This window comes from Akebia trifoliata, chromosome 10 (genome assembly GCF_017979445.1).
Source record: "Akebia trifoliata isolate Shusen 1 chromosome 10, ASM1797944v1, whole genome shotgun sequence".
Classification (NCBI taxonomy): Eukaryota; Viridiplantae; Streptophyta; class Magnoliopsida; order Ranunculales; family Lardizabalaceae; genus Akebia; species Akebia trifoliata.
In genome coordinates, this window is record NC_141384.1 from 28,298,359 (window position 1) to 28,411,146 (window position 112,788).

Genomic DNA, 112,788 nt, shown 5'->3' on the forward strand with positions numbered 1-112,788 from the left:
TTCTTTATCACAACCAAATACATTTACAATTAGGATTTCTTCCTCAATCCATCTTAGATGAACACAAGTTACACAAAAACTAAATTAAATTAGGGTTTCTTCTATACCAAACAAAATAAACCAAGATCCAAACTCATCAATCAACATGAAGTACAAAACAAATCAGGAAATTATAAGCAGATACAGCGAGAAGCCTTCAAAGACTTACAGATTCGATGCAAGAACTAGAAACAGTCAATTCTGTAATTATTTTGGTAAACAAACCATAAAACCATTCATCTACTCCTTCCTTTGCATCCCAAATCCTCATTCATCTGTTCTTCTTCTTCTTAGATCTCCTATTATCCCTTGTTCTGAAAATGCCGATTCAAAGTAAACCAGAAAAAGTAGTACCAAATTTGCTGCGTGGGCTAGAGATCAATTTTGAGAAGTAGCTGCAATGGTACTTCGTAGAAAATCACTAAAACGAATTCAAACTTAAAAAAGTCAGTCCACACGTGAGATACCCGTTATGTTTTCAAATTGGTGAAATAGGAATCATGGTTTTTATACTCGCTATCGCGTCTTGTCTCGTTCAGCTCCGATACCGAGTCGTTTCAGACGAGTTTTCCGATATGTTTGAGACGTCTCGTGAGATAATTCGAAAAATTGTACGTGAAATGTAAAACTTGATCAAAAAAATGACTTTGTGAGTTGGTCTTGTTCAGTTCTAATACCAAGTTAACTCGGGCGATACGTCTCGGTCTCGGACGAGTTTAAAAACCATGATAGGAATGGCCTCAACTCAAGCTCTTCCTTCACCAAGTGACAACAAATGAACTCGTCTCTCTGAAGTGTGAATTATCTTGATCAACGATCAAGATTTTGCATGGAAAAAAGTGCAACACATCTTCAGCTCAGCCCAATATAACAAGAAATTATTAACATATGGAATAGAGAAGAGCATAGACCTCAAATCCTCGATAACACAATGGTTGATACTATGTATAAATGGAGTGTTCGAAGGTGAAGAGAGTCAAATATTTTTCAAAACATGGGTTAGAAACTTCAGAATGGACTGATTATTTATGAAGATGATCTCTATGATGAAGAAATCATCCTCATAGAAAACAAGTTCATGCTGAAACATCTAACCCTAATTTATAAGTTGAAGAATTATGGACCATTTGATTTTTGTAAATCACTTTTGATGAGGTTAGAAGTTTTAAAATGAAATTATTTTTTGGTGAGGATGATCTCCTTGTCTAGAGACCATCCAAAAAAAAAAAAAAAATCATTTCAACACTTTTAACCCATAAATCCACTCTATATATAAACCTAGGGTGGAGGGTATATATAAACAAATTTTATCATTAACTTTTAAGTTAAGAAATATGGTACATTGATTTCAAAAAATTTTAACACTAGTCAAATTATTTTTGTTAATAATCTTTTTGTGTGTGTGTGTGTGTGGTGTGTGTGTGTGTGTGTGTGTGTGTGTGTGCGCGTGTGTGTGTTATACACTGAACTAAATGTGTAACTAGGACTTAAAATAATTTGAGTTCTAGCCGGATATGAGTATATTCATATCCATATCCAAGTCATTTTATTTTTAATAAAATTATCCGGAATTGTATCACTTGAATTAATTGATTCGAGTTGGATAATTTTAAATCATTCAAAATTATTTCAAGAAAAATCACTAAAGATATGTGAACTTCACAAAAATTTTCTACATTTTAAAGTAACTTCCCCAACAATTTATACCACAGAAAGGTGCCTTTTGAAAGATGAAATATAAATCACCCCCCAAAAATTTCTCATAGGGTGACATAATTGGACTTAAACATTACACTAAATCCACCTATAGCTACTAAAATTAGTTTTGCATCCGATAAACTATAATATACTTTGGATCTAGTACCATGTGAAGATTGGCAATCCTATGAGGTAAAGAATTATCTTCACTATGATGATCATGCCATTCCGACATCACCATATAACTAATATTTTAAAAACTGGACAGGTCATTGACCCGTACGACTAACTAGGTCGGTCCAATTTGGTCGGGCCGGTGGATCAAACCGATTGAATCCAAAATGAGATATTAATTAAAATTTTGTGTTCCTTCCCAAAATCTAATTACTCAACTTTACAAAACTTGATCGAATGCCATAGGGATACATTATAAGTTTTATTTAGTTATTTATAGGAATGATGATATTTTAAGAATTAAAAAAAAACAAAATTAAAAATATACTTTTTTTCCATTGAAATTAAATTTGAAATTTAACATATACTTTTTAATTACCTAGTGGTTTTGAATTGAAATTTAAGAGTTGCATAAATCAATAAAAAATTAAATATATTTTTAAGTTTTATTTTATGTGTTTCGATTTGGTTTGGGCATGAATTTTAGGTTATTGTAGTGCTATTTCTTCAATGCGGCAATCCATATGAATAAAACAATTAAAATCTTACTAAATCGGACTATTTTCCATTAATTTATTATAGTAGACCTTAAAGGAAAGGGGTGTGTCATCAAATATCAAAACACAAGGAACAACTCAAATAGTCATCAGATTGTGGAGGGTATGTTAATAATCACCCAAAAATTGAATCGGTCCTTTAACAAATTCGGCCAGGTCTCTAGTCCAACCGATTGAACCATTTGAACTGGACGGGTCAATTGATTTTTATAAAATTGGATTTTTTAATTTTTTTTATTATTTTCTTTTGTTAATAATCTTTTTTTTTTTTGGGTTATGTATCATACACTGAACTAAATATGTAACTAGGGATTAAAATGGGTTGAGTTCGGGCCGGATATGAGTATATTCATATATGAACCATTTTGTTTTTACTAAAATCATATTTGAATCTGAGTCAACTGAATTAATTGATTCGAGTTGGATAATTTTAAATCGTTTAAAGTTATTTGAAAAAACATTATTAAAGACATGTGAATTTCAAAATTAAAATAAATAGAGCTCTGGCAATTGAATTGCACAAAATTTCTCTACATTTTAATGTATTTTCCCCACCAATTTATACCTCAAAAAGGTGCCTTTTGAAAAAGGATATGTAACTCACGCCCCAGAAATTTCTCATAGAGTGACATAATTGGACTCAGAGGTTACATTAAATCCACTTATAGCTACTGAAATTAGTTTTGCATCCAATAAACTACAACATACTAACCCCAAGGGGTTGGATCAATGGCAATTTTAGACCAATAAACGGTTAATGCCCGTGGGTCATGAGTTCAATACTAGCATGAGCATTAGTTCCTCAGGGGCCACCCGCGAGGGCGCACCCTCACTTACCTGGTGTGTGTGATGTGCGGACGTTGCACGTGCCCTGGAACTAGTCCTTAGACAAGACCATGGTCTATAGACTTAGCAAAGCCTAGATATGGGCTTGGTCCGTTGTCTACCGGACACACCCGATTATCAAAAGAAAAACAAAAAAAACTATAACATACTTAGGATCTAGTACTATGTCAATAATGTAAAGACTGGCAATCCTATGATGTAATGAATTATCTTCACTATGATGATCATTCCATTTCAACATTACTACACCAATCATATAAAAGTTGAACCCCAAGGATTTGCCTAGTGGCAAGTTGAGCCTTGATAAGCTCTTGAGAAAGAGTAGGTCAAGTGTTCGAAACCCCACGAAGCCATGAATTCCTTGGGGTCCTCTCCAAGGTCCATTTGACCCCCCCAACTCAACCATTTGCACGTAAGACTTTCCATGGGATTAGTCTCACCCGAAGGGTGGGGATACCTATATATATATATATATATATATATATATATATATATATATGGGAGCGGTTCGGCAATCCTAAAGTTTGCCAAGTTTTATGCCAAACATTTTTTGTAAATCACTTTTGATGGGGTTGGAAGTTTTGGAATAGGCTGATTTTTTGTGAGGGTGATCTCTACGGTGAAGAGATCATCCTCACAAAAAATTAGCTCATTTTGAAACTTCTAACCCTAGTTTACAAGTTGAAGAATCGTGGACCGTCCAATTTTTGTAAATCACTTTTGATGGAGTTAGAAGTTTTGGAATATACTGATTTTTAGTGAGGATGATCTCCTCATCATAAAGATCATCCTCACAAAAAATCAGCTCATTCCAAAGCTTCTAACCCATATTTTGAAAAATGTTTGGCACCAAACTTGGCAAACTTTAGGGTTGCTAAACCGTTCCCTATATATATAGCTACTCATAAAGCTACAACGTTTTTGTCTTATATGGTTAAAAAGGTTCAGAATTGGTTGATTTTTTATGAGGATGATCTCTATGATGAGGGGATCATCCTTGCAAAAAATCATTACATTCCAAAACTTCTAACCCCATCAAAAGTGATTTACAAAAATTGGACGGTCTAAAATTTTTCAACTTGTAAACATGGGGCTAGAAGTTTCATAATGGATGATTTTTGGCAAGGATGATCTCCTCACCATAGAGATCATCCTCACAAAAAATCAGCCCATTCCAAACATTTTTGCCCATATAAGACAAAACACATTGTAGCTTTATGAGTAGCTTTATGTGTATACGGATCCTAATTTCATATATGTATATATATGGGTCCCGTTCAGCACCCTAAGCTTTACCACACACTTTAACAAACGTGTTTTGTCTTACATGGGTTAGAAGTTTTGGAATGAGCTGATTTTTGGTGAGGATGATCTCTATGGTGAGGAGATCATCCTCACCAAAAATCAGCTCATTCCAAAACTTCTAACCCCATCAAAAATGATTTACAAAAAATGGACGGTCCACGATTTTTCAACGTGTAAACATGGGGCTAAACATTTCGGAATGGGCTGATTTTTGGGGAGGATGATCTTCTAATCATAGAGATCATCCTCACCAAAAATCAGTCCATTCCAAAACTTCTAACCCATGTAGGACAAAAAACGTTTGTTAAAGTGTGTGGTAAAACTTAGGGTGCTGAACATTTCCCTATATATATATATGGGACAGTTCAACAGCCCTAAAGTTTGCCAAGTTTGGTGCCAAACATTTTTCAAAATATGGGTTAGAAGCTTTGGAATGAGCTGATTTTTTGTGAGGATGATCTCTATGATGAGGAGATCATCCTCACCAAAAATCAGCCTATTCCAAAACTTCTAACCCCATCAAAAGTGGTTTACAAAAAATGGACGATCCACGATTTTTCAACGTGTAAACATGGGGCTAAACATTTTGGAATGGGCTGATTTTTGGGGAGGATGATCTTCTAATCATAGAGATCATCCTCACCAAAAATCAGCCCATTCCAAAACTTCTAACCCATGTAGGACAAAAAACGTTTGTTAAAATGTGTGGTAAAACTTAGGGTGCTGAACATTTCCCTATATATATATATATAGTTTTGACTTCTCTTGAAATAATTATTAATTGTATAAATCTGAAAATTTTCAATTACAAATAGATCTCTCGAGATATCCAATTGAATTTGACAATTTCATGATGGTCTCCATGGTACAATCGAACTCAATGTATGATTGGATTACCAAACTTTATAATTATTAAGGTCTCATGCCTTAACTGACCTAGTTTTAATAGGCTGGAGCCCAGGATTGGTCAATCTCTGAACAATCCTTACCCAAACTCAGTCAAAGCCCATCCGATATAATCGGCCCATGTTACAGGCCCATCATGTCCAGACACACAAGCATTTTAAGTCACCGTCAACCTTTCTATATAATAAATTTTTTAGTTTTATTTTGTACTCAAGAATAAAACTAATTTTTTATATATAATAAATAAACTAAATTAGTCACATACTTTATATTGGTTACTCTAGGACATATATATATATATATATATATATATATATATATATATATATTAAATATTGTATATAATATTATAAATTAAATAAAAAAATTTTATAAAAAATTTGTTTAGATTAGTGAAGATAGTGTGACAGATGTTGCTAAATATTTTTTTAAAGGTAAATTTACATAGTGGGGGCGAGTTGTGTAACCGTTGCCCGTTGGGACTAGTCCCATCCCAACGGTGTGGGGAAATCCTTCAATAATAAATAATAATAAATTGAGATTAAAGATTATTTTAAAAACTGAACCGATTATTGGATTGAAAATGTTTGAAGATGGTGGGGTCTTGGTCAAATCTTGATTCAATTTGGTTGGACCGAGTACTAGTTATTGAAAAAAATTCTAAAATATAATTTTTTTTTTTTTACTAGATTACCTTCATTTATCTTTGTTAAAAGATAACATTTTAAAAACTGAAAGTCTGACCCAATTTTTTCATAAAATCTGATTCAAACCGGACCATCGGCTCTGAAAAACATCAAATTCATAAGATATCCAAACCGGTTGGATCACCAATTAGTGGGAATGGAAAAACATCAAATTCATAAGATACTAAAATTGGGAGGTTTGGATTTCGGCCCTTACTATTTGTTAACATTAATTGAGGTCTGATGTTGATTTGCATTAGGTGGGTGAGAGGTCATGGACAATAATTAATCTCCAAAGTCCAAATAAACAGTTTTTTTGTTTTTTGGGTTTTTGTTTTTTTGTTTTTGTTTTTTTTTGGGTGATTTAGACATGACCCCCTTTGTTTTGGTGAATGTTTGAGATAAGGTGATGGCATACCTTTTGACCTTGGTCTCCTTGAAAGACTTCTATTCAATGACCTAAAAGCCCTCACCTTCAATCTCTAGACAAACATCCTTGATCATCTTCTCCCAAAAATTCAATCACCGTCACACTCTTAACTATTTAACCTCTTCTTCAATCCTTCATCTTCAACTTCATTTTTAATACGTCAACCGTTCCTCAACCAAGCTTGGGATGAATAACAAGGCAAGTACAAGTATTAGTACAATAGCAAAAATGTGTTACTTGTCATTAATATGTTTGCTCGAGGTAATTGTGACTTCTTGGAAGAATCGATGATTACATCTTTGATGCAATGCTCATACTAGTACATCTGAGACTTTTGAACTGACTAGTTGTAAATAGCCCCAACGGAACAAAAAACTATCCTAGATCTACACCGAGGTATTGACGGTTTTATGAGGTCCACACGCCAGGCTTCAACTTAAGTTGGGCCCTATAAAGATTCTTGCAGTTTCATTAAGGTCCTTAGATTTTACATCTAGAGGTGGATTTGTAAGGAGAAAAAAATTAAGGGTCTGTTTGTTATATATTTCAAATTTTGCTTCAGGATTCTGTGTCTAGGAGAAGCAAAAGCTCAAACTCTGGGAAATTGCTTTTAAGAGAATCTTGTTTGTTACAAAAGTTGACGAAGAAATAGTAGAGAGAGGTCGAATTGATTATATTATTTAATCAATGAGTTAAGAAGAATGAGAGTTGAAATCATCATTTCATCCTCATACATTTTTCGGTGTTGGCTTTTCATAGGGGCTTGCGCGGAAAAACAACCTTGAAAAGACTTCTCAAACACGTAGTTTTGAGCTTCCTGCTAAAGCTAGTGAAGCAGAAGTCGTTACTAACAAACATGCTTCTCCACCTTTTTCTATTTTTTTTATAAAAAAAAATGGTAACAAACAAGCCTTAAGTGGTTTTGACTAGGTGCTCACAATGAGGGCTTTTGCATCATTTTATACTAAATAGTCTAGTGTAGACTTATGTCAAGGCAGGCATGTCTCCACTTTAAAGAAAGTTGTCTCAAATATTTTCCAAAACGTTGAGGCCCATACAAGTCTAAATCATCTTTTTCTTTTCTGCTTATTTAATGTCAAAAGCCTAGAGATATGGTGAATATGAGAACATCAATCTTTAAAATGATAAAAGAAGCCATCTTTTATTTGATTGGGCCATGAAATCTGACTAGATGTTTATAAATAAAAGTGATAGTTTACTTTTATCTGATTATAATCTTGATAGAAATAACGTGGGCTTTGGTTTCTGGCTTCCATACATAGATGTAGACCACATTGACTGAGATGACAACACAACACACACCAAAACAAATATGGACTCCTCAAAGAGTCGACAAGTCTCAAAGAAATTATAATTATTCTCGATGAGGAATATGTTTGGGACTCCACCTTACCTAATTATGGCGATATGATTGCGTTTGATCTCTTGTCTAGAGTCTTGAAACAACATTTTTTTTATTTTAATTATCATGGGTTTGGAACAAATACATGGTCCACAATGCTCAAATCAGTGGTTGGTATCATGTACCAATCATAAATCTTTGTTAGGGGTTTTGGTTTTAGTTTATTTGAAATTATAAGATGATCAAAAGATTTAATTATAATGTGAGATCCTCAAATTCAATTTTTTTTCTTCAAAATTATATAATTTAACTAAGAACTTTATAGTTATCTAATTAATCTCTTTCTCAACATAAACATATGCAGTTGTGTATCCCGAGGAAAAATCTACTGTTCTTGCACATGACATGTCAGTGAGTTTTTGAGTTATTGTGTCAGATTGAACTAGAAAGTCTGCACTTTTAGTAAATCATTTTTATGAATTATTCTTAGAGTTTCTAAAAATTTATTAAATCCTAGAAATTCGTATTATATGTCTCTATTAGTTTTAAGTCTTTTTTATTTTCTTTGTACTTTTAAAATAAAAGATTTAAAACATATCAAATGCCTCATTTTTTATGTTTTGTTTAAGTACAAATCGATATAACTTGAGAAATCATCTTTAATTAAAGATTACTATATACTCCCTTCACGAATTAGAATTTCTTATTACTCCCAATATTTGAATGGATTAAATACATATACGTGTGCATCGATCTCAAGAGTATGTAGATTATGCAAATAATACAATATATAAATACCCCGATCATTTTCTTAAATTTATGAAACTCATTGCATGCAATCTGATGTGAATATGTCAAAAACAATCTGAAAGAAATATCAAGTTGGGTTGAAACACGGACAACGTTGCTCTCTTCAAGACATTTGGTGTTTTTGTAAATTTGAAAAAGACAACACAAGCTAAATTTGGTCACGATGTTCTTATGTTACAACATCCTGGTAAGATCAACACGACAAACCATGATTCTTTTTTTTTTTTTTTAATTAAGAAAAGAGAAATTTTAGAAAGATTTTTTTTTTTCAAAGAATACAACTATAAAGCAGAATCCAACTTTAATAGAGTAAGGTCCACTCCTTTTGGAGACTATTCTCCAAGAAATGACCTTTAACCCAATGAAAGACACATATTGGAAATCCTTCACCATCATTGCGAACTCTATTTAATACTCCTCTCTTTTTGTTGATTCAGTTCACATTAACTATAATTTTGATATTAAAATAAAATAAAAGATATATTTTATTTAATTTTTCTGTTTAAATATTATAAAAATACATACTATATTAAGTATATTATCTAATTTTAAGAGCATCATTTGCTTCACCATAAAGAAATCAATGATGTTTCATCACATATATATGCATGGAAAGATCAAGTCAAGGGCAGTTGTGTTTAGTTGATTTAAAGTGGTTGGACCCTATAAGTTTTGACGGTCAAGATGGGTTAGCTTTGACCTCATATGTACATCTCCATGTTATCTAACAATATCCCCAAAATTTTTTTTTTAAATCTATAATTATAAGCCTCTAGGACCAATATATATATATAATCCAACCTAGAAAACGGTTATCTACATCCCTAGTTGAGACTAAAAAAAAAAGCTGATGAATCCTCATTTTTGCGGTTGATTCACCTACAAAATCTCCATATATAATATATTTTATTTAATTATTTAAATAATTTGTTTACCTTGAAAGCCAGTCGTCACCCTAAATTATTATTCTAATAATCTCTAGGCCTTGATGGATCAGGTCGACCCAATGATACAATCAATTTACCTTCTTTTTTTTTTCTAATTTTTTTTTTAATTTTTTAATTTTTAAGTCGTGATAATTTGATAACCCCATAGATGCTTTTCCTTGAGATTTGAGTGAAAAGCATTTATCGTTATATGCACAACTCCACGTCAGTGCAATGTGAAATGCAATGTCTTGAGCAATCACACCATCGCGGCTTTTGATTGATAGATGATGTAGTAGTAATTGATGAGATTAGTCTATGTAGTCAATAAAAAATTAGATCATTGTTCTAGAATTTGTAGGATCAAGACATGCTCGCGACGAATCACTGAAGAGGTTCGTACAAAGCTATGAGAGTGTTGGATACTAAGAGTCATTAGTGAATGGAGATGTGTGGTTGCTCAAGTCCCGCAATTTATGCCAGAAATCATGGAATGCAAGTGATGCGCGTGTCTCATAATGGAAATGGAATGAATAATCCTATAAATACAAGATTATAACTAGGAGTGTGATTTTTCTGTTATTTCTAGTGGGCGAAACTTAGAAGAATCTTTGACAATATTGGAGGCTCTTTTGTAAGTATCACATTGGTAATTTGAGTATTTAACTAAAAATTTCAATTAACTCCCCCAATTCCTCTTTTATATATTTCTTTTTTTCGTTTACAAGATTAGTGCAATATACCCTTTGACTCTCAAAACTTACAATTATCCCTAAAAATCTTTTAAAAACGACAAATCAAGCCCAAAATTACAAATCAACCCCAAATACATACAAATTTGATGAGTCCATTTTTTATCCTACAATACAAAGTAAGATACTAAAGGCAATATGAACGATATAGAAGTAGACTTGTGGCCAAATATTTCACTTAAAAAGTAGACATTAATTAAAGAGATACATGCGCACTATTATCTAAGAATGACTAATTCAGAATCATAATTTTTTAGGATAATGATGTTCAAAAGTATTTTTTCAACCCTAACGTGACATGTGCGAGTATCATAGATTTTTTTCATCGGGAAACACAATTGCACATATTTATGAGGATGTGCAGGTATGAATCCCGATGAAAAAAATATATATGGTTCTCGCATATGCCACGTTAGGGTATAAAATTATCATTATTCTTTTTTTCTTTTTTCAATGAAAGAACAAATCATCAAACCCATTTTATAAATACATTTTTATCTCAATATTAAAGCACGAATAATACAAATAACAAGAATCCATGATCAATATCATCATGATCATCTCCTCTTTCATATATATATATATATATATATATTATATATATATATATATATATATATATATATATATATATATATATATATGTAAACAATAAAAAAAAAACCCTAAATTTCTCCTCCTGCTCTTGATTATATATAATTCTCTTAAAGAATTCAGACTTGTCTAATATATACATATATACTCGTTTAGTTATATATAATACTATCAAATAACTTTATCAGTCCTTTTTTTATAAATAAAATCACAACCCATCAAATAACAAAAAACAAAAACAAAAAAACAAAATTCATTTTCTACAACAAACCGACTAAATATTCCAAGTTACAATTCTTTTTTTTTTTTTTTCTGTTTTTCTTTGATTGATAAATTTACAATCTTTGTTCCTCCTCTAAAAAACATACTTAATTCTAAATATTAAAAAAAAAAAAAAAACCCAGCAATATACGAAGAACCCATGATCAACATGATCATGGTCATCTCCTCCTTTTTCAAACAAGAAAAAAGAAATAAAGCTTCCTCTCTAACGTCCATAAAATCTCTATACCCATCTTACAACTTAAGGCTTTGAAGGAGTGATCTTGATGACTAATCCAGGAAAAACATCATCTGGATCATGTATATGTGGATTTTTCTCCACTATATATGGATCACCACACTTGTCGCTGATCGTATGAAGCGTCTCGCCTTCACCAACAACATAAATCTCGTCACATGGTCGTCGACCCAAGTTATTATTCCTTCTCATAGGTTCACATATGGGAGAACTACCCTTGAGAGTACCTATCATGATAATAGCTACAAGAACAAGAGCACACGCAACATCAGCTATGGCTATTCCTCTGCTTATGGACTTCTTTGCGTGCTTGGGAGCCATATATATATATGTGTGTGTGTGTGTGTGTGTGAGTGAGAGAGATAACAAATGGTTTTGGAATTTAATTTATAGACAAAAGGGAAAAGGGCAGTTGTGTGAGGGGGGTTCAACCGATCAACCACACAGCAACAGATATTGGCTTTATGTGTTACGTGCATCACCTTCTTGGCTTCTTTTACATCAAGTTACAATAAAGCTCTTTATCTTGGTTATGATTTTATTTTTGATATTTCTTTTTCAAATAAATACAGCTTGATTGAGAGAATATATGATGAAGCCAAGGTCCATAATCCTCAATGAATCCCACCACATATCCGTCAGACACTTAAGCAACCTTTGAATTTTTTAATCGTGGGCCTTGATTAATCAATCTAGTTATCAATATCATAGGGTTTTGATTGAGGATTGCATCATTTCAAAGTAAAAAAAAAAAAACAATAGTCCAACAATCAACATTCAAAGGTACAGTACGATAGTTTTTCAAGCAAATTGACAAGAGACTTAAATTATATAAAGAGTCGTGCTAGAGTAACATTAAAATGTATATCGTGAGGGACGTTTCTGACATGGATGCGTGTTAAAACCATATATGCTTTTCATCAAGAAACGAAATGTTCCCCATGATCTACATTTTAATGTTACTTCAACATTATCCTTATATAAAAGAGGGAGTTCTGAAATTTTATCTTCCACCAAGAATCTTTGCTATCATTATGAGAGAAGACGGAGTAGAAATGATTGGACATCACAATTTGGAGCCCTCAAATGCCCATATCTTTACTTTTAAACTTGATACAATTAGAGGGTCATTTTAATCAAAAATCAATAAAAACTGCAATTCCATTCATTTTTAAAATTACAAAAGGAAAATGTTGAAGTAACATTGAAATTGACATTGTTTCAAACATTGTTGATATGGATGTGCGTACAGAACCATATATACTTTTCATCGAGATACGAGTGAGAAGCATCTAGGGTTATGTGCACACCAATGTGTGAAACTACGTCAATTTCAATGTTACTCCAGCACCACTCATTACAAAAATATCTTTCCATTATATAATTTTCAAATTTCTATTATATAATAATTATTTTATATTACAAATAAGCCTTTATGATACGTGTGCGTTTACACATGCCACCACCTAGCTTTAATTAAGGGTATGTTTGATTGCACGGAAAATCAGACGAAAATTGCAATTCTGTGAAAAACTCCTATTTTCAAGTGTTTGGTATGTCAAAAATTAGAAAATTGCAGGAAAAATGATTTGTCAACACACACGATTTTTCTTCATTAGCGGCAAATCATTTTCTTACCCCTCCCCCCCCCCCCCCTCCCTAGGAAAATGATTCGTCATCACACGTAGCATTAAAATTTTAAAATAATGAATTATTTTAAATTGTTAAAAATTATGTTTTATTAGTAAAATAAATATTTAAATTATTAAAAATTTATTATTTTTATATAAAAAATTAAAATTAGCTTTAATCAATCATTTTATTTTTGACTTATAATTAAATAATTAATTTTAAATTATTTTAAAATAAAAATAGAGAGCTACTATTGGCACCCTAACTTTTATTGATTACACTCCAGATAATTAAAAGAAAAAAAGAAAATCATAAATTAAAGTTGTGTTGCCAATAGAAACTCAGTGTTTTGCGAGATCATTATCTATTTTTTTGTTTAACATTTTATATGAGCCTAATCATAATTGTAAATAACTACTAAAATTGTTGGAATGAGTATTATAATGTTGAGATTATAATTTGTGCCAAACTTTTGTAATTTTTGAAGAGTATGTTTTAATATTTAATTGGAATATGATAAATAATTTAGAAGTTGAGGTGTAATAATTAAAATTTGGGGTGCCAATAGTAGCTCTCTAATAATTTAAGAAATTGGGATGTAATAATTTAATTTTTTCACAAAAGAATTATTTTATTGTGATTTTTTATATAGTTATCACAAAAGTCAAATTAAAATAATATTTTTTTGTTTACTTTTTTTATGCAACAATAACAACAAAAATAACTTTCAACGAAAATTTCCATGCCGTGTTCAAATAGTAGAAGATGATTTTTCTGACATGATTTGCCAAGTAATATTTCCTCTGCAATCAAACACGTTGATAATATGACTTGCATGTGGCATACTCAAATAACTTCGTGACATGACAAGTTTGAAAATTGTAGATCTGAACGCCTTGGGAAACACAATTGCACTTCTCCATAAAAAATGTGTCCTGAGGGAATCGTGTATCCCGAGACATACAAATCTACTATTCTCGAACTTGTCCACGTCATGGAGTCATTTGATCAGTATGCCACCTGGTGTCATATTATCACGACTCTTTAATTAATGATGGAGGTCTAAGATTTCAAAAAAGACAACAAAAATAGCAATCGATACTATTTCAAAAAAGACAAATGATTTTTTGACTCGAAAATTTTCACTCAGCATGTACTCAGATGATGTGATTAGTGCACAGAATCGTTGATCGTTTTCCCTATGTATCCCGAGGAAAAATATCTATGATTATGTTCCCTTGCCACATCAACCACATATAGACCAATTGAAGATTTTCGATTCAGAAAATCACGACACGTCGACAGAAAAATGAAATCACATTTTAATCACTTTCATTGATTTTGTAATTTGTATAACCTAACAAATAAAATTACTATTTTGCCTATCAGTTTTTTCCCAAATACCCAACCCAATACATCACATATTGCTTATGTGGTTCACTATCTTCCATCAAAGAGCCAATTTAATATTTTATATCTATGAGTAAAGAAATATACTTTTACATTGATAAATATATTTTCATTAAATTTGAGAGATTCTATTCCCACACCAATTTTTACTAAGAGCACCCTTGATGTGTACTAAATTCTTCTTCGGTATCACATGAATTAGGGTGCTCATAGTAAAAGTTGGTGTGACAAGAATGTCTCTTAAGTTTAGGATGTGTTTGGATCCAATATCTTTCAGTCCGGATAGAAAATTCTAGTCTGATAAAGATCCCATTTGATAACTTATGAGTCCAATTTTGGATAAATCAAATCTCGATCTGACAGGTTCGGCCTAGACTGACCTAATTGGTTTAATAAAAAGTCTAGGTTTGGGTTAGGATTAGGTTTTTTTAGATCCAATTATATCGATCAATTACTTTAGCTACTTATATATCATATTTAATTTCGCTAATTAAATTTGACATTGAAATAGTCAAATGATCTTGATGAATGGATCTGAATGCGTTACGTGGCACTACAAGTAAGGTGTCCATTGGAAACTTTCCAATTTTTTATAGAGGTGTTTGTGGATGAAATCTATAGATTAATGCCTTTTCTCCTATTATGTCCCGCTGCTTGAAGTCTCGTTGTTCTTTATGGTACAATGTATGTTGGGTCCGGTTTCAAAACTCATTTGAGACCGAGACATATCGCCCTAGTCATCTCGGTATCAGGCATAGACGACATGGACAAACAAATCAACGTATCGGACGAGATTTAAAACCCCACAATCATTTTTCTCATTGTTGAACAAGATACCTCAAACGTATCGGAAAACTTGTCTGAGATGATTCAATATCTGACATGGAAGAGATGAGAGGTGAAACCGAGTTTTAAAACCATGGTTGGGTCCTCATGTCTACAAAAGGACACCCATTTCTTCCTATTCGAGAGGGGAAATTTCCAAGTTTAAAATTGAAGTTGATTTCAACATACTCTATCATGGGCTTGGATCAAATCCATGGGCCAATTTTTTAGTCCACAAAACTCAAATCAGTGGTTGGTATGAGGTACCAATCACGAATCTTTGTCAGGAGTTTTGGTTTTAGTTTATTTGAAGTTATATAGATGATCAAAAGATTCTCCAAATCATTTTTTGTTTTTTTCAAAATTACATAATGAAACTAATAACTTTATAGTTATCTAATATTCCCTTCGGTCTTAATTTTCCTTTTAGAATCCATCTTCTTTGATGTCGTTCAACTAATTTACTAGTTTTGATGGTTTCTTTCTAAGAAAATTTCGCACCTGAAAAGGATAAGTCGTCTTCTTCTTCGAGACTAAGAATCTCCTTATTAAATGAATCCATAATAATTTGGGCCAAAATTTTTAGCCACCCTACCCAAATCTCTTGCTCCTCATAGGTTTTAGGTCTGAGTCTTTATTATTTTCAACCCTAGACTCAAATATATATCATGAGTTGGGGATCTCCTTTATATTGAGAGATTGGGAACCCCAACCCACTATTTTTTAATTTAAATAAAATATTTGTTTACATACATACACATACGATAATTATAGTATTTGTTTAATCGAAGAACTACATGTTTTGCTATTAGATGCATGGCTAAAAATGTGCATAAGAAAATTGTGCTTTTAAGTTTGGGTCTTTTGAAGTTCGTCGGTCTTATATAAGGTAAAGTAGCTAAGACATGATCATATTCTACATACGACAAAGTCATATTTTTCAAAATCCATTTTTTTATGAAACTCATTGCATGCAATCTGATGTGAATATGTTAAAGTAATCAAAAAGAAATATCAAACTTGAATTGAAGCACGGACAAAATCGCTCTCTTTAAGGCCTTTTGTATCTTTACAGATTTGAAAAATACGACACGAACCCCTGATTTATATATACATCACAAGGTCATGATGATACTTAGGCGATATGGGACTATCTCTTACACTCCCTCTCATGTGTAACGTGTTTCTTACATCTCTGTGATTACCTACTCCGATACCATGTTAGGACTTTTAATGGAATACCCTTTAACCCAATGAAAGACACATATCGGAAATCCCTCACCATCAATGCAAACTCCATTTAATACTTCTCTCTTTTTATTGGTGCAATTCCCATTAATAATTTTGACAGTAAAATAAAATAAAAGATATATTTATTTAATTTTTCTGTTTCAATATTATAAAAAATACATACCATATTAAGTATATTATCTAAATTTAAGAGCATCATTTGCTTCACCCTAAGGCTGTGTTTGGATTGAGAGAAGAAAAGAGAAGGGAAGAGAAAATAAATGAATTTCTCTCCATTTCTCTTGTTGGGATTGTTAAGTGGGGAGAGAAGAGAAAAGAATTAGAAAGAAGAGGAGAGAAAAAAAAAATGTGAGTTTTCTTTCCATCCAAAAATAGAGAAAAGATGAGAGAAATGGAGAAAAATCCTTTTTAAATATTTTATAATTTCAACTCTGCCCCTAGATATCCTTTTAAGGTATTTTAAAATATCAAAATTATCCCAAATTTTATCTTGTCAATCCAAACAGGACGGAGAAAAATTGAATTTCTCTTATTTTCTCATCACTTCTGTAAATGAGTTTTTCTTCTCCCCACTTCTCTCAATCCAAACATAACTTATGAATGATGTTTCATGACATATACATATATCTATGCATGGAAAGGTCAAGTCGTTGTGTTTGATTGATCTAAAGTGGCTGGACTGGACCCTATCAGTTTTGACGGTCAAGATGGGTTAGCTTTGACCACATTTGTACATAGCCATATTATCTAACAGTATCCCTTTGTTTTTTTTATCTGTAAGTCTAAGAGGCCATATTATATGTATAAATTAATAAATAAAATCCAACCTATCAACGGTTATCCACGTCCCTAGTTGAGACAAAAGAAAGTTGATGAATCATGCTGTTGATTCACCTATAAAAACTCCATATATTTTATTTAATTATTTGAATAATTCGTTTACCAAGAAAGCCTATCACCCCAAATTATTATTCTAATAATCTATAGACCGTGATGGATCAGATCGACCTGATGACACAATCAGATTTGTGTAATGATTTTCTAACGTCCCCCTCCCAGATACTCTCCCCCATCACAGAACGATAGATCATTTGCATCGGGATGCATAAAATCATAATAAACGATCAATGATTCTATGATGGGGGCATAGGTCAAAGGGGGGAGGCACCATATTATCATGACTCATCAAATTTATCATTTTTTTTAGTCATGATTTTTTTATGCCCCTCTAACATATGCCCCCAAATGCTCCTTGACATGGCATGAGCTAGAATCACAGATCTTTTCCTTGAGTTACATAATTGCATATCCCTATAAATATGTGTAGTTATGTATCCCGAGAAAAAAGATATATGATTCTAGTACATGCCACGTCAGAAAGTGTATGTGAGCGTATGTCAGAGGTGGCGTTAGAAATCATTATTTTGTTCTTTGTTTTAATGAAAAGAACAAATCATCAAAAAAAAAAAAAAAAAACCATTTTATAAATCCACTTTTATCTCAATATTAAAGCACAAATCATCAAAATATCAAGAGTCCATGATCATCTCCTCTTTCATATATGTAAACAAGAAAAAAAAAAAAAAAAACTAAATTTCTCCTTCAGCTCTTGCCCACAAAAAAGGAAAGGAAAAAAGTAAAATCCCAAAGAATTCATACTTGTCTAATATATACTCTTTTAGTTATATATAATACTATCAATAATTAACTTTAGAAGCCCTTTTTAATATAAAAAAATCACAACCCGAAACAAAAAAACAAAAAACAGAGAGAGAGAGAGAAGATCATTTAATTTCTACAACAAACCGACTAAATATTCCAAGTTACAATTTTTTATTTATTTTTCTTTGATTGATAAATTTACAATCTTTGTTCCTCCTCTAAAAAAACATATTTAATTCAAAAGAAAGAAAAAAAAAAAAAACAGCAATATACCAATAACCCATGATCAACATGATCATGGTCATCTCCTCCTTTTTCAAACAAGAAAGAGAAAATAAGTTTCCTCTCTAACATCCATAAAATTTCTATACCCATCTTACATCATAAGGCTTTGAAAGAGTGATCTTGATGACTAATCCTGGAAAAACATCATCTGGATCATGAATATGTGGATTTTGCTCCACTATATATGGATCACCACACTTGTCGCTGATCGTATGGAGCGTCTCGCCTTCACCAACAACATAAATCTCATCACATGGTGGTCGACCCAAATTATTATTTCTTCTCATCGGTTCATCTATGAGATAACTCTCTTTGAAGGTTCCTACCAAGATAATTGCTACTAGAACAAGTGCACACGCAGCATCAACTATGGCTATTGCCTTGCTTATAGACTTCTTTGTATGCTTGGGAGCCATATGTGCAAAAGAGAGAGAGAGAGAGAGAGAGAGAGAGCTTTTTATTTTATAGAGAAAAAGGGCAGAGGGGCAGTTTTGTGTGCAGCAACCGATATTGGCTTTATGCGTTACGTGGACGACCTTCTTTTACATCAAATTACCACAAAGGTCTTTATCTTGGTTATGATTTTGTTTTTGATTTTTTCAAACTAATACACATTTAATTGGAAAAATATATGATGGAGGCAAGGTCCATGATCCTCAATGAACCAGGGATGTATATTTTACCCAAAATCCGTTAATCGGATCAAAAATCAGATCGAAAAAATGGACCGAACCCAATTGGATTTAGACTGAACTGACACCGAGAAAATTTGGTTCGAGTCTGGGTTGACCCCTCCAAAATTGGACCAAACCCATTATAAGGATCGGATGCCATATTATTATAACATGTTTTTCTTACATAAGTTTTAGCACAAATTCTATCTTGAAGAGTTGGTGAGACGTCGTGGTTCTGCCACATCCTTGATTCAAATAGCCTAGAACCTACTTTTGTTTGAACCAAGGATGTGGCAGCGCCGCTACAACTTACCATCTCGCCAAGCGAGCATTTATGCTAAAATTTATAAAAAAAAATCAACATATTATAAAAACTTGATTTTTTATCTTTATTATGACTTTGACCTGCTTTTTGAGGGGTGAATCCAGATTCGAATTAAATTTTCTTGATTTTCGTTTAATCAAAATCCGATCGAGTTTGGTCTGGGTTCCATCCACTTTTCGGTCTAGGTAAGGGGTTTTGGGTAAAATGTACATCCCTACCTACAATGAACCCAATCACATATCCATTGCCGAAGCAAACTTTGCATTTTAAAGTCAAGGGCCTTGATCTATCAATCAAGTTATCAAGATCCGAGGGTTGTGATTTGGATTGCAGTATTGCAATATTTCAAAGTAAATACGAAAGGTCAAACAATCAACATGGAAAGTTTGTGGTACCAAAAAATTTCAAGAAAATTGAAAAGCGTGTTAAAATAAAGGAGGGAGTTGAAAATTTATTTTCCACCAAGAATCCTCATCTTTGTTAGTATAAATTATAATGCGAGAAGGCAGGGTAGAAGTGATTCAACTCCAAAATTTCAATTCCGAAAATGCCCCCACCTTAACTTTTAAACTTAATATGATCAAGGTCATTTTGGTTAAAATTAAGAAAATTGCAACTGTGCATCCTTAAAGATCACGTTTGTTAGTTTACAAAATTACTAAGATATCCTTTTAACCTAAATCTTTACTACCTTATGGAGTAGGGGTGTCAATGGGTACCCATTTAATCGGAATTAAAACCTGTAGTTCCAGATCCTTATTTTCAATATCCGATTAGAGCTGGGTCCAAAAGGAACCGAACTAAGTAGGAATCGAGACTAATAGGTTCTACCTGTTCGGTATTCAGAACTGATTTGTTTTACCCTTTTTTTCATGGGGATGGTTCAACAGTCCTAAAGTTTGTCAAGTTTGGTGCCAAATATTTTTCAAAATATGGGTTAGAAGCTTTGGAATGAGCTGATTTTTTGTGAGGATTATCTCTATGATGAGGAGATCATCCTCACCAAAAATCAGCCTATTCCAAAACTTCTAACCCCATCAAAAGTGATGTACAAAAATTGGACGGTCCACGATTCATCAACTTGTTAACTAGGGTTAAAAGTTTCAAAATGAGCTGATTTTTTGTGAGGATGATCTCTTCACCGTAGAGATCATCTTCACAAAAAATCAGCCTATTCCAAAACTTCTAACCCCATCAAAAGTGATTTACAAAAATGTTTGGCACAAAACTTGGCAAACTTTAGGGCTGCCGAACCGCTCTTTTTTTTCATATTATAAAATATAAATGGTTGAAAGTTTCCATACCTTTTAAAAATAATTGATGTTACATAATTTTTTCATGTTTACATGTAAATTATGTATTCTAATTTAAAATGTCTATATTTCCTATAAGTTTGTTAACAGTAAAAGAATATTGATGTTACATAATTTTTTTTTATGTAAATTGTGTATTCAATTTAACACCGAGGGGTTGGCTCAGTGGCAAATTTGAACTAATAAGCGATGAAAGTCCATAGGTCGTGAGTTTGATACCCAGTATGAACATTAATTCCACGAGGGCCACCTACGAGAACACACCCTTACTTACCTAGTGTGTATGTGATGTGCAAGTGCTGCACTTGCCCTTGGACTAGTCCCTGGATCATACCATAGTCTATGGAGTGGGTGAAACTCAGATACTAACCCGGTCCGCTGTCTAGAGGGATACTCGGTTATCAAAAATAAATGTGGATTTTAATTTTTGAAAAAAAGAATTAACTTATATCTTCGTCAGAAGACTTGTAATTTGGTATCAATGTTTTTACAGAATATACATTGTGTTCTTGAAAGGAATATTTTTTCAATTATAACTAGTAAGTGATTTTTTACAAAATAGAGTACTACGTTACTCGAAGCTTTTTTTTGTCACATCCATTAATTAAGAACGGAAGCGATGGATACCCATAGTTTTTGGCAATTCTGATTCCATTAATTTTAAAAACAGAACCAATAAAAAATCATAACTAAAAAAATATGATAGCTTTGGTTCTAAAATCCTCCGAAACCAACCCATTGTCACCCCTAATACTGAGAGAAGGTCGGAGTAGAAGTGATTCAACACCAAATTTGGATTCCAAAAAGGCCCCCTATCTTACCATATAAACTTAATATAATCAGGTCATTTTAACCAAAAACCTAGGAAATTGCAATCTTACATCCTTGAAATCCCATTTGTTAGTTTTTAAAATTACAAAAATATCCACGTAAACTCTAAAATCATTCTTTAATAAAATTTTAAATTATAATAAACCTTTAAAGATATATGAGCGTTGCACATGCCAACTTCTCATTTTTTTTTTAAATGAGAGTGGTTCTAACACTAAACTTTGCATCCCACCAATGCCCCCACCTTTACTTTTAGACCCAATACAATCAAGGTCATTTTGATAATAAAAAAAACTAACAAATTTACAATTATATTAATTTTTTAAATTACAAATTTATCTTTTTACTATGTAATCTTCAAGATCTATTTAATTAATATTTTAAATTACCATTAGCTAGCCCTTGTGATACATGTGGGCTGCTTCTAGTTTTAATTAATGATGGAAATCCAAGGTTTCAAAAAGACAACAAAAAATAGCTCAATTGTGAAATCGGTACTGTTTCAGAGAAAAATGAAATCACATTTTAATCATTTTCATTGATTTTTTTAATTTATATAACCCAATAAAAAAAATTTACTATTTTTCCTCTCATTATTTCCCAACTACTCTCAATACACCACATAATGCTTATGTTATGTGGTCCACTAACTTTCATCAAGTCAACCTTTCCATTTTATACCACAGTCAATCCAATCCTGTTAAGAATCAATTTAATATACACCTATAGAGGTATGTTCCTGAATTTACCTCTTAACACTTCAACGTTAAATTTAATGGTGAATAAGTCTTCTTTTGTCAAGTTGGTACACTGGGGGTGGTACCTATCAAACATCTTTCGATGCTTAAATTAGAATCAAAGTTGCAGAAAGTAATAGTTATTCAATTAAATCACATCATCATCATCATAGACATCTCACCATTTTCCTTATTCAAGGGGATTTTGGATGATCCTCTCTTTTGGATCTTTAAATTAGTTAATTGAAAGACCCCGTTAGATCAGAAGTTATCCATTTAGGAACAAACGTGATCGACATGGTCAACTGCTCCTAGATTCTTGTGAAACCCTCATGATCTAATTGGACGAATAATTCAGCTATCCCAACTGTGTGCTCTACTACTCTGATGAGTCACCGGCTCCACTTAGCCACGCTGAGCTGATTACTACCACAGTTACCTCAAGATTGAACTGTGTTGGAATACAATCCTTCTTGCCCTTCCATTCCCTTTTAGAACATATATACTATGTATAGGGCCAAGATCTTGTCTAGATTTTATCGTATGTCATATAAATAGACATGTGCCAATCGTTGTTCATTAAAAACGACATCGTTATTTACAACTGCTCTTACGACGACGGGGGCCGTCATTGTTCTTAAAAAAATGACGGTTTTGGCCCGTCGTTTTTTTTTTTTTTTGCAATATGACATAGTGATTATCATTAAAGAAATAAATTTTTACATTGATAAATTTGTTTTCATTAAATTTAGGGTGTGTTTGAAATTGAGTGGCCTCTAGATTTATTCTATTACATGTTAGGAAGCTTCGTTGGGGTCGGGCTGTGTGACTGTAAGGACTTCTCCCATCCTTTTGTGCTTGCATTATCGAAAAAAAAAAAAAAAAAAGCAAAATACAAATTAATAAGAATATATATATATATATATATATATATATATATATATATATATATATATATGGTCCCGTTCAGCAATAAACATTTTGGCAAAACATTTTTCAAAACATGAGTTAGAGGTTTTGGAATGGGCAGATTTTTGGTGAGGATGATCTCCATCCTCACCAAAAATCAGCCCATTCCAAAACTTCTAACCCCATGTTTACAAGTTGAAAAATCGTGGACCGTCCTGTTTTTGTAAACCATTTTTGATGGGGTTTGAAGTTTTGGAATGGGCTGATTTTTGGTGATGATGATCTCCCCACCGTAGAGACCATCCTCACCAAAAATCAGCCCATTCCAAAACCTCTAACCCATGTTTTGAAAAATGTTTTGCCAAAATATTTGTTGCTGAACATTTCCCATATATATATATAACACGCCAAATAAGGAGGAAAAAACGTAGCAAACAAAGAGATAAAAACCAAAGTGAACCACAATTTCAAATTGATGTTATCTTAAATGATCAAGGAAATTTAAGTAATCAAACACCTAAATTCAAGATTAAGGGTAGCGTAAATGACTATATTTTGACTTTAGAACATAATTTGCAATTTTCCAAGTAGTTTGTTTATTATATCCAAATTATCAAACATGTCTATTTAGATTGTTGATATTGAATTATACTCAAATCATTCTTGTATTGTATTTTTTATATTCTTCATTTTTTTTTCCTTTTTTTAAATGAAATATTTCAAATCATACTTGAATTAATCTAGTAAATAGTCTTAGTTTGCCTTATGTCAACTTGCTAACTATCGTCTAATTTATTTGAAATCCAATCTCGTGGAATTGACTTGGTGGTTGAGCTTAAAACTACAGGTCTTGTTAACGTGAGTCTTAAGGGTACACGTTAAAGTGCAATTAATACACTTTGGAAATTAGATTTTGTACCGAAAATGCCTTTAAACGATCAGTTTTTTAAAACTAAAATACCCTCAAATTCTAATTTTCAAAAGTGTATTTATTGCACTTTAACAAAATCCTAAAATTATGTATGATTTATACTAACATGTTGTAATCAATGTTTTAAAATGAAACTGAGTATCAAATAAATTTAATTAGATCGATGTATATTTTCTGAAAAAATAAACCTTAAAAAAATATATATACATTTTTCCTAATATGTCTTTATTTAGGTTCGCAAGAGAATAATACTCACAAAAACCGATGTTTCACTAATTGAATCCATTTAATTAAAAGATCCGGTTAACAACCGGTTCGGTCCGGGTTTTAGAACACTGGTTCTGGTTGTACTTAAAAGAAAAATAGAAGGGCAAGTGTGGTAAATAGGAGCATAAACGTGTCCCTACGCATAAGGAGATGATGGAAATGGTGGTGAAGGGAATTTTTTTTTCTTATCCACCAATCATATGAACCCACGTGTATTGAATTATATCTTTAATTTACAAAACTACCCTTATTCGTTTCAAAACAACACGTGGCACGCACTGAGAATTCTGTGAGCACTGTGAGCAAAGACTATGTGAGCAAAAAAAATCACTTTTGGTGAAGGAAAGAGTGTGCCCAACTCTTAAGGCGCTTTGACATTACATGCATAATTGGACCTTTGGCGTGCAATATAAGTGGACCAACAGTCAACCCACGATACACTCCATACAATTATTTAAATGGATTATATTAACGTGTGCCCTAAACCTTACGGCATACCTTAACGTGCAAGAAATATATTTTGAAAATTTGAATCTAAGGGAATTTCGATAAAAGGTAATTTTTTAAAGGGCATTTGCAATGCAAAATTTAATTTTTAAAGTGTATTTATTGCATTTTAATGATTTATCCAAGGTTTTGCAAATAAACACTTACGGACCTTCACAGAACTCCCAAATTTAAAATTAAAATTCAACGGTAAAAAATAACATGTTTTTAAAAAAACAAAATTCAAAGTTCATAAAATCTTGTCCTTTATGACCCCGTGGCATTGGTAATATTTTTGAATGCCACAAGGTGAGCTCAACGACTCTTAGTAAGAATTGAAATCTTGCTAAGTTAGTAAGACTAGTTGAATTCTATAAATTATAAGTTATATTTGTCCTTAAACTTAAGTAAGCTAATGTAGGACATGTCCTACGTAATTAGCTTGTAGGAGGATTATGGTAATAATAACGATTTTCTGACTCTCTATTGTGTATATGAACACCTTTGTGAATCTCAGTTAATAATTTGATCAAACACCTATGAGATATTTCATCAAACACTTCGTATACTATACCTTTTAAGACCTTGTTTGATAATGGTAATAAAGGATAACTTAACTAATAGTACTAAATATAAATAAGATAAACAACTACACAAAGAAAATAGTAAAAACACAATATTCACAACACAAAATTTTATGTGATTCACCCAAATACAACATCTATAGAGATATGAGCGTTGGAGTTCAATTCCACTATAAAGAAAATGGAAAAAATCGATACAATAAATCACCTTTATCACTTAGATTCACATTTTTCTAGATCTCAATCTTCCCAAACCTCTCAACCTCTCCTCTCTTGTATTTTTCCATTGTCTATACTCTCTTCTCTCTTTTCTATAAAAGGCTTAAGACTTGAAATTAGACTTCTTACAACAAAAGAAAATAAAATCCATTTTAAAAGTACCACATAAGTGGGCCACTAACATAAGTTACAATCTCAATCCAAATTATTTTGAATCGACAAAAAACACATTTGCTTGGACAAGGCCTAATCGATTTTGAGTCATACTTCAACACTCCCCCTCTACTCTCCTGACGTAGCACGTGCATAGAACCATAATTTTTTTCTTCGGGATACACAATTTTACATGTTTATGGGGATGTGTAATTGTATATCTCAAGAAAAAAATCCATGATTCTATGCACATGCTAAGTTAGGAAAGTATGGGGGAATCAAATTATCATGACTCTTATGATAACCACATGCAAATACACATGCGCACACGTATGCTACTCCATGCCGTGTTGGACCGAGCTTAAAACAAAGGAAGAAATTTTGAAATTTCATCGTCCACGAAGATTTGAGTCAAAGATGATGGTTCAAGCTTTTAAAAAGGCAACCCAAAAGCAAATAGACCATTTATGAAAACCATTCTTTCTTGAAAATGAAATCACGCTTCCTCCCATTCCCAAACAAATTATTTTCATAAGAGTCCGACTAGCCTTACTAAATTAGTAAGTATTCCACCCTCACTAAGTGTCCTTGGATTCAACTTGTGGCATCAAAAAACATGATCAATTGCTTCAGGGTTGTAGAGGATGAAATTATATGAAATTTAAATATAAAAAATCCTAATAAAGAATTATTTTTCATCGTTGAATTTCAATTTTAAGTTTGGGAGTTATGCGAAAGTTCGATAGGTGTCCATTTTCAAAACCTTGGATCAAGTTTAAACAAAAAAAAATTGCTTTTCGAATTTTCTTTTTTAGATCTGAGTTTTTCCAAGCAACTTAGAAGGTTGTGGTGTTGGATTGCTGATGTGATTATTTATTTGAGCAAACCAACCCTTAGTAAGGTTCAAATCTTTACTAAGATAGTTAGGAAAATGTTTTACTTTTCATAAATCAAAAAATAAAATAAAATGGTAATAAAAAATGTACCATAACTTCAATTTGATATATCTTAAGAAGTGAGGGGTATTTATGGCATTAAACTCCATAAATTTAGATTGTTAAGCTTATGTAAGTCAACAAGACTCATTAGGTTAATATGTTGTGATTAAAGTACAAGAATAGAAGGGAAAATGTATTAAATTGGAGAATAAAAGTGTCTCCTGACATAAGAAGGTTGACAAGTGTCAAAGATGGAATAGGTTATTTTCAAAGAGGAAAGTGATTAGGAATCCACCTTTCTTTGATTTTATGATATATGATCATAGTCACAAAATTCTCCAAATTAGGGGTTTGCCGATTAATTTGACAAACTGATGATCCCTCAATTAATCTTGAAATATGATAATAGTTTTATCCTTCACCTCCAAATTTTTAATCTTTTTTTTACTATTCAAAAATCAAGAAGAAGATAGGATTTAAAGAGAGGTTGAAGATAATAGGTTTTAATAAGAAATTCAATAAAATATTTTGTACAATTTAAAAATATATATATATTTAATTTTTTTAAATTTATCTAAATTAACGAATAATTGCCGAATCCAAATTTTGTTACTATGTATATTATTGCATTTTAAATTATATATATTTAATTAAAAATAACAATATTTTTTATCATGGAAATCCACCTCTCTAAGATTTATGATTCAGTTTTAACTTATAATTTTATATAAAAATAACAATATATTTTCTTTTATCGACTTGGATCTCTTCCGTAGACCAATTTTGGAAGTCAACCAATTTATGAAGACCCCTTACAATCAAATTAAGTGTTGGTGTGTTTGTCCAATAAAGGGTGGGCCCAACATTCAAGATTAATAAGCATAAGAGAGCATACACGTGGCAATATGAAGGGTATTGTGTATTTATAAAAGAGAAATATTTTTCTTACTTAGTAAAGATTAAAAAAAAAAAAATTTGTGGAAACGGATTACCATACTAACAATCCAACACCACAAACCTCTAAATTTCCTCAAAAAATTCAATTTTTTTGTTTATAATTTTTTTAACAAGACAATTAAGAACTTCCACCAAAATCCAAAATTTAAAATCAAAATTTAACATGAAAATTAATTTTTTTTTTTAAATTCATAGAATTTTGTCCTTTACACCCTGAAGCCCATGAAATAAAATGTTGTTTCATAAAGATAAAATAAAAAGTTGTGGAAAAGTAAAGGGCAGTTGTGTTCAGTTATGAACTAAATTATATGGGCCCATCAGTTTGGACGGTCAAGATGGGTTACTTTGACACATATATAGTAAATAAACAAATCCAAATTAAACTATTAACACATGTAAACAAATGGTGGTTATCCACATCTCCAGTTGAGACAAAATTGATGAATCCACATGATCTTATGTTGTTGACTCACTTATAAACCTCTATATATATATTTTATTTATATTAAATAATTTGTTTACCTACAAAGCCTGTCGACCAAACTTGTTATTCTAATGGATCATCTCTGCATCAACCAAGATCCAATTCGATCAAATTAAGCCCTGGCGTAATATAAATTTAGTAGCCCTTTTTTATTTTTTAACTAATTAAAAGCAAAAAATAAAAAATCATCAAAATAACCAAAACCCAATTTCCAAAATACACTTTTTTATCTCAATAGTAAAGAACAAATCATCAAAATAACAAAAACCCACTTAGAATTATAATTTACAATCTTTGTTTCTGACCTAAAAAAACTCACTTAATTCAAAAGAACACATGATCAACATCATCATGGTTATCTCCTCTTTCATACATGTAAACAAGAAAAAAAAATTCTTCTCTGACACATATAAAGGGAAGAAAAAGGAGGCAAAACTAAAGGACTAATTCTTACTTATATATATGGATTCTTGAAGTATATAAACCAATTTTACATCATAGGCTTTGAAGGAGTGATCTTGATGACTAATCCAGGAAAGACATCATCTGGATCATGTATATGTGGATTTTGCTCCACTATATATGGATCACCACACTTGTCGCTGATCGTATGAAGCGTCTCGCCTTCACCAACAACATAAATCTCATCACATGGTCGTCGACCCAAGTTATTATTCCTTCTCATAGGTTCATCTATGAGAGAACTATCTTTGAAGGTACCTATCATAATAATAGCTACTAGAAGAATTGCACACCACCATGAAGCTGCATCAATCATGGCTGTTGTTCTGCTTGTAGACTTCTTCATGTTCTTGGGAGCCATATTAGAGAGGGAGAAGGAGAGAGAGAACAAAGGGTCTTGTATTTTATTGAACAAAGGATTTTGGATTTAATAGATAGAGAGAGAGAGAACAAAGGATTTTGGAATTTTATAGACAAAAGAGAGGAAATGTGGGAAGAGGGGCAGATGTGGGGTAGTTTGTGGCCGTATTCGTGGGGGCGAGGGAGTTCAACGACGCGGCTACTTAGATATTGCCCTTGAGTGTTAAAAGTGTGTAAGTGTTACGTGCTTCACCTTCTTTTTTTACATCAAATTACCAAAAAGGACTTTATGATTTGAATTCTAATAATATGACTGTAGATCTGTATGCGTCGAGATACACGTTTGCACTTCTCCATAAACACTTGTCTCTCAAATAATAAGTATTGAGGACATTTAATTTTTAGAATTAAATATTTTGCTTGAAATAAATTTGTAAATAAGTATTTATTATGTAATTGACGAACATACTCCTATTTTTTTCATTAAAAAATAAAATGAATAAAAATATTATTAAAAAAAAATATTGGAGAATACTAAATGCTTCATGAGATCTTGGATATGATGTGGCAAAGGTTCATAATTAATGAATCTTACCCTATGGTCGTGGGTATAACCATTCTTTAAATTTTGTGATCGATTATCAATATTCAATGGTTGCAATTGAGGGATAGACACCAGAGTCAACATTTTTTTTTTTTTGATAGATTTAAATTTGAACCTTATAGAGTGGGCACCTTGTCAAGGTTGAGTCTGACTTTGAAGGAACCCTCTTTGTTATCAGACACATGGCATTCTACATTTATTTCAAACCTAAACATTTTCACCAAAATTTGAAACACATCATTGAAAATGCCATGTGTAATCCAATGGTGAGGTTTTCTTCAAAATTTTGAAACGGGCTGCCTGCTTCAAAGTTTTTTACGTCGAGGTTGCACTCTCTTCCCCATAGGATCACTAGTCAACTTGAAGAGGCATTCTTTGAGTGTGACCAACGGTCCCTAACTACACAAGTGGATCACACCATGGTCCTGACCTAGTATCACCCATGCCTATATGCCTTGGTGCCAATGGTGCCACACAAATAAACGGTCAATTCGCGTTAACACCATGATCTAAACATTATTACATAAGTAATAAGTTAAAAATATTTCTCAGGCTCCCCATATTGATGTCTACTGGCGACGTGCAACTCACTTATGTTGAAGCGCACTATATTATGGTCCAAAGTACAATGACTTCACCACTTAGCATCATAGTTCTCTCTCTATTAAACAACTTAAGAAAGGACGTAAGTAAACAATATCGATATATCTGAGAATACTTCTTTATAATTATAGAAGTATAATTTTTAAAATAAAGAAATTTCCACCAAAACTTTGAGTTGAAGATATTAGAGCTCAAGATTTTAGAAAGCCAACCTCGAGATGAGAAGATGAAGATGAATTCAATCCAAATCTACAATAGTTTCAATTTTGATATTATATTAATAAATGAAGGGTATTTAAGTAATCAAACATATGGCAAGTACAAGATTAAGGGTAAGTGGTGAAGGATTACGTTGGCGCATTGTGCCCGCCCCACTAGCCACCTTTAAAAAACCGTCTACCACTAAAGGCATTGAAAGACTTATTGGGCTTTAATTTTAGCATGCAATGTAGGTGGGCCTATCGCCAATCCACCACCAACTCTATAAAATTAATTATAAAGCCACGACTTAACCCATTATGAATGGCTGAGATTTACCAACTCTTACTCTGATTGGTGGGCCATCACTTAGGTGTGCCATGGGCACCTAATTAGCCAATTACTGGCTCGATTTCTACTTGGGGAGATTTGATTCATTATGAGTTCTTTAGTTCAAAGTGAGAGGACTGGCATTGACCATAATGAGTAGGTAATATGTTCCTTGACTTTATTTCTATTGCATTATTTCTTGGTTCGGTTCAAATATAATTGAAAATTTTGAAAGATTCGTCAATTGAATCGAGGACATTTCTTGAACCAGTTTTAAATAGAAAAGAGTCGTGATAATCTGACTCCCCTGACCTGGGGTGTGCCAGAACCATAGATTTCCTTTCATTGGGATCCACAACTGCAAAGATTTATGGGGATATGCGGTTGTGTATCTTGAGGAATAAAGTCTATGGTTCTGGCACACCCCACATCAAGGGAGTCAATTGAGTAAGCCATGTGGGGGAGTCATATTATCATACTCAATAGAAAATTTTAGAAATATTTATTTTCCAAGATGAACATTATTAGGAAAAATCATAACTTTTGTTATGAGAAGATTTTTCGATAATTGAATCCTTCGATACCCAATCTGAGTAATATTTCCTCGGGGCCACCCGCGAGTGTGCTCCCTCACTTACCTGGTGTGTGTGATGTGCGAGCGTTGCACATGCTCGGGGAGGAACTCATATGCCTTGGCTCTGTCCCTACCTCATCTGATCCATTTAGTCGGACGTAAGTCCAGACACCCTTGTTATAATAAAAAAATCCTCTTAGTAATATACTTGATATTATCTTTTTTTTATAAAAATAAATACAAATTTAGAAAAAAAAAATATATATTATGTTTTTAAATTATTTAATAAATGTAAGTTGGTCCAACCAAATGGATCAAAAATCTGATATGGGACCTATTTGACAAATATTTGAGCCAATATTCGGTTCGATTCTTAAAACATTGACTAGAACAAGTCGTCGTCAAAGCTGTGGCCGAAAATAAGGATAGATTGAACAGGTCATGTTCCTTCACCATCTGTATTTCAATTAATGATCAAACATACATTGAATTAAAGTCTTTGAATTGGCACTAGTTTTGGTTCCAAAACATCCCCCATGTGATGTTAGGGCTATTGCCCTAAGAACTTTTGACCTAACCTATCAATCCTTGTATTTTCTTTGTTTACTTTTAACATTTCTATTTTGTGGTGATGAGTGAGACTTGTTGGGACCTAAATTTTGAATGGGTCGTAATACCAACTTGTTCTAATGCAAGGTATGGTGACCATGGTCCACTATTGTGAAATGTGGTCATTTAACCTAAACCATTAATCGACCAATAAATCGCTTAGGTGATTATTTTTTCCTAATCTTTAGCATAGTACTTAAGGTGACAATGACTGTGGTAATCACACCATGTGCACGACGTCATGCCACGTTGGGTTGGATTCAGATCGGGGACGAGAAGTGGACTATGAGTCCATATTTTGTTTTGTCTAATAATATTACCTTTTTTGGAGAAAAAAAATTGATTGATTCTTGTAGTTACTTATATATCGTAATTAATTTTTCTAACTGATTTGACCGTTGGAATTCATACATATGATTTTGATGAATGAACCTTATTGTGCCATGTGGTACGATCGCTAAGGTGTCCATCGGAAACCACCTTTTGATTTTATATAGAGGTTTTCGAATTAGACTTATTGGATTTGCAATTCTTTATCGTGTGAATGTGCAATCAAGAGTTGAGGATTTACACTCTTTTTATTTATTTTATATATATAGAAAGGATAACTTATTATACAGATGTAGGCATCAAAATTTTAAATTGATCCCTACATCTTTCATAAATCACAAAAAAAAAAAAAATTTAAAAAATCAACCCATGGATTGGGATATGCTTTATAAAACTTTGATCTTAGCATTTTGCAGATAAAATTCACGATTCAATAAATCAAAGTGATCCACATTATATGTTGGGCCTAATACCCAAATAAATTAGTTTGGCTCACCAAATATTCATAGAATTCTTAAAATTGGAATTAATTATTAAATTAATTAATCAAAATTCATTAAGTCAAGGGTATAGTTGGAAAATTAATTTATCTTAAATCTATAAATATCAAAGTCTCCCTCATCTAAAAGTATCCCAGGATCATTTTCTCTAAGAAGACAAAAGTTTTCAAGCCCTCTTCCAAAAACAAAGTAAAATTCTTCAAGAGAGATTTGGACTTTGATTCAAGAGAAGGTCAAGCCTAGAAATCATTTCCTGAAAGAAAAAAAATATTTCTTAGTCGATTAAGTGCAAAGTTTAAAGAGAAGAAAATCCATAACAAATATCTACAATACTTCCAAAGAATATCAAATTTAAAACTCTTCTCTACAAATAGTGAAATCATTCTCAACCGATCAAATACAAAACCTGGAGAGAAGAAAACTTTCACAAAGTGTCTACAAAAGATCAAGCATCATAAACCACTATCTATAAGCCAAGAAATCAGTTGATCAACTACGAAGTCCAGAGAGAAAAAATCAACACAAATCCACTATAGAAGATCAAGCAATCCATCCAACCAACCATCCACAAATCCAAAGATCCTTCTCAATTGATTAAGTGCGAAACTTAAGAAGAAAAAAACTACACGTCATCATCGATTTTATTATTTGACTATTAATCATAGGAAAACATTATGTTAATTGGGTGTTATGCGATTTGTATCTTCATTTTCATCAAAGTAATAAATATCTATTTTCAATCTTATTTCACGTATCTCAATGTAGATCATAAAATTTATTGTCTACAAAAGAATATAAGTTATTTTTCATAATTAGTGATTATGTCTATCATAGGTAATGTGGGTACTCTTATGATAAAGTTTAACCTTTCTGGTAGGCGGGTCACCTTAACCCCCACTTATCATTCCAAAAATTAAAAAAAAGACGTTGTTGAGATTCCATCCCGTCGAAGTGAACACTAGCTATCAAACAATGAACATGCAAAGTTGCACTCTTTTCCTATATCCAACGATCAACTTGTTAAATGATCGAGTAGCTATGCATACTTAGTCAACTCACAATTAACTATTTAGTGCACCTACAACTAATTGTTATAATCTTTCATGCTCGCCTTTGGCGACCTAGGTCCAATCACTCCATGCCTCAGTCGTATATACCCACTCCTCTGTGTCTAACATGCCCATGTGTCACGATCGTGCTTGGTCCCTCCATTGTCGAGAACCTACCGAACCATGACACTAAACCACCATATCAAACTTTACAAGTACTAGATTACCCATAATTGAATAAGATTACTTAGGGGGCTAAAATGTTGTTATTAAAGATTAGAATAGAAGGGATGGTTTGGTAAATTCGAGCATAAACATGTCCTGGACCTGTGACTTCGGGCGCATATTGCCCGCCCCACCCGTTACTTTTAAGAAACCGTCCGCCCACAACCATCTTGGGTCGGTGCGACTGTCGAGTCTTTGACACGACAGCTTGGGCTCTTGGCCTGCAATGAACGTGGGCCCACCACTAACTCTATAAATTAAAGAGTGATTTAGACATGATTCACGTGTTGGTCAATATATTTGAGAAATCCATTGTTTTCAAACTTCTCACATGCCCCCTTGATATCGGTGTACTCTAAAAGACTAATGAAAATGACTTTAATGCCCTAATCTTCATCCTTTAGTAAAAAAAATCTATCATCTTCAAGCTCTTTCATAGTGATAAAATTCACCAATTTTTCAAATAAATTGTGACTTCTACTCAGTGATTTGATTCCAAGTTATTCAATGATATGGTTGATGATGATTTGAAGAGTCCTTCACGATTTTTTATATTTCAAAGTTTGAAATTGAATACTTAATGATTTTGTAATTTTATTTAATTTTATTAGAAATATTATATGGAATATATATCTTTTCTTTGTTATTATTATTTTGAATTTTACCAACTCTTACTGGGTTTTTAAAATAAAATTCATTGCAAAATTACTCCCAAACGTCCAAACCTCAACAACTTGGTCACGATGAACTCACCCTTGTGTCAATCCATCATTTTCAACCTCATCTTAACCAATCGGGTTGAAGATGACTGCTTTTGGAAAGAAAAACCAAGGCTTTTGGGTTAGGGGTTGAATTGGTCATTTTTGTCAGTCTCTTAAACAAGACCATGGTTAAGGGGTATGTGATCAGTTTCAAAACATAGGGATACCTCACATATTCACCCAAACGTGGAGGGGTCTCTCTAAATCACCCTAAATTAAATAAGCCACGACTTAAGCCATTTTAAATGGCTGAGATTCACCCACTCACATTCAAATTGGCGCACGCGCACTGGCATCACACCTTTCCAGGTGGGCTACTATGAGAACCGGACCACAGCGAACCCATGGTTCGTGAGGGTTTCTTATATAGTTGATTTGGATTTTTGAAAGATTTGTTGATTTTTACAGAATCAACAGTTCAACCATTTTAAAATAGAAAAAAAAATTGAAACACTTTCCTTTCTAAGCTAAGATTCTTGTAAAAGATCATAACCTCTATTATAGGAAGAATTTTCAATGATCAAATCCTCTCAACGATAAATTTGTTACTATCTTTCTATTAAAATAAAAGTGGTAAACTTGAGGGGTTGGCTCAATGGCAATTTTTAACCGATAGGCAGTTAATGCCCGTAGGTCTTGAGTTTGATATCCAGTATAAGCATTAATTTCCTCAGAGGCCACCCACGAGGGTGCACGTGCCCGGAACCGATCCAATCCGAAAAAAAATGAAAAATTAGATTCAAATTGAAATCTTATATCCTATACAAATTCGGATCGGATTCGAATATACCCCAATCCGATCCGAATATATTTTAATATTTTTTATTCTTAATTTTATATAATAAACATAGATAAAACAGTTCAGTCTTTTTTTATTTCCCTCTATACTTGTAGTTGAAAAATATATTTTTAAAAATTTATATGATTTTATATTTTAATTTTTTTTTTAGCATTAATCATTTGAAGAAAAAAATACATATATTCAGACGGATCAGATCGGTTCACATATTCATTAATCCAATTGGATTGTGTACATGTTTAAAAAAATTTGGATCAATATTGAAGTGGTACTAATCCGGTACTGAACCGATCTATTGCCAATCCTACCTAGGACCCTTTTAAGTAATTCAGAATATAACAAAAATTCGATTCGTGAAAATTTTGAATTTTATTTGATTTTGGATTGCAAAAAAATTCAATCTAAAATTCGATAAATGGAAGATATGCGACATTCGCTTCATACATGTATAATCTGTCTCATTTCAAAAATTCGAAAACCAAAAATTCGGTAATATGATAGTGATGTTAATAGTGATGGTGATGATGAAATTGGTGATCGTGAATGTAATGATATATTGGTAATGGTAACAATGATGGTGCTGATAATGAGGGTATTGAGGTTATTATTTCATTGGTTTATAAAAAAAGATCAAAGTCAAGGGACAAATCATCAATTTGAAAAATTAAGATGTAATCTCAAATAAATGTAGAGAACCATATAATTATTATTTTTAAAGATAAGAGGGATATTTGTCAAGTAAAAATGTGGATTCCTCAAAAAATTTGATGCAAAGTTGCTTCAAATCCGACTTGTGTTACACATCACAACTTACAAGTTTACACTTTGCAATATATAACAAGTTGTATATATTGCAAAAGTTGTAAAAAATAAAAATTACATTTTATTCTTTTTTAACTAAAAATGTGGGAATTATTCAAATAGTTCAATAATCTGAAGAATAATACTTTTATTGAAAAAAAAAAAACGAAAAATTCGTGAAGTTTTCAAGAATTAAACGGGAGATTGCTAACAAGGCTCGGGAGTCGGGACTAGTCCTTGGACAAGACCACAGTCTATGGACTAGGCAAAGCGATACAGGTTGGTCCACTGTCTACAGGGATACCCGGTTATAAAAAAAATAAAAAATAAAAGGTGGTATAAAAAAAATCAAATTATATTTATAATTTTTTTAATAAATGTAAATTGGTCCAACCAAATAGAATCATAGTCGAATGTGCTCCAACCTATTTGAAAAATTACTTGGTATTTTAATCATTTGTTGGGTTATTAAAAACATTGACCAGAACAAGTCCTCTCATAATCAAAAAACTATATAAAAAATAAAATAAAATAAAGATATAACTCTCCACATTTTGGTTCATATTTGAGACACCCAAATATTTTCAAACAAATGAGATTCCTTCCTTGACCTTGGTCTTCTCAATAGATTAATGAAAAATGACTTAAATGTCCTCATCTTCAAAATTTAGTAAAAAAGTCCTTAATTTTTTTTACCAAATTTTTATCATCTTCAAACCTAAAGAACAAAATAGGAATTTTGTAGAAGTAGAAGAAGTTGGAATTTGGGTTAGAAAAACCAAGGTTTTCTGCAATGGATTAAGGTATAATGATAGATAGGTTGAATTATTTAAAAATAATTTACCATAAGGATTGAAGAAGAAGACATATTTGGGGGGACAAGACGAGGACCTTTACATCATTTTCCATTAGTGTATTAGTGAAAACCAAGGTCAAGGGACCATGTGATCAATTTGAAAACACGAGGGTATATCAAATATTCACCAAAATGTGGAGGGTTATGTCTAAATCACCATGAGAGAGAGAGAGAGAGAGAGAGATTGTTTTGGGGTGGACCGAACTGGTCATCTTACTTCATTTAATTCTGCCTAAAGTCCACTCTTCTGTTAATTCTAAAATTTAATTGAACAAGAACATTACTATACTTGACCATTTCATGGTCCCCTACTTAAAGAGAGTCCAACACTACATGTAATTAGGATATAGATCCATCAATCCTTGAAACTCTTTATGATTGGTGATTACAATCCATTCAAAATTCAAAAAAAAAAAAAATTTAAAAAAATTCGATGGTTGCAACCCAATCTGAAATCTAAAAGGCGTCAAGACGGTATTATGGACCCTAATCTCTGTCCTGATAATCAAAGTCAAATTGGAACAGTTGACCGACCTCCATTTCTATAAATTGTTGATGCTTACAACATAATTTTTCCTCCCTCTGCTTATGTAAGGTTGAGTTAGGCAGGATGTCAATGGGCCGGTTTGGGCCAGATTTGTTTGAGCCCTGAACGGCCTTAAAGATGTGGGTTCTACCTAAACTAAACCTATTCTAATATCAGGTTTAGGGAACGGGCTCGGACCAAATAGAATGACTAAAATACAATATTTTTAATGAAAAATTATTGTTTTTCAAATTTGAACAATAATCCCACGTTGGTCGTGGGTACTCGATTTGTGTGGTATTTGAGGTGAAAGCAGCCCTCACCTTACAAGCCAAGTTTTGTAAGGTTGAGTTAAGCCCATGGGCAATAGTCCCACTTCAGTCCTTTGTGCTCGATCTGTGCGTTATTTGAGGTGATAGCAAACTTCGCCTTCGAAGCCGAGTTTGTAAGGTTGAGTTAGCCCATGGACCAGAATAGATAGGGAGTTGAAATAGGCTATCCCTTCACTAATTTGATACAGGACATGATTTTGATATGTTGCTATGACCAATTTATTCGACGGTCTGGATTGGACCGATGTGTGTTTATGTCAGGCATGTGGCCCACCCATGCACCCACTACACAGTCAACAAGTGGGGCCAGATCTCAGTTGATATAGATCCAACTTGATTAAAAAGACAAGCTTAACATAATGCCCCTTTTCTAACCCATTTATTAAATGTGATTTTGACAGAGCCCTCCCGTTTTGCTAAATACCTGACAAAACCCCTTGAATTTTCTAAAAGATAACATATGCTCCTTTACTCCAATCTACATGGCAGGACTTGTAAATGGCCTAAACACCTTCATCTTCAGCTTCTAGTCAGGAACCCTTGATTTTTCTTGTAAAATTTCGCAATCTTTGAAATCCTAAACCTCTAGAAAATATTATTTTTTAACCATAGAAAAGCCTTAAATAATGCATTGTTATTTGAAATTCAAACATTGCCGCAGATAGAACCTTGAGGTTGAAGACAATAAGGATGTTCAGGTCATTTGCTGTTAATCTTCCAGAGTAGACCAAGGTAAAGGGTGGGCATGTATATGTCATCAGGTTCAAAACACGGGGGTGTCTCAAATATTCAAAATGTGGAGGGGGTTATCTCTAAATACCGTCATAAATCAATCTCATTGGTACAAAATCAAGTTTCTGTCAAAGGTGGATATTATTTCATTGAGACCCAACATAATGTAGCCTCCAAATCCCATACACAATGCATCAGAACATCAGCATCTGCCAAGATAAATTCAGTTTTACCATAAAAAATAATAATATAATATACACTTAAAAAAAGATCAAAATGGTTATCGTCCGTGTGCGACTATAATCGAAGAACAGAAGTAGCTTACAACTATAATAGATACTGTAATCAATGTTCAACTTCTTTCCTGAACGTGAGAATGTATGAAGATCGCATGGGATGGAGAACCAAAACAAAAAAGGTGGAACCCTTTCAAGCCAACCATATAAGTTAGTAAGACAAATGAATTATACTATAATGGAAAAAGAAACATACTCGAGTGAGCGGTTTATACATTGTGGTTGGTGGAGCCAAGTAACTTGTCTTCCTCTGCAATGTCGCTTTTTGAGAACTGTGAGTTCGCCTTGTAAGTCATTTTATTCCACTCATTTTCCACACGGAAGAAAACCCATTGGAAGCGTCGGAGCATCTCCAAGAACGTGATTGTAAATACGGTCAAATAATTATGACGGAGATGGGCAGACAGCTTGTACGTCCAAGTGCAACGTAGGATCAGATTGCTTACAACCGCCCAATAATAAACCTGAAATAAAGTTTGGATTCAAGATTGTCTATAGAAGAGATCTGCCACCAAAACATGAAAATATTATAAGTGGGTTCCTTCACAATCTTACCCATTGTCGTCCGTTAAACAGGTTAGACCAGAAATTTGGGTTTATGAAAGTGAAAATCCGGGTGGGAACACTGGAAAAAGTGAAGACATTAGGTCATGAAAAATGTATAAAAAAAAAAAAAGAAAACAATATACTTGCCATGTCTTATATTAAGCCCTCGACTCATCTCCGTGTGGGTCTTATGAGCATTGAGCGCGAGACTTTATTTTTCTTTGGTTGGTATGCTGGACTTGAACCCACAACCTCATCCTTGAAATGCAAAATGTTAACCGAGCTACGAGTCTAAGCCCAACACATCACTCACACACAGGAGAGAGAGACTTCATGTGGGTCTTATGAGCACAAGACTTCATTTTTCTTTGGTGGGTAAGTTGGACTTGAACCCACAACCTCATAACTGAATTGCAATATGTTAACCGAGCTACGAGTCCAAGCCCAGCACATAACTCCACACACACACACAGTATATGCTTAATCCTCGTTTGTACTCCCGCTTCTAGGGCCGAAAAGGATAACATTTTGGATGATGCAACCGTACATAGAGTAATTCTCATAAAGATGGTTGTCACAAAAAACCAATCCAGTCCAACATCATTATCATCAACTACATACAAAAGTTGACATAAACTAACACAGTATAAATAAACAGTCAAGATATTTCAAATTCAAGTCAACGTTTTTACGTAGTTAACTGTCCAGATTTTTTATTAACTACATAAAAAAAAAAGTCGACCTAAACTAAGGTTATTATGTCAGAATGGTTTGGAAATTTGTGAGGATGGTCTCCAAGGAATTAACAATCAACTGTACGGTTTAATCATCTAACATTACATCTATGTGGGTCCTACAAGAGAGAATACAAATAAGTTCGTGTGTGTTTGTTAACTAACAAGTATCCAACACAAGTTTCAAAACTTTGGTACCACTAATCACATGGTGAAAAGAAAACTCCTGCATACCTCAAGTCCCAATCGCGGGTGACATCCCAGTAGAACGAATATAAAGAGTTTATAAAACTTGATAGAAGCCACAGGGGGTGATAAATGCCTGTCCACCTATCAGGTAAGACATGATATTTAAGGGCTGAAAGAAAAATCACTGGGACTGCTGTCGAATATTTTAAAGCTGAAAATAAAATGTAATTAGTGTTACTAAAATACAAAAACATTAAGGTAAAAAAAGGCCACCTTTAATAAATACTAAAGAAGAAGAAAGAATCTCCCATTTTAAGGTGCCAATGTACCACAATGCAGTTAGAATGGCAAGGAAACAAGTCATTGATCCAAAGAGTCAATATGAAGTTGGATTCGATATTTAGTGTGCATAAAGATGAAAAAATGAATGGAAAAGTGAATCTGTGGACAGGTGTGAAAATAAATATCTGAAATCTACAAATTTTTACAGTTTAAATCAGGGAAAATCAAGCAAAAGAATACAATCTTTGGAAAAGAAAGATATACAGACACACACAATAGAGAGAATAATATTACTCCTTACCCTTAGTCTGTCCACATTGAGATCATGAAAATCTTTAATTACAGTGAGTTTAAATGGGATCATTCCAAATTCAGTATTATCTGATTTCAGACATAATTAACCCTACCAAAAATTTGCCGCAAGTAACAGTTTAATTGAACATTTTGGCATCTAGATTTATCAACTTCTAGTCATCCATAATGGTATCCACTATCCACAATACATAAAACTCGAGGTACAGACAACTTCACCATCTCTGGCTCTTCTTCTTCCTCTATTTTTGTATTTTCTCTATTTCTATCTCTCTCTCCATGCCAAACCTACTCCTGTTTCTCCTTATAATATTGAAGTAGTGTTACACTTTTTTTGTAGTTAGAGTGGTTGTTATCTAAGTGTCACTTTGTGTTTGGAGATTAAAACTTGAAAATTAGTAAGTATGAAACTATGGATTTGGTACAATTTGAATTTGAATTTTTATGATTTTGGAAATTGGATTCGAATATTAAACTTTGGAACGAAAAATAGTGAGTTATCATAATTTTTTAAGAACTTATCCTGATTTTCTTTTTAATTAAATTTTGTTTTGCTATTTATTTATTTGTAGATTTAATTCTTTATCTATTTAGAAATGCATGTTTATGAGTAATATGTGCACATATGGGATTATGGGATGTGCAGAATGCAGATGGTGCTATAGTGCTTTATAATCGTATTCAATAGATATATTACAAGTATAGATATGTTATTTTAAAATTTTGAGAACTTATAAATACACACATGAAAACATCCACCACATTGTTATATATAGGCATGTAACTACTCGCTGAGTAAATAACTTAAGAAAATAATGAATCAAGCGTGATCGCAACTTATTCTAAATAATGGGTGGCAAATGTATGCAATATTTCACGAAAAAAAATGATTAAAAAGTTTAAATGAAAATGACTAGAAGTTTCCAAGATATTTACCATTCAAAACGGTTGTCTTTTCCCTAGTATCCTTGTATTGTCGAAGACATTGGAAGAAACGGAAAATATAAGGGAAGACCAGCACCAAAGGGATCGCAACGGAGTGACTACCACAGATGGAATCAGCTTCAAACCATGCAATTGTGGCAACCTGCATATTCAATAGAAGGTGCTTGTTTTAACCGAACAGAAGGTATGAAAATGTATATGGCGCCAAAAATAACTGGAAGTGAACCTTCATATTGAATCCAGTATAGAACTCTCATGAAGGCTAGTCAGCCTTCACGATTTTTAAACTAACCTGTCGATGAGCCATTCGGCAAACAGAACGCTCCAAATCTGAAAACACCTGATACAGTCAACGATTACAGTGAGAACCAATAAAGAATACAAACATCTAATAGTTTAAGACCAGCATATCAATTCTAAAGTTAGGATTTTTTACAATCCCAAAAAAATAAAACATAGTAAAAACCTGCAGATCATGTCTGGCTGCAAGTAAGGTCTTAAGATATGCCTTAAAATAAAGAATAATTAAATGCAGTTATATGATGTGTACCTTTGACATGGACGTTAGGATGTCAGCCAAGAAAAAGTCGGAAAATGTTATTGCCTGTATTCACCAAAGATCAATCAAATTAAGTTAGAGCACAACATGATCCTCATCCTCGTCATCATCATCATCATCATCATCATTGAAGTCATAACCCAAAAATTTCGGTCGGCTGAACGCATCTTGTTCATCCATTCAATTCTGTGTAAAGTCATGTCCGCTATCAATTCTAGTGTGTTAATCTCTGCTCTCACTACCACAATCCACATTCTTCTTGGTCTTATACTCGCTTTTTTAGAACATTCCTTCTAATTGAGGCTGCAATCTACTTTTGTTGCACATGACCAAACCATCTTAAAAGACTTTCTTACTATCGCCCATCCATCTTAGCATCCTTGTCTCTCTTATGCACAAATGTATGCACAAGTTTGGTTCTTGATTGCCCAAAATTCAGATCCATAAAGTATAGTTTGTATCATAAGATTTTTCTTTTAGTTTAATTGGACAAAATGGTCCTAGCCCATATATGCTCCAAGAAAATAAAAAGGATTCCCTCACTACTGAAAGTAAATACTATTAAGCGGGAAAACTAAAACATCAACTCTATGAATCAAGCAATTGAAGTAGGTTTAGTTTACAACTACTGAAGGATACTCAAAAACAAAAATAACTTATCACAATTGGGAGAGATTTAAATTAATTAGCACAATCCAACTTGCCAAGTCAAGTTGGGGTTTGTACGATTTGACACCCAGCTTGGCAGAGAAGGAAATTTGCTTGAAGAAATCTTTATTTGTCCTTGCATAAGTCTAGAAAATATATTCATAAAAGCTTGATAAATTTCAAAATGTTGCTTGCAGGAGATTACACGTCTCTGTGTCCTTAAAAATAGGGGGTCACAATCATAGTAACCAAGTTTTTTTTTTCTTAATAATTAAAAAATGATATAAAAAGGGAAGGGATCGAGATTACCAAATACAAGGTCACATTATTCGGTGAAGGGTCAGTTCATTCAATTTGAATAAATCTGGGAAAGTTCCGCGAAAAAATTGGAAAATTCTAGGGGGGTAGGGAGAAAAAAAAAATGTGGCATGATCCATTCAAAAAATCGATGATTTAATTAATCACCATTTTTTCTTTTGTTTTTTTTAAAACCTCCTTTTCTATGATTTTTCCAAATTTTGTGCAGAAATCAAAATTATATATTAAAAATGAACTCTCACCTGTAATGGCAGTAATATCCGCCAAAGTGTCCTTAACAAGTAGTACCGAGATGATAAATAAAAAATATCAAAAGGGAATATGAGAACCATCACAACAACAGCATATAAGAGTACCTGAAAGCATACGTAAAAATTTAAACATAATTTATCAGGCATATACAACTGAAAGAACAAGGAAGTAAAATACTGACATAAAAAACATGGACTTAAGCATAATAAAATAAAAGAAGAGTCAAGGTGATTCCATCAGCTGGTAGACCATAATGAAGCTAAACTTACAATGTGTTTATTATAATGTCGTTTCACTAGATAAGAAAAGGTGTATTTTAGTTGGTTTTTCTCTCTCAAGTATCTAATGTGACATATCATCTAGATGTATCTCATTTCATGATTTTACCTTCAGATCCTCACTTTCAACATAAGTTTACAAGAAAATACTCTTTTTGACGTGTAATATAGTAAATTGTGGATGCAAGCCAGTTATCATTCCACCAAGAAACCAACAGGAAATTAAAACTCAATAGAACAGTTGTTCCTTGACAACCACAATGTTTGGTATAAGGCATAGATAATGATGAATGGAACAACCGTTCGACACCACTATATACATGTGTATATAATTCTAAACCCATTGAATAAAGGATGCCCACTCAGATCTACATATATTTGGAAAAGAAAGAAAAGAAGAATATAAACTAACAATGTTTGATTCACAACGGTTCCAATCCTACTTGGGATTTGAGGTTTAGGAGAAACTTTAATGATTGGGAGTTAAATGAGATGACATCCTTCCTTGACTCAACGTAAGCGAACAAGATAGGTGGGAATGGACGAGGACTAAGGATTTGAGATTCTCTATAAGGTCCTTCCATGAGTGGCTCATCCCTTTTGCTGAGCGATCTCTCTTGGGGTCCATCATTTGGGTGAAATCAGTTTCTTCTAAAATCTCATTTTTTATTTGGTTGGCTTCCCTTGGTAGGATTCTCACAATAGATAATTCGATTGTCCGAGGCTGGATCACCCCTAATTGCTGTCCCCTTTGCTTGAGGGATGGAGAAACTGTTGATCATATCTTAATTCATTGTCCCTTCACTCACAATATCTGGTCAACTTTCCTTGCTCTATTTCGTATTAATTGGGTCTTTCCTAGTAAGTTATCCTCGTTGTTAGCAGAGTGGGCTAGCAATGCTTTCCAATCCAGAAAAAGATTCATGTGGGCTATGCTACCATCGGCTATTGCTTGGGAGGTGTGGAGCGAGAGAAACAACAGGGTGTTCAATTGCAAGATTAGAAGCTCTCATGCAGGTTTCTTGAAGATCTTGGGTTCTTTATACCTTTGGTCAAAACAGTACATAGAATTTGTGGGGTTAACTTTTGATGATTTTGTTTTTAGATGGAACTCTTTATGTAACCTTTGATGTTTTTGTTTTCTTTTGCTTGCTGATCTTTATGAGGCTTCCTTGGCCTCCTTGTTTTCTGTGTTCCCTTCTTTTCAATATATTATACTTTTCATTAAAAAAAAAAACTAACAAGAGTCTCTACATCCTACACCAAATTTCGTGTTGCTAACCTCTTTGTCGAGGCTCATTAACGATTATCCTTCCCCAATATCCCACTTTCTTTAGACTAAGACAAGGACTGTAAAGCTATATGGAATTTTTTATCTAATGAAAGCTGATTACAGCCCCAATTAGAAAGAAGGTGCAAGTTGAAGGTTCTAAAAGTGCAAGAGGAAGCACGAAAAGAAAATGGACTGAAGAAATGAGAGCAGAGATGAAAAAATTAGAGTTAACAAAAGACATAGCCTAAGACAGAATTCAATGGACTCTCTATAGTCTGAACAATAAACAAGCTAATGTATGTGAATCTACAAGCATCCAAATTTCATTCAAACTTGGAGCATAGTGTCTCAGCATTTAAGGAAAAATGAATCAGCATGAAGAGAATCTATGGGTCACTATTGACAAGAAACAGCATCGCATGTCCACCATAAATCAAATTCAAACTACTACTGCAAATCAATGATTAACAATAGAAACCAACCGAAATTCCAGAAAAATAGATCATTTTGTAACTGAAAACAATTACTAAGTATCATTTAGAGAGGAAGTAGATACTACACTGGTTGTGAGGCAGCCAGTGATACTTCTCCATGAGAATAAAGATAAAGGTATGCTGTCATGCTGGTGGGGACAATTATTGTCATCCAAATGGCACACTGCAATTTTCAAATGGAAAATACAAGTTAATTGTAACATAAATGTATAAACTCAAAACAGACATTAAATTGATAATTGTCCAAGTAAAACCTAATATTTAATAAGCTGTATATCTAACAAATGGGAGCTAAGGCATGAAATGAGTGGGTCAGCCCCGAGATCTAAGCATAACTTAAGTTGACATGTCAAAGGTGGATGCAGACTGTGATCTACATGGATCCACCCCATTTCACACCTTACCATAAACCATATTTTATTTGAGTACATAGACTACTCTCTAGTAACGAACTTTGGGGAATCATGTTTTAGTATTTTTTTTTTCCCCGTAGTAGCTGGAAAACAGGAACAAACCTTAACACATCGCGGCAACTATCGACTCTAGTCTGGCACTCCAAATTCCAGAGCAATTCTAATTGACCCAAAATATTGCCAACTAACTCACTTTCGGATTCCACTATCCCTTAAACATTTGCCCCTAAACCATATCTCATTTTGAGTCTAGACTACCCTCTAGTAATAGACCTTGTGTGAGACATGTATTAGTTGTTTTTTCCATAATAGCCAGAACACACTTAATGGCAACAACTTTAAACTCTCATCTGGCACCCCAATTTCCAGAGCAAACACTAATCCACCACAAATCTTCCCAAGTAACATATTTTCCGATCCCACTCCCTTGACAAGGTCTGCACTCTGCACGATTAATGTCCTCAACAATCAAGAATGCAATCCAACTGCATAACACCATCGTAGCATTTCGATGATTATCTCCAAGTTGGAAGGAATCCTGGCCCATATCTTCCACCCTGGAAAATATATTACTTAGGAAAGTTTGTGTCATAAGGAATTCTAGGAATAGAAGAACTCTTCAATGTAAACTCTAATTTAAGAACCCCTCCCCATCCTGTGGAGAGGGGGATAACAATTCCACACACTTCATATATAGTGAATTGGCTCTTTAAGCCGGGAGGGGGGTAGTCACAATTCACAAACATGGCTGAAATTATCTTATCGTTTCGGAATGTATCAACCGATACGTATTACTATCTGGACATTCTGATTTGAAACATGCCCAAAATCAAAGTTTCAATAAATGTTTCAGTCTAAGCCGGTTTGGTCTTGAAATGTTCCAAAATGTTCTGGTTTGTCTTAGAATGTTTTAGACAAATCAAAAAGATATGACAAGAGATGACAGATTAAAAACGGTAACCTACCTTGACGATGATCTTCCCTAAGAGGCTAATCAAAACGACCTAAATGTCCTCTTCAAACTCTAGCCAAAATCCCTTTATTTTTCTCCTCAAAACTTGTCATATGTAACATCTAACAAGGTTTAAAATCTCATTTTGGGTTTTTTCCTTGACCGAAACATTCTTCCAATACGAAATTCAGACTTGGTCACAAACCTTCTAAAATCCTTGTCCTATCTCTATTCCTCTTCTTGCCTCTCTGGTTTCCCTTATTTTTTATTTCACGGAGATCAAATAATGTGGGTGTCGAGCACAAATCTTGAGGCTCTTGCCGAACAGCCTCCAGGTTTCACATCCATGCCTCCCCCTTATTCTATTTTCTTCATCATCTTCTTCTGGTTAAAGGAATTTGTTTTACCTCATCTGTAACACTCCTCCAAATAATGGGAAGAAAGTTGTGGATCGACAAGGTCGTTTCAAAACCAATTGCCATACTCAAATAAAAGATATATTTAAGCAAGGTCATTTCAATAGATAATTTTGTATCCACCTGTGGACTTTCAATGCTTAAACAAAATTCTGGAAAAACTAATATACAAATAGATAGTGTCATATGGGTATAAGTCATGGCCTATTTTTAGATACAAAAACAAAAAACAGGCCCAGTAAGTGTTATGGCATACCATGGTAAATAGTTAAACCAACTAAGCACTACAAGGCATAACGTGTTAAGTCAGCTTTACATGTTTGAAAGGCACATTAAGCCAGAAGAAGTGGATCATAACTGTCTTTAGTCTTCAAGGACAAAAAGTATATAAAGTAAGTACCTTCCATATTTCTTTGTGAGTAAGATGAGTCTGATCAAGATCAAAAATTTTAGCATAATTCACAGGGGTTTGAGCAAAGACCCATAAATTCACTCCCCAAAGCCAAACCATCATAGCCTGCAACATCAAACCAGAAAATAAGATGAGAAATAAAAAAATTTTAAAAAATTAAAGGATCCATAAGATTTCCCGAACTGTAAGAACCCTAAATAGATTATGTATGCTCAGAAAAATGTAACTTACCACAAGAAGAAGAGGATTATAATACAAAAATGCCTCATACAAGAATAGATCACGTAGGTCTACACTCATTCTCATGACAGAATCCCAACCAATCTGCAGTATTTCATGATACATTTAAGAAATTTTTTACAAATAAGGGTAAACACCACCACGTCAAAAGTTTCTAAACCTCTTATCTGTATATAAAATAAAAGGGATGAGAACTGACCTTACAACAACTGAAACCCCATACAAGAAACAGCAATACCTGGGAAAACAATGTAAATTACACATGGATCAACAATCATGATGGGAAACGAATATTCACATGAAACATGATGCACCCAAAGGCCAGAGATGATTACTACTCAAATGAAGCAGAAATAAAAACCCAACGGATAGAACATAAAGAAAGGTTTCAAGAACGAACGGTGTGATGATAGAGCTAAACATTGCCCAAATAATGGCACAACAACAAGCATACTACCATTATGGTCAGGGACCACCTGAGTAAGATAATTGAAATTGTGTTTGACAAGTGGACAACCCATACTGGGACTCAGACTCAACAGAAAGCGCAAAGGTTTTGACTCCTTTTGAAAGTAAAGATGACAATAATTTTTTTTTATGGGTATAAAACTTTTATTAAAGAAGAACAACAGAGGCCGAGATGGCCCCTTTACAAGAAAGACAAAAAACAACAAAAGGAATACACAAGCCTCCCACAACCAACACCCAACCCCTCCAACAAGATAAACACAACAAAGCGCCTCCCACTAGAATACAAAATCCTCAAAGAAAATCCATTCAAAATCTTTGCTCAGATTGCTCCAGCCTCCAATAAAATAACAAACCCAAAATATCCAAAATCACCACGTGAGGAGTCTTTGCGTCACCCTGAAACACCCTTCTGTTCCTTTCTTTCCAAAGCCCCCAACACGCAGAAAATGGGAGAATTCGTACAAGTATTTTTTCTCGTTGGAGAAAACATTATGAGTCCACCCAATAAAAAGTGAGAGAATCTCCCTAGGGAAAATACTCAATCCTACTGGAACAGAGAAAGGAAGTAGGACCAAACAGAGAATGGACAATGCAATAAGATGTGATTCCCTGATTTTCCATTTTTCTCACAAAGAAATCAAAAGTTTGGAGTCATGAAACCATGCTTAATCAGGTTATCCAGAGTATGAATTCTCCCAATGGAAGCTGACCAAAAAACAAAGGCTAATTTTGAAGGAAAAAAGGGGAGAGCAAATTGTGTTTTCCACAAAGATTAAGTCACAAGATGGCAGTAACGCTTTGTGGAATGATCAAACAGAGAATATTTTATTCTTGCTCTTGCTTCACTCTCTGTGGTCTTCCTCGTTTTCTACCAAATGGTGAGAAGTGATAAGATCAAGGAGGGATGCCACTTCATTGATTTCTCACTCATTAACATTTCTCTTGAAACCCAAAGCCCAGGACACATCATGCTCATTGTGAATCAAACAATCCTGCACAGTTGAATTATTTTTCGAAGAAGCTGCATAAAGGGAAAGAAATTGAAGTGATAGAGTCGTACTGCCACACCACTTATCCTCCCAAAACCTCACCCTATCTCATTCCACCCCCCCTTGAAGTTAATTCCCTCTTTGAATTGTTGAGACACTTTTAGAACCCCTTTTCACACATTGCAGCCATAAAACAACTTTGCCTCCCCACTCTTCCAATCAAATTTCTTCTTCCCATACTTCACTTTGATAACTTTCCTCCACAACCTCCTCCTTCCCTCCCCAAAGCACCACAATCACTCGCCCAAGAGGACCTTAATAGTCCTCTTCAACCCGATAATTCCCAAACCACCATTCTTTTTCGAGGAACAAATGGTTTTCCACTTCACTAAATGAAACTTTATGTTTCCATCCTTATCATTCCATAAGAAATCTCTTCTGAGTTTCTCCATTTTGGTTTCTTCCACCGTTGGAATCGAGAATGAAAAAAGGAAGTAAATTGAAATGCTTGCAAAGGTACTCTTAATCAAACTTAATTTCCCCCCTTTTGAAATATATCTCGACTTCCACGAGCTTAGCCTCTTCCCTATCTTTTCAATCACCTAATCTCAAATTCTTAAACTGCCATAAGGAGCACCTAAAGGGAGCCCTATATAGGAAGAAGAAAGGGTGTAAGCCTGGCATCCCAAAATAGCCGCCAAAATTTGAAGCTCAGTCATCAAGCCTACCCCAAAATTGAAAATTAAACATAAAATAAAAATTTTATCACCCTCCTCTGGAGAATAACATGGTGTATTGATCATGTACCATGTCAATATTACTCAACAAACAAAGTGAAAAAAAAAAAAAAAAGTGCACACATACAAACACATGCATGCGCAAACAAGTGTTCCTTGTGTATCATAAGAAGCCCCAACCTTGAATCTCCATAAAAAATTTGGGGAAGGCATCATTATTGGACTGATTGGTGACATTGCACTCTTCATTTCATTTAATTCTACTTGATGCAGAAAATTTTGGTCAACACCATTTCCCAGATCGCTTGAACCTAACAGAAGTTCATAAAAGTTAAATATCTGCATAAAATATTCACATTCACATATATGGCTCAAAGATTTTGTTTACCAAGCTCAACGAAAACAGGCCTGCTAGCAGAACGTCGCAAGAGAGGGCTAGTGGTAGAGATTGTTATAGGACCTCCAAACATAGGTCAAGATAACCAATGTAGATAGCATATATGATGGCTTATACATTTATCTGCCTCTAGTTAAAACCTGCAAGTAGAAAGATAAAGTGAAAATGTCCACACACAAAAAAATAATAATAATAATAATAAAACGAGAACCAATATAAAAAAAACCATTAAGAACTTTTAAGGCATAAGGTGTTTTCCAAATAATCAAATGTTTTTCGTGGTCTGTGCAAAGTGTCTTTAAAGCTTGGGTTGTGTGGGCAACTCGTTTGTGGATTCTTAGAGACTCCTTTGGAGTGTCACCCCCTTTGCTATTTTTTGGGGGATTTGGAGGGAGCAAAACAGTCAAGTCTTTGAAGGGAGGATTGAGTCGCGTGAGACTACCTTGATATCAGCTGTAGGCTTGTTGTTTTTTAGGTGTACGGTTTTTAAGGAGTTTAAAGGGGAGCTTCTTGGAAGATTTTTCTGGTGAGGTGGGATCGGATTTGTTGTATTTTGGCTTCTTAATTTTGGTCTTTTGTTTGTATTATTTCTTTTTAGTTACCTATCAAAAAATAATAATAATAATACTAATCAAATGTTTTGTACTTTAAATTATGCATAGAATAACAAGACTTGCAAGCCACAACCATGAGTATAGCAATTTTTTTTATAAGTAAAGTAAAATTTAGAGAGCTACTATTGGCACCCCAACCTTTACCTATCACACACCACTTTTTTTAAATTATTTATCACACACCCCAATTAAAAATTAAAACTCATTCTTCAAACATTACGAAGGTTTGTCTCAAATTATAATCTCAACATTATAACAATCAGTTCAAATAATATCAGTAGTTATTTACAATTATGATTAGGCTCATATAGAATCCTAAACCCACAAAAATAGAAATCTAGTCGAAAAACGATAGAGCTTTTATTGGCACCCCAACTTTTACTTATTCTCAACCATTCACTTATTTTCAGGTGAATATCCGTTTCGTACGCTGAATATGACGAAATTCCAATTCGGTACACTGTTCATTTTAATTCCCAAAATATGCTTTTACAGTGAATTCGTCACTTTTATAATCTACGAATTCGTTGATAAAATACCAACAATTTTGCCTTATCAGTATTCTCGCTAGTAATTTATCAATGAATTCATTGATTATAAAGGTGACAAATTCACTGGAAAAACATGTTTTGGGAATTAAAATGAACAGTTTACCAAAATCGGAATTAGGACATAAGTTGCACACATTTTGGGAAAAGTCCCCTTATTTTCTTTTATTCTTAATTGGGGTTTAATAAGTAAAAGTTGGGGTACCAATAGCAGCTATATAAATTTATGGTGTAATTGAGATATATTAATACATGCTACAGATTGAGTAATGGTTTTAAAACTCATTTTGGCGTCTCATCTCGTCCATGAACAAGACCAAGTTGTCTTGGACGAGTTTTCCGATTTATTTGAGTCGTCTCGTTCAACTATGACTCAACAAGACATTGGATTGATTTATATCAGCGACTTTTGAGGATGGTTCCAGTGTTTGAGATGATTTGTCAATCCATATTGTTAGTGGCCGATACAGAGACATATAGAACGAGTCGTCTCGGTCTCGGCCGAGATTTAAAACCATGAATCTGTGTACCTAAAATTTTTTGGACTAATTCAGATGGTGTAATTGAGATATATTAGGACTTAAATATAAGGTCAATCGGTTGAAATTATATCCAAATTGAACTGCAATCACATAACAAACTGAGAAAATCAGACTATAAAACGATCTGCAAAAGCAAATCAAATCAGATTCTTAAATGCATCAAACCTTATTGCCAGAAATTTCAAAAAAAAAAAAAAAAAAATGGAAATCACAGAGAGAGAGAGAGAGATTAGGTCGTAGATTACTAAGTTGCGCCGGTTACCAAATAGAAATAATTGCACAAGGTTCAATTCGAGGAATTATAAACAACATAAAATTCTGGAAAATCATTTTGTTCTTAAATTTCCTTTTTTTTTTTTAATGATAGTAAAGCTTCAGAGAACACTGAAAATTAAAATAAAAATAAAAAATTGGGGCAAAAATTGTTTCCTTCTCTTTAATTTACAATAAAAATATAAAACTACATATTATGATCTTTTATAATTTTAGTTTTGCGAATTAAAACAAAATTGGATAAATTTATAAATTATAAAAGTAGTAAATAAGAATTTACACACCTGTTACTTATTCCCGAATGGAGTGAGAGAGAGAGTGAGTGGTGTGAGAGTGTCTTCCTTTTCATTTTAAAGAGTAAATATGTTTCTAAAAGACAGTTTTACCCTTGTCTAACATCCTAGCCATGGAGTCCATGGTTTCAAAACTCGGTTTCCCATCTCGTTTATGGACGAGACCGAGTCGTCTCAAACCAGTCAACTCGTCTCACATTAGTTATTTAACTCGATTCACAATTATTTATATACATATGGGATGGGGTTTGGAGGCCCAAAAGAGGGCCACACATTTTTTAAATGTATGAGTTAGAATTATTGGAATGGGCTGATTTTTAATCCGATCAAAAGTTGTTTATAAAGATTAGATGATCCACGATGCTTCAATTGGTACCGTTCAAGGACAAACTTTTATAGGGTACCGTTCACGGACAAACTTTTATAACAAACTTTTTGGCAAAACATTTTTCAAAACATGGGTTAGAGGTTTTGGAATGGGCTGATTTTTGGTGAGGATGATTTTTACGGTGAGGAGATCATCCTCACCAAAAATCAGCCCATTCCAAAACTTCTAACCCATGTTTACCAGTTGAAAAATTGTGGACCGTCCATTTTTTGTAAACTATTTTTTATGGGGTTAGAAATTTTGGAATAAGCTGATTTTTGGTGATGATGATGTAAAACTTTTAATCCATATTTTGAAAAATGTTTTGCCAAAAAGTTTGCTAAAAAGTTTGTCATTGAACACCCCCCATATATATATATATATATATATATATATATATATATATATATATATATAGGGAAATGTTCAGCACCCTAAGTTTTACCACACACTTTAACAAACGTTTTTTGTCCTACATGGGTTAGAAGTTTTGGAATGAGTTGATTTTTGGTGAGGATGATCTCTATGATTAGAAGATCATCCTCCCCAAAAATCAGCCCATTCCGAAATGTTTAGCCCCATGTTTACACATTGAAAAATCGTGGACCGTCCATTTTTTGTAAATCAATTTTGATGGGGTTAGAAGTTTTGGAATGAACTATATATATATGAACAGTGTTATTACGACCCCTATTACAACTCATATTGCGGCACATCATTTTGTCTTATATGGGTAAAAATGTTTGGAATGGGCTGATTTTTTGTGAGGATGATCTCTGTGATGAGAGGATCATCCTGGAAAAAAAAATCATCCAATTCCAAAACTTCTAACCCCATCAAAATTGATTTACAAAAATTGGACGGTCTATAATTTTTCAACAAAAATTGGACGGTTTAGAAGTTTCATAATAAGCTGATTTTTGGCAAGGATGATCTCCTCACCATAGAGATCATCCTCACAAAAAATCAGTCCATTCTAAACATTTTTGCCCATATAAGACAAAATGGTGTGTCACAATATGAGTCATAATAGGGGTCGTAAGAACCCGTCCCTATATATATATATATTTTAGGACTGTCATTTTCTATGTAGTCTGGGTTCAAGTGATCATATCAAAATAAAAAATTGAAAGATAATAAGAGGTTGATTGAGATCTTTTTTAACAAAATATTGATGATGGAATATCTCTTAAATTTCTTAAATTCTTTTCGGGTCCTTCTAAATTAAAATAAATTATGCTACGTAGCACTTTGCCTCTAATAAGACACATCCATGGTGGGGATCAACTATGCCATCTTTAGAAAAAACCAACCATATCAGACAGAAAATTTTGGTGGTCCATGATTTTAACATGTCAAAGAGAGAACATAATCTTTTAGATTTAAAATAGTGAATTTAGGGTATGTTTGATTGCACATGGAAAATAGGGCGGAAAATCAATTTCCATGGAAAATGACATTTTTCAAGTGTTTGATTGCACATGGAAATGGAATTCATTTTCCACCCTATTCAAAAAGTCCACTAAATCATGGATTTCACTTTCCCACCCATATGGGTGGGAAAATGAAATCCACCCATATTTTCCATCATCAATTCTTCCCTACCACCACCACCACTACTACCACCACCACCACTATCACCACCACCATCACCATTACACTAACCTCGTCGTCGTCGTCGTCACCATCGCCGTCGCCATCGGCTCCGTCTCCGACCACCTTCTATCTCTTTTCTTCTTTTTCTTCTTCTCCTTCTTCTCCATCCCTCACCTCATCCACCACCACTACCACCACGTTCTCCCCCCATCTTCCTCACTTACCTCCGTCGCCACCGTCACCGTCGTCGTTGTCGTGGCCGCCACCATTGCCGCCGTCGTGGCCGCCACCGTTGTCGCCACATCCTCCCCCCTCCCTCTTCCTCGTCATCTTCTTCTTCCTCTCCCCCTCCTATCATCTTCTTCCTCTTTCTCCTCTTCTTTTTTTTTCATATTTTTTCATGATTTTATCCATGTGAAATCAAACAATGGAATTTGATTTTCCAACCCTACCTATTTTCCACAACTAATTTTCCATGGATTTCAATTTCCATGGAAAGTGACTTTCCATGCAATCAAACATACCCTTAGATTTCAAAAATACAAAGATGGGCAGTTATATGCAGTTGGATGGTTTTAAAGGGGAAGCAATCCCCGCTCTTAAATGTTCCCAACCCCATCTTAGACCAGTAAATATGTTTTTGGGTGGGATAAAAATGTGTTATATATATATACCAATGGATGCTTGTGCCTACGCCACGGTTCATTTAGAAAATCATATTTTATTCAGAAAATTATCAAAGTGGAATAATTTACTTATAGAGAGTCATTATGTTACATATCTCGATAATTTCCATGGTAACTTGATGGTCCATTTAGTAAATTTTTTCTTACCTAATGGTCCTCAGAGTTGGATTACAACGATTGAGGGCCTTTTACAAAGAAAATGTATAGTGAATGGTAGTACATGATATCTAATTGTTTCAAGAGGCAAGGCAAGGATAAACATAATTCGAGTGTCAATTTTTATTGACACACATGGAGGGGCGAAGCCAGGATTTTCTTGTAGTGGGGGCAAATTATGATTAGTTGTATAGTCGAAGAACTTGAAGATGAATGGTTTTAAAGAAAAATTCAAAGGTTTTTTATTATAAGTTGAAGAAAAGAATATTTAGTTCATTTCCAATTAGTTAGTTAAAAATATAGGGGTGTCTCAAAGTTCTATGGGGGCAATTGCCCCCACTAACTCCGCCCCTGCACACATGTATATTTAGTAAAGCAAAAGATTGTGTGTGTGTGTGTGTGTGTGTGTGTGTGATAACTATTATAAAAGTTGGATATAATCATCTAAATGTTGATGAGATGGTCAAGACACCTCAAGAAGTGGAGGTCTTGAGTTCGAATCCCCCCTTAGTGGCCACCCATCCTAGAAGTTGCATGCGTGTGTGTGTGTGTGTGTGTGTGTGTGTGGTGTGTGTGTGTGTTTGGGGGGAGGGGGAGGGGGAGGGGGGACAACATGTGCCCCAAGAATAAGTCGAGTGCTCTAAAAAGCCCATATACCTTAATACCAAAAACAAAAGTGGATATGAAAATGTATAGGAAGAAAATAGTGAATTCTTATGAGTAAGAGAGGTCTACAAGGATGGGTTGGTTGTGAAGTATGATTGATTTAAGTGTACGAGAATGTACAAGTCAAGTTAAAAAGCTTCTACATGCACTTTCTTTTAAATCAAGTCAATGGTAATTCATCTTTGTATTGATAATGGATAAAAAAAAAAGTGAAAGATAGGTGAATGAGGGAAAGGAGAAGGGAAGAGGGTGAGGTAACCAAGGATATCTCACACGAAATTCCCAAGGAAAGTGTCACGATCCTAAATCATAGTTCAAGGCTTCATGTCATTCCAAAATGTTTTAGTGAAACATTGGGATTTTAATCAAGATTGGAACAAAACAACGAATGGTTTGAAGATTTCTCTAAATATTTCGGTCAAGATTGATTTAACCAAATTATTGTATCAAAATAAGATTTAAAACCTTGATCCCAATGAACTTGGCCCAAATATATTGGAGCGACTGTGTAGTATTTAGATATCCCCGTTGGTTGAGAGAATTCGGTTTGTGCCAAATCTCAAGGAAATACTTTAGAAGCCCTTATCGGAGTCGAAGAACATTGTTTGGGAGAGGATCATTGAATTAGAAAGAGAATATGTTTTTGGATGGAAAATTTTCGTCAAATTCTTGTATTTATGAAACCTGACTTGTGGCTAAGTAAGTACCATTCTGACTTTTCCTCTTTGGATATGGGTTAATGTGTTAGGTGACGTTAGCAAAATTTGGTGTAGCAATAGAATCTCTCTTTGGAAACATATGGGGTTTGATGGGGTTCAAAACTGAGTTTGTTTAAAAGTTATCTCATTCAAAAAAGATTAACTTACATACAACAAAATTGCGTCTGCCGGGAGTCGAACCCGGGTCTATTGCTTGGAAGGCAATTATCCTAACCGTTGGACTACAAACGCTGCTGTTGTTTCCTTTCCTTTAATTTTATTATATAAATAGTATTAGTATATAGATCTCACATCCTGTTTAGATTTATTATTATTATTATTATAACAGAGTGTCTAAACTTACAGACAACTAGGGGGAATAAAAAATCCAAGGCATATGGGTCCCTTACCCGGGCACATGCAACACACGCATAGGGTAAGTAAGGGTGCGTCCTCGCGGGTGTCCCCAAGGAAACATTGCTCATATTGGGTATCGAACTCACAACCTACAGACTCTAACCGCTTATTAGATAACGGTTAGATCTTATAATAGTAAATATCTTAACAATCACATTTCTAAAAAGTCAGAAAAAATGCCAAATGGTCCTAAAAAGAGAAAATTTTTATTGATGGTACATGGCCACAACAACAACAAAATAAATATATTGCAATTAAACTTTGATTAAAGCCTCATTTATAAGTAGTAGGGAGAGATGCCAACTAAACTAAGTTGGTAAGGTGTGTGAAGTGTTGATCCTACAATTTGGTAAGGTAATAAGAAATTTAGTAGACCCAACTCTAATATGATTCGTTGTTTAAAACCCAGACCGACTGATACGATATGTATTATTCTGGATCCAATCAATTTCAATTTGAAAAAGTAATAAATCCAAATCATCCTAATTCAATCTGATTTGATTTAATAAAATATAATATACAACATATATCCAAATAAACTATAAATTATACATATACATCATTTATGTATTTAAAACCCTTTTTTTTTTTTTATTATCGGGTATCCTATAAATAACGGATCGAACCATATCTTGGCTTTTACCAAAATCAATAGACCATGGCCTTGTCCAAAGACTAGTCCCGGGGAACCTGCAACACCCGCACATCACACACACTAATAAGTGAGGTTGCATTCTTGCGAGTGGCCCCTAAGGAATTAATGCTTATACTGGGTATCGAACTCACTATTTAAAACGTATTAAATCAAGTCCTTCTCAAAACCCAAATCCTTGATTCAGCCTATAATTATTAGATCAGATTTCGGGTCTAATTAGATTCATTGGCAACCCTAATTTCTTCACAAGTGAGTATAATTTTGGGCATTTTTAGAAACACTCTGATGTAAAATTGGTGCTATTAGGATTACCCCTTTGAAAAGTGCAAGATTATATTCACCCCCTTAATCATAAGTCAACATTGTGTTTTCTTGATGATTTAATGATGAAATTTTTATTTTTATTTTTTTTAATTATTTTTAAATACTTAAATTACTAGATCAAATTTTCACTGTTAAATCATCAAAGGGTATCCTTAATATCACCAGTTTTACAGCAGGTGTTTCTAAAATACCCTATAATTTTCTACTATATTGGATACTAAGGGCTGTTTTGGTCATTTGATCTTAAAAAGACCAGATTGCCCATCAAACACCAAGAAGATAAGGTCACCTTAAACACTTAAAATCTTCCCAACCTCATATTTTTTTTCATCCAATTTCATAATTCATGCTTTACATTCCTCCCCCCAATGACTTCAAGTTGGCTCTTGTTCCAAACCAACTTCTCTCATTTTTCCTCCTCACACTCAAAATAAATAAACTAAACCACACCAGATGGGTTCCAAGATAAACTCCTCAAGTCTTCCACTTCTCTCCAAATTGTCCAAAAAACCACCCAACATTCCCTTTTCATCCTTCCCAATCCAATCAAAACTAAAAATCAATCCTATAACCTTCTCTTCTTATAATCAATATCAACAACAACCAATCACCACCACCACTCAAACTCAATTGCCAAAAACTGATCTTTATAGTGTGAAATTCAAGACTCTCAAGGCTTGCAAGCTTGGTATCTCTAGATATCCCGATTTCATATACAACGCCGAAGGAGGAACGGGGACAGGGATCGGTACAAAGATCGATGCCAACCTCCCCAACCAAATTTCAGTCTCGTTTGATCTACAAGCACTATACATTCCACCATTGACAAGTGCAAGTACTAGATTCTTGGGATTGCCATTACCACCATTTTTAAAGATTGATATAGTCCCAGAGCTATTTCAAGGGACCATTGATGAAGAAACTGGAAAGGTAAGACTTTATCACTCTCTACTTGTACTTCTCTTGATTTTGGAAATAGATCCTACAAAGTGTTGCATATATGTGTCATATTTTTAATGAAATATGGTAATGACCTTGGCATCATCCACAACCATATTTCTTTCATAAAAGTGATATCTTAATCTCATATTTTTAGTGAAAAAAAAGAATGAATTTTATTGTCATTGTAGAGGATACCATCAATTTTAAAAAGTAATGAGTAAAAATATTGTTGGGAAAACTGCATTATAAGTATGGTGCAACCTGGTTGGATTTGCGGTCAAATTGGAACCAAATCGACATAGATCGATTCCACTAAAAAAAAACAGATCAGAACCGAATTCCATTGAAACCAAATCAACCCAAACCAAACTAAAGTTAGTTCGGTTCGGTTTTATGGGTTGCAAATATTTTATAAATTGTAAATTTTTTTTTAATAAAAAAAATAAACATATAATAAACATAAAGTTTCACACAATAAATCACTAATCTATCCATAAAAAATCATAAATTTATCCATAAAAAAGCACTAATATATGTCCTAACTCTTAAAATAATTCATAATTATTATTATATACATATATATTTATTTATTGGATAGAGGTTCGATTCTCGATTTGGTTCGGTTCTATATAAGTTTGATCCGAGAGCAAAACCAAATTGATTGGTTCTCTGTTTTCGTAACCTAGAACCAAACCACAACTTGTTCCAAACCGAACCAAACTACCCCAAAGCTATTGGTTTGGTTCAATTCTCGGTTTGAACCAAACTAAGTTGCACCCCTTTTTTTAAGTTCTATTAGGAAACACATAATGGGCATTTGATGGAAAGGCATTATACTACAAGTAATTTAGTGTTAATTATAATGGCCAAAGGTAACATTGGTCGGGTCAGGTCAAGTCAGGTCATGTTTCATAATGGTATTATGAAAATTTATCAAACCCAACACATTTATTAAATAGGTAACCTAATCAAATCATGAACCTTTTAGTAAAATTCTAATCTTAATTGAAAAAAATAAAATATCATTACTAAAAATAAAGTCACTCAACCACAAACAAATATCTACCAACATAAATTAAGTATCAAAAAACATAAATTAAATTTCATCACCAAAAATGTATCACAACCAATTAAGGGATGAGAAAAGAAGAAAAAGATAATGGGTAATTATTTGAAAAATATCATAAAACACTCTCTATATTTTATAAAATGTGAAAAAATTTATTACGAAAAAATTAAACAAAATTCTAGTAAAAAAAAAATTGGATAATTTAAATAACCCTTAAATAATTATTGATATTTGAGATATCTCCTATTTTTCATTATTTAAAATAACACGTTAAATGACAGAATAATTAAACGTGTCAAATCGAGTTAAAGAGCATTTCTCACCTTGGTAAGAACCTAATAGAACTTATATGGAGAAGAAGAAATAAGAGGGATATGGTCGTAATGGTTACCCCAAGCCCAAACACCATATTACTATTTTCCTTGCTTGTTTGCTGTGTGATAAAAAAAACTCGGTGTGGCAATATAAATTTTCTTATCTTTAAATCATCGTTGTGATCAACACTGGTGGTGATTACTTGTTTCTAATGCAGGTTGATCTTGAATTCAAGGCCAAGTTTTTGTTTTCGGTTGGTAGTGTTTATAAAGCTCCAGCACTGGTTGTGGAGACAATGTTGACGTCAGAGGAGTCAAAGGGAACAATGAGAAAAGGAAGAGGGGAGAGGTTGGATAAGGAGGGAAAGTGTAGGTTGGTCGGGGTGGCAATAGTAGATCCTATTGATGATGTTTTCATGAATTTATTCCTTGGCCTTCCTACTGAATGCCTTGCTGACTTAAATGCTACAATCCACATCTCTGGTTCTTAGTTTAAGGTCCCAAAACACAATCTCTACTACTGTAAAAGAAGAAGAAAAATACTAGTCTTTCTGTCCTTTCTTCATGAAAAAATGAAAACCCACATATATAGAGTTTATCAACAAAGCTTACGATGAGTTGCTCTTCACCAAAGCAAATTGCATAATGCCTATTCAACAAGGGGTTATTTACTATCATTAGGTTTATTGGTGGATTGTTATGGGTATGGTGCAAAATGCATAGGTGTCACATGTACCTTATATGGAGTCACTATGAATAAGGTGGTGACGCTGTTGAAATATCCCATGGACTGTAATATTTCAAGAAGACATTGCAAAATATAAAAATTATGGAATAAATGTATAAATACAGTAAAACTACATGAAGAGAGATTTTTTACTCAAAGAAAAGTTGATTCAAGATTTTACAGAATCTTGGATGACCAATCGCCCGAAACCTAACAAGAGTGATTTTGTAAATTGGGGATGCCTCAATACATATGGGTTCATGTCATTGGTTCGTCTAAGATTCTGTGAAATTCCAAACTGAATTTTCTGGAAGCAAATTCTTTTTTTTTTTTCTTCCTACGGAACCCTTACCGAGTAACAGACAATGTTATCCAGACATGGCACAGATGCCAAGTGACAACATGTCATCACTTAAGTTAAATCATATGCGTGGAGGAATTTCACATGATACTTTACATGGTTTTTCTAGAAAAGCAATCTCACAGAAAAAAAAAATGTAAAAATGAGATGGAAGATGTCAAATGATGTTCTTTTGTACATGTCCTGAAGTGCCGGACCAAGTTGACGAGTTTTCAATATACCCCATGCAACAAAGTGCGGGGAATGGCACCACATGCAGGCAGCACCTGCTCAGAGCCTCAGTTTCTGCCCCACCTGCAACCACTTCGACATTGTATATTATGAACAAATCAAAATATAATTTTATTTATTTATTTTGCTTGCAAGCAAAATTAGTGGCCAGTTATTAGTAGGCGAAGATGGGTTTTGAACCCAAGTCGTCGTACCAATTGGCACTCACAAACTTTAACTAACTAGGCAAGCCGACACCTTCAAATGAATAAAAATATATAATTGCACAGGCCAACAAGTGCATTTAAGTTTAACTATTTCATTTTGAGTATGGCAGATAAGATTTCATACTCATAGCCTTCCATGATTGACATGTACAGATAACACCTAGTAGTATAATAATAAAAAAACATTGGCAGAGAGACATTCCGAATAATTATAGGGAAGAAATGCAGAAGCTTTAACACCAGATTTCATAATAAATAATAATTATGAATTCATTTCATTCCCCTCTACTATTGTACAAGTGCCGTAAGTACAGCAGCCTCAATATAACAATGAACCAAAATATAAATAGTATCCTTCTTTCTTGTGTTTAGAACCCCAACATAGACGCTCATTTCCTACCAATCTACACTTCAAAAAATTGAGACGAAAATATTACCAAACATATTTATTGCATTATTAGTTTTTTTTGTTTGTTTGTTTGTTCTCTCTTCCAAGCGGGCTCTGACCCAAATCCTTGTCACAATGTTGCAGTTGTAGAAATAAATTTATTGGCAGAGATTTTCAAGCTGCTGGAGCATATTCTTGCATAGCTGATGCCAGTTTATTCCTCTCCTCCTCTGTTTTTGTCCTTATTAAGTAGGTACGTGCCACAACACTATCATTTTTGCCACCATCATTTCCATTAGAATCACCCTGTTACAGTTGGAAGAAACAACCCATTGTAAAGGAAAACAGAAAAGGTACCAATAGAATACTAGCATCAAGACAGGAAGACCAGAAGATATAATTTATGATTTCAAGCCATCAAAACTAATGGACAAAATATAGGGTATTTTAGAAATATCACCCTGTTAAATTGGTGATATTAGGCTTACCCCTTGCAAAATGCAAGATTAGGTTTACCCTCCTTGACCGTAAGTCCACACTGTGTTTTCTTGATAATTTATGGTGAAACTTTGATATTTTTCAAAATGTCTGCCAGTACTTGAATCACTAAATCAAAATTTGGAAGAAAAAAACAAAACAAAACAAAGTTTCACTGTTAAATCATAAAAATAAAAAGAGTTGTGATAATATGACTCGCCGGGTGGCATGCTCAAATGACTCCATGGCATGACAAGTTCCTGTACACCTCAGGATGCACGGTTCCATTGGGATACACTTTTTTTATGGGGAAGTGCAATCATGTATCTCAAGGCGTACAGATCTACGATACTCGAACTTGTCCATGTCATGGAGTCATTTGATTATGCCACCTGGCAAGTCATATTATCAGGACTCAAATAAAAAAGCGATGTTGACCTACAGTCAAGGGGGGTAAACCCAATCTAGAATTTTGCAAAGGGGTAAACCTAGTATGACAAATTTAACAGGGGGGTGTTTCAAATATACCCCAAAATATATTGTGAATGGTCCATAGAGATTCCATAGATTGGCTGGGTGCAATCATCAAATAGAATCAAACTATTGGAACCTAAAGATCTTTGGGGACAAAATGCTGGCTCAGAGAAGCCCTTCATTTGTGCCACATGTACAACGGAGGTAGGATGGTTCTTACGGTTTCCCATCTTGGCATGATTATTCTTTTAATGCTATTTGTAAAAATTTGGTACAGAAATCAGTAAATACAACAATACGAGATCAAGTTAAAAAATCAATTTTAAATTGAAAAGTTGACACCAAGAAATGACTATACAAGTCAGACTTGACTTGGCCACTGATAGGCATGAAAATATTCAGGTTCAAGATGTATTACCGAAGTATGGAATATTGCAGCAATAGCATTCTTGAGTAAATTAGTTTTGATGCCTGGATATATCTGAGCATTGAGCAAAACTTTGCCAACCTGCACATAAGTAGACAACAAGAAGTGAACCAGCTTTCCCAAGACACTGCAAAGTGAAGAATTATAAAATGTATTGCTACACTGTAAGATCAATAACCATCTTTTTCATTTACTAGAGTTTGCCCGTGGCTAAGGCACCGTTATCATCTTTGGGGTTAAGGGAGTAAAAGAGGAAGCCAAAAGGGGTAGAAGGGTTAAAGGCAATAAAGTTTGAGGGGGAATTATTGGAAAAGGGGGAAAAGAGGAAAGAGAACAAAGTTGGAGAGCTATTATTAGAAAGGGGGTAGAAAAGAAAAAACAATAAAGTTGAAGAGGAATTCTTGGAAAGGGAGGAGAGAAAAAGGGAATAAAATTAAAATTATTCCTCAAAATCATACAAGATGGAATCTTCTTGATGGGGAATAAACATTGGGGTAAGACAACCGTTGAGTTTACTATATAGATTTATTTATTAATTTTTAGAAGCCAACTTAACCACCATTGTTGGAAGCAGAAGCAATTAAGAAAAAGAAACATACATCATTTCGGACTACTATTACTGGTTTGGATTCTTTGGTAGCTTTGCTAACACCTTCTCTGCATTTGATGGTAAGCTGACCAGTGCCTTTGTCTTTCCAAGCATCTTTATCAACAGGGTCAGTTGACTGTATATATTAAAAGAAAAAGGTTATGAACCAACCGTTGAAAAGAAATTACAATTTTGCATCGATAACAAGCTATACAGGCAGAACAATATAGTCTGTGAAAATCAAAATATATGATATTAAAAATAGCAACTGGGGACTCAACCAACAATTGTTAAGAGTCCAAGGCCTAGATAGATGTGAATGGTGAAATAGGGGACGGAAATTTAATGAAGCTCCGATATAGGGTTTAGAAGTTCAGATCTGGGGTTTGGAAGTCCTACATCAATAGGATCTATGTTGCCGAGTTCAAATACTTGGGATAAGGCAATGTTAATGATGATAATGATTCATGAGGATTAGGATTTGGTTTCCAGTGCTTAAAATACTGAAAATTATAGCATGGCTCAACTTGGATGGCATGTTATTTGTATGATCAAAGATCGGAATCTCAGTTAATAATTGTCAATTATTCTATGCATGAAAACATTGTAACAAGTAATGAAAAATATAATGACACTAAAACTTAATTACACTCAATCATATTCATGGTCAATTTTTTTAAATCCTAATTTAAACTCTGAATCATGCCATTTAAATCAAATCTTAAAAGGTTTCAATCAAATCTTTATATAACTAAAAACAGAGGTCGAGATGCCGACCACAATTACAAAGGGAGGCAAAAGCAAAAAACTTACAGGGAACATAAGGAGTCCCACTTCAATACAAACTCCTCAAAGAAAAAATACGAATTTTATTTGAAACTCAGGATTTAGTAAAATTCACAACTTGAATCTACCAATTCTCTCGAATAAAGTTAAATATTGAAATGGGAACTATGTTCTGACCCCAATAATGGGCACAAGGTGTAGAAATAATAATTTTCTCATGATCTGCTATTTTCTAACTTGTAACAATTCTTTGTTTGCTTTAACATAAAAAAATAGAAATAGTGTATTGTAGTGACTCTTGCTGTCAATACTATAAGTTTCATCGCATTAGGCATGATATATGTGACAAAAAAATGATACTAAGTTTTTGTAAAACATATAGAATATTTATAAAAAACGCATCCATGCTAGTCCCTGGAATTTGGAAAAAGATAAGTCATTTAATCCATCAGTTTCCATTTTTTGGAACGGAAAGGTAAGTTCATTCAAGGGTTTCAATAAAAAAATATTTTTGGTGAGGCTGTATTCTCTTATCAGTGTTCATTTTTGGAATGGAAAACTAAAGTCATTCTAAATAAATAAAAATTGTTTTGATGAGGCTGTATGGAATCGATGAATACAAGCACATCCAATTATATTCTTCAAAACTGTCGTCATTGATGGGAAGAATTTACATTTGAAACTTAGGTAACATTATTGCATGTTTATCTCCACCTGTCTGACTTCAACGAAAATGACCATCCAGAACTTCGTGGATAATGAAAGTTCAAATGTGTGTTTATCTGTATTATCCAATAAAGTGTTGTTCCTTCCCCCACACGAACCTAGTTCCCTCACCATCCATTGTCTTCCTTCTAAAACTTTCCATCTCAAAACATGTATCCCATGAGATAACAAAAGAATTTGGAGAGTAGTCAATTTTTCACATGGGAATAAGCAGTGGAAACAATATTTTTATAACTGTTGACAGGATCCATTTTGAGAGGTATGCATAAAGAGTTTGAGATGTCGTTTAATCTTAACTCAGTGGTAGTAACTCCAACCTTCCACAGGACTACTTGCTAGTTGAGTAACTTAGCTCTCTTGCTAGGAAAAATACAAACTACTACCAAACCTAGGTTACTTCCAAGCAAAGTATTCCATTGTTTAACTCAATGCAAATAAGCAAAATAATACTAGAAAGACCTGAATTCAACATATAATTGAATACCTTTACATAAAGCTTGCATTTGACTTCATGTACCACAATGATACCCTTCTCTTCAGTCTTCTTCACAGATGGGCTGCTAGGCTGCTGCAAGTCATCTTCTGGTCATCCATTATAAGAAGATTCAGTACCTAAATGATGATAGGCTCTATAGCCATACACTTTTTTCATATCTTTTGATTAAAAATTTCATAATTTTTGTAATGATAGGTAAATGCTTGGTTAGTATAGGAATAATGTTAATTGGTAATAATTAGCATAAGAAGTATAGGTTCAAGGGGTTTGAACCTAGGACCTGGGAACAACCTCCACAAGTCTTACCACTTAGCTAAGTGGGACTTCTTTAAAAAAATAAAAATAAAAAATCGTAATTTCATCAAACCAATTAGGCTTGAATGGTTCTGGCTGTATAATTACCAGGGAGGCATCTCATCTATTGAAGAAATGCTCAAACTTGTATTTGATCACTCATTCCCCTAACTTGGTTGAAACAAAAGCCAGTTAAAAAAAATAAAGACGATTAAAAAGATTAAATTGGGTCATATAAAAGCTCTATTCCTTTGTTCAATAGTAGTCATACCACTTCCTTTTACTAAGAACAAAAGAAAATCATTACATCTAATAATTTAAACAGCCGAGTTTTTATTATGGGTAAGCTGGTTTTGAACCCACAACCTCAAAGTTGCTTAAACAGCTAAGTTTCGCACTTTAGCAGGAAAAAAAAAAATCAAACAATCGTTTGAATGGTGCTAAGAGATTGGTTTTAACAGTAGAACATCGAATGAATATGGGTTTTCTGCTTCCTTGGAAAATGTTTTGGTTGCTCCAAACCACCAAAATTGTCAGGCGGCATAAAGATTTAGAACTTGAAGGTGAATTCACTATCTTTCATGACTCATTATGGGATTTATACTTAGTCAAACCAACAAAGAGAAGGCGGCCTACACCTTAAACCATCTAACACATTAATAAAACCTGCTCAAATTTCTAGCCAGGTTAAGGAAAAAATGAATCCACATATAAACACTTCAGATGACTCTGCATTATAAATTGATTTTGTGCCCAATTTGTCTCTACATGATTAAGTATATTTTTTGGGTGATTGGCCAAATAAATTAAAATAAAAAGTATATTGTTTGGGACAAGTTAAGTATAGAATACACAAACAGAGTACAGTTGAAAATTACATGATAGCTTGTTTGCATAATATGAGCAAAGGCAACAGGTACAAAATTATTTTCCAATGAAATAGCACTTGTAGCAGTTTTCATCAATTTCTAATATCTAGAAAAAAAAAAGAGACCAGTTTCTTTTCTTACCACCATCTGGATCGTCTGAAGCTTCACGATTTATTGGAGCTGGACTTTGACTTCCTAAGAAAGAAAGGGAAAGGCAGGTGTTTAATATCCTTGAGCAAAGTAAATGTGCATCAAATTCAGTCTGTGATTTCCTAACCTTGTTTTTTAATAGTTTCCTAACCTTTTAAAGCAATTTTCTGAATATAAGTTTACTTATATATAACTTTTTTTCATTTCTTTTGGGGTATTGGCATAACAAGTGTACTGAAGCTCATGCGTAGATTCCCTATGCCCACTGTAACACTAATAAGAATGTTCCTATTAAGTTATAAAAATGGCACCTACCAAACATGACTGGTGTTGAACTTTTGGAGAGTATACTGGAGCCCCATGAACTTGCAAAGCTAGCAGTTGAACCCACTTGAGCAAACACACTTTTGTCAGGAAGTTGAAATTTTATTTCATTGTTCTTGGTTTCAGGTACCAATTTATTCTCAGTGCTATGTGATCCAATAGTAGATGCACTATCTACTTTTGAAGCATTTGCTTTGAGGTAGTCAACAACGTCACTGAATTTATCCTACAACATGAGAGCAAATGTAAAGACAAAAATCTTTTACATGAAAATTAGAGAAGGAAAACTATAAAGTGAAATAAAATTGTAGCATGCAACAAAATTGAAGTCACAAACAAAAATAACTGAGTATCAAAATAATTCAACAATTTGGTATAACTCTTTGACCCTCTATTTGTTGTTAAAAAACTCTTTGAAAATTTTAGCGCAACTTTTAAACCAGACTTGAATTCATTTGCAATTTAGGGCCTGCTTTTTTTTAATCGAACAGCCAGCTTTTAATGAGTTAAGTAACTCGAAGCCGGCGGGAATCAAGCCCAAGTCTATGGTATCATCACTCAAAGAATTTACCAACTATGCTAGCTGGCATCTGCCAATTTAGGCCTTGTATGGTATGCTGTAAAATGCAAAGCTTTGCCATTACGATGTTTTACAAAGCACTTCTTGACAAGTGCTTGGTAGTAAAAAACCCCACAAAATTTTGTGCGTGCTTGGTTGAGAAAAAAATTGTAAATAATTTTTTTACTAAATTATTTAAAAATAAATAAAAAATACAACTTTACTAGCCATGGGATCCACCCACCCACAAATGAACCTATTGCATTTATTTCAACCACAAAAGATTATATCTAGTAGTTAAAACAATCGATAACGTAACCAAATCATCATACCTAGTGGTGGGTCCCACATGGATGCCTTTTGGTAAAACTTATTCCACAAGGAGTTTAACATGACCAACAGATTCTGGAATTGGAGATGTGCGAGAGAAGTAATATCTAATATGATCAAGTCATCCTCCAACAAGGATGTGTATACATGTGTCCTGCTTAGTTCAACATGCTTAGTCCTAGCTTGGCCCAACAAGGTTGAGCCACACACATTTTCATGTTATGAAATGTGTCAAGTGATAAATCCATCATATATGCCTTGTCCCCAACTAGTATGGATTCACAACATGAGGAAAAAAAAAAAAAAGAACTCCCTCTCAAAGTTGTTGTTATCAATGTTTTCAAAGGCTTGTCTCAAAGACAGGTTCTCATAAAATGCATTGAGAGTTTAAGGAAATGCCCTGTTTTCCTCCAAAATCCTTATGCCTTTATGGATGCACGCTCCTTTTGGTGCCATGAGGAAATGCCCTGTTTTCTTCTATTGAGATTTTTCCAATTTTTTCTTTTATTAGAATTTTCATTATTTATTTATTTGTACATTTAATTATTTGTCAGTTTAAATAAATGCCTGCTCGTAAAGCTTACACCTCAAGGCTTCATGCCTTGGAATTTTTAAAAGTAATGGTTGTCATTGGTTATTGTACATGCCCAAACCATCTCAATTGGCTTTTCTTTATTTAATCTCCTATCGGGGTCGTTCTTAGATTCCACCTGAATATGTTTATGTCTAGAAGAACTTCTCCTTGTAAGAAAGACAGCCACCTCTGACATGATACCTTTTTATTTTTTGATGGGTAAGCTGGACTTGAACCCACAACCTCAAAGTTGTTTTGCAATGTGTCAAACCAACCGAGCTATGGGTCTAAGCCCGACATGATACCTTTGAGAAGCTGAAAACAGCGACGCACCCATTTATATAGTATAATATATTAACAATATTTCAATTATTTAACTCAAAAGAATTCCAAGGACAAAACAATAACTATAAGAAAAGTACACACCATAAATTAATAAAAGTTGATTTTTAATATCAAAATATGATTTTAACAACTTAATAGTTCAGTTTATGGAGGATACATTGCACCAACCCTTTTTCAAAACTCATTTTTTAGTTCAAATACAGAAAATAAAGGGAGACCTGACCATAAATGTGGTAGTGTTAGGTTGAGTCCAGATGTTGGTAAATCTTCAACACAAACAAAAATCTACCTCTTATGTTTTACCTAACAGCATAAGCTAGAAGGAAATGAGATATAACTGAATCCCTCGCACCTAACCTTAGCTCCAACTTCAATTTCTTGACAAAATTGACCAAAAATGATCTTAACAATAAGGGTATCAAAGATCAAAGCTCACCTAGATGGACAACAAGGATAGTAAAAGAGAAGCAAACTAATAAAATAAAATCTAAGATTATGCATTCGAATGACTAAAATAATCTGACTTCCTTTTGAAGATAAAAATGAAGACAAATACCAATTACTATAAGTGCAACGATATCACCCTATGAAGATGAGAAAATTAAGATTATTCATTTAAACATAATCAACTTTTTTTTTCTTTAGTCCATTCGCTTGATGGATGCCCTGGAACCTACTGCTCAACTAAGTTCCAAGGGAGATTTCTCATCTAGGAATTTTGTAACACTAGGAAGCAATGGAGACAATGAAATATGGATGGGGTCCATGAATAGAATATAATCTTATTTTATTTTTGACAGGCAAAAGCATTGTATTGATAAAGTGGTCGAGGTGACCAACAGTACCAGCATGAATAAAATCAATAAAATATTTTTTTTTTCATATACACATTCGTCTTACATATGAGTTATGTGTACAAATAAAATTAGCCTTAGTCATAAGTTGATTCAATAAGCGGAGGTCCTGAGTTCGATTCCTCCACCCCCAACACATTGGTGGTCACCCCCTGGGATTTATCCCAGTAGACCTAGTATGTTTGGAAAGGGTGACATGCTGCCCCATGGGGTGCTCTAAAAAGCTCGTGTCGCCAAGGTGTGAAATAAGTAGATTCAAGATGTGAAATAAGTTTCAAGAGAATCATAGGCATTTTACAACAACAAAAAAAAAAGTAGGCATTTTACATAACAAAAATATTTAGAACTATGGCAAATATGAGCTTCCAAACTACTTAAGATTGGTTGAAGGTCTACCATAATGTTTGAAGCATGAGATAGATAGTCTTGGACACCATCTTCCCAAAGCTCATCTGGGTGATTTTGTAGCTGTGATTGCACCCAACTGCTCACATAGAATAAAGGTTTTTAAGTTGCAAGGTGTGTAAGAGACAGGATTGTAGAATGTAGGAAAATACATCTTAAGAGGAAAAAAACTGAAAGAAAAGTAAAATAAATAAAATAAAGATTGACAAATGAATAGAACAACTCGGCCAGTTGTAGACCTCAGGGAAAAACCTACTATATCAAAATAACAGCTGTTGTACAATACCCCACAACCGAGGAGATTTGGAGTGCCCCACCATGTAACCTTTTTTTTTTTCTCCTATGACTTTAACATCAAACTTAACTATAATAAGAGAGAAAATTAAAGTAACGACTTATATTTCTCCATTCCCTAGTAACTTCTAGCGAGCAACAACTGAAACATAACTACTTAGATTAATGACAAAATGTACATTGTAACAAAAACGGAAATATGGACCTTGCGAATTGGGTGTTGAGAGCTCTCACATGCTGACACGATGATTCAGCACGATGAACATCTAATGGAAGCCGTTCGGCCACCCGTGATGGTTCTGCCCTGTGAACATCAAAAGGGGATGCTGCCATTATTCTCTTACTCCGGAACTGCACCATAAATAAACACAAAAAAATCTTTACAAGTCCACTAACAACCAAATTATAAGAATTACAAGTGGTTCTTAAACCAGCTACCTAAATCGATAGATTTTTGCAAACTAAACAAAATTTTGAGTTACAAACTACCTAAAAGCGGTTCAACCACAGTTTTAAATCTCGTCCGAGGCTCAGATGACTTGCCCAAGTTATCTCAGTATCGTTCGGCAACAAGACAGATTTACATGGCATCTCAGATTTCACACCGTCTCTTGAGATAAACGAGATGACTCGGATGGCATTTTGAGAATCTCAGCCAAGTCAACAGGGATTTTGCATATTTTGATCAAAATAATTTTTTTTATAAATAGAATTTAAATGTTTATTATATATAAAACAAGATTTTATGACTAAAAATCTTCTAAATCTATCTTATTCTATAATTAAAAATGATATTTATTAATAAATCATTTTAAACTGATTGATCTCATCCAAGACAAGATGACTTGTTCGATTCAACTTGGTCTCATCCATGGACGAGACAAGACATCAAACCAAGTTCTGTGACAATAAGTTCAACCGATTTCTCAAAAAGGGTATCATCAGCTGTATTTGGGATTCTTCCGTTAGTTATCAATTTCTTAGTTGTCAAAAAGTTTGTCCAAAAATGGATTTTTTGAGCCCTAAAGAACACAATTCCATGCGCATTACAGAAAAATCCAGTTTATTATAACGTTTGTCTCCACAAAAAAAGCTGCTTTTCGTTTCTAAATACCTAAGGGTCTGTTTATTACGGCTTTTTTCAGCAGCTTTTTGGGCTTTGAGAAGAAAAAGCCAGAAAAAACACGTTTGTTGGTAACGGCTTCTGCTTCAACAGCTTTTGCAGGAAGCCCAAAACTGCATTTTTGAGAAGCCTTGTTGGGGCTACTTTCGAGCGAGAGCCACTAATAGAAGCCAACACCAAAAAAACGTATGTCATTTTACCCCCCATTCTTCTTAACTGATCGATTAAACAACAAAATCAATTCGACCTCTCTCTACTACTGCTTTTTCGTCAGTTTCTATAACAAACAAGATTCTCCTGGAAGCAGCTTCCCAGCTCTGAGCTTCTGCTTCTCTTAGACACAGAATCCTGAAGCAGAAGCTGGAATCTGTAACAAACAGACCCTAAATTTTTCACATTTTCGACCTAAACAGATTCACAGATACAAAGATTGTGTAAAACTAATAAGATTATAGATTTTTAACTAGAAAAAACAGAAGAACACAGAACAATTGAACAAAACATGAACAGAAGAATGAAGCTTTAAAAGAAATTAGGGTTAGAATGAAAATCGAAAGAAAGAAGATTACAGCGGAGTCGTTGTTGTCGGGGTTAGAGTCCGATTGGGCGAAACGCTTTGTTCCCTTCATTGTTGTTCGATTGAAGCTCTGTGTGTGTTTTAAGGGTTTCAAAAATGGCGAATCGTGATTCGTGATTCGTGACTCGTGAGAGATTATAAAGGGACGAGGAAAAGCTGAGGGTTTTTTCGAATTTGCTTTCAGTTCGTCCTTTTCAAAACTAGCATAATTCAAATATGCCCCTTCATATTTGGGTAAATATTTGAGATATCCCTGTATTTTCAAACTGATGATCTATTCTTTGACCAAGGTCTTTTATGAAAGACTAAGTAAAATGATGGAAATACCATCATCTTCAACATTTGCCAAAAACTGGAGAAAAATCAAAGGGTTTTTGCCATATGAGGTTGAAGATCAAAGTATTTTAGTCATTTTATATTAGTCTCTCATGAAGACCATGGTCATGAGGTTATCTGTTTGAAAACATGCTTGGGTGTCACAAATATTGACCAACACCATAGAGGTATTATTTCTAAATCTCCCTAAAAATACGAACCGACCCTCAATCTCTCAAGAAAATATTTCTCAATTTGCTTGAAAAAATCTCTCTTTATGTATTATTATTCTTGAAAATTTCTCGAGTTTCTAAATTTAAAAAATACGATTTTTTCTTTTAGAGAGCTGATATTGCCACACCAACTTTTACTAATGCCACATCCATTTAAATCACCGAAGAATTGCGCACAGTTGGTGTGGCAATAGTAACTCTCTTTTTAATGAATAGTATAATTTTACTACTTACATCAATTGGCGTTAGTAAAAGTTGGTGTGGCAATAGTAACTCTCTTTTAATGAATCATATAATTTTACTAGTTACGTCAATTGGCGTTAGTAAAAATTGGTGTGGCAATAGTAACCCTCTTTTTTAATGAATAATATAATTTTTCTAGTTACGTCAATTATTAACAATGCAGCTCAGAGACAATAGTGATAAAAATCGCAATTGCACTGCAACTGAAGGCTTGTTTGTTAGGACTTTTTTTTTCTTTTTTAAAACTTTTGAGACGAAAAAGCCGGAGAAACATGTTTGTATGTTTGTTAGTAATGACTTTTGCTTCCTGCGAAAGCCCAAAACCGCATTTTTGAGAAGTCTTGCTGGGGTTGCATTTGTGTGAGAACCACTATGAGAAGCCAGCACCAAAAAACTTATGGGGGATAAAATAACGATTTCTCCCCTCGTTCTTCTTAACTCATCGATTAAACAGAAGAATCAATTTGATCTCTTTGTACTGCTTCATCAATTTTTGTAACAAACAAGATTCTCCTGAACGTAGTTTCCATAGTCCGAACTTCTACTTCTCCTAGACATAGCATCTTGGAGCAGAAGTTAGAATCTGTAACAAACAGAACTTAAAGAAGTTGCCATTAGTGGCAACTACAGTAAGATGGTAAGGAAGAAAAGAAATGAAATTAACTAGACTTTGGATATTCAGTCTTACTCGTATATTATTTCATCTTTGTTTGCTTACAGAATTCTTACATGTGATCACAACATTCTCAAGTAATCATGAGTTCTAACAATCTTCAGTCTCCATATATACCGAAGACTGCATTTGGTTGATCTCAACTCCATTTAATGGAACAACATTCACAAAGAGAGAAAAATGAAAGCTCATAACGAATCGGTAATTACCTTATTGATTTTTTGCATATTAGGCTACAACAACAATAAAGATTACAACTGCAGTCAGCCCAAAAAGAGAGAGAGAGAGAGAGAGAGAAATTATGTGGGTTGATTTCTACATACCCACTAAATGGATTTCATTTGCAAGGTATATTGCTTTTAAAGTGTGGTATGATTGATTATCTGCAAAATAAAAGAAATGTAAAAAATCAGAACAAGAAATTCTATTGCAGAGGAAGTATAAAAATAAAAAAATAAAAACAGTATTCCAAACCTTATGTTGATTCTGCATTGGAGCAGATCACAAGAATCTATCCTGCTATCTTAAGTCACTCAAATGCAAGCCTTTGAGTCCCAACTAACGACGCATATTGACCTTTCTTAGCCAACAACTCAAAGTGGGTGCCAAGCTCTACAATCTTTCCATCCGAACAAACCGCGATTTGGAGAGCATTCTGCACTGTGCTTAACCGATGTGCAATCACCAATGTGGTCCTCCCCTTCATCAAATGGTTGAGAGCATTCTGGACCAAGCGCTCGCTCACAGTGTCTAAAGCACTAGTGGCCTGAATCGCAGAATCCATCAAGAAATCTTAGCTCTCTATGCATCCAAAGTAGGGCTTAAAATGGGTCGGGTCAGGCCGGATCTGAGTATTATATCAATATTCATATCTGAATTTTTATCCGGAACAGTACATGAATCCAAGTCGGATCCCATTAGCTAAAACCATATCCGAATCATTTTTCTTTCACTAAATCCAGATCTGGATCCAATCTGACCGAATCATTTGATTCAGGTTTGGATAATTCCAGGCCGTTCAAAAAAATTTGCTATATTTCTTTTCTAATTGTTATACTATTCTATTTTACCATTATAATTTTATTTATTTATATTAAAGCAGTAGAAAAATATATATTTTGAAAAACATAAAAAATAAAAACATAATTTTCAAAGAAATATACCATTCGGATCTAGACTGATATAGGGATGGATCCAGATCTGACTGGGATTAAGGGACATCAACCCATTTTTTATTCGGATCTACTCCAAGGGTCCAAACCTGCTAAATTTGGATTCAAACCACTCGGATTTCGGATAAAATCCAACCCATTTTCTGCCCTAAATAGAAAGGCAGTGTTGGAGCATACCGCATACCTCGTCAAGGATAAGAATTGGGGCATTCTTGAGCAGAGCTCTGGCAATAGCGATTCTCTGCAAATTAGACGAATTAATAATCATGAAAATGTGATATAATCCATTTCTCTCTCCAGAAAATTTTAGCTTTTTTACCTGTCTCTGTCCTCCACTCAACAGGCTTCCACGTTCACCAACTAGTGTGTCATAACCCTTCGATCAAATAAAAAATCCATCAAATTGAGAAACTCTTACTAGAGGAAGTCTTAAAGATCTAATATATAACATTTCAAGGAGAACAAACCTGTGGAAGGGAAATAATGAATTCGTGAGCATTTGCAGCTTTGGCTGCATTTATCACATCGTCTTTGGAAACATTATCGTCTGGACGCCCATAAGCAATATTTTCTCCAACAGATACCGAAAATAAAACAGGTTCCTGCATCATGTTTTTTGGGAGTAGCAAAAAAAAAAAAAAACAAGATGTTCAAATCAAGTGCACAAAGAGAAAGAACTACTGTATCCACTGCTCAGACTAATAAACTATGAGAGCTGCTATTGGCACCCCAAATTTTACTTATTACACCCCAATTTCTTAAATGATCTATCACACCCTAATTAAAGATTAAAAACACATCATTCAAACATTGCAAAAGTTTGGTTCATATTCTTATGTCAACATGACAAAGCATAATAACACATTTGAACAACTTTAGAAGTTGTTTACAATTAAGATTAGGCTCATACAAAGTCCTAAATCTAACCAAAAAAAGTGAGAGGGAGTTTCTATTGGCACCCCAATTTTTACTTAATTTCAACCATTGACTTATTTTTTATTTTTTATTGGTGTTTAATAAGTAAAAGTTGGGGTGCCAATAGCAGCTCTCCAAAACAACATTTTGCCAAAAGTACTGTAGTGTTAATTGCAAATATCAACTGTCGGGGCATTCAATACCTGATTCACCAAGGATACAGCATGAGCCCATTCATTCTTATCAAATGTACGGACATCCTCTCCTGCTACTGTTATGCGACCTCTGGTTGGCTGCGAAAATAACACACTGATTGAGAAAACTTATTGCTTCCTCCACCCACCACAATGAGATGTTAAAATGGAATGTATAGAAATAGAAATTTAACCTCGTAGAAACGTGCCAATAGCTGTACAACTGTACTTTTTCCAGCACCACTAGGACCCACTAGAGCTGTCACCGTTCCATGTTTAAGAGTTAAGTTAAGGCCAACTAGGACTTCCACATCCGGTCTAAGAGGATAAGAGAAGTGCACATCTGCCCAAGCAAACGAGTAGCGTTAGTTGAAATAATAGAGTCAATTTTATAAGAATTTATGTCCAACAAAATAAGCAGATTCACTTTTTCAGCCATATGTAGGAGGGCAGTATAACATGGTTGGGTAGAGGGAACTAAGATCCCCATACAAAATATACAATGGAAGCTTAAAGGGAAAATTACAAAGGCAAGTGAGGAATACAGAGGCCCCGCAGGGACAACTCTGTATTTTGTACAGAGGCCCTGCAATGTCATCCCACTTAAGAATTCCACGGAAGGCATACCATGGAGTTCCTTAAGGCATACCAAATCCAAAAGTCAATTTACTTGGACTAAGTTCTGATGAGTGATTGCATACGTAGGTAGTGGCAAATCAAGACTGACTCAACCAAGTCATGGCACCTTGTATAGAAGAACCAGTATGTTGCCTTGCTCAACATAAAACAACCATCTTTAATATGCAACTATTCATCACTTCTATTTATCAAAGATAATTGATTAGCTACTATCGAAAAGGAATAACAAATAGATGCAGGCCTACAGAATGTGAGAAAAAAAAAAAAAAAAGCAAAAAAGAAAAGAAAATCAGTAAAGCGAACTAATGTTTTACTATAGAAAATTGTGAAACACAAATGCACAACTTAGGAAATATGTGAAACCAAGGATACCTTCGAGAGAAATGTCACCAGACCAAGCTAGACTACATCCGTTACTAACTGATTTCAAGGCTGACATGTAATGCGTGTTTAGAGCTAGATTTTCCTCTGAAGAACCATTGTTGTAGAATAATTTAAGATCATCATCATAAACTTCTTTATGGAGTTCTCTTTCTAAACCATAAGCAAGGGAATCATCAATGTCTGTCCCTGTTAAAACCGAATTTATCCTTTCAATGGCAGCAAGAGTTCCACGAAGATCACCAAATGTGTTAACCAATCCTTGAACCTGAAACACTTTCCACATTATAAAGTAGAAACCAAGATGAAAAAGAACAAATTAACATGACTTAAAAGACAAATGACTCACAGCAAAAGTTAATGTGAATGTGTATCCAATAAAAGAGAGCACTTTTCCAACAGCTAGTTCACCCTGCAAGCAATATATTTGAACAATTCAAACAATTGAGGCTTAATGGTTTTGTTAAAAAAGTAGTAAATATCTACTTATCAGAAAATCTGTTTAACTAAATAATCCAAAAAGGAAATTTAGAACAATATAAAACCAAACTTGAAGAAAGTGTTACAAATCTAGTATTAGTGTTAAGTAGAGATCGAACTTGCAGCGTTAATCACTATGACGAGGCTTTGAATGGGCGTTGCATTCCCATACCCATGGGAAAATAAGAAATTACGATCAGTAACTTTAACAATTAGAGAAGCTATATCCATTTATAAATATTTGAAACAGATATATATCAGCAAGTAGAAGTGCTTACTGACTTCACTTTGCTTCCTCCAAGAAAATATAAAGTCAACAAAGAAATATAGACCACAACTCTAGTCAAGGCTTCATTTACAGATTTGAAAAATCCAAGCTTTATGCCACTAGCCTGGTACGCTAGAACCTGCCAAGCTTCACAAATGCAGATACTTAGCAGTTCAAGAGGAATCAAGTACTTTTAAATTTTCATAAAGACCCAACATTACCTGATTACCGAACATTGATATTTGACGCTTTTCACCCCCAAAGGATCTCACCTAGTAGCAAGAAAATAGTATGGAAAATTAATTTTCAGAGGAAAATAAAATTTGAGCAAATTAATTTTCAGAGGAAAATACAATTCAAGCTTTAGTATTGGAAACTTACAGTACGGATGGCTGAAAATGTTTCCATTACACAATCAGATATAGCCGCTTGGGCCATTCCGTAAGCTTTGAAGACAGGAACAGTTGACCGCTTGTATATGGCTTATGAGTGTAAGATATAGTCGTCATCAGTCAGTAGATATACATGAATGCAAAGCCAAGAAATACTAAGATGATCACCAAACTAGAGTAAGTTAGCATGAACGGGTCACTGCCAAAACAAACTTGATTGGTGAAGGAAGGAAATTAGGTGAAGGGTTAATAAATTCGGCAAGATCTTGAAGGAAGCTAACAGATATCAATAACAAAATGTTGTGGAATTGGCTTAATCAAGAATCCATGTGAGGATAAGCTAAGTTAAGTCAGCAAGAGTAGGTAAACCTGAATATCAAGGTGAAAAAAATACTAAGATAATTCTTAAACTGTAGTGAACATTGTGACAAAGTAGGGGTTTGGGAATAATTCAGAAAGGGAAAATTTTGACAAAAAAAACTGCAAAAGTTGGAAAAATTAAAAAAATAAAATATATATTATTAATTATGGAAAACATGAAAGTGTACATTTCAAATCTATATAATAAAACACAACGGTGAAACCCCATCCCCTTTATCCCCCTCATGAAGAGGGGTTGGGATTTAATCTTGCTACAAATTTCGAGGACAACTTTTAACTTTATTTTCATTCCTTTTCTATTACTTTCCAAGAATACCCTTCTAATTTTATTGCCTATCCTCTTCTTCCCCCCCTCCCCCCCTCCCCTCTTAACCCTCCCAGAATATCCCTCCACCTTTATTATCTTTCTTCTATTACCCCTTTTCCACTAATACCCCTCCAAATTTATTGTCTTTCCTCTCCTACCCCCTTAACCCCAAAGAGGATGAGGGCACGGGAAAACTCTAGTGTTAAACATAACATAAAAACAATATTTCAAAACCATAATATTGTCAAACTTCAGACTTTGCGATTAATTAGCGAAGTTCATGATTTTAAAAAAAAATTTGAATTTTCAAAACTTTGCAAATTAATTGAGATAAATCACACATTGAAAGAGTAGAGAATTACTAGCGACTGCTTCAAAAAGCCAGCAATTTTGTCACTATGGCAGTGACAATGAAAAAACTGTTTTGAGTGGTGTAGGAAGACAGAACATGAGAAACATGAGCTAATGCATAAACCAAGGTTTCAATACAAATAATGAACCTATCAAGAAATTGCTGACTTTCAGTGATATTATTATTGAATTATATGGAGAACTGAAGAAATACTTAAAGAAAATTCACGCGTTGGTATCCTAGAGTCAATTAAGGAAAGATAAAGACTATTAACAATCTGACAGACTGACAACCATACTCAGAGTTACATAAAATCTTTCAGCGTCTACTAATAGATTGCTTACAAACTCAGGTGAACAGAATCAGGTAAGTTAATTCAGAAATGTACGATTTCCAGACAAATTTTCAACAAGAAGGCTAAGACACAAAGAAAACAGATCCCAATACTCAAATCTCAATGAAGTGATATTCTCATCAACTATCTATACATAAAATAGAAGCAACACATGCTTTAATCCAAGTATTTCGAAGACGAAAATGTTTACCAACTAAAAGAGACACAGAAATCATCAATAGCCCTAGAATTGGAGCAAGTTGGGAAGACAATGTGAAAAGTACACATATTGTTCCTATAACCTGCACACAAAAAATATAGATTAGAGTCATCAATGACCAAATGGGATAATGGATGGCAAAAAAATTAAAGACTGAAATCTTGCACACACAAAAAAAAACCATCCTAAAATTAAAGAGATAAAATAACATGTTCCCAAAAAAAAATGGTAATTAACCTTTTAGCACAGGTGCTTCCTGACTCAAAATAATAACATGAATATGAGAAAATCAGAAAATAGGAAAAGTTCAGTTACTTTAAAGTATAAGTAATTTCAATTCAATTAGAACTGTAAATAATCAGAATGTGCATGTTATAAACTATGTGCAACATAAAGCTCACTTCTATATGGTGTATAGTAGCTTGCCTCAGAGAGTGCCCTAAAACCGCGATCCCTTGAAACGTTTTCACTCACAACATTCTTTATGGAACCCAAATCAGATGTTAACAAACCAGTCAATTCCCCAACCTGTATAGAACCAGAAAGCATGTGTTCAATCAAACAGTCTGGAAACCTGATGGGATGGCATGCATATCATTCCCATTATGTAATTTATGATGCATATCGTAACTTGAAGATGACAAACTGACATTCAGGGATAGTATCGGAAGTCCCTATCCATATCAAAAACTTTGTAATATATCCTAACTATCACAAGATTATTAGTCAACGTATTGGTACTGATATTCTTACCTTCAATTTATTTTTTTGATAGGTAAACCAGAATTATATTAAAACGGCGGTCGAGATGACTAACCAAAATTACAAGACAAAAACAAAAAATTGCAAGGAACAAAGGGTCTCCCACTTATAAACAAAATCCTCCAAGAAAACCCCTTTGAAAGCGGAATCAACCTTACACCAAAAAACATCAAACCAATAATAAATAACAACATGAGGGAAAAAAACTAATACATACAAAAAATTCAGAAACGTGTCTCGGTAAATGTGTAATGAAGGAAGTATTAATGTTGTGCACATCATAGTGTAATTTATCTAACAAATGAACATAGTTCAGAGTTCACCGAATTAGCATATCACTAAGAAAAAGTGATTCTCTTCAGTATATGTGGTCGCATGGGTAATATAATTGCATTAAACATCATATTTTTAACTTATTTAGGCACTAAACATAGTTTAATGTAATGTATCAAAATGCATTGGGATTTTTTTTTCAGTGTGTCAAGATGTATCCGATCATTTTTCACAAGGAACGGATGATGATACCGATGATAATGATGAACAACAAGCACAACATAATCGATGCTTTAAACCTTGAGTGTAGCTCATGTGAATATAATAATGCGGAACGCAACTGATGATGAGAATTACTATAATTTTATTTCGTCAGTGGCAAAATCTTCCTAGTTAAGGAGAATTGATGGGGACATCAAATCTTAAAAAGTAGATTTTAATTTTTATTTCTATTTTAGGACTTTATTTTCATGTTTTTTGGGCTTATTTTGATGTTTTATTGTCTCATGGTCTTAGTATAATATTTAGGGGTTGTTTAGTAACTTTACATAGATTGTATTAGGTGTTTTTTTAATGAATGATAATGAAGATTTTGATGAATAAAAAATGTGTTTCTTTCATAGCGTGAAGTGGGTTCTCCACCATTCTTGAAGTGATTCCAAGAAACCCTTGGTGTGATTCGAAGGTTCTATCTTTCTATCCCTTTCTCTTTTTTTCTCTTAATCTTTACTTTTCTTTTTTATTTTTTTTCTTGATTTTATTTTACTTTCTTGATTCTTGATTCTTGAAACCTGCAAACCTCAACCCTTAATCATTACCCAATAAACCTTAAGTTTTAATCCCTTCCTTACCCTATAAACCTTAATCCTTCCTTACCCTACAAACCTTTAACCATTTTGTTGGGATTGTGGTCATACTTGTCCAAAATCAAAATTAAATTATCCTATCCTACCCAAACCTTTAACCATTTCATTGGGATTGTGGTCATACTTGTCCAAAATCAAAATTAAATTATCCTATCCTACCCAAATCTTTACCCAATCCCCAACTAGAGTTCTCTAAATCTCCTATTTTGCCTAAATCAAATTCCATTTTCTTATCTCCACTCATCGTCCTTCATCATATAATGAATTCAAAAACACTCTAATTAGATGAAAAAATAGCAGTTTTGAAGCCTAAGACACAAACTACCTATCATTCAAGGCAAAAATCTCGTCCAAAGGTGAAGAAGATGCAAACAATCGTAATTTGGACTGTTTTTCCACATAAAAAATGCTGAATTTTTAGGAATTTTTGGCCAATAAAAGACAGTTATGTCATTATTCATTAACCTAGTCTTTTTTTTTTTTGGGGGGGGGGGGGTGGGGGGTCTTTCCTTGTTGACATGCCCCCCATCTTATGTATGCCATTCTTTATTGGACAATGCACATTGGTGCATCCATATCCATAGTTCTTGGAAGTGTGTACCCATACAAAACCTAACATTCAATATGTTTGTAATTCCTGTTTATTTTATTCCTTTTTCATCATAATTATACACTATTATGGAGTACTTTATTTCCATGAGATGAATTTAGGTCCTCAAATATCATTGTGGGATACCCTAATCTCGTGGAAAAGTAAAAAACAGAATGTGATTTCTCGTTTTTTTGCTGAAGCTGAGTATCATGCTATGGCCTTTGGCACATGTGATCTAATATGGTTAGATCTTTGCTAACATGCTTACAAAATCTGTTGGTCCTTCTATCACTAATTCTCACCTTGTCAAGCTGGGTTTAGTAGATATATTTAGCCTAACTTGAGGGGAAGTATTGGAATTAATCTAGTTATTTCAATCCTAGTTGTTTTTAATAATAGCTTTTATTTTTCAATTTCTTATGTGTAAGGGCATTTATGTCCATTTACTCTTTTATTAATATAAATACCTACCAAGCTCTTAGAAAGAGACTTGACAATTATGCTTCTCAATCCTTCTATCACATTGTCCAAAGTTAAATATTTAAGAACTGATTTTGAAAGTACTTTCTTTTAATAAAATAACAAAAGATCCCCACAAGAACAATTAGATGTTCAAGTTGAAGATGCAATATAAGCATAATTTATTGAGTTGGAAACCATTTTTACTGCGTGAAAACCCATAACTAGGAGTCCTTTGTGTAAGGAGAAAGGTCTATATGCTCTTACATCAGCAAACTTCTCTCGCAATCTCACAATGGTTAATTTAGGGATTAGTAATCATTAATTAGAAATTTACTTGGCCACATGATCTCCTAAATATAACTATCTATATAATAAAACATAACGATAGACCCCACTATGCTACAGTTTTGTAGGCTATAAAGATTGAGACAAAGGGTTGGGGTCCACACAACCCCACTTTATCGCATTTCCTCCTCTCCCCCCTTCAACTTTGTTGTCTTTCCTCTCCTCCACTCCCTTTTTTTCAATAATACCCCTCTAGCTTCACTATCTTTCCTCTTTTACTAGTATTTTCTTAAGTCACGCCAGGAACCCAAAGAGAAAACAAAAAGATAAAGAATCATGTTCATACCTTGTATCGGTCAAAAAACTCCACCTGCAATAGGAAATTAAAAAAAATTATGATCACATGCTAGAGAATGAAATATACACGACATAATACATCAAATGAATAAGTTCAGTGATATGTATTGACAATCAAACAATTATATGCTAATAAATAACATTTTTATATATGACAAGAAAAGAGAGTATACATCTAATGTCTTGAAAGTGGGTTCCTCGGCTAAAAAAACATAAGAGCTTTTATTTGCTATTGATTTAACCAAGTTACATATAATGGCTGGAGAAGTTTGAGACAATTACTTCTCCTTGTTCGATATTGACTAGATCTTGCCCGAGACCATCATGGATGTCTGTTAGAGTAGGTACTTGGGCATTATTCCCAAGTAGAAAGATTTGAAGGTTCCTTTCCTTTAGGATTTGTAGGGAATTGTGGAAAGAAAGAAACATAAGGGTCTTCAATAGGAAAGAAGGGTTACAGTGAACCATAGTTATATAAATAAAATTCTGGTGTATTTGTTTATCAAAGATTGTGAGGGGGTATCTTTTGCTGATTTTGTATTTAGATGCAGATTATATCATATTTAGAGGTGGACCGTTTTTGGTTCCTTGTATCTGTTTTCCCTTGGTAAGATGCCTTGACCCCTAATAGCAAGAAGCTTCTATCCGAAATCCCACTCCTACACCTTCTAGTCATAAAATAGTTTAATATTTAGCTTTCAACATAGAGCTGCTTCCGGTGACCAAGATTCATCACTTGTACACGCACACATACCATGTTGCTCACTATTCTGAGCCTCCCACCAATCTCTGCCGACCTTTGAAGAAGACAATGCTTAGAAAGTCAATGAAATAATAGCAACAATGAAAATGTTGGCAGTTCAGTTCAGACTATCCAAATCAAAATAGCATTTCAGCATGTGAATCAGCTCTTTGACCATTCCAGGATCTATCCATTGTGAAATCTTCTCTCCATGAACGCCACATGGAGAGAAGATTTCAGTAATTGCTTTTCATGTTATTGATGATTTTGTTATCAAAGTAAATAAAGATGACAAACTTCAAACCAATCACTAGTAGAAATTATATGAGGAGTTCAAACTTCAAGGGCTACTTTTTGAAGATCTTTGATTTAGGCATTCGATTTATACGTAAAACATTTAGGTAATCTTTATTTTCCTTTGTATCTTGGAGGTCTCCTTGGCCTATTGTTTATATATGTAGCATCTTCTTTATCTAAAAAGGAAAAAAAGAAAAAAAAAATTTGATAAATTCAAAACCTATGAAGTTTCATAAGTTTAAGATTTGCACATCATATTGCTTCACTGCAAATGGAAAGAGAAAGTTATAAAAATTAACTATCAAATTCAGGTATGCAAAATAAAGGGACAATTGGGTTTACCTTTTGAATTAGTATCGTTCTAAAGACTTGTCCTCTTAATGCGGTCATCACCTTCTCCCATATGGTGTTCATATTTACAATGAAAATAATAGTGAAGATTGGTTCCAAAGCATACAAAACTCCAATTTTACTAAGATGTTTCCACAAAGGTCCCGGTCTTGCTCCTATGAGTACTTCGAAAAATTGTCCTACAACATGGAAGAATATTATCGAGGTGACACATAATGACTATACACAAATTTATAATTTGAGAAACATAATTCTCACTAAATATCTAAACTACAGACACGACAAATAGAGAACAACTAGTTGTTGGTTGCATACTAACCTCAAAAAATAGCCAGTGTAGTCAAGGCGAAGCAAACCAAAGAAGCCTTAATAAATGTAAGGTGGGGCAGTGTAAGTGAGGCGTACCAGGGCGCACACCTTGACTACGTCTCAGACAAGGTGCAAGGTGCACACCTCACTTAAAATTGAATAAAATAAATGTATTTTATTTTTTAATCTTTACCTACAAAAAAAATTAGAAAGTAAATTTCTACCATTAAAAATATTTAGATTTACATTTTGTCATTTTCTGAGCCCATTAGGGTTTAGTCGACTTAGACCCACTAGGGGTATAGGGCTGATTTGAGGTACAACTCGCCTCTTTAGGGATGGGTTAGGGCTCAACGAAGCCTAGACCAGGCCCACCCATTGACAATCCTAATTGTAGTTATGTTGTAAGTGCAACCACACATATTGTTGGCCTGCTTATACTTACCTTTTTCGTGTTCATCCTCTCTAATTTTTCTCCTACTAATGACGCTTCTTCTTTTTGAAGTATATTGAATGACTACTTTACTATATTTACAAAACTCATATTTATACATGTTATAATTGAAAAATATTTAAAACCTATCTTTCACTATTTATTTATTTTGAATATTATAACCTATAATTTTATTATGCCTTACTTCACTCAAGCATGCGCTTCGCCTTACGTCTCAAGCACCAAGAGACCTTTGCGACTTTTGCCCTTAACTATACTGAAAATAGTTTTTTTTTTTTTTTTTTTTTTGTATTTTAGAACCTATATTTTAACCTACTAACTGCACTTCATGGTGGTGACCTTAGGGTTACAGCTTATTCACCTTCTCGTGGTTTCATCTTCTCACAAAAATTATTGAACCACAATGATTTATGTGAGCATAGTTGAAGAAGGGGGGAAAACAAAAAAACAATGGAGTGCATCATTTTTAGTTTCGGAGTGCAATCATCCAAAAATATTAATTGGTGTGGTGCAATTGATAGTGGGTGGTGTGCTACTAGTCGATCCCTAACAAATTACATCAAGATTCATTAGTGTTCTAGTCAAAGCTCTGTCCTTCTGTTTTATTTATCTAATTCAATCTAGCCCTACTTTCGTTTTCTGGGTTCTTCAAAAATTATTATCTGAGGAACAAAATTCTCATTAAATACCTAAAATACAAACAATTAACAAGTTGCATCAATATTTCATTATTGTTCTATTCAAAACTCTATCTTTTCATTTTAATTGTCCAATTCTCTCCAGCCCCAACTAAATTTCAGTTTTTCAATAGAAATACAATCTTCAACTTTACATAATGGTTGGGGGAAAAAAAACCTCTAATTTCTTAAACCCAATTCAAAATTCAAAATTCAGAGACTCCCATATCAGAGAGAGCGATAATTGACCATACCAGATAATATGGGCATCGAGAGAGTGCAAGTGGAGCAGCCAACGAGAGTGACGATCGAAACCGCTAGCCCAAACTTATGTTGAAGCAGAAGACTCCACACAAGACCCCAACTTAGAACAACTTGAGGTTGTACGGACCCTGTAGAACTCAATTCCTCCTCTTTGGGATCGCTTCCACTAATATTTGGATCAGAAGCTGGAGCAGCTACATAAGCATTCCTAACGAAGTTGAATTTTCTTCTGATTTTAAGTGAATTTGGCGGGAAACATTGTAAATTTGGAGAGAATATCTTTGAAGGTTGGCGGGAAATGCTCCAAGACGGAAGAGGGAGAACAAATTTTAGGGTTCTTCGTGAGGAGCGTTGTTGAGGTCTGAAACGAGTGAGATTGGTTGAGGGAGGGAGAGTTGCAGAAGCCATGGATACTGTTGCTTTGCTGCACAAGTTTTTCTCAGCTAATAGTTATAGTTAAAAAAATTTTGACCAACACCACTTTGGTAAGTGATGGTGTTCCAGAAATCTGATGTGACCCTCTCCATGCGCGACACGTGTCGACAATGTATTTGTGTTTCAGTTTCGCCCAGTTTGAGGTTTGGTTTCGTCTAATTTCGTCAAGTTTGCTCTTTTTACAAAGGCCTAAATAAGATTCTATACAAAATTTTATCTCATATGACTAAAATACTTTGGAATGGATTATTTTTTGTGAAGATGATCTCTACAATCAGTAGATCATTCTCACAAAAAAGTCAATTCTAAAACTTCTAACTCCATGAAAAGTAGTTACAAACTAACGATAAAAATTGATGATTCACGATTCTTCATCTTGTAAATTAGGATTATAAATTTCAAAATTGATTGGTTTTTTGTGAGGATGATTTTCTCACCATAGAAATCATCCTCGCAAAAAATTAGTCCATTATAAAACTTTTAAGTTATATAAGACAAAACATTTTGTCTAGAATGTTATCTAGGATTTTGTCAAACGAACGTCATCCGTGTATATACATGTATATATATATACTCGTATATCTACAACATGTTTTGTTCTATATGAGTTAAAAAAATTGGATTGAACTGATTTTTGGTGAGGACGATCTTTATGACGAGGAGATCATCCTCGCAAAAAATCAGTTAATTCTAAAATTTCTAACCTCATATTTATGAGTTGAAAAACTATTGATCGTCCATTTATTTGTAAATCACTTTCGACGAGGTTAAAAGTTTTGGATTGACCTAAATTTTTATGAGAATGATTTCCTCATCATAGAGATCATCCTCGCCAAAAATCATCTCGATCTGAAACAAATCATATTATAGATATATGAGAAGATACATGTGTACACGGATCCTAATCCATATATATATAGGGTCGGGTTCCGTCCCTATTACGACTCACATTGTGACACACCGTTTTGTCTTATATGGGCAAAAATGTTTGGAATGGGCTGATTTTTTGTGAGGATGATCTCTATGGTGAGGAGATCATCCTTGCCAAAAATCAGCTCATTATGAAACTTCTAACCCCATGTTTACAAGTTGAAAAAATTTAGACCGTCCAATTTTTGTAAATCAATTTTGATGAGGTTAGAAGTTTTGGAATGGGCTGATTTTTTGTCAGGATGATCCCCTCATCACAGAGATCATCCTCACAAAAAATCAGCCCATTCCTAACATTTTTGCCCATATAAGACAAACGGTGTGGCGCAATGTGAGTCGTAATAGGGGTCGTAATAACGCCATCCACATATATATATATATATATATATATATATATATATATATATGGGTCACGTTCAATGGCAAACTTTTTGGCAAATTTTTTTTCAAAACATGAGTTAAAAGTTTTAGAATGGGCTGATTTTTTGTGAGAATGATCTCTACGGTGAGGAGATCATCATCATCAAAATCAGCCCATTCCAAAACTTCTAACCCCATCAAAAACAGTTTACAAAAATGGACGGTCCACAATTTTTCAACTTGTAAACATGGGTTAGAAGTTTTGGAATTGGCTGATTTTTGGTGAGGATGATCTCCTCACCGTAGAGATCATCCTCACCAAAAATCAGCCCATTCCAAAACTTCTAACTTATGTTTTGTTAAAAAGTTAGCCATTGAACACTACCCTATATATATATATATATATTATATATATATAAGGGAGCGGTTCAGCAACCCCTTATGGTGCCTCATATGGTGCCACACATTTTTTGTAAATCACTTTTGATAGGATTACAAGTTTTGGAATAGGTTGGTTTTTTGTGAGGATGATCTCTACGGTGAAGAGATCATCCTCACAAAAAATCAGCTCATTTTGAAACTTCTAACCCTAGTTTACAAGTTGAAGAATCGTGGACCGTCCAATTTTTGTAAATCACTTTTGACGGGGTTAGAAGTTTTGGAATGAGCTGATTTTTGGTGAGGATGATCTCCTCATCGAGGAGATCATCCTCACCAAAAATCAGCTCATTCCAAAGCTTGTAACCCATGTTTTGAAAAATGCGTGGCACTATATGAGGCACCATGATGGGGCTGCTGAACCGCTCCCTATATATAAATAAGAGAGAGAGAGGTGAAGAGGCGACGGTGGCTGTAGAAGAAAAAATAGAAAATCATGGGTTAATCCTCGCAAAAAATATGATTTTTGGTGAGGACAATTTCTATGACGATGAGATCATCCTCGCAAAAAATCAGTTAATTCTAAAATTTCTAACCCCATATTTATGATTTGAAAAACTATTGATCGTCCATTTTTTGTAAATCACTTTCGGCGGGGTTAAAAGTTTTGGATTGACCTAAATTTTTATGAGAATGATCTCCTCATCATAGAGATCTTCCTCGCCAAAAATCATCTCGATCTTAAACAAATCATATTATAGATATATGAGAAGATACATGTATACATGAATCCTAATCCATATATATATATATATATATAAATAAAGAAAGAGAGAGAGAGGTGAAGAGACGAGGGTGGCTGTAGAAGAAATAATAGAAAATGAAGAAGAATGCAATTATATGGATGGGATGCTAAAATCCGTGATTAGAAATGTTGGTTGCCTTTGTAAAAGTAGGCACTACAACACGTCCCATTTCTAAATAATCTCCCAATTTTGTTGGACTTATTTTCATTTTTAAAATCTTAATTATATGAAAATGTATAAATGTGTACATGCATTCGGATCCATCTTCTAATTCTTGCTAACTGCAAGATCTTTTGGTAGTCCTAATTATATAGTTTACGAAAATAACTTTAAATTATAATCTCTCACTTCACACTACCTTATTATCCTTCTAAGCAGCCAGATGTTTAAATTTATAGTTTCCTTCCTCTTAATTCTGATCAACTTTAAGACATTTCTCTCGCTTTCTTCAGCACCCCACTTGCCATGTAGGTAATTGTATGATGGATTCTTGTTTTCATTTAGATATCTCTTCATTTCTTCTTCTTTTTCCGAACATAGATTATTGCCACAATTTGTAATTTTTTTTTCCCTTAATGATCTCTTGGACGACAACATTCTACCACTAAGTTTCATAATTTCATGATTTTTTTCGTAGTCTCTAAAGAAAATTTTTCGTTACCCTTATCTACCTTATCCCATATCAATATGGTGTCTGCCTCTAAGTTTAATATTCGTTTATATGCTTGTTTGTTTGAAAAAATCAACATTTTTTTAAAGGTTTCGTTACTTTATTTTCGACATTCTTTGTTTTTACCTCATCTTCTAATATAACTATCTAAAATTATTAGAGTAAGCTGTGCACTTAAAGTCTTTCCTCAGATAATTTTACAATTTTTGTTGATGAATTAACAATGAAATTTTGATTTTATTCAAAATTTGATTTAATCATTTAGGCCATCGAAAAATGTTTTAAATAAATAAATCAATGCAACAAAACACAATTGTGGACCCCACTCCAACTATAGTTATGAGAGATAAATGCCCCTTCCAGCTCGAGCGGAGTGAGGTCCACACTACCTCCACTTTATTTCTTTCATTTAAACCCCCTTCAACTTTATTTTATTTCTCCTCACCCGTTTTCAATAATATCCTTTCAACTTTTCTATTTTTCTTCTTTCACCCCATTTTTCAATAATATCCATCCAATCTTACTATCTTTCCTCTTCTATTCCTTTAACTCACTTTATTATCTTTCATTTTTCTCCCCCTTTCTTAATAATATATTTCAAACTTTATTATTTTTATATATTTTTTACTTATTTAACTTTAAAGATTTTTAAGAAGACACCATTCAACATTATTATTTTTTCACTTTTACCTCACTAAGCCCAAAGAGGATGCCCGAGCCGTAAGAACGGGCTGTATCAATAAAAAAAGACATTGACTTTAGGTGCAATGGGCAATTTTGCATTTTGTGAGGAATAAACCTAATATCCGCATTTTAGCAAGGATATTACTAAAAGATCCAAGGAAAATAAAGTTTTTATAAGAGAGCTTATGTTGCCCACATCAATGTTTACTAAGATCAACTCAAGATGTGCGTAATCAAGTTATTGTAATCATTCGGATTATCAATGGATTGGCTTTGACCTAACCGTCCTGGATTGGCTTGTCATGTAACAGGGTTGGGTTTGGGATATAGGCCCGTTAGGTAGCCCCACCTAAGAATGCACATTGAATTGGGCTAATTTGAGAACTGAATTAAATCATTTCAGATTGGTTTGGTTCAATTTTTTAGCTCATCGATTCGGTTTTGATATACAATTTTGAAAAATCGATTAATTCGATTTGATTGTCGGTTTAGGGAATCTTAAAACTGAACCAAACCGAGAACCAAATCAAATTCATTATATATATGAGCTCTTACTATTTGCTTTTTGTATTCTAACAGATTTAGTTATCAATCTGAGTGGTCCAAATGACATGGCCGTAATTAAGGGTGTCAATGGGTTGACTTTGTGTCGATTTCATGTACACCCATAATCAAACCTAAACTTAAACATTGGTTTCTGTTCCAATCAATTTTGGTTATGGGTACAAGACCTTTGGAGCCAGAATCGACCCAATAATTACCCAATACCCATTGGGTACCTGTTAAGATTAAAAACAAATTGACCTAATTTCTAAGGGTCATTTTGCTCAAAAGGATTACCACATTAGCAATCCAACATCACAACCCTTTAAATTCCATCAATCTTTTTTTTAATAATAATAATTTTTTTGGGGGGTTTGATCCAAGATTTTGAGAATGGACGGCTACCAAACCCTCACCTAACTTATTAAAAATTTAACAGCAAAAAATAAATTTTTTTTAATGGTTTTTTTTTTTCAAATTTCACATAATTTTGTCATTTCCAACGCGGAAGCAGTGAATCATGTTTTTCTTGTCACAATGTGAGCCCAAGGACCCTTGGTAAGGTTGAAATCCTTACTAATTTAGTGAAGCTAGTCTAGCTCTTCTACTTGTTGTACTGTTTGAACTTTGAACGTTCAAAGGCTTAAAAAGATGAGAAAAAAATCCAACTAATATATTTGTTAGTGCAGTTTTGTTCTCCTTTGAAGTTGCAACTTGAGAAGGTCAGAAAGAAATATGGGCATTCTGTTTAGAAAATAAAAAATGTCGATACTTGTGAATTAAGTTACTTGTTTGACAAGATATTGAATATTGACATATCACATCATAATCAGTAATTATTATTAATTAATTGTACTTCTAAATAATAAATATAAACATCTTCAAAAATAAAATAAAAAATAAAAAGCTTAATTTACTCGTATACCCATTAGATACCCGATTCTTAATGGGTCCTTAAAATGACTATTGATAACTGATTAAAAATTAATTGGACTTCTAATAATAGACTCAAAATTGATTAATCAATTTTAGGTAATCGGGTAATTGGTTACCCGTTAGCACCCCTAGCCCTAATCATTTAATGAATTTCAATTTTGAAAAAAATCACTCATGTTATTAAGTAGATAATTGAGATTATAGATATATCAAATATTATATTACCAAATTCATTTTCTTTGTTGTGTCTCTTGATTGAAATCATTGATGGTCATGAGTTTTTTAGCCATGAGATTAGATAATTGGTGTCTTGATATATATGTTTCATACCCGAGAATCGAATCGAACAAAACCAAACCAAACCGAACTAAAGTTGGTTTGGGTCGGTTCGGTTCTATGCGGTAATCAGTTCGGTTTCGACTCCTGATTTATAGAACCAATTAAATTCGATTTGATTCCAATTTTGCCCCCAACCCTAACCAAACCAAGACGTGTGCACCCCTAGCCCCCACCTTGCCAGGTGGTTTGCGAAAAAAATAAATTGTAAAATACACAGGCGAGTTCCCAAATAGACCCGAATCATGCAGACCGGTCCAAGGCCCATTGGGGCTTGCATTATGGTATTTATGATTTTACACGGCCCATCGACACTGCTAGTTATTATATGAACTGTGGTGTGGTAAAAGTTGGTGTGGCAATAGCGCACGAGAATCGCGTAAAAACATCTCCAAATTAGCAGCCCAAACTCGAAAAAAATAAAAGATAAAATAAAAATCGTCTCTCTCTCTCTCTATCGGCCGCTCCTTCACTTCGTCTTCTCCAAGCTACTACACGTACAGGTTTAGTTTCTCTCTCTCTTCTTTTATTTTAAAGCTCGGCGGATATCAAAATGACTCGGATTATCGGACGAGTCAATCTGTTGAACGATTTACATTAAATATCTCAATCTAAGATCAGAGACCGAGATGACTCAACTCGCTCGAGTTGTATCGGACGAGCTTTAGAAACCATTACTAAAATAACAGTAATTTCTTCTTTAGTGGGGGCGTGGGTTTGATGCGAAGTGTTCTGTTTAGGGTTTCAGACAACAACTACTCTAAACAACTAAAAAGACTGCTTCTTTGCCCTTCTTCTCTCCGTCCATTTTCTGCTTCATCAAGAGAAATGGTGCGTAGTCTCTCTCTCCCTCTCTTAAATTCGTTTGAGTTATATTATAAGAGAAATAAAATCGAAGGCTTGATTAAACCTTTGAGAATTTATTCCAATTGTAGGTTCAACCAGAGATTACCGAGGACCTTGAAAGAAAGAAAAAGAAAGAAGAAAAGGTTTGATTTTTAACAAAAGCGGCCTTTTATTTATAGATTTTTGATGTTATTTTTAATGGGTTGAGATTGTAAATTATGATAAATTTTTTTTGGTGGTTTTTTTTTATATTATAAATTATTTTATTTTATATATTATGGTTTGAATTTCTTGAATGACCCAAAGATATGGTTACTTTGTAGGCAAAAGAGAAAGAATTGAAAAAACTGAAGGCTCAACAAAAAGCTGAATTAGCCAAACTTCAGGTATAAATTAACAAAATTTATTTTTTCAGATACTGATTGCGGATTCTGTTAATGGGTGTGTTTCAATTACTGATTTTGAAAATGAATTAATGTATTATGGTGTTTTTAATGCAAATTGACTTGATTTATCTTTTTATGTTACACACTCAAGGCACAAAAAGCTCCGAATCCCTCGAAAAAGAGTGAGAGAAAAAATGCCAAGAGAGATGCAGATGAAGAAAATTCCGAGGATTATGTTGACCCATTGACCCCTGCGGGCGAGAAGAAACATCTTTCTCGTCAGATGGCAAAGCAATATAGTCCTACTGCTGTTGAGAAATCGTAAGTAGCAAGTTAGTTTCATTCAAGTTCCATATTGACCCATCTCTTATAACCTCTTCTTTGGTTATATTTATTATGTTTTAGGTGGTATAACTGGTGGGAGAAGTCGGGCTTCTTTGTGGCAGATGCTAATAGCTCCAAACCCCCATTTGTGATTGTAAGTGCCTCATTGGAAAAATTTGGGTCATATATATAGCAGGATTTTTGTCGTTGGAACATGTATATGCTACACACACACATTTAAACTACTAACAACATAAACAATACATGAATATGCCTTGTTCAAAAATGGAAATGTGATATACTCTATTAAATACATTGATGAATTATTTGGTTGGTTTTTATGCATTTTAATTATGATGTTTTACAAGTAGTTAGCTTTGATCTAGACAATAGTTTTTAGATGTACCATATTTTACATTACCTTAACTGATAAGAAAAAGTGCAGTACAGGACTTAGACCCATAGCTCAGTAGGTTTGACAATTGCAAATCACTTTTGAGGTCGTGGGTTCAAGTCCCGCTTACCCATTAAAAAAGAAAAAAAAGAATAAAGTGCATTACAATACTTGTCTTAGGGCTTTCAGTTTACAAAATTTCTGCGAGGCTTCTCAATTAGAGACTAAATGTAGGTATGTATAAAATTATAGGGAATACTATGGGGATGGCTAGAAAAGAAGCCGTCATCTGGTATAAACCTGGACTTCAGGTGTCCATTGTTGCAATAGAGGATATTTTGGTATTTTGCTTATGGGCATTTTTTAATTTTCTTTAATGTTGGTGATTGGGATTTTGTAAGGCAATTCAATAGTCCAGATTTTTCCCAAGGTAGGTATGGTTGTTCAGGGGCGGATTTACAATGGGGACAATTGCCCAACAAAATTTTTTTCGAAGTCTACAGGGAGTTGTGAGGTATTTTATCTGCCGCTATTGCCCCCACAATATTTTATCTTTATTGATTGTCCCCACAAAGATTGTTTTTGCTCGTGGTGGACCCCATGTGGGCAAAACCCTGTCTCTCTCTTCTTCTTTTGGGGTGGGTCAGCTCGACCTCCCCTTTCTGTATTTCTTTCCTTTATCAATAAAAATAAAACAAAAAAATTCTTAGCTCTCTGCCCCTGGGGGTTGTTAGGGATTACCTAAATAACATCTATTGTAAGGATAAGTGAGATGCTTCTGAGTCATTGTGTTTTTGAAGAGTTTCTCCATTGAACAAGGGTTTAGTTTATTTTTTGAGTGATTTACATCTACTTTTATAGAGTTTGATTGAGCTTGGCTCCATTCTAGTCTATTGTGTTGTAGTTGTTTGTTGGGTGTTGCAACATTATCCAACATGTGGCACACATCTTGGGAGGTTGGCATGAGCCCACCGTTTGATGGAATTAACCTAGGAATTTTTCAATTTAAAAAAAAATGATATAAGCATATGAGTTGCCTCACTATATAGCATGGCATGATGGATATGTTAGTTGGGGTCACTTGGTTTGCTTTTCGATTCTAGTCTGAGGTTAGAGATCTCTTGTGAAGGAGCCATTGAATGATGGGTATTAAACTACCAGCATTTATACCACATGTGCGACATAGTCAAGGAAACCTGGCTTATGTGGACTTGGCTTCACTAACACTACAAATTCAAGCAACACTGTGAGCTCCAGACTGATGTCAACATGGCATGTTAGCTGTATTCATTTGACTCTGTTTTGACCATTTAATTTACTTACGATATTGTGGTGTGAGTTACTATTGCCACACCAACTTTTACTAACGCCACACCAACTGTGTGCAATTCTTTGGTATTTACATAGGAATTGGTGTGTCATTAATAAAAGTTGATGTGGCAATAACAGCTCTCTATTGTGGCTCGATTGAGGGGAAGGTGGTCGACTCTAGCTCCTTCACACAGGCAGGGGGGATAACTTATTGTTGTCCTCCCATACTAAGAGGATTTTTTCTATGAAGTTAGAAATTGTTTGAATTAATTGATTTAATATTCCAATTTTTTCTGATTTTAGTACGAACTTCATAACAATTTAAGAATCATTTAAACCTATCAAAAAAAAAAAAAAATCATTTAACTATGCATGAATGGGATTTTTTTTATTTATTTTTATAGTGATACAAATAATTGGCCTAAACCCTCGACCCTATGCATGAAAGAGAATTTACATTAAAAGGGACAAAACAATGAGTATACAATGAATTAAATTTGTAAACTACGAGCAAGGAACATAGGTAAGAGAGATTTCATCTCTACTGCTCTACTGACCCTCCATGTGAATTCAAGATCATTTTTGGAGCTTTTTGTTGTTGAAATTTAGGTCCAAAATGTCAAATCATATCCCTTCACTTCGTTTCAACTTCACATACTTTTTATTACGTATTACCACATTACGTCATCTTTGGTAGATAAAGAAAAATGGATAAATATTCTGCAGCAGTTCTTGGAACTCAGAAATATGGTCAATTAGTTTGGTTAGGTCTTAAGGTTCTTTTAGCTAGATGTAGAAGGGTGTGTTCTTTATTGACGGTCACGTGGTTGATCATTTGTTAATTGTGTTTGACTTATCCACACACACAAAAAATAAAAAAATAGAACATGTGCTTTGGATTTTAGACTTCAATTAATGTCAATTCCCTTTGGTTGTTTGTAGGTTCTGCCACCCCCCAATGTGACTGGGGCTCTACATATAGGCCATGGCCTGACTGCTGCCATAGAGGTGGCTTATGACTCATTCATTTTCTTCTTATGTTGTTTTTGTGAGGCTATTTTAATACATATTGATTTCCTACATGTAGGATACCATTATTCGTTGGCGTAGAATGTCTGGATACAATACTTTGTGGGTGCCTGGAATAGATCATGCTGGCATAGCAACACAGGTTCTTTTCCCTGGGGTGTCTTTACCAATTGTTTACTTTTTATTAATCTTTTTAGATGAGGTGGTATGGGGAGACATATATTTACTTGCTAAATAAAATTACGTAAACAATGTTATCAACAAAGCTTTTCCATGCTATTCATGGGTATGAAAATTGCATTCACTTATCTTTTGAATCTTCTAACTTATTTATGAGGTGATTTTATGACTTGTTATTTGGGCAAATTTATTTATTTATTTTCGGGTGGGAAAGTGGGTTGGTGGTTTGTGTTCAGCTGTTGAAGCTCAAGTTCTTTCTTTAAAATAGTATTGATGCTAAAATATATTTCAAACAAAAGTTCCTTTAATTATTGGTATTTGTGATTAGCTTATTATAGAAAACCAATATATTTTATCATCAATACTATTTTAAAGAGAGAACTTGGGCTTCACTGTACATGATTCATTTTCCACAATTAAAATGCCTTCTTTACATTAAATCAAACAATCTGAAATTCGCAAAACAACCCTTATGTTAACCATAAAGGCAATTACATTTTTACCGAATACAGCAAGTGATGTATCAAATTGTTTACAATAATTTATCTAACACTTAAAATTTTTTTATGTTGGTTTCAGTGTCTATTTTGCTCAATGTGGAAATTAATAATTTTTTCATGGAAATGATGAAAATGCTGAGGAAATCATCATTGAAATAGCTGGAAATGACAAAACAAACATGAAACACACTTGAAGTCATCAAATTACAATAAACAATCGGAAGGAGTCTGGGAATGAATATCAATAACATAAAACAATAATAATCTCATCACATTATATCCAATTAATTAGAACATGAACAGTATTATTGGCAGACACATTAATGCATCTGCTAATTTTCTTATAATATGTCAAAATGCGTTGATATATAGAAACCTACTCATTTTCTCAAATAAAACTTAAAATAATATTTTGGTCAAAATTTATTGTTCTCTGAAATATTTGCACTAAAATCTTGTATTTTTATACCTGAAATTTGATTATTCCATGTTGAAATTTATTGATCACTGAAATATTTCAGCACTGTGGAAATATAAATAATTTTGGTATTGTTATGGAGATGCCTTTAAACTTAATGTCATGCTTTCTGGAGATATTCTAGTGTGCAACACAATGCTTTAGCACTTATTATCACTGATGCAATATGTCAAAGTCTCAGATCAAACATAATTGAGTCCATAAGACTGATTCTCAATTCTGTGTAGTTTATTACCATTGTTTTATCCACATTTTAGGGGAGAATTGAGGCTGCAAAACATTATCTAGAGATGGATCTTCAGTCATTCATGTTTCCGAAGCTTGAATTAAGCAATTGAAGTCATCAACTATAGAAAAAAGTTAATTGGGATTTTGTTTTCGTTTGAATTTTCATGTTTTACATTATCAAAAATTGCTGCACTTTGTTTGTTCTTATCCTGGTTAGGTTTGAGATACTGTATGTTGTTCCTCCCCACTTCCCCCTCCATCTCATTTTGACTGTACTTTGCTGATGTTATTCGATAACTTTCCTTAATATCTGATTGCCATTCCGCAGGTTGTTGTGGAGAAGAAGATAATGCGTGAAAATAAATTAACCAGGCATGATCTTGGTCGGGAGGGCTTTGTATCTGAAGTGAGTTTGAACAGTGACGAATTAGTTTTAAATGTGAATGATCTTCCTATACAAATATTTCTTACCTCATTAACCTCTAAATCTCGGTGCATGTGGTTGATGTTGTGGTGAAAAGGTTTGGAAGTGGAAAAATTCGTATGGAGGTACCATTTTAAATCAAGAACGTCGATTGGGAGTCTCTCTTGATTGGTCCCGCGAGGTTAGGATTTCAAAATTTTCTTCGATTGTTGAGAGTAACCTTTGCCTTTGCTCTAGGAAAAGTAACAATTAAATTGCAGCATTTTTTTCTTTTTGCTGTTTTTATGTGGTGCATTATTGTTGTTTTTTCTTTTCTTCTCTTTTTCCTTATTGTCAGTGCTTCACAATGGATGAGAAAAGATCAAGGGCTGTCACAGAGGCTTTTGTTCGGCTATACAGGGAAGGTCTTATTTATAGGTATATCTAAATGAGACATCTTTATATATATAATACTTGCCTTTTGCCATCCTTTTTTTTATTTAATGTTGTTTGTCTGTCTTCACATATGTAAATAGGTAGGTACATCCATCAGACTGATAAGTTTCATGATTTTTTCCATTGCATTAAGTTTTTTTTCCCCTTTATTTAGTGATATAACCACCAAAAGTCTGTTTTATAAGTCTATTACTAACATGATTATCGCACTTATGCTATGTTCACTTAATATGTTCTTTTTAAAGTTTTATATCTGTTTGTCTTCTTCTGCAGGGATCATCGGCTTGTTAATTGGGATTGCGTATTGCGAACGGCTATATCTGATATTGAGGTACACCATGATCTATAAATGGTGTATTTACTTGTGCCTTTCCTACATCATGATAATTGTTGAATGTATATTTTACTCCACTCTCGGGTATGTCATACCCAATTCAACCACGCGACCCTCTTGGGTATCTCTCCCCTCTCCAATAGATCGGTCTTTTGGAGTAGTTGGTTGGTTAACATGGTATCAGAGTGTTAGGTTCGTATAGATCACGGGTTCGATTTTCTTTCCACTCTTATGGGTGAGGGGGAATGCTAAGTGTATATTTTCCTCCACTCTCGGGTGTGCCGTACCCCAATTAAGCCTTGTGACTCTTTTATATTCATAGTTCTCCCCCTCTCCAATAGATCAGTCTTTTGGAGTGGTTGGTTGGTTTACAATAATTGCTTGGTGTTAAGTTGGCAATCTTAGCTTTCCATGTCCTGTGGCTTGGAGAACAAACATCCCTTCAAAGGTTTCGGTGTTTATGTGGCTCGCTACGCTTGGAAGATTGCCGACCATCGATTTGTTGAGAAATAGAGGTTTCTACTTAACCAGTTTTTGTAGTCTTTGTCAAGTAGACGGGGAATCATCAAATCATTAGTTCTTACATTTTCGTTATGGTTACAAGATTTGGAGCCATTATCTAAATTTTTTTGGGGTGGTGGATTGCTTGCCTAACTCAGTGAAAGTATTGATGGATAGTTGGATGGAGTGGGGTAAGTATCTTACAAAGACAAAGCGGTCGTTATGGGATTTACTTCCATTTGCATTGTGCTGGCTCATTTGGAAGGAAAGGAACAATTGGGTGTTTGCTAATAAAGTTAGGGATGAGCACAAGTTAGTTTTGGAGGTGTTAGCTTTGTTATTCTTTTAGTGTAAAAGGTTTAAGGAATTTATGGGCATTTTTTTCGAAGATTTCCTTGTTAGATGGGAGAGGGTGAGCAATGTAAGTATGGGGTAACTCCAGCGTTTTTGGCTGTGGCTGCCCTTTGTTAAGTTTGTAATGTTTTCTTTCGGATGGTCTACTTGACCTCCGTTTTTCTCATAAATGAACTTATCTTTACCTTTCATAAAAAAAAAAGAAAAAAAAATTGCTTGGTGTTGTAGGTAGATTACAAGGACATTAAAGAAAGGACTCTATTAAAGGTTCCTGGGTATGAGAACCTGGTGGAGTTTGGTGTTTTGACATCTTTTGCTTACCCTTTAGAGGGAGGGCTCGGTGACATTGTGGTTGCCACAACAAGAGTGGAAACAATGCTCGGTGATACAGCAATTGCAATACATCCTGAAGACAAGAGGTACAGCCATTTGCATGGAAAATTTGCAATTCATCCGTTCAATGGTAGGAAACTACCCATAGTTTGTGATGCAGTACTAGTTGATCCAGAATTCGGGACTGGTGCTGTTAAGGTACACTTTAAAATCATGTTAGATTGTTTTGTTGAGGTTGCTATATTTACTATTTGGATATTTGCTTTAACTTTCGGTCATGGCTCTTGCCAGATCACTCCAGCTCATGATCCAAATGATTTTGAGGTTGGAAAACGTCACAATCTTGATTTTATCAACATTTTTACTGATGATGGGAAAATAAATAGCAATGGTGGTTCAGAATTTGAGGAAATGCCACGTTTTAAAGCTCGTGTTGCCGTGATTGAGGCGCTGCAGAAGAAGGTATTGTTTCAACATAATATAGCATTGTGTGCTTTAGTAAGTGAAGTAGAGAATTAATGTCCATATATCTTTCGTGAACATATTTGTCTAAGTCAAATTCGATAGGGGTTCTATTTTCTTGTTGTTCTGTAGACCTCCACTTGCATATCTATAGAAAAAGTTGTGACAAGTCTATGAACTTGAAAAAAATGTTTTTTTATTGGTTTACAAATTTAAAAATATTGCTCCTATGTTCTGGAAATGCCACACTTTGACATGTATTAGCTAATACTATGCAATGCTTCTCTGCAAATGAGAATTTAAAATTATTAGCAAGTGCTCCATTTTATCTTTTTTATCTTTCTTTCTTTTCCTGTTCAGTAGTTTTATTGTTATCTATGTAAAATATTTCTCAATTACTTCTAAAACTTTCTTTGCATTCAGGGGCTTTATAGGGGTGCTCAAAACAATGAGATGCGCCTCGGAGTATGTTCAAGAACCAATGATGTTGTGGAACCAATGATAAAGCCGCAGTGGTTTGTTAACTGTAATGGTATGGCGAAGGAAGCTCTTGATGCTGTTATGGATGATGATAATAGGAGGATTGAGATCATTCCAAAGCAGTACACTGCAGAGTGGAAGAGGTGCTGTCACATGCCATCATAGCTTGTATGATTTAACATTTTTTAGTGGGTACATTATATGGAACAGCTAGTATGATACAAGCAAATTTTTATTGGCTCAAGCTGACCTGATCAATTATCTTTTTGGATCTATCACATTCTTTTGGATGATCAGGAAGATATGAAGGGGAGGATTGTAGTCATTAAATTGGGGATAGATCTTCTTGATGGGACCCCTCAATTTTTGGTTATCTTGTTGCATGTGCAATTATGCGCTATTTTGACGTGCCAACTTAGCTAAGTGGTAAGACGTGTGGAGTGTTGTTCCCACGTCCTAGGTTCAAACCTCCTTGAACTCAACTTCAGTTGCCAACCAAAAAGACCAAAATGCACTATTTGCATGACATTGCTTCTTTTTGTCTTTTGTTCCAACTTCAATATTTCTATTATATTATTTTAGCTGAAACAAGTCTACATGTTAATTTTTTTTGTGGATTTTAAATATTACAGATGGTTGGAGAATATTCGAGATTGGTGTATATCAAGGCAACTTTGGTGGGGTCACCGTATTCCGGCATGGTATGTTAGTCTAGAGGATGACCAATTAAAAGAATTTGGCGCATACAACGACCATTGGGTGGTTGGAAGGAATGAGGAAGAAGCTCAGTTGGAGGCAAACAGAATGTTTGCTGGGAAGAAGTTTCAGATAGGTCAAGATCCAGATGTTTTAGACACGTGGTTCTCTTCTGGTCTCTTCCCATTGTCTGTGCTGGGCTGGCCAGATGATACTGACGATTTGAAGGCATTTTATCCATCTTCGGTTCTTGAAACTGGACATGACATTCTCTTTTTTTGGGTTGCTCGGATGGTGATGCTGGGAATGAAACTTGGAGGTGATGTACCTTTTAGAAAGGTGAGTAGAGTATCCTTGCATTTGTGTGGAATCATGTTATGATACAAAGCTGTTCAATACATTTAGTTGGTCTAGTTGATATGCCTTTGTTTTTGAAGTGAAGACTTGGATTCACTAAGTTTATCTGCAGGTTTATTTGCACCCAATGGTTCGCGACGCACATGGGCGTAAAATGTCCAAGTCGTTGGGAAATGTTATCGATCCACTTGAAGTAATAAATGGGGTATCCTTGGAAGGTCTTCACAAAAGGCTGGAGGAGGGTAATCTTGACCCTAGTGAACTCGTCATTGCCAAAGAAGGACAAGTGAAAGATTTCCCGAATGGTATCGCTGAATGTGGTGCAGATGCTCTCCGTTTCGCCCTTGTCTCGTACACAGCTCAGGTTCTCTTATCCACCCGTCTATTTCTGCTGTTCTTTCTTGCCTTCATAATTTTGAACTATCATAATAATAATTAATTCTTCCTCCAGTCGGATAGGATAAATTTGGATATTCAAAGAGTTGTCGGGTACCGACAATGGTGTAACAAACTATGGAATGCCATTCGCTTTGCGATGAGCAAACTTGGCGACGATTATACCCCTCCTGTAGGTCTAGTGCTGGAATCTATGCCGTTCAGCTGCAAATGGATACTCTCAGTCTTGAACAAAGCCATATCCAGAACCGTGTCCTCACTTGATTCCTATGAGTTCTCAGATGCAGCCAGTGCAGTATATTCATGGTGGCAATTCCAATTGTGTGATATATTTATTGAAGCTATCAAACCTTACTTTGCTGGCACCAATCCAAAGTTCGACTCTGCAAGGAAAGCTGCCCGTGACACTTTGTGGGTTTGTCTAGACAACGGGTTGCGGTTGCTCCATCCGTTTATGCCATATGTTACAGAAGAACTGTGGCAGCGCCTTCCTCAAGTAGGTGGAAGCCATGCCAGAAAAGAATCGATAATGATATCCGAGTACCCATCGGTTATGGAGGTCAGAAAAAATTCTAAATTTTTTATGGAAAATAAAAGGGCCATTGAGTAGACCATTAGAATAGCTTAACAGGGTGGGGGCCATGGTTTTAAGTCTCCATTTTGACATCTTGTCTTGGACAAGATAAACCATTTATCTTGGTTTATAATTATTTATTCATATATACATAAAATAATTTTAATTTTTTTTATAAAATAAAGTTGATTAGAATACGTATTTAAATAATGCGGTTCATATTTTATTTAGATAATACGTATTTAAATACTCTGCCTTGTCTATCTGTCTCGTTGATGGACGATACCGAGATGACTCGTCCAAGCATCACGGTCTCGGGCGTGATTTGAAACTATGGTTGGGGCCACGATAGGATGTTTGCTACCTAGTGAAATTTTCAGGCTGTAAACATTCCGATCAAGCGATCCTTACCCTTACATATTTTACTCGGTTAGTAGAGGTGGTGAATGTGCCAGAGAAAATGTTGAGAATCATCTGATTGGTTGATTTATGGTAAAAAACTGAAAAATGTTTCTCTTGGTGTGACCCCATGGATATTGATTCTAACCCCCTTAATGTTCACCACATTTATGGTTGACCAGAGATGTACCTTGTATTATCTCAAATAATAATTTGATTCTTGGTTTTTTGGCTTAGGCATGATTGGTTCATCCTGTTGTTTTATATTTAACAGGATTGGACAAATGAAAGAATTGAATATGAGATGGATCTTGTTGAATCTACTGTGAAATCACTTAGATCCCTCCGCTCGAATTTGCCTTCAAATGAAAGGCACGAAAGGTAAATATCTGTGAGTTTTTTTTAATTGTGTTTACAGAAGCAATTGACCTAAGTTTCATTATTTTCCTTTGCACTCCAATAGCTTTTTCTGATTTGAAAAAAATTCTTAATATTGTGGCTTTCTTTAGACGACCAGCTTTTGTGGTTTGCCGGACTGATGCAGTCACTGAGATCATTAAAAGCCACGAATTGGAGATTTCTACTCTTGCCTCTCTATCATCTTTGGAGGTAGGTTTCATTGCTTTACTTTTGAGTTGGATTCAGGGTTAAATGTTTTTACACAAATATACATACTTGGTAGTTCGAATCTCTCCTTGTGATGACTATCATTTTTCTACTCATGTATGAACAACAACTGTTATTTATTCTCACTATGCTATCTGTAGAATGTACATTGGATTGTGCTCAAGGGGAAGATGTTTATTTCTTTCCCACCTATTCCAGTTGTTCCCACTTCCCAGAGCCTCCAATGCTCTTGACTTTTTTATATAAGTTCATAAATTCCATTTTGACATTTTTTTAATTGTTAATTGCATTTTTGTCTCACACTCTGGTCCTCTCTTCTCTATGGTTAAAATTTTTAATGCCACCAAAATAATTTTTTTGCAGGTTTTGGGTGAGAATGATGATAGGCAAATTGAATGTGCGGTTGATGTTGTAAACGAACATCTTTCAACTTATCTCCAGCTACAAGGAACCCTCAATGCAGAAGCTGAACTTGAAAAGCTTCGGAAAAAGAAAGAAGAGATACAAAAGTGAGTCTCTTTCTCATGGCTCAATTTTAAATTTTTTTTTCGTTTGTTTGTTGTGCTTCTTCTTGGTTTTTTTTAAGGGGTGTGCATTTTGCACCCACCTAATTGCTCATCTCACCCACTTTACTGTTTTCACCCACCGTTCCTGACCGAATCTGATTCCTCTTCCTCCTCCTCCTTCTCCTTCTCTCTCTCTCATTCGCCTCCCCTTCTTTCTCATTCTTCTTCTTCAAACCTGTGTAAGTTCATCTCACCCACTTCACTGTTTTCACCCACCGTCCCCGACCGAATCTGATTCCTTCGTCTCCTCCTTCTCCTTCTTCTCTCTCTCATTCGCCTCCCCTTCTTTCTTGTTCTTCTTCTTCAAACCTGTGTAAGTTTCAACTAGGGTTTCGTGGTACAAAAAGCAATACCCTTAGAACTTGCAAAATAGGTTAGCAATGATCTTGGAAACCTCAACTCCTAATCTAGTAGTAGTTAAAAAATCTTGGTAGTGGAAATTTTTTTTTTTCAAACAGTGATTCATTTGGTAGATCGGTACTGAATTCGATGACATAGATTTGGTAGGAACAATGCTCCAAGTGGTAGGTTCTTAAAGAGTCCTTTCAGGTGGATTTGGTAGGATCCAATCGAGTCACAATGTAAATTTTCAGTAGCTTCCTATCTGCAAGTAATTTCACTATTTATTAAAAAATAACATTTAAGTGGGTGAGATGGGCAGAAAAGTTGGTGCAAAGTCCGGCCCTTTTTTTAATTATCACATACAGTTGGGTTGTTTTGGCATCACCTTTCTCTTTTAAATTGCCAATTTACCTCGTCGAGGGTTGTATGTCATAATATCTTGATGGGTTGTAGAAATGCCATGTTACTACATTTATACAGAATGGAAGCGATGTAGTTGATATTGCTTTGGTTAGATTAGGTTAGGTTGTCTTACCCACAAAACTGCAGTAGTCCTGAATTGAACTGCTATTTTGCATTTTGTTTCATTGTTTCCGAATTTTGTTTGGCAGGCAACAGGAAAACTTGAAGCAAAAGATGAGTGCTTCGGGTTATAAGCAGAAAGTCCCAACCCACGTACACGAAGAGAACGTTGCAAAGCTAGAGAAGCTCATGCAAGAACTTGAGATTGTCGAAGAAGCAAATCGCAATTTGGAACGCACAATCACAGGTGGGGATGATTGATTGGAAGAAATTAAAATAATCTCAATATTTATTAGATATTTATGGTCGATAATATAGAATAGCATATCGTCGGCAATTTTCTATATTTAGTTCTATTTACAAGACTTTAATTTAAAAGGTTACATCACTTTTGGAGTTGTGATTGGGTTTCTTGTGTTCTTGTTAAATCAATTTATCATTATCCAAGCTATCCTCGTTTTGGTTTTCTCTAACGGTCGAATCTTTCTATTTTGTTTCATGGATAAAAGATTTACTTTCTGGATTCAAGGTTCTTTATTTAAGGAGTATAATCATGTCTTCTCTTTTGTTTCCCACAATCCCTCACAGAAAGAGAGCTGCTATTGGCATCCCAACTTTTACTTATTACACCTCAATTAGAGATTAAAACATACCATTCAAACATTACAAAGGTTTGGCTCGAATTATTATCTCAACATCACAAAACATTGTAACACATGCAAACGATTTCAATAGTTTTTTTTAACAAAGATAATTAGGCTCATATAACATCCTAAGCCCCAAAAATATAAATCTATCAAAAAAAATAAAAAATACAAGAGCTTCCATTGGTACTCCACTTTTGCTTATTCTCATTTAATTTTAATTGGGAGTGTAATAAGTAAATGTTGGGATGCCAATAGCAGCTCTCTACAAACAAACTGGTCAATTTGCAGGGGTTGGATCAGGAGGTTTTAGGGACTAGTCCAGCCCCCAACTGTAATATTAGAAAAAGGAAAAGTTACTTAAAGGATCCTAATGGAGGGGTTTCTTTCTAAGTCTCTAGATTTTGGGTGGTGTGTAAATAGTCCATTTAGTGAAATTTTCTTTTTATTAATAGTCCTTGAGCCGCATCTCACATTATAATATTTTCAAAAATGCCCAAAGTATCTTTTTCTCATTTTTTTTCACATACTTGGGGTTTCAAATGGGACTGAGATTCATTTTGACGATTTTTTGTCAGGTAACAAAAAATGAAGAGCGAAGTTGGGGTTCTAATTTTTTTTTTTTTTTTCCATTTTCTTACTATGATATTTGATAGATCTTCTCGAAATATCTAAAATGGATATACTATAATTGTGAAATGAACCCTCCAATCAAAAGTTATGATGAAATCTTCAAAAAATTTAGAATATCAATTTCGTTCTTCATTTTTTTTGTTATAAATCACAAAAATATAAATTTAAATATTCAAAATTAGAAGTATTCATTATCCATTCATCATTCGCGACAGAAAAACATCGTCAAAATGGATCTCAATCCCATTGGTAACCCCAATACATGTGAACAAGATGAGAAAAGGTTAGTTTGGATATTTTGAAAATATTATAACATGAGAGGAGGCTCAAGAAAAGAAAAATACACGAAATGGACTATTAAGATAACCCCCCAAACTTAGGGATTATTTAGAAAGGAAGCCCTCCACCAGGGTCGTTTAAGTATTTTTCCCTAAAAAAGAGTGGTCTGGTTAATTTGCTTAAACCCAGAGATGGGACCAATGACAATAAAGTCTGTAATGGACCCCACATCGTTAGTCAAGTTTCTTTCTTTCGTTCACGTTTGGCAAAAGATGATCTCAAAGGCCATTTATGGGTCCCACAACCCATGTGCATGAATTGGGTAACCATATGGTGATAGAGATCGTGAAGTTTTCATTTTTAACCAAAGTGTGAGTATGACCCCCAAAGAAAGCTAATGGATTGGAACAGACCCAAAATTTGATCCGTTCTGATAATTTTGAGTATGTTTTAGATTCTGATAAAGATTCAATTTGATATCTTATTAGATCAGATCTGGATCAACCATGTCCCGATCTGATAATATGTTAAAAAGTATATAAACTATATTATATATTTGTTGAGAAGTACGAAGTTTAATTAGAATTTGTATATAAATTAGGGTTTGACCCGATTTGATTATTAATAAATCAGATTTGGATTTTAATATTGAGTTCTGATAAACAATCGATTTGATCCTTATTGGATCGGTACCAAATCAACCATGATCTGATTTGGACCTAACTCATTGATAGCCCTACTACTAACTATGTACGCATAAATATCAAAAGGCCATCTATCTATATGAACTGTATGGCCATGTGACACCTAAAAACATGATCGTGAACCATTTAGATGTAAAACACAATTTATTTTTTTAAGAATTAATTATTAGAATTATTTTTAAAAAATGAAAGAAAAAAGCAGATATTTTTTAGTACATTTTAAATTTTGAGAGTTTAGTGACCGTTCATAATTTAAAATCTAATCTAAATCATGAATCCTAGAAGACTGAGATGTTATAGTCCTTATGACCAAAATGAGAACTTCGGATTGTTATTAAATTGGATCCAAATATTGAGATCTAACAACAATCCAATTCATTCCAATAACTTATCAGATCACATCAGAACCCAATTCGACAAATCTAATTTGATCTAGATCGATCCAAAATCGAACCCATAGACAGCCGTACATGACTTCACATGCATGCCATCATGCCATCATTATAAGTTATTTAAGCCACCATTTGCGGTAAGAAAATCTCAAGATCACATGTGCCAAAGAGTTGACTTAAATAACACCAAATACAAGAAAAGATGTTTTGGAAATTATAAACAAAACCATGCACGTGGTTTCAATTCATATCTCATTTGCATTACTTTATATGGAATAATAATTCCATAACATATAGTTTTTTGATCCCCACTTGTTTTTTAAATAAATCAACTTAATCTGGCTTTGGAATTAAAACAGCATTTGGTTTCTTATAATACCGACACACTTCAATTCCAAGTGCCCATAGATAATTTCTTAAATAAATAATATATACTTTCTTTAGATCTTCAGTCAATTTAAAAATAATTAATAATATTACACTACACATTGACCTAATGAAGTGGGCTTGTCTTTGTTTCGATTTTGTTCAACATGTCAAATAAGGCGACCGAACGTACAACCTAAGTTCTTTTCTTGACTTGTAAACCCAACAAAAAAAGAACAAATATTTCTTTTAACGTGTTGATTGAGTCCGATTCAATTCCTAAAAATAGGAGTAAAGTTAGGATTTTCTTGTAGTGAGGGCAAACTATAGTTGTCTGATAAGGTTGAAGAACGTGAAGATGAATGATTTTGAAGGGAAAATTCATGGGTTTTTTGTTAAAGGTTGTAGAAAGGGCATTTAGATAATTTCTTATTAATATATGAAAAAAGACTTAAGTCAAGGGACAATGTTATTAGTGAGAATGGAGGCAACTGTCAAATATTAATCAAATGGAAGGTTTCTAATAAATCCAAAAACTTGAGTGAGGTGGAGGCAAACTCAAAATATATCAAACTCTCAAGAGGAGAATTTAATTTAATTTTTTTTTATTTGTACCGGCTAGTGCCCTCACTATAAATCCGCAACTGCCTATAGGAACTATAACCAGAACGAGAACAATGACTTTTTCTTTGTTTTCGTGTTAATTCTAATTATCAAATCAATGGAATCAAAATCAAAATTGTAAAAAAAAAGTCTTTTTAGACGATTCCAATCTCAGTTTTTATAGGTTCTTATCGATTTTGGTTTCCAATCGGTTTGGTTCCAAAAGACTAAACTCTAACCTTTCAATTCCACTTTCGGTTTGTTCCACTTATATGAGTACCCATTGGTACACGTAGGTCCAATTACACTGCTAATTAATTTTGTATGATACATTTTGAAAAATTGGGGAGGTAATTGAACTGGAAATTTATCGAATCCATTGGATTGGTTTATATTTGTTTGAAAATAAAATTACATTAATTTATTTATTTTTATGAAATAATAACACTCTAACAAATCACTATAACTGATTTTGTATAAAAATCAGATTGAACATAATGGGATCACGATTTTAAAACAATGATTTTATTTATAAAGATTTTTTTTCAAAAACATTGAGCCTAGTGGTCTCATTGTGGCCATACCCAAGGAATTTATCAATCGAAATCGAAGCAAGGTAGCGTTTGGCATAAATTGTTAGGCTCTGATTCCAAATTTAGATTTTGGATTGCAAATGTGTGTTCGATAACACTTCCGAAGATTGAATGGAGGTGGACTGCCTTAAAAATTCAGACTTCAAAAGCTTTATTTCCATTTGTTTCGTTTTAGATTTCAGACTTCAAAACCAAAATTCAAAAATTTTGAATCAGTGATTGGGGGACGTTGGATGAAACTTTTGAAGTTTGATCCTAATTTTCAAATTTCAGAAGTGTTACCAAACATAGACTAAGGGTATGTTTGATTGCACATGGAAAATAGGGTGGAAAATCAATTTCCATGGAAAATAACATTTTTCAAGTGTTTGATTGCATATGGAAGTGGAAATTCATTTTCCACCCCATTCAAAAACTCCACTAAATCATGGATTTCACTTTCCCACCCATATGGGTGGGAAAATGAAATCCACCCATATTTTCCATCCTCAATTCTTCCCTACCACTACCACCACCACTACCATTACACTAACCTCGCTGTCGTCACCATCGCCGTCGCCGTCGATTCCGTCTCCGACCACCTTCTCTCTCTCTCTTTTTCTTTCTCTTCTTCTCCTTCTTCTCCATCCCTCACCTCCTCCACCACCACCACCACGACGTTCTCCCCCCATCTTCCTCACTTACCTCCATCGCCGCCATCGTCGCTGCCGTCATCACCGCCGCCGCAGTCACCGTCGTCGTCGTCGTCGCCGCCATCTTCATCGCCACATCCTCCCCCCTCCCTCTTCCTCGTCATCTT

At 34.0% G+C, this 112,788-nt stretch overlaps 8 protein-coding genes and 1 non-coding gene across 15 annotated transcripts; 2 read left to right on the forward strand and 7 right to left on the reverse strand.

The window, feature by feature from the left end:
* Positions 1 to 11,609: 11,609 nt before the first annotated feature.
* LOC147393599 (uncharacterized) lies at positions 11,610 to 11,927 on the reverse strand. Its single transcript, XM_086455130.1, has one exon. The coding sequence runs from the start codon at positions 11,925 to 11,927 to the stop codon at positions 11,610 to 11,612; it is 318 nt and encodes a 105-aa protein (XP_086311256.1).
* A 6,824-nt stretch (positions 11,928 to 18,751) lies between these two features.
* Positions 18,752 to 19,087, reverse strand: LOC147393600 (uncharacterized). The gene has a single exon (XM_086455131.1). The coding sequence runs from the start codon at positions 19,085 to 19,087 to the stop codon at positions 18,752 to 18,754; it is 336 nt and encodes a 111-aa protein (XP_086311257.1).
* A 9,882-nt stretch (positions 19,088 to 28,969) lies between these two features.
* Positions 28,970 to 29,302, reverse strand: LOC147393601 (uncharacterized). Its single transcript, XM_086455132.1, has one exon. The coding sequence runs from the start codon at positions 29,300 to 29,302 to the stop codon at positions 28,970 to 28,972; it is 333 nt and encodes a 110-aa protein (XP_086311258.1).
* Positions 29,303 to 39,340: 10,038 nt separating this feature from the next.
* LOC147393602 (uncharacterized) lies at positions 39,341 to 53,607 on the reverse strand. 3 transcript variants are annotated; one of them, XM_086455666.1, is made up of 15 exons: positions 53,545 to 53,607; positions 51,275 to 51,423; positions 51,067 to 51,197; positions 48,889 to 48,927; positions 48,681 to 48,773; positions 48,438 to 48,554; positions 46,324 to 46,419; positions 44,202 to 44,315; positions 42,985 to 43,038; positions 42,727 to 42,774; positions 42,426 to 42,576; positions 40,941 to 41,106; positions 39,982 to 40,051; positions 39,642 to 39,890; positions 39,341 to 39,556 (listed from the first exon to the last, which is right to left on the reverse strand). In XM_086455666.1, the coding sequence occupies exons 2-15, from the start codon at positions 51,354 to 51,356 to the stop codon at positions 39,476 to 39,478; spliced, it is 1,491 nt and encodes a 496-aa protein (XP_086311792.1). In that variant the 5' UTR covers positions 51,357 to 51,423; positions 53,545 to 53,607; the 3' UTR covers positions 39,341 to 39,475. The 3 variants fall into 3 exon arrangements, 2 of the variants coding, with proteins under 2 accessions (XP_086311792.1, XP_086311793.1); XR_015182050.1 differs by lacking the exon at positions 39,341 to 39,556 and adding an exon at positions 40,120 to 40,230 and having other exon boundaries at positions 39,820 to 39,890; XM_086455667.1 differs by having other exon boundaries at positions 39,341 to 39,890.
* Positions 53,608 to 57,902: 4,295 nt separating this feature from the next.
* On the reverse strand, positions 57,903 to 57,974 carry TRNAG-UCC (transfer RNA glycine (anticodon UCC)). The gene has a single exon. It is a non-coding gene; the product is annotated as a tRNA-Gly (tRNA).
* A 1,482-nt stretch (positions 57,975 to 59,456) lies between these two features.
* Positions 59,457 to 62,303, forward strand: LOC147393604 (ATP-dependent Clp protease ATP-binding subunit). The gene is made up of 2 exons (XM_086456544.1): positions 59,457 to 60,048; positions 61,662 to 62,303. The coding sequence occupies exons 1-2, from the start codon at positions 59,572 to 59,574 to the stop codon at positions 61,932 to 61,934; spliced, it is 750 nt and encodes a 249-aa protein (XP_086312670.1). The 5' UTR covers positions 59,457 to 59,571; the 3' UTR covers positions 61,935 to 62,303.
* An 892-nt stretch (positions 62,304 to 63,195) lies between these two features.
* On the reverse strand, positions 63,196 to 74,189 carry LOC147393605 (Pleckstrin homology (PH) domain superfamily protein). 4 transcript variants are annotated; one of them, XM_086456542.1, is made up of 10 exons: positions 74,022 to 74,166; positions 72,819 to 73,819; positions 72,535 to 72,680; positions 72,027 to 72,114; positions 68,960 to 69,194; positions 68,636 to 68,689; positions 67,320 to 67,417; positions 65,334 to 65,459; positions 64,726 to 64,815; positions 63,196 to 63,662 (listed from the first exon to the last, which is right to left on the reverse strand). In XM_086456542.1, the coding sequence occupies exons 3-10, from the start codon at positions 72,660 to 72,662 to the stop codon at positions 63,531 to 63,533; spliced, it is 951 nt and encodes a 316-aa protein (XP_086312668.1). In that variant the 5' UTR covers positions 72,663 to 72,680; positions 72,819 to 73,819; positions 74,022 to 74,166; the 3' UTR covers positions 63,196 to 63,530. The 4 variants fall into 4 exon arrangements, with proteins under 4 accessions (XP_086312668.1, XP_086312667.1, XP_086312666.1 ...); XM_086456541.1 differs by lacking the exon at positions 72,819 to 73,819 and having other exon boundaries at positions 67,320 to 67,414; positions 74,022 to 74,188; XM_086456540.1 differs by lacking the exon at positions 72,819 to 73,819 and having other exon boundaries at positions 74,022 to 74,187.
* Positions 74,190 to 75,484: 1,295 nt separating this feature from the next.
* Positions 75,485 to 88,668, reverse strand: ABCB28 (non-intrinsic ABC protein 8). 2 transcript variants are annotated; one of them, XM_086456538.1, is made up of 17 exons: positions 88,210 to 88,666; positions 86,507 to 86,694; positions 85,115 to 85,138; positions 81,955 to 82,056; positions 81,520 to 81,610; positions 79,924 to 80,024; positions 79,764 to 79,814; positions 79,553 to 79,681; positions 79,144 to 79,206; positions 78,786 to 79,062; positions 77,969 to 78,117; positions 77,784 to 77,873; positions 77,133 to 77,267; positions 76,985 to 77,041; positions 76,850 to 76,906; positions 75,968 to 76,259; positions 75,485 to 75,876 (listed from the first exon to the last, which is right to left on the reverse strand). In XM_086456538.1, the coding sequence occupies exons 1-16, from the start codon at positions 88,625 to 88,627 to the stop codon at positions 76,023 to 76,025; spliced, it is 2,169 nt and encodes a 722-aa protein (XP_086312664.1). In that variant the 5' UTR covers positions 88,628 to 88,666; the 3' UTR covers positions 75,485 to 75,876; positions 75,968 to 76,022. The 2 variants fall into 2 exon arrangements, with proteins under 2 accessions (XP_086312664.1, XP_086312665.1); XM_086456539.1 differs by lacking the exon at positions 75,485 to 75,876 and having other exon boundaries at positions 76,119 to 76,259; positions 76,843 to 76,906; positions 88,210 to 88,668.
* Positions 88,669 to 94,744: 6,076 nt separating this feature from the next.
* TWN2 (valyl-tRNA synthetase / valine-tRNA ligase (VALRS)) lies at positions 94,745 to 108,039 on the forward strand. The gene is made up of 22 exons (XM_086455225.1): positions 94,745 to 94,800; positions 95,002 to 95,128; positions 95,233 to 95,286; positions 95,467 to 95,529; positions 95,681 to 95,850; positions 95,935 to 96,007; positions 98,501 to 98,566; positions 98,646 to 98,729; positions 100,302 to 100,379; positions 100,495 to 100,578; positions 100,735 to 100,814; positions 101,106 to 101,163; positions 102,250 to 102,552; positions 102,646 to 102,816; positions 103,240 to 103,439; positions 103,929 to 104,331; positions 104,462 to 104,713; positions 104,801 to 105,304; positions 105,993 to 106,099; positions 106,228 to 106,327; positions 106,709 to 106,854; positions 107,865 to 108,039. The coding sequence occupies exons 2-22, from the start codon at positions 95,018 to 95,020 to the stop codon at positions 108,034 to 108,036; spliced, it is 3,279 nt and encodes a 1,092-aa protein (XP_086311351.1). The 5' UTR covers positions 94,745 to 94,800; positions 95,002 to 95,017; the 3' UTR covers positions 108,037 to 108,039.
* Positions 108,040 to 112,788: the final 4,749 nt, after the last annotated feature.

What these genes read in the sequence shown, in the direction of transcription:
- LOC147393599 (XM_086455130.1), bottom strand. Translation starts at nt 11,927, where the DNA reads ATGGCTCCCAAGCACGCAAAGAAGTCCATAAGCAGAGGAATAGCCATA.
- LOC147393600 (XM_086455131.1), bottom strand. Translation starts at nt 19,087, where the DNA reads ATGGCTCCCAAGCATACAAAGAAGTCTATAAGCAAGGCAATAGCCATA.
- LOC147393601 (XM_086455132.1), bottom strand. Translation starts at nt 29,302, where the DNA reads ATGGCTCCCAAGAACATGAAGAAGTCTACAAGCAGAACAACAGCCATG.
- LOC147393602 (XM_086455666.1), bottom strand. Translation starts at nt 51,356, where the DNA reads ATGTTTGGAGGTCCTATAACAATCTCTACCACTAGCCCTCTCTTGCGA. An exon ending in CACTGGCTGCCTCACAACCA is followed by an intron (nt 44,316 to 46,323) that starts GTGTAGTATCTA and finishes GTATGCTTTCAG; the next exon opens with GTACTCTTATATGCTGTTGT. An exon ending in ACCCGCGATTGGGACTTGAG is followed by an intron (nt 40,052 to 40,940) that starts GTATGCAGGAGT and finishes CACTTTTTCCAG; the next exon opens with TGTTCCCACCCGGATTTTCA.
- LOC147393604 (XM_086456544.1), top strand. Translation starts at nt 59,572, where the DNA reads ATGGGTTCCAAGATAAACTCCTCAAGTCTTCCACTTCTCTCCAAATTG. An exon ending in TTGATGAAGAAACTGGAAAG is followed by an intron (nt 60,049 to 61,661) that starts GTAAGACTTTAT and finishes TTTCTAATGCAG; the next exon opens with GTTGATCTTGAATTCAAGGC.
- LOC147393605 (XM_086456540.1), bottom strand. Translation starts at nt 74,081, where the DNA reads ATGAAGGGAACAAAGCGTTTCGCCCAATCGGACTCTAACCCCGACAAC. An exon ending in CCGACAACAACGACTCCGCT is followed by an intron (nt 72,681 to 74,021) that starts GTAATCTTCTTT and finishes TTTATGGTGCAG; the next exon opens with TTCCGGAGTAAGAGAATAAT. An exon ending in AATGCAAGCTTTATGTAAAG is followed by an intron (nt 65,460 to 67,319) that starts GTATTCAATTAT and finishes TAATATATACAG; the next exon opens with TCAACTGACCCTGTTGATAA.
- ABCB28 (XM_086456538.1), bottom strand. Translation starts at nt 88,627, where the DNA reads ATGGCTTCTGCAACTCTCCCTCCCTCAACCAATCTCACTCGTTTCAGA. An exon ending in TATCAATGTTCGGTAATCAG is followed by an intron (nt 79,682 to 79,763) that starts GTAATGTTGGGT and finishes GAAGCTTGGCAG; the next exon opens with GTTCTAGCGTACCAGGCTAG. An exon ending in CATTCACATTAACTTTTGCT is followed by an intron (nt 79,063 to 79,143) that starts GTGAGTCATTTG and finishes AAAGTGTTTCAG; the next exon opens with GTTCAAGGATTGGTTAACAC.
- TWN2 (XM_086455225.1), top strand. Translation starts at nt 95,018, where the DNA reads ATGCGAAGTGTTCTGTTTAGGGTTTCAGACAACAACTACTCTAAACAA. An exon ending in AGGGAAGGTCTTATTTATAG is followed by an intron (nt 100,815 to 101,105) that starts GTATATCTAAAT and finishes CTTCTTCTGCAG; the next exon opens with GGATCATCGGCTTGTTAATT. An exon ending in CGGCTATATCTGATATTGAG is followed by an intron (nt 101,164 to 102,249) that starts GTACACCATGAT and finishes TTGGTGTTGTAG; the next exon opens with GTAGATTACAAGGACATTAA.